Below are 117,751 nucleotides of genomic sequence, written 5' to 3'. Positions count from 1 at the left end.
CGGCACCGCTCCGGCGGGGCTATTCCAGTGCCTATTTCCATCTGATTGCAATCGGGAAAGATTAACTCAGGCAGGATATGCTAGATATCAGTCTGCCAAGAGATCAGCGATGCAGCCAGGATGCTGTAAATGTTCCCAGAAGCCTTCTCCTTCCTTTTCTCTCACAGATTAGCCTGGCTGGGGGTGAGGGTGGGGACAAGGGGTATTTTGGTGAGGCAGGGTAGGGATTTGCCATTGGATATTGCCACAGAAGGAAGCCGAGCTGCCGCAGGGGTGCACGGAGATCTGGCAGTGCCTTGTGTGACTGATGCCAGGCTGTGTATGAAATGGACCCAAGAGGTCTGAAATAAGTTGGCAGGGCTATGCTCATGGGTATTTCTCACTAGCAAGCTGATGGCCCTGTGAATGCACGTTTGTAGGCTATGTGTTACTTGCTCCTCTGCTTTTCTCTTCCTGCAAAGGCAGATGATGATTCACGAGCTACTGATGCTGTTCAGCCATCGGCATGTCTCTTCACAAACCTCCTCCATGGGGTCTGATCCCCAAACCAGTGGTGAGAGTCTGGTTGGATTGAGGGCTACCTGAGCCTTAAGGTAAGTTAAGTACCTGTTTACAACAGCATCAGATGCAAGCAGTGCCTAAGCAGCGTGAGAAAGCACTGGGATCTGCTAGCCCAGTGAAACAAGAAAAAAAAAAAAAAACAACAAAGTGAAAGAAACCTGTCAGAAATACGGTTTGGGTGCATTCCCCCTAGGAGCTGCCCCATCTTGCTGCACTCATGGCATGTTCACACCATGGCAAGGAATGGCATGAACTCACTTTCATGAATTACTTCTTGTCAGCCAAGCAAAGTGGGAAGCAAATTATGTTTGCTTAAACCACCATGCAGGTGGTCGCAACCAGTGGATGTTAGTTCCGAAGGAGCAGGGGAAGTGCGTGCACCAGGAGTTAGTGTGGGTCAGCTGATACATGATAACCAGCACCGCTGTGGTATCTTGATTGCTTGTGATTGTGTGAACATGCCTGAAGATGCAGATGGTATAAAGCAGAGCAGTGCTTATGAGGGTTTTGAAGCTTGCATCTGCTTATTTGGTCCTGGCGGCTTTCAGCAAAGACCACCCACTGAAATGAAGAATCATTTTCTTGAAATGCAAGTAACCAAGACATGTATTCAACCTCTTTCAATGCCCTTCTATGATTTTGTGGAGCCGTTGAATTCCTCTTTTCCTACAAGAGGTTTACTGCAGTGCAAAATGAGTTCCTGGAGCAAAAAGCCACTCCTTTCTAAGGGTATATGGGTTGTTGAGGCTCCAGGTCTTCCATCTTTAAAGATTAATGCTTCAAGCTGAGTTGTCATAGGTTGCTAAAATAATCTTTTCCCACCGTTTTCCTCATGTCAGCATTTCTAGAGCTCTAGTGCGTTGTGGCTGCTCTTGTTATGTAAGGATTTATGAATGGCTGCAAAGTTCAAAGGCATATTGGTAATCCCAAGTCCCGAAAAGCCCAGAGTCAGCCCAAGCCCTGCCCCATTTCCCAAGAAGAAGTTGTTTGCCAACTCTTTCTTTTCCTAACTTATTTTTATAATTAGCCCACAAACTTCAGGATCTCTTTATTCACCTCTCAGTATTTTGAGCATTTAGGTTGTACTAGTTTCATGTTTTTGAATCTTTTATCCACAACCTTGAGGGCTAGGGACATACTTTGTTTGTAAATGAAAGTTACAATTCCCTTGTTTCAAGGAGCTGGGATTTTAAGATATATTCCCCAAAGCATTAAAGTTGTGATAAAATCACAGGAGTTGCCAGCATTGCACAGAGTCTCCTCTGTTTGGAAGAGGAGGCATTGGACTGCAGCGAGCTGCAGGCATCACTAGCTACTGTCGTGTTAGTGAGTCAAATAAAAATAACACTGTGATTAAACATCAGCTCTGCAGGCCTAACTAAAGAAGATAACCTCATCTCTTCCTAGCTGCAGTCCTTCACAAAAGCGCTGCCTTTGTAATCCTCCGGATTAATGTTCACACTCAAGCTCTGCCCTAGAAGGCCCTGCACCCCTGGCAGAGTGCATTTAAAAGTATAAAGCCCTCTCTGGGATGCAGAGGAGGCTGGTGCCAGCCAGGCACTTCCTGGGACACGTGGTTACAGCTGCTTCCAAACTGGGAGCATTTCAGGCCAAGAGATCTTCCTTTCTTCCCTCCCTTTCCTCTTCACTGTTGCTCTAATTTCAGCTTCGTGCCACCTTTCACGCAGCCCCCCTCAGCTTGAATCAGATCCCTATTGTCTGCACGAATCCCTTCCCCCAAACGCCCCTGCTTTCCAAGAAAAGTCCTGCCTGCCAGGACCGGGCGCTCTTCTGAGTCTGTGGCTTTTTGTCGGGTCCTGGGCTGAGCTCAGGTTCCTGTTTGGACCAGCGTGAGGTCAAAATGGAAACAAACTCAGGAAAACCCTTCACTTCAGCAAAGCCTGATGCTCGCTGACTGCACGCTGGTGGCTGCTGCAGCACTCCAGCCTGAGACTGACGGGTAATGCGGAGTGAAGCAAATGATTAGCATTATTAAAAATGCTTTGCAATTATACAGCACCTTTTCATCTAGAGATTTCAAAGCTTCATAGCACTCACACAAAGTTACTTATTATCCCTAGCATTTAGCAGAGTCAGGAAACGAAGGAAAGCAGCTAAGTGACTCGCCTTAGGTCATGCAGTAAGTCAGCGTCAGAGGTGGGAACTCGGCCCCGAAGTGCTGACTCCGTGGCTCATGCCCCGACGTGAGGACACACCTCACCCTCTCCTGTTCCAGTCCAGCTCCTTGGGGGATGCAGCGATGGGAAAAGCGCTCAGCCCACCCAGAGGGTCAGCACAGCCCGGGCAGCGCCCATCAGGCACCTGCCTGGGAGCAGCACCCACCGCACCGCTCCCAAGCCCTGCTCCTTCCCCCCGGCGCACCCTGCACACTGCAGAGGTGCTGTGTGGGACCTGCCGTGCCTGAGGCTGCAGCCCAGCTTGCCACTGTACAGTGTGGCCGAGTCCACAGCAGCAGCAACACGGAGGGCCTGGGAGGGGGAGCAAGGTGAGGTGTGGTGTGCCCCTGGGCTGAGCATCTCCACTGCAGCCCCCATCTCCGGCACGCTCCCTACATCCTGCTGGCCGTATGCCCACAGGAAAACTGCGAGGACCTTCCTTTACGGGGGACATTTCTAGAGACGCTTCAACCTGGATACCCTAGAACATGCTATGCAAGAACTGGTGAGGACCAGAGGTGGTTTTGCTCATATCAGCACCGCAGCTAGGCTGCTACTCTCCCACTGGTCAAGCTCTGGCTACAATGAAGGTGTGGCAGCACTGACTCCCTCCAGACCAGGTGGTCCAAGCCTGCCAAGTAGCCTAGATATACGTGCAGATACCCGCCAGGAGATCAGAAATACATTTCTAAGATGTTACGCTCTTTGGCTGGCTCAGGCTCAGCCGGCTGTGCTGCAGGATGCACTGTGTGCCAACCTTCCATGCCTTGCAGCAAGAGACCTGAAAATATCAAGCCCTTGTAGACCGACACTTCTCTGACTTCAGTTCAGTGCTAGGACTTCAGGACAGTGCATCAGCAGGGAGGAAAGCCAGAAAGAGGGAATGAAGAGGAAGAGTGAGAGGAGAGAGAGAAAAAAAGCAGATGTGAAACAGGGTGAAGAGAGGCAGGTAGACTTTGAGACCTCACTGGCCAGGAGAAGACCTTGACTGAATCTCTTGGTCCTACTGGGGTAAAACACCTTTTTGATGTTTACCACAAAAGGTGACTTGCACAGTTATATTTTTAACGAAAAAAAAATATTTCTTAAAAGAGCAGCTAATCTGCTTACGCTCTTCCACTGTGTTCCTTATTTCTACCCTAGAAATATCAGGAAAATCCACTTTAGTATATTTTTTTCTGGGAGACTTGAGATGCTTCAGGTTTTTTAATGATGAACAGTACCTCGCTTGGAATATTATATCCCTATGATCAAGGCAGGCATGACTGATACAGCTTCAGACTTCCAAGGGGTGTATTTAAATAAATAACAGGAACTAATCCATATAGTCAGCTTTCCTTAGGAGCTGGGGATTTACATGTCTAAACTTCACTGCGATGAGACTCCAGGACCGGGGATAAAATTCTAGTTAATTAAGCATAATTTCACTGGGGATAAAACCCAGGCAATGGGAAAAACTTGAAGACAGAGGCTGCACCTGAATGAATTTCAGAAATGAATCTCAGAAATGATACTGAGAATGAGCAGTCATTACAAGGAATCACTTTAAAAAGCAAAATACCTGATCGGGTACAAAAGCTATCTCTCAAAAGTGAGTCAGAGTTTTGTCTTTTAAAGGATATTCATAAAAATGGGGAAACATTTTTCCTGGTTGCATACAGCTGAAGAAAACAGGGAAGGAAAAAGAGAGATTACATGGGATAGAGGTTAATGTGTATTAGCTATGTGCAAAACCCGAACTTGTAATTTGCCTTAACTTTCACTGAGGATGTTAATCATGTGGCTGCAGATGAGAAGGATTATAGGACGGGGGTATGGAAATGTTCACAGCCAGGAGAGAAGCAACTCTCAGGGCTCCTTGGTGCACTGGAGGCAGAGGAACGGGCTAATCCACATGCCAGAGCTCTGGAAGAACTGGCCAGATGTCTTTAACAGGTCCCTCAGTCAGGGACAGGAGCACAGTGAGCCTGTACAGAAGAAGTGAACCGACCTGGACAAGAACAGGCATGAAGGTTTCAGCTTAATAGTGTATGGAAAGCTTCAGAAAAAATGGTGAAGGAAAGGCTAGCAAAAGAGAGGGAGGCAAATGGCATGAGATTAAATGGGTTTATCAAGCCCATTTATCTTTCTTGAGCAAGGCAAGCTGCAAGCCATTTGCTTAGTGAAGGAAATGAGGTGGATCTCGCCTATCTGGACTCAAATTGCACATTTCGTAGGGTGCCATGTAGAAAGTTCTTCAGAAAAGGGAGAAGTGATTTAGCACAAGGTATAAACCCCATAAAGACCTGCTGTGAGAGCAGCACACGGCTGTCAGGCTGGAGGGCAGTTACCAAGGGAGTGTTAAACATCACTCCTGGAGATCTGGCAAAGTGCTTTTGTAAATGAGCTTGGCACTAATGTTAGTGGAGAACCGGTGAAATTGCTGATGACAGAAAATAGGAATCAACCTCAGGACAAAGGAGGTTTGAGATAGGACACAGAAAAAAGTAGTCAGCAGCTGAAAGTGGTGGTCATAGGCACAAATGACCAAACCCTTTCCTACAAGCTAGCTGGCAGCTCACACTTGGATCACCGAATAACTGACTTGCCAACACAGTGGAAACATGGAGTGAGAAATGCAGTCCTGGAAGGCAGCAGAAAAGGTGCAGCCCAGGTTGCAGTGACAGCTGGGGTGTGCTCGAGGAGAGGCTATATCCCTTCATTTTGCAAAGTGAATGCTGAGAGCAGGAGGATTTCTCTGTGTAAATACTCCCAGGAAGGTATGATGATGGTGCTAAGGATCAGTGCTTTTACAGAGTAAATGATCAAAAAGAGGCATCAAACATTTTGGTTAGAAGATCTTTACCAGCCATTTGACAACGTGGTTCTGTAATAGCCTCCCCACTGCAGTTGTGCATGCAAAATACTAAATTGCTTTGAGGACGGAACTTGATAAGTTTATGAAAAGGATTATATCACATGGTGCCTGTGATAGCAGAACTAGTAGCACAGAAGTTCCTGCCAGTCCTATGCACAAAAGTAAATATTCTGTAACCCTCTGTCAATATAAATATGGAGCATGTGATTATACACAGACATAAAGCAGGCACATGATTTATTAATCACAGGACCTCAGCTTGTCAAATAATAATTACAAGGCAGTAACACACTTTGTTTTAATCAATGGCTCGCTAAGATTTTCTCCCACAGTAAACCAGTAAAAAAAGACAATTATTCTGAGGTAAAGGCGGTATTCCATGTTTCTGGTTGTTAGCTTTTAAATGAACTCCCTGTGTGGAACTCTTAAATCAAGTACTATCATTCTTCTGCACATTTCACAAGTTCAGCCCTTTCCAGTAAAGCATCTTTTCAGATGTGTGATTGCATTTTGTTAAGGCAAGAATGAACAGATGACAACTGCAGCATAGAAGAGACATGCCTGGAACAGTTTTACAAAGCAAACCCAATTCTAATGCTTCTGCCAGGAGGGCGTACTCAGAAATGTGAAGAGGGAAGGCTTTTTTTGCAATGTGAGGGGCAAGTCCTGGAAAGCCACAACAGAGACAAGGCAAGCTGTGGTTTGGGAAAGTGTTTATCCAAAGCCATTGCAGTGGGCGACACCAGTTTCCATGCTCAGGCAAATGCAAGACAATCCCCCTCCACCTCCCGGGGTGCCCAGCCTCAACGGACGCTGCACACGCAGGTCTGCAGCGCAGCCCTTTTCCCACCTCAAGGTCGGAGTTGCAGGAGGATGTTCAAAAAGAACTCCAATTACTGAGCATTAAAAAAAGCAGAGGCGTGTTTTAGTATCCTTTCAACCTGGCGCTGACGCTGCCTGATGAAGAATGGGATTGCTGTGCTTGCAGTTCATTTTATGAAGGCACCTTTGCAGAAGATGCAAAAGTAAAAGCAGGCTGAAGGAAAAGAAAGCAGAAGGCCAAGAGACAGGCAACTGAACAGAGCAGATTGATTTAACAGATACGATACATTTTTGCTGTCTGCATTATGTGTGGAAATCTAGATTCCAAGTGACACAGTAACAGACTTGATTGTAATCAAACAGCACGGCTGAGGTGTCAGGAGCACAGATGCTGCCTATCGAAAATATTTAAAACAGGAAGTAAAACTTTGAAAAATCCGCAGCGGGGAGCACAACGAAAATGCTCTGCAATGTTTCTAACCCAACACAACTTCTCTCTGCTTTCCACTGCTATCTCTGGTGCTGGAGGTTGGATGACCCACACAAGTCACCCCAGCTTACAGCTCAGATAAACCTTGATGAAAAGCAAAGACCAGCAGCCAAGTGGCTAGGGCAGTCCGGAGACTCGTGGTGTCTATTGTGCACTAGACACTGGGTGGGGGGAAGGGCTGCTCCACACGTTTTGGGGAACTTCAGCCAATGGATTCCTCCCCTGGGTGTTACGGGAGGGTTTGGCCAGCATGTGAGAAAGGGAGGGGAGAGTTTGAAAACAACCCAGCAGGCTCTAAGGAAGGAAGGCAGCTAGAAAGTGACCTGCTCGTCCCTGTGCAAACATTTTGCTCCAGGTGATCAGCGGCGTTAGGGGTGGAAGCGCAGGAAGGGTCTGGTAGCTGCCGGTGGGTCCCTGCTTGGTGTGGGTCGGCGTGGCGGAGGTCCGGGGTGCAGGTAACCCTGGGACACAGGTGTCGGGGCGCGGACGCTGAGCTGCGCAGCCCGTGCAGGTTGCCTCGAGCTGCCAACTGGCCAGAAGTGGGTCGAAAGAGGGGGTTTTCTTCTGTGGGAGAGGGAATGCTGTGTTGTTTTTATGGGGATTTTGGTGGTATTTTTGCTGTTGATACGGCTAGGGGACGGAGGCTGGGAGGGAGTAAGCAGGTCTCTACAGCTCAGAGATTAGCATGTGATCAGCTGTCTTGTAAATATTGCAGGCGGTTTAGAGGTTAGAAAGGCAAAAAGAGGCGATACCTTTTAGCAGACCGGTTGATACAATGGAAAAATACGAATAATCTTTCATGCACATCAGCCCTTTTTCAGGTTACAGTGTTTTAGAAATCAGAAAGTATGTGCAGTTAAATCTAAATGAGATTTTCAGTGATTGATAACCCAGCTGCTAATAAAGTCATTCAGCAGAAGAAAGAAAAATCACACCATTTTTTGTCTGGAGGTGTGCTGGATGGTTCAGGGGGTTTCATCTTCTTGTGATTACTCACCCAGCTTTTGGGCCTTTTGGAAGTGATACAGTCCTAAATTTTACCAGAAAATCCTCTAGGCATTTTCCACAGTGCTTTAAATTCTGTAATTGGCACGATGCAGCGATGCAGTATTTTGTGGCATCTTCTCTTGTGCAGGTGCTGGTTACTGTTTCAGTTTCTCTGCCACCTCTTTCCTCTTCACTGAAAAATCACTTTAAAGCCCCTCTTCTGTCTTGCAGGGGAAGCTGAATAATCTGTGTTAATAGTTAGAATTTATTTTCCAAATCTCGGTGATGACATTGTAGTGTTTTGCTTGGTACATACTAGGCAGTGGAGGTGCAAAGAGCAAACTAGAAATTATTTTTTGATTGATGGGGAAACAACATCTTTTGAGGCTGCCTCTGGGTTGCACATGAAAAAAGTCCTGTGTGAGCATGCTGAACTGTCCTGACTTGAAAATGTCTGCAACTTAGTGTCTTCCTGAACAAGATGTTCTTTCTGTCATTTGTCCAATTGGTCAAGTATTTATCATTAAAACTACAGCAATCGTGCTGCACATTCTTTTAACAGACACTATTGTTTTAATTCTTAAACCTAGATGATTCATGCAGAGCTGGGCCAGTAAATTAATTCAGAGGCTCTTACACAAGAAAAGCTTGGCTCTTATTTCAGTCAAAAGAACACTGATTTGAAGTAGAATTATACTGGAAAAATATGTAAAACCACTGCAAAAGTTAAGTCATAATCTATTAACTGAGGGAGGGTCCTTTTGCTGGCAAAATCCTGCGATCAAAAGTACTAAAGCAGAAGGGATCTGTATTTGCTTCTGCCGTACCACTGGACATGGGCTCTTGGAGTGACAAATTATAGAGAGAAAACAAAGGGTTAGCTGAGTTTTTAGGAGAGAGTGTGAATGGAAGCAAAATACATGACAATGAAAGACTATCATCTCTAGTTAGGAGTCTGGCCTCAGGCAGTGGGTATGCAATAAACAGGGTAACTGTAAACTAAAATAAAGTAGAAAGTTTGAGAGATTGTGGATGGATATGCATGGTTTAGTTGTCAGTCCTAAACCTGCACTGTGTTGAAGAGTTTCAGCAGTGGAGAAGGTGGCTGCAGCACCTTTTTAACCTGTGGGATGGCCTGAACAGTAGGAATCCTGTGTGCCAGCTCTGAGGCAGTTGTGGTGTTTTCCAGTTCCTCTGCCTAAACCTCTGTCCTGTAACACCCAGCGCTGAAGAGAAGGTAGAGGGGTCTTATATGAGGAGGGAGCAAAATGTCTGAAATCCCCATGTTAGCTGGGGGCAACACAAAGAGGTAGTACATTATTTTTCTGATGGGTTTGCTTCAAGAAAAAAAAAACCAAACACATTTTAAAATTTCTGATCAGAGGAGGAAGACACAATGTTGGAAGAAGAGTTAGGCAGAGCTGCCCAGGTTTCCATGGCTGCCTGTGGTGCTGGTGCATGCAGGGCTCTCCTCTCCTTGGCCGGGTTCTGTCAGCAGGCCTGCAAACGCTTGCCCGTCCCCTACATGGTCTCTGGGTGCAACTGTCCCCCCAGTCCTTGGGATCTGGCATTTCAGATCGAACGTAAACAACTGTCAAACTTATTGCTCTCTCACCATAATGCTCGCCTCAAACGTTGGTAGGTCAGGAGATGGTGACCTGGTATGCTTTTGTGAGTGGACTGGGGTATGTTAAGACAGGGAAATGGAAGCTGCAGGTCAGGTGTGTGTGCGATAGCTGCAGAGGACGCCCTGCACCTGCACAGGCAGGGTAACCCGGCTTTATTTTAACCACCAGGCCAGACATCCCAAGCGGGTACGCGCCAGAGGGCCTGCAGGCCAGGGCTTGAGCAGGTGGGAGCCAGGCGGCAGCATGGTGGAGTCTCTCGGACGCCCTCACGCACCGAGGCGTTCCCCTCGCGTCCCCTTGTGACGCGGCGCTGGTGGCGGTGTAGAGCCGGCCGTGCCGGGCCGTGCCGTGTCATGCCACGCCATGCCAGCTGCCGCTGCACACCGGAACGGGTCCTCCCGGGCCGCCCGCCTCGCCTCGCCTCGCCTCGCCACGCCACGCCACGCCACGCCACGCCACGCCAATAGCTCCCTCCCGCTCCCTCCCCGCCGACGCGCCCCAGAGAGCTTCGCGCCCTCCCCCTCTACGCCCCCCCTTTCTGAGGGCTGAGCACCCTCCCGTCCCCACCCACGGGCATCCCGGCCTGCCGATTGGCTGCGGCGGCGTGCGGGAGCCAGCCAATCCCCGGCGCCGCTGGCGGCCGTGTCGCTGGGGGGAAGAAAACAAAAACAAGCACGCCGGGGCGCGCGCGGCCGAGGGGGCGGGGCCGGGCGGCGGGAGCAGCGCGGCCGGGGGGGCGGGCGGCCGGTAACGGTCCGGCGGGCGCTGTGTGAGGGCTGGGCGGCCCGGCCCGGCCTCCTCCGTGCGGGCGCGGCGGCCCTGCAGGGTGCGTGGGGGTGGCCTGGCCGCGGGGCGATCGCTGAGGAGCTGCTGGCCCTGAGTGATTCCTGGCCCCCTGGGCAGGCCGCCTCGCTCCCGCCGTGCCGCCGAGGCCGGTCCCTCGCCCGTGGCAGCCGGGCAGGGCTGCGCAGGGAGGCCCCGCCGCCGTCCCGTGAGGTGCGGGTGCTCCGCGGCCGCAGCTGGGCCGAGTCAGGGGCTGCCGGGCCTGTGCCAGCGTGCGGCGTCAGGGCCCTGCCCCGCCGTGCTCCCGCCGGCCTGCAGCCCTCGGGCACGGCTCCCCTCAAGGGCCGGGCTTGCTCCGCCGTTGATTTCTTCCAGCGGCACGAGTTGTGTAAGGGTAGTTAAACCTTACCCGCTTGTTCTTGCGTGTGGCTGCAGAGCAGCAGCTGGTGTTTGCATGTCTTCAGGGGCTTGGTGGTGGGGAGCATGCCTTCAGGGGCTTGGTGGTGGGGAGCGTTCGCCGAAAGTTAGGGAGAAAAATCGTGTAGGCTTGTGTGGAAGTTCCTCAGGGATGTTTTGCATAGGCGTAAGGTCTTGATAAGTTTTGGAAGTGTTTTTCTGCAGTTTGCGTGGTTCCTAAACGTTAATTTGCTGCTACTGGCCTGTTGGGGTGGAATTGCCTATTTAGATAAAGTACATGTGGTGGTGGTGAGTGCAGAGAGCTGAGCATATGTTATTGGTGGTTTTCAGTGACTTAGGAAATACCCTCGTCTGCTGAACTACCTTAAAAGTACCATTTGTATCACTGATTATTCTTAAGATCTCTTGCAGCATTCTTGTTTTGCAGATGCTTACGTTTACTTGTCCATTGTGTTCCCTTATCTCCTCTGATGTAAAATTTTGCAGTTATTTATTCTGATGTTTTTAATGCAGGTTTTCAAATTGTGTTCTGTAGTTGATTGATAGTACTGTGTAGTATAACTCTGTAAAATATAAAGTAATTTTTTTTTTAATATATATACAGTGATAAATACCTGAAGCTCCAGCAGATCTGTTGGCTTGAGTGGATGAGAGGGTGCGTTGCTTAACTGAGAGTATGTCTCCTGATCAGTATGAAAAGATGCATTGTAAAGCTCAGCTATTCCATCACCCTTGTTAGGAAGAAAGCAGGGTGCTGAATCTCAAAAAGACAGCATATAAATTGTGTTGTTATTTATTATGTGGCAATAGGTGAAACTAACTATAGTTTTAACTAGGGTCCTGTATGGAAAAAGTATTTCTTCCCTTGACATCTGGGACTTGATTACAAATGCTGAAAGTCATGATTGTTATTTAATATAGGTTTTGTCCTTTGTCTTCTTTCTCAAAGAGGTGGACAACTGATGGAACGTTCCACTAGGAAGACTAAAACTGTTATTACAAGGTAGTTTGCTCAGTTTAGACTGAGATCTATACAAAAAAATCTCTCAACCAACAGTGACTGGGAATACTTGAGAACTCCTGAATGAGTAATTGAGGTAACTCTGAAAAAATGTTTTTCTAAAAAAATTACATGGGGTGGGAAAGACTTCTTATTACACAAAGCTGTTAACTGTTTGAGTTGAGATTAGGAAATGCAAGATCATGACAGCTTGATACTGTGCCCTAAACCAGAGTTTCTTTATTGCCAACGGTCTGTAATGAATCATTTGCCGTTAATGGTCTGTGGTAGGCAAGCGGGCATAAGAGGGGAAACCAAGGAAAGAGAAGAAAAGGGGAAGGGAGTGCTGTCGTTTAGTGTCACAATCTTGCTGCTCAACGGTAAGCTGTTTTCAGGACAGCAAAGGATGAGAAAGGGGAAAGAGCTGCTGAATTCTTGGAGCAGACACAAATACCAGTAATATTCACAGATACAGAATGGTTTGTGAAACTCTCAGGCGAAAAAGTATATGGGGCTGCTTAATTTTTTGTGTACATAAAGGAAGGATGGGTGATACCATCTCTTTCACAGCGACATGGGTGGTTTGTAGAATAGCAGCTACTGGGAAGAGGGAGAAAGAGTAACGGAGAGAGAAATGTTCAACGTTATCCCTTGCAGATTGGATGGTGGTTATAAGGAGTGTTTAGAGGGTGCAGAAACACAAATGTGAAAGCTTGTCATCTGTATGTACGCATACAGTAAAATGTAAAGACTCTGAGGGGAGGAACAAAAAATAGCTTGTATTCTAAGGGCTGGTCTGAACTCAATAAATTGGTACTATTTTATCAGTGTAGTTCACCTGAAGAACATTTTTCTTGTGGATGCAGTTATAACATTGATATTGAATGCTTATGTAGATAACCACTTTGCAGAATACGACAATATTAAGTTGATAGAGGTGGCTTTTATCAAACCCTGCATACACAGGCCTTTCACCCTTAAAGTAACGGCTTTTATCCTGGTTCTTCCTTTATAAGCAAGAGAACTGACAGCTGCTAAGACATCAAGGCTCAGATAGATGTGTGTTTGAGGGTGGTGCTGTCTCATGTTACAGCATTTACCTTCCCAGGAACTTTTCGGTGGTTCCTGATAGTTAATTATAATTTAATGCACACACACCCCCACTCTTGTTTTTGCACTGTATTTTGTGAGTGAAGCCTTTTCAGCTTTTTTACTTCTTTAAGTTTTGGTCTAGTGCTTTTCTTCCCCTAAGCTTCTCCATTTCTGTTTAGGCCTTGGAGGAGAAAGCGTTAAGACTTACACATTTCGGAGTCAGTTCTGTTAAGCAGCTATGGAAGTAGAAAAGGAGCACATTTACGTTACTCCAACAGGTAAGTAATATGTTCAGAGTTTGTTTGGTTTTTTTTAATTTAAAATTGCTTAGCTAACCTTAGTGTTCTCTGTAGAAAAATGGTATTACTGTCAATTTTTAACAGTACTGGTTTTAAAAAAAAAAATCTTCCATAAAAAATTTACAGAATTGTTCTTTCAATTATATATTATAGTATCCTGCTTGATTATATTTATTTCAATTTGTTAAAATCATGAAGTTAATATTTCTTTAGCTTACTAAATAATAGTGACTCTGGACTCCTTATTATCTGACTTCAAGTAGTGCTACTGTGAAGAAAAGAATGAGCTCAGAAGTAAAACGTGTAGGTGCATTTAAGAGGTACAAATTGTGGTTTTATGTAGCTATTTAGCTTAAAATTAGAGGAAACAAATGATAAAAGGCTTGACTGGAAGCGGGCTGGCATGGGAAAAAATTACTGAATGTGTGTTAGAGACTGCCCTGAAATTGAGTATTTTGTCTGTATCACAGACGTGGTTTATGATGCTTAGTCAAGTTAATACAGTTTCATGTTGTTTTCTGTGTCTTCCGAAAGGCTGTGATGATCAGCACTGACCATTTTATACCAAAGATTTTTTGTAGGTTTTAAATGTTTTTTGGAAAAAAATAATTTATATGTTAAGGTGGTATGTAATGCAAAGTGGCAACATGCTCTGTATGACATCTTAAACGAGCATTAGTTTAATGTAGAAGATACCTTGCTTCTTATCATTTTAGAATTATATTTGGATAATAGGTGGGAAACTGCTAGATACCTAAATTGACCTAATTTGGTCAAATGAAATTTGTATGTAGGTAAGTAGTTGCTGACTGCTTTGTTAATTAAGGTAGCACCATGAAAGCACAGGTTTTAAGTGTGCCTGCTAGGCTTCATAGCAGGGTAATAAGGTAAATTTGGCTAACTTTTTAATACCTAGTAAGGAAAGGCTTAAAGTTATAGAACACTGTTTTTGCTTATACATGTGTATGTATATGTTACATGATGTAAAAATGAGAAGTTGAAAGGAATATCTGCATCTTACGTATTTTTTATGAAATTATTTCAGAAAATAGTTGAAAACAAGTATGTCTGTCTGTTTAACCTATTTTTTCAGCCTAAGTAACTAAGTAACAGTGGAGGGCCAGCTGGTTATAGTATTATGGAGAAAGGTTGCAGCTGGAAGGGATAGTGTTATATAAAAACGTAGTTTAGTAACGCAGAGAGAAACATTAAGTCGTATGGGTTGGATGTTTCCTGTGGAGTATTTCCTTTAGTCTTGAACCTCAGATCAGGTTTGTGTAAGGAGGTTGGATGTAGCCTCTTGCGTTAATTGTTGGCCATTTTCTTGGGAAACTGAGAAAGAAGTGGTCATTAAAGAGTGTAGTTCCTGGGCAGCCACATCGAAGGTCTAAATTAGAGAAATTCATGGGAGAGTGGATGTGAAGAATTTAAATTCGTTTGTCTGAGATGAGCTGGTTGTGCTGATGGGGTCTCCTTGGGGAATGAGAGGAAGGAAACCTGTTCTGTTTGGTTTTGCTCTTTTTTCCCCTCTGCTAGCTTTATGCAAATCTCTCATTGTTTTATTAAAATGTTAGACAAACTGAGAAAGCTTGTTGTGGGGGATCTTTTTCTGGACGCAATGCATACTTTTTTAGCTTGCAAGCATAAAAGGAATGCTTTTGTGGGAGTAACGAGTGGAAAGATGAAGCTTAGACTGGAATGGCTGCATTATTGTTCAGTATAACATTCACATTTCTGAACACTAGTATCTAAATGCTACTACTTTGATCATGGAGGTGGCACTTGCATCAAGCTTTCTTCATTTTGTAGTGTAGTATCCTCTTTGATATGGGTAAGTACTTTGAGGTTGGAAATGTTTTACTAGTGCACTTTGTTTTCAAAACAGTATTTCATGAACCTGTTTTGAATTGAAAAAATACAGTTCTGAGAAGTATTGCCAAATGAACATTGCTAACTAGAGTGTATTGGAATGGTGAAGTAATACATTCAGCTAAGTTCAAATAAAAATTTTAAATACTTTTCATATTCTGGGTTTATGGCAGTGAGCTTTTCTGTAATGCAGGCTTGGCACAGCTGGAAAAGCAGCTTCTGTGTGCCTCGTCATTGCATTTCCTAGGGCTGGAGCTATGGGTAGTATCTTTGAGACTTTACTGAATCCTAAAGAAAAGAAGGGCTTTGTAACAAGAGAGCTGAGGCTGTTCCTTTGTGTGTTTTCCAATTTGCAAGGACTCCCAGGGTACTACCTGGACTGTAAATAGTTCCGCAGGTGCTTTTTTTAATCTTGATTAAGAAGGGGAAGAAGAACTTAGGCGTTTGCTTATAATGCTCCCAGTAAAACATTCTACTGGTACCGAACCGTATGGCTCAAGTGCAGGACATCCTAACATTGTGAAATAAAAGACTTTAGATCCAAGTTTTAAATGTGCATTAACTACCTGGAAGAGTGAAGTTACTGAACTTCTCAGTGTTCAGAGACTGTATCTATCCTTAAGTATATATCCTTAAGTTGTGAGAGTTTTTTGTTGGGTATGAAACAAAGCTAATTTCCTATTATATATGATTGTGCTGGGAAATAAACCATGGCCGTTTTTTAAACAGTCTTGACCAAAGCTACAGTGAGGGGCAATCCATAGAGAAGAGAGAGATCAGATTGTTTCAAAAGACTACTTTTCTATGAGTCTTCGTTATGGAACTCCCCAGGCTTTGTATTAAATGACTTTTTTTTTCATAGGTTTAAAAACAAAAAATAAGAGTAGTGATGTTTTTTTATTCCTCTAAGTCTGCATTACTGCTTTTCCAGCTGGTGAGCTTTGTTTGAAATTCCTTGAATGAGGGGAATGTTGCATGATGATTTAGGAAATTAATTTTACTTCGGTGACTAGTCTGTTAACGTTAGTGAGTTCTTATAGAATATACTTATTGGCAGTTTTGTTTGTTTCTAAATCAAGAGATGTGTGGGTGGAGTGAGAACTAGGCGCTTACATCTTACACGCTGCAGAGTTCTGATAGTTTTTGTTCAACAAGGGTGGGGTTTTCTGTGGTTTACCTGTTTATAAATGGTTTATTCATTTGCTTTCCAACTCGACATATGCTCTGTTTAGATTGTGGATGGTCTGCGCAGGAGAATAAGGAACTCCTTATTACTGTGATGTGTAGGCATATTTTAAAAACAACATCATTTGCCTTAATGCTGTTGGAAATGAGAGTTCTATTTAATGTTGTAATCCTTTTTAAATATAGTGTGTTTTGGTATTCTAACATAAAACTGTTCATAACAGATTTTTTTGCTCTGTCTCCTTTTTAAGAACTTGAGAATCTAAGTGATGCTCCATTTTCCGGTGATGAAGAAAATGGGGTCTCTGGGGAACAAAAGACTGAAATCAATGGAAATTGGATTCCTGCAACTTCAATTACTGAAGCCAAAATAAATGCTAAAGCAAAGAGGCGCTTGAGGAAAAATTCTTCTAGAGATTCTGGGAGAGGAGACTCTGTTAGTGACAATGGAGAGACGCTGAAGATTGGTGGTGTACCAACGAGCCCCAAGGGGAAGCTCCTGGACAGGCGATCCCGGTCTGGAAAGGGAAGAGGTCTACCAAAGAAAGGTTGGTGTAACTTAGTGCAGAGAGTAGCATGATAAAGATTCTGTCCAAAACGTAGTATATTTTTTTTTTTTTCCCACTGGGAATCATTTTCATAAGCTACAGTCTCTGTGCAGGCATTTGGTTCTTTGTGTTGGATAGTAGATGGCAATGGGAGCTCATAGTATGTGGCATTCTTGTCAGAAAATTTCCTGTGTGTATCAACAATTAACTTTTGTCTTTAAGATAAATATGTTTTCTTTGGAAATTAGTACAAGAATTTGAACTGTTGGTGGTTCACAGGACTCTTATTAATGCAAACTTAAAGCATGGTTATGTTTGAAAGTGCAGTTTCAGCCTTCAGTAATGCATGTGTAGTTTCATACTGCTTCTAGTATCTTACTGGAAAGTGATGAAAGGACTGGTTGGTAATGTGGGAACACGTCACACAAACACACCTTTTTCAGCGTATATTGTTAGAATCAGGAGGTGGGCACAAGCAGTGATACATTACCCTTAAGTGAAAGAATGTTGGGTTGAACTCGGAAGTATTCTTTGTGAACTGGCATTCGTACTTACTGCCCCATATTTTACCAGGTGGAGCGGGTGGTAAAGGAGTCTGGGGAACACCAGGCCAAGTGTATGATGTGGAAGAAGTAGATATTAAGGATCCTAATTATGATGATGATCAGGTAGGCAAATAATTTCTTCATGATGGGTTTTATTTCCTTTATTGATTTCAATTGCTGTGATGCTGATACTAATAGAAGTTTAACCTTGTCAGTTATGTGAATATCAGTCTGGCTGTACTAAGTGCTCATTTTTATGTTCAAGAGCAGATTATTGGCTAGAGACAACTGGTGTGGAAGTATCGTAGTGTAATCTTAGCCCTATTTCTGTGCCTGACTAGGCAGGACCCCTTTCCCAAGTGTGTTCTTTACTGCTGGTTCCCATGGCGGAGAATGTTGCAGTGCTGCTCTATATTGCAAACAGGTACCATGATAAAAACAACACAGACTTTATCAAGTCAGGAGTTTAGTAGGGGACGGTATCCTTTATGGATTTTTCTCTTCCCTGTATTCACAACCCTTCCAGTGTCTTGTATCTACTTAGTATAAATGCTTCAAACTAGTGCAAAGTCGATAGCCTTGGATATTTTGTTTATGCGTATTTTGAGTATGTTGTGGAAGATTGTATCTTACAGCCGTGCTTGGTGGGGTGGGGAGGTAAAGCTCATTGGGCAAAGGGTGCTTTATAACATTAAATCACTGAGGAAAGGGAACACATTACCAATGCAGATTTCCAAGTCTCTGAGATCAATACAATTGTGAGACCATAAGTAAATACTATATAACATAAGCAGAGTGATGGTGGTGTCCTTTGAGCAGAGGCTGTTTGCTGTAGCTGCTGAGGCAGTGGTATGTGGGAATATCAAAACCTTCTTCCAGTATCAGGTTTTTTCCCTGCAATTCAGTGCTTCATGTTAACAGAGCTAGCTATTAAAAATGAAACTGAGTGCATAAAGGAAAGTTTAATGAAGAGGAATATTCTGTGGAACTTTTGTATGCTTAGCTTTTCTAAGGTTGTAAATGGGGACTGATATGACTAGGCTTCTGGACTTCTGCTATACTTAGTGATCATGGAAAGCTTCTTTCCAAAAAGCATTAGTTGAAAAACTTCTTTGTTCGGATTTCTGTGCCCTGTAGTATTGCTCTGAATGTTACTTCTGTAGTCTGCGAGGAGTAGGGAACTGAATTCCAGCAGGGAGATCTGGTTGTGCTAGAACTCTGCAGGACCAGGTTATATAGGAGGCTGTTGCTGTGTGATTCTTTTTTCCCCTTAGGGAACATATTTGCTCACAAATATTCTGTAAATGCCTTTTCTCTGATTTTACGTGCTATGGCCTGTCTGGTCCCGCAGTCACTAAGGAAGAGGAAAACCAGGCAGGCTTGCTGTTGGGGACTGGAGTGCCACTTGCAGGGAGAGGTGCTGGAAGTTAAATCTTGTGCTGTGGCATAGCTAACTGCTGGGCTGGGACAGGGGTTTCTGTTGCTGTCGCATCAGTACGTAGGCATTTGATCTCTGGGTTCATGTGGTATCAGCAGAATCCTTGGAACAGATTGGAGTGTTTGCCATTGTTCAACAGTAAATTCAGCCTTTCAGTTGAATTCAGCTATAATTCAAAATATAAGAAAGCATGACACTTAGCCAGTGTTGTCCACATTTTAATGGTAGAGACATAATCCGTTGTCTGGCAGAATACTGACTACCAAGACTAAAGAAATAAGGATTTAGAAGACGCATTTTGATGCTATTAGCACTGCATAAGATGTAAGAAGAGACATTACTATTTACAAAAGGGTATCTGCTTGTGTTGCCTTTTAAAATAGGAGAACTGTGTCTATGAAACAGTAGTTTTACCTCTGGATGAAAGAGCATTTGAAAAAACTTTAACACCAATCATACAGGAGTATTTTGAACACGGAGATACTAATGAAGTTTCGGTATGTTGCATGCCTTTTTACTACTTTATTTTAGAGGGCAACCTGTAGCATACATGGGAATCCAAATGCTAGTTTTAAATGAGCGTATAGAGATGTTGGCAAGAAATGTGCAATAAGAATACCTAAGCAGTTATATTCGTTACATGAGCAGAAGCTTATATGCAAATACATAAATACATGCATATAAATATTTATATATTTGTAATATATTTGTATAAAATGTATTTATAGAATTAAAATTAGGAAATCTTAATCTGTTCTGTTTTTCAAATCTTATGTAGGAGATGCTGAAGAATTTAAACCTTGGTGAAATGAAATACAGTGTGCCAGTGCTGGCTGTTTCCTTGGCATTAGAGGGGAAGGCTAGTCACCGGGAAATGACATCTAAGCTTATCTCTGACCTTTGTGGGACAGTAGTAAGCAAAACTGATGTGGAAAAATCGTTTGATAGGTTGCTTAAAGAACTGCCTGAATTGGCGTTGGATTCTCCCAGGGCACCACAGGTATATATGTAAAGTTTTATGCTAGCAAAAAAAAAAAAAAAAAGCTTTTTCTTTTGTGGCTAATCCTGATCCAGTAAACTGAAATAGACTCTGTATTTTGAAGAATATCAGTGGATTGCCTTACTGTTTGTAACCCCCTGCCAATTTCCCAGGCTGTTTTTACTTTGAGATGGCTACTTTGAATAAAATCTGACAACCAAGCACATTGTGTAATAGTCTACTTAGAACTACTTTGAAATTCACATTTAATTAAAAATGCTTGTTTTGTTGCAGTTGGTTGGCCAGTTTATTGCTAGAGCTGTTGGAGATGGGATTCTAAGCAGTACCTACATAGATGGCTACAAAGGCACTGTGGATTGTGTCCAAGCTCGGTAACTTTCTTGCTTTCTGTATAGCTGCAGTTTTTTATTCCAGGTGCCAAAAACGATGGCCAGGAATTTAGAACTTAAGGATAAATCATGTGATTCTCTAACTTCTAATTTTTTTCATTTAAAATGATAAAAAAGAAACCCACAAAATTTGCAACTAACAATAAAATCCAGAATGACTCAGGTCAGAGGAGAAAGACTGAAAATGCCTGAAAAATGTATTAATACATTTGAGCTCAGTTTGTCAGGTTTGTTGTCCAGCTTATGTGTGAGGGTGAAAATAAAATGACCTGAAATAAGAAGTGATTATAAAAGGTTTTGTCTTTAGAAGAAGCTTTAATGTGATTAATGAGTAAATATAGCATCAGGACAGCTGTTGTAAATGTTGTGAAATACACAAGGGATTAACTGGTTTGCCTTATAAAGCTAGTGCAGTGCTTTCCCAAACTTTCTCTGTAACGCTGTATTCATCAAGAAGTATAATTATTTTCCATGTCAGGGTGAGAAGTTTGAAGGAGCAATGTCTGGCAAAGAGGGACATTTTAATAACTAGTCATGTTTTATTATTTTTTTCCCCCATTAAGTGTATGTTTAAGGCTTGATAGAGAGGTGCTAAACTCTTGTAGCTTCTAAACATTCCATTTGTAATGATTATATAGTTGGGTACTTCTAGGAGGAAGGGAAATGTTTAGCTGCCTAACTTGAGGGTTCAAATTGTGAAAATTGTCTGTCAGTTATACAACTGTGGCCTGTGATTTGAAGGATTGTAGCCTGCATAGTGCACATCTGGGATGCTTTGCTGCCTTTGCTATTTCTTGGCCAGTCTTTTCTGTTTGTTAAATCTTGGTGAATAGTTACTGTTATTGGCTAGCCCCCAGTATGAGAATCGGGATAACTGTTCCTTCTTTAGCTGGATGGTGCTTAACTGGATCTGGGATTTTTTTTTTTTGTCACCTTACTTCCTTTTTCATTCAGTTCTCAATGGACTGGCAAGCTTCCCTAGTTCATGCTGTCTTTTTGCAACTACATATTTGTGTGCTGTTTTGGCTTAAATTCTCAAGGTTTCATAATTCTTTAGACCCAAACAGAAAATAAAATCTCAATAGAAAAGCTGTTCTTCAGTTTGGAAGCAACTGATGCCTGTTTTGAGATACACATGCCAAGCTGCATTCTTGGAGGAGCCCAGATACAATCCATCTCTGCATAAGAAAATACTAAATTCTCTCTTGTGAGGATGTTTCATGTTTTCCATTGACGGGTCAGGTCTGCTGCCATCACAGGATTGTTAGCTGTCTTTAGCATAGTATAACCAAATGTGTAAAGGTAGCAGAAAGAGAAAGTGGGGAGCTACTTCCTGGCTTCTTCATCCAGGTGTCCCCATGGAGTTGCTGACCCTGACCTCTTCTCAGGGATCTGCTCGCTTTGCCCAAACAGGAATAGCAGTGTGGGAAGTTACAGATGCCTTTTACTGAAGTTCTGTAGTAACTTTTTGAAACACTTTGCTTTCTAGAGCTGCACTGGACCGAGCTACTGTGTTGCTGAGTATGACAAAGGGCGGAAAGCGTATAGACAATGTGTGGGGGTCAGGAGGTGGCCAGCAGTCTGTGAAACACCTTGTTAAAGAGGTAACTGGCTTCTACAAAACTCTGGAGAGAGAAGGGTTTACTGTTTGTCTAAGCTTATCCTGTTTGGGCTGGAAGGAAGAGATACATACATCCTGTAGCAAAAGTCTTGCGTGTTGCTTCTGGGGTCCAAAGTAGTTTTTAAAAACTGATGTAGATTGGTTTTTTGATTTTTGTAGTATTTGTCAGTGGTGGGAACGTGCTAGTACAATACTCCGCATTGCAAGTATACATTCATTTTTGCTTTAAGCAAACCTTTTAAGCAATTAACTTTTTAAGAGCTTACAATATAAAATGGTGAAGTAATTAGAAGAGCCAAGATAAAACTGGCTAAACTAGATATACTATTATTATTTTTTGGCATCACTGATTAAAAGCACAGTAATAACTGAAAAAAAGAGAGATGAAGAAGCAGGAATGTTCAGAGACCCATGCTGTGAAGTAGGCAGGTTGGAAGGAAAAGGTCCTGTTATAATTTCTAGGTTGTGAGTGTAACAGATGATAGGAGGAGTTCAGGAGAGAAGATAAACTTAATTATACCCATATTAACCTTTTATGGTGCTATGTATGTTACGAAGCAATGTTTTCAGTGCTTGTGTGTCTGTATTAACACTATGGATAGGTATTTGGCTTACATTGTGTTTCAGGTTGCTGATAATGTCTCAATGTAATTAATGTCTGTATTTAATCACATTTATAAAAACACTAGCAGCAAGTTTCAGGAGCTAACTTGCTGCTGGGTTGATTGCAGATTATCAAAACAGTTGACAGCTTTTAAATTTCATGTCTAATTAGTGTTGGGCTTCGTGTTTGTTTTAAAATTCAATAGATTGACATGTTGCTGAAAGAGTATTTGCTTTCTGGAGATGTACTGGAAGCTGAACGTTGCCTTCAGGAACTGGAAGTACCCCATTTTCACCATGAACTTGTATATGAAGTAAGGAGAAGTCAGAGTCCCTTTAATAATTTTCAGTAATACGAACAGGTTTGGTTTTGATTTGATGTGGGCATGCAAAATAATACAACTGGAATCTGAAGCTCAGGTGTTTGTTCTGATGTTATTTGAATAACTAACATAGTTTCATGCAAAGTTAAAGGTTGTGTGCTTGTTTGTGTACACATTATGCAACAAGTAAGCTGCTGCTAACTCTGGGAAGATCCAGAGTTAATTTTTGTTTGTTGGCTAAATAGCTGAATTCAGATTATTCCAGATTCTTGAAAAAGCAAAGCTCGGTTTATTTTCTGCTGAGCAATAGCAGCAAAACTCCATGCTTTGTTTTGGTGTTTGTTTTCTTTTAGTTTCAGATATCTGGGTATTCTAATGGGTGTTACCTGTTTTTGTTAAGTTATAGAGCTTCCTTTTCAGGGTGGGATTGTTCAATCTAGCACACTTGTAAAAGCTTGGAGATATTTCAGAACCAGACTACATGAGAGAAAGTTCTCTGCTGTATCTGGGAGACTTGTTCCCACTTGTACTCTTTTTATCTGCCAGATCGGGAAATGGTTGTTTACCAATAAGCTGAACACCCACAATCTACAACATTTTCTTTTCAGTAAATTGACTCCTTTTAGAAAATTCCTTCATGATAGACAAACAGAATCCTTTTAGTTGATGGGGGATGTGCAGATTTGTAGGTTTTAAACTTCTAAGTTCTTCTAACATTGCAGATACAAAATTAATTAATTGCCATCTGTACTCAGCAACCATATGGATATAGTCATGTATCTCTCAAACCAGAGCCAGAAAGGCAGTGTTTTTTCACTGTCTAGTCCTTTCTGGTTTTTCATACTTTCTATCTTTATCCAAATAAATTTTAATCAGTTTTTCTTTTCAAACAATAGTCATGCCTTGAAATTGTGCATGCATATAACAAATGGACTTGTCTCCCCAGAAAATGCGTAATAAATAACGCATTCACTCCTTTTTGCACCTCATATGCTTCCACAATATGTACTTGAACCACTGCTTTTAGTTAACAACACTTGCATGATTTGTCTTAGGCTGTTGTAATGGTTTTGGAGTCAACTGGAGAAAAGACCTTTAAAATGATACTGGATTTGTTGAAATCTCTCTGGAGGTCTTCTGTCATTACTGTGGACCAAATGAAAAGAGTAAGTGTGACGTTTAGAGAATTTTGGATAAGGTCTTCCAAAATTTATATAGTTTTTGCCTCCTTTTAAGTACTATTTGTAGTCTGTTGCTGACTCGCTTTTTAAAAAACTCTGTGGTCATTCTGTATCCCCTACAAATAATCTGTCACTGATACGTGTATGATAGCTGTCATGAACTGGCAGAAGTACAAATGAATTCTGAGTGGTAGTTCTCTGTAGAACTGCGAGGTGCAGAATATTCGAATCGTCAGAGATTTCCAGGTGCTTCTATGCAATTGCGTGGTTCAAACCAATCATTTAAAATGCTGCAATATAGCTTCATTTTTCTTGAATAGAATTTTTCTTTTTATCCAGTAGTTATTCATAATTGTAGTAGTACAGTAAGGACCCACTTAATTACAAATGTCAATTGGAACAGTATATAGAAGGTAATATTTTACACAGTTGGAATAATCCATGGCTTTGTTTCTAGGTATAAATATGTAAGACAGCCATTCTATCCCAGGGCAAACTAGGTACCACTCAAAGACTTGTGTCAGAGTTTACCCAGCTGTACTGCTGACACGAAGTGCTGAAGTCATCTCTGGTTGTCACCAGTGTTTCTCTTACTGCATAAACTGTTGTGGAGACCTGTGGCCACCTCTTGTTATTTACATGGAAGAAAAACTAACTTATCTTCCTTGTTACTACCCATGTGATAGCAACCAGGCTAACTTACACATTCTGTACTGTCTGGATTTCTGACTTCTAGAGAAGTTAAAAATTCAGGTGGTATTTTTATGCCGACGGGTAGTTGTGTAATACTGTGTTTGGTATTGGCTGGCATTATACCTTGCTTTTCCACTGACTTGCAGCTGCTCTGCTTTAGGTTTCTTGAAGCTGTCCATAGTATACATGAAACTATATTGAAAAACAAATTCTGAGTGCAAAAGGGTATTTAAAAATTTTGTAATAAAATCACAGAATAACCAGATCACTGTTTGAATTCTTATATTGCAGGGCTATGAACGAGTTTACTGTGAAATCCCAGATATTAACCTGGATGTGCCACACTCCTATTCTGTGCTTGAGAGGTTTGTAGAGGAGTGCTTTCAGGCTGGAATAATCTCCAAACCACTGCGAGACCTCTGTCCTTCAAGGTACTTGTTTTATTGTAGATAGGTGAGGGCCCTGCTTTTTGTCCCAATTGTAAGTTACAGAAAGCAGGATGTTATGACCGAGGTATTACAGATTAGAACTGGAAACTACGGAGGATGGAGAAGCAGAGGGTTGGAATGGTAAAAAGTTTATTAAGAAGCTGCAGTGATGTGAAACCTGTTATGTGGAGGATGGAATAAATTATTGAGGAAAATAAGCCTCCAGTGAGTCGCAGGCAGCATTGCCTGTATGCTCTCCGGAGGACGAAGGCCTGCCACTCCTCTGTTTTGCTGGTTTGCTTGGCAGAGATCAGTACAGTATTGAGATGGAGGATTCAGGTGTCACAATGATCCGTGTAGGCGACAGTGAAAAACTCAGCTACAGTGGGGGGAAAAAAACCCTGGGGAAAAAAAAAAATGGTTTAAACATACCAAATGGCATCAATAGAGTTCTAAGATGAGGCAACCAATTCTCATGTTTGTCAGAAGGGATAGGATACTTATGTAGAATAAACTCCACACACCTGATCCCTTCATATCTGTCACATGATTTGTATAGTGCTTTTGGTTTGTTACAGTTTACTTATTCATAGCATAGATAATGCTGTTTGAACTGTAGCTAATCACTGTTTTGTCCTCTCCTTACTGGTCACAATACATTTAATAAGTTTCACTTCCCGTGAGGAATACATGTAAATTTTAAAATAGGATAATAAAGCTATTATTTGCAATTTTATGCATTGGGAATACTATTTATTAGATCTTTTCTGGTTAGGGTGTTTCATTAGGCTTCTTAAATAGTCTTAACAGCTTGCAATACATTTGGATTTTGAAATGTGTCTATCAAAAACAGCCTCCATTTGTGGACTTTAGACTTAAAATTGAGTTTGTGTGTCTTGGTAGCAAATATTTTGCAGGTTTGGGGTGTGGGAGGGTTGAAAGTCATCACTGCAACAAAAGCTTGATTGTACTACTGTTACCATTAATACATTGAGAGGCATTTTTGGCTTATTTGCTTCAGTTTTGGGTAGAAACCCACCATTCCTAGGCTTTCAGACTAGCATCTTTTGCAAGTGTGAACATGAAGAGGTAAGCAAAGTAGAAAGCACTTGACAATGCAAATTTTGAAAAGCTTCTTGCAAATAAACATGTAAGATTCAGACGGATTTTAAGCAATTTTATCAGTGATCAAGAATGTTGGCTAATTATGCTGAACTTGCACACCTTGTATTTGACTCAGAAGCGAGGGATTCTTCTCAGTGATAGATAAGAAAAAATGAGCAATGCTACTCTGAATTACTGAAAAGATACTTTTTACTTTCATACAGGGGCAGAAAGCGTTTTGTGAGTGAAGGAGATGGAGGTCGTCTTAAGCTAGAAAGCTACTGAACGTGAGAACCAACTCCTGAAGCCTTAAAAGTTAAAAGGGAAAACAGATATCTATATATATACAAACACGCATGCTTTTTTGGTGTGTGTATGTATATATGTATACACATATATAATATACCAAAATTTTAAAGAGTTGCTTAGAACAGTTCATATTTTTTTAAAAGCACATGTTTTGGGTACAAATCATTTTTTTTTAAGTAGTTTTATAAATTTCAGAAAGAAAACTTCTTTCTTTGGGCATATAGTAGAACAACTGGCCACTCTGCTGTGGTGGTGCCTTCAAATAAGCTATCTTTTTAAGTGCCATATGTTTATGACCTGATCATTCCATGTTTGCATCAATGTCTGACTGCCACCCTTTCTTTCAAGGACAGTGTTGTCATCATAAAATCACTGGTTTATACAAAGCTTTATAGAAGGGTCAAGTTAAGCTGCTGTGATCCCATTTCCATTGCTGCTGAAATACTGTGCTTTGGGAGGAAAAATAGCTGTTTCTTTGTTCTGAAGAGCCCAAGAAAATGGGAGTTGGGTCATAAGATTAATTCATCTGTTCCAGGGGAAAACACTGGTTGGTTTTAGCCCCCATGTACCAAACTAGTCTTTTTTTCTATGTAACTGGAAAAGCAAAAAGTTCTGGTAAAACATATTAAAAATATTTTTTGTGAAGCGCTCCTTTCTGCCTCCTTTTTTTGTAAAACAGAAGGTATTTAACTGTGTTTAAATCTCTGCAATTAAGCCGTACATCTAACACTACCCTTTTGTACCGCACTTAACAGAAGAGCATTGAGTAATTAAACTCATGGTAAGTATTTACCAAATATGTTTTTGAAAAACAAGTGGCTTGCGTAGGAGCATCCAGGCTGCCACCGAGGTATCTTGAACGCTGTCTATGCAGAGCAGCTTTGGCAAGCCCTTTCTCAACAAGGCGGATCTAAGACTCTCTTAAGCAGCGCGGCGGAGCCTCTCCTGCTCCCTTGTGTTTCTCGGTTTCATGTTAAGATTTCAGGTGTTTAGCAATGCTGGGAATAGCCGTGACAGGGCCGGGAACATGCTGTGCTCCGGGAGAGGAGCGCCGCAGCACTCGAGAGAGCCTGGTAAGCCGTTACTGGGGCCGGTGGGGGGGTGTCACTCGCCGCCCCCCGCTGTCCGAAAGGGCCCGGCCGAGGTTCTGTCACCTGCTGGACTCGACAAGCCAAAAGACGTATTTATTTAAAACGTCGCCTTGAAAGCGACAAAGTGGAACCTCTCCAGGGAAAAGGTCTGGGAGGGGGCCTCCCGCCTCCCCCCGCTCCCCAGCCCGGCAACAGCTCCTGTGCTCTCAGCCGGCCGTTAATCCGCAAAGCTCCGTTACATCGCGGTACCTCCGGGCTGCGGGTCCGGGCCCCCGCCCCTCCCGGGACCGGCTAGGGCTGTGGCTGCGGCGCTGCCCCCTCCGGCCGCGCCGCCTCGAGCGCCGCCCGCTGCAGCTTCTCCAGCTTCTCCAGCGACACCGACTTGAGGGGCAGCACCTTGGGCTTGCACAGCACCATGCCGGCCGTGTCCTCCACCGACAGCTGCCCTGCGAGAGGAGACAAGCGCCCAGCGTCAGCGCCGGGGCCGCGGCCGGGCCGGGCCGGCTGCCGGAGCGCGCTCGCCGCCGGTACCTTGCTTGGGTAGCACCTCCCGGAACGCAGCCTTCCCCTCCGGCATGGCGGCTCCGGCGCGGCGGTGAGCGCTGGCACCGCCCGCACCGGCGACCCCTCGCTGAGGGGGAGGGCGCGTCTCCCGCCGACAAAACTACCGCTCCCGGCCTGCACTGCGCGGCGGCACCGGCGGTGTGCGGGCCCCGCTGCCACACTGCATGACGGGAGCTGTAGTCCGCCGGGAGGCTGGCGGCCCACAGCCGTGCCGGGAGCTGCAGGCCACGGCGTGCCGCGGGGCGCGCCGGGAACCGCGGTGGCTGCGCCGGGGCGGGATCGGGGCTCCCTGCCAGCCGGTTCCCCGCCAGCCGCCGCCGGGCCGGGCGCGGCTGCGTCCTGCGTGGGCAGCGGGCAGCCGGGCGCTCGGCGGGGCGGCCGCGGCCCGGGCTCGCTGCGGTGGGGGCGCGCAGATCCGGCCCGGGCCCGGGCCCCAGCGGCTGCTCCCGGCTTCCCGCTGCGGTGGGGCGGCGCCGTTCCCCTGCGCGGGGCCGCCGTGCGCCGCTGCCTGCCGCGGCCGTCCGCCCCGCCGGACTCGGGCTTTGCGGCTTTTTTGCGTTTCAGCCACCAACACCCCCCGCGCAGGCACCGTCCCGCAGTCGGGCTTGGCCAGGGCGTTCGCGTTCCCATTCGGTTTTTCAGGCAGCGTGCCGGCGTTCGCGATGCGAATCATGGCGCTGTTGAAAATGTAAACAGCAGTAAAGCCGGTGTCTTTCTAAAGGCTGAGGGCTTCAATGTCGCCAAACCTGACCAGGCGGTGCCCCCGAGGTCCCCCCCGGGCGCTGCCGGCTCCTCCAGCCGCTTCCCGCTGGGCCCCCCGCCGCGAAGCCGCGCCGCGACCCGGCTCGGTGGGGACGGCACAGCGGGTGTCCCTGTGCCTGCGCGATGCCCTAGCACCGCCCCGATCCCGGACGCGTAATTTTAGATTTTGCTAATGAGCTTGCCAGCGTGCCCCACACAGGTTGTCTGCTTTGGCCTTCGCGTGGGGATCGACGGTTCCGGCTCGTAATCCTGCTCACCTAGGGTGGTGGCAATGGCTTTAATGGTTTTAAGATAGAGATGCTTGCTATGGCATAGGGACTGGGTGTGGATGAATAAAACAAGGAAGAAAATAATTTTTGCTCATCGTTCTTTTCCATTCTGCCTCAATGCAGCTGGCTGCGTGCTTCCCTCTGATATCTCATGCACCACGCTGTGGACCCATCAGCTCAGGGATCCAAGGCTTAGGTTTGCTGGGAGACCTGTGATAAAACTTCCAGTAAGCGGCACCTCTCTGATAGTTATTTAAAGCCTCTGTCTGCATTGTTCCAGAACCATTTCCTTTTTCCTCTAAGGCAACCTAGAGTAGGAAACTGACAGTCCCCCAGGTAGCCGGCTTCCACCTCGCTGGAAGTCTTGCCTGCTGGTTGGGTTGGAGGCCAGCAGAGACCCTGCAGGGGCTGGGCACGGGTCTCCTGCTTCCTGCCTTTTGTGGAGTCGGCCAAAGACAACACTTCTGGTTTGGTCCGGGGCAGTGCAGAAGTGAGCCCATTTTGTTGTGATTCACATGTTCCACTTTCAGGTCAGAAGATTGGCATTGATGAGACTATACAATGGATGTGCTTGCTTGGGACGTCCTTCTCTACCGTTTGAAGGGCACAGAAGCGTTCCCGCTGATTCCCATGGGAAAAGCTCTTTTGTCTGGTGTGATAGTCTGTGTGCCAGTTAGTACTTCATACTGATTAGAAGGGAAAGTACTAGGGACCGATTTATGAAGACTGGATGTTTGTAGACCGGGGCATTTTAAATAGTACATGTGATTTGCAGATCAGTAATTTGGTAGTTGTTTGTTTGCAAAAGCTGATCCATCATCTTAGGTAAGGCTGTGGCTAAAAATGAACATAAAAGACAGCTAGTTACGACTGAAAATCTTGTGCTGTGAAACCGATGGTTATTCCTGTGGTATCATATATGGCCTGCAGAGGAACAGAAGATGAACTAAAAGCAAGACATTGAAATCAAATTGCAGGCTAGATTTTTTGACAGTGTTCTTCATAGTGCCGATGACCACCTGGACTCCAGCATTATGTGAGGACTGGCATTTCTAGCAACCAGAGCCCATCTCAGTCATGTAGGGAATCACTTTCCAAACACAGTTTTCCTGCCAACGAAGTTTGTTTGCTTGGTGATAAGAAACAATGGTCAACTCAGTTTGTTACTTGAGCATTTTACTGACTGAGAAGTGGAATCTGGCATCGTATGCTAAATCCATTTTCTTAGCTAGTCAAATGCCAACTTGGCAGCCTATCTAGAAAGCTGATAGCACTGGGACAGGCATGATTGTGGAGATTGTTTCTGACAGTCTCTAGTGAGTCTGCTTTTAAGACACCTCTGTCCACTGGGGGAAAAACACAGTTACCACCCTCAGGACTGGAAGGATTGTAAGAGAGAGGGGAGAGGCATGACCATTGTCTGCAGCTTAGTATCGCCAAGTGCCTTAAAAACAAGAATAGGTTTAGCTTTGAGTGAGGCTGGTATTTATTCACTAGAGTGATGTTAGCCATAGTTGAGAGAAGAAAATGTAGCATAGAGGACCTAATTCCCCTTGTTTTGTTGGTAGAAGAACAGGAGAATATGTGACTTTTCCAATTACAGGTGAGGGACCTGATCTTCTGCTACAGACAGCATAGTTATACCGTGTTTTTGCCATTTTTCTGCCTCTGGGGTCGACATGTACTTGAACATACACTCATTTCGCTTATGGGCCTTTCCGGTTGCCAGAAATAGCTAGAAAGCTGAAATACTTTGCTAAAACCCTTCAATCCGGGAAAAGCACCACGCACTTGCAGTGGAACCGTGCTCAATCAGTGCATTGTCTTGGTGCCGCCTCATGTGGCTTCAGAAGTCAGAACAAGACTGTCCTTGCGCACAGCGTGGTGATGCTCAGGTCTCAAGTTGTGTCCCCATGGCATGCAGCTTCCTAAAATCCTAAGACCTGACCTTCATAGAAACCCCAAAGTTATTTGACAAAGCGTGAGAGTGGTATCCACCGAGAGGGCAATGCACTTTAGGTTGCATATCCTTATTTTACTGATGTCACAACCAAGTTATTCTTGTACACTGCAGAAAGCCTCACAACCACAAAACCAGCAATAATTTTATAAATGATAAGCTTGTTTTCCTCCTCCTCTTCCCAGATACTCTTGAGTGCAGCAGACAGCAGAGATGTGCATTGCAGGAATCTGGAGAGTTTCGTAACGTGGGGCACTGCTTGCTGAAAGCCCTGCAGATACAAAACAGCACTTATTTTAAGTCTTGAGAAACATCTCCTACTAAGTAGTAGAAAAAAGCATTTAGGTGAAGCAATGTTGCCATTCACATTTGTTTATGAGGCTTGGGTTTTGTCTTTATACATGCTAAATGCTTTTTATATTCATTCTGCTGTTTGAGCCTTTCAAGTTCATGTTTTCCATTTTTTCCATATGACAAGAAAGTCTGGAATTAAGTCCATACTTTAAAACCAAAAATCTGGTTCAGTATCCTGTATAATCATGTAGCTGCAGACATGGGGTGTTTAAAAATAAAGGCACTTTCATGAGAATTCCTTGTCTTGAAGGTGATTTTCTGTTCTGAGTTTAAAGAAATACTTTGTTGACAGTTTAAGAAGCTTTTAACAACACCCGATCTGTGTTTGCTTTCCAGGGAGATCTCTCTCTTTTCTTTTCTAAAAATCTCTACAGCTTGTTTCACTTCTATATGTGCTGACAAGGTCAGAAAGGTAGCGTACCAGCATGACTGTGACATGTGTTGAATAACACATACCAATACTTTCAAGAATACTTGTGCAGATTTCATGCAATTGTCCTGTTAAGCTGCTGAGTGGTACCAAGGGCTACAGAGCCCATCTTCTTCAGAGGCAGGAGGACGAAGGTGGTTTGCGTTTGCTGGGTGGGGTAAGGTGGGGAACAGAAAGCCTCATGTGACCCCCTGAGGAAATCCCAAATGCCTTCAGAGCCTGAAACTTGATAGCTTGATGTTTAAGCCAGCCCTTGTTTTTGGGAGTTGACAGATGAGTGATTTCTTTTAGTTGAGCTTTCTGAAATACTTTAAATCTGCCATCATTTGATGCAGTGGTATCCTCAAGCTGTATGCGCAGGAGAAGAGGAAATGTCCTTATTCACCGTGAAGATTTGTCTTTTAGCGCTACATACCTAAATGTGCCTGGAAAAGTATTATCCAAGGGACACAGAAACAGCTTTTTGACGGGCTGCTCTTCCTGCTCTGTCTCTAGCAGTAACATCCAGTAAATGCAGACACCTGCCTGCCTGTCTTATTGCTATGTGTAAGTCCCATTCTGGGCTCCCAAGCCAGATGCTCTATACTGGCATTTCTAGGAGGTTACTGTTCTACTTGTGTGGTTTGAATCGCTTAAGTCTTTGGCCTTGTGCCTTAAAGTGCCAGCAGAGGCATGCTGTAATTGCCCGTAAATGCACCGTCTGTCGTATTATTGTTTAATTATTCCAGCTTCTCACTGCCATGGACTGCTCCGTGTCTCTTTTGCTTTTTTATTTAATTGAGTGGAAAAAATCTGATACTTGTGCTTCACTTACATCACTTTGTATTTACCCAGCATCGCTGGATCCTTCTATGAAGTTCCAGCTTTTGTATGCAGAAGTCAGTCTTCTATATAGAGAAAAAAGTCAATATCTGAAGCATATGTTAGAAAGAGAATCAATATTTTAACACATGGTAAAGTCAGACCATAAATCTCTTAACACAGTCAAATGATTGTCTTACTCTCCCTTGAAACACTGCTTCTCCCCCTGAGAAACAAGAGGGGGAAAGAAAACTCTTCAGTAACCAAGCCCGTGCCTTCACAATGCAGGACTGTTCTTAGCCCATCACTCTGTGTCACTTCTTTCTTTACTGTCTACTAACTCTCCTTTCTTGTGTGTCATATGCCTACCTCTTCAAGGCCTGTCTTTCCCTAGCCCATCCCTGTTCATCTGTTTCAGAGCATTACCAGGGCGTCAGCTCTTCCCTGAGATCAGGTTGCGATGACCAGTTCCACTGACTACTTGTTACCATTTCAAACATCTCTACACTTTCTCCCAGCCTTGCAACCAACCCCTTATTAATGTGTGTTGAGAAAATCATCTTTCAGAGCTCTCTCCAATGCTCTCCTTGTCTGTATGGCCTATAAAAAAACTTGGCAGTACACTGTCTGCTTTTCTTTCCTCATGCTCCCTGTGTCTGTGACAAATGTGTGTCATGTTTCTGGTCTTACGTTTAGTTTTCAATCTCTGAATCAGAACACTCTTTTTGTACAGCACCCTGCACGTAAGATCAAGATCAAGGCTTCTGTGCCCTACCACAATAATAATAATAAATACTGTAGTTGCCTGCACTCACTGTGCTCTAGTTTTCACAGCTCTGGAGTTTTATTTTGTCTTTTTGGAAAATCATTCTGCACCTGACCAATCTAGTTTTCAGTTTTTTTTCAGAAATCCTCAACTGAAATTTTCCTTTACAGGTGTACTCCTTGTAACGCCTGGCTCCCTGACTGAGCCAGCATCGTTGTTGGAGTAGTTATTTTTGCTTCCTGTAACTGAACTGTAAGATTACTCATTTCATACTATTTTCTCATTTGTTTTATTTTTCATCCATCTCTTTCTGCGGGAAAGAGCAATTTATATAATGATTTCACTGTGGAATTGGCTTCAGGCTTTACTGCTATTTGTCACCATTCAGGAAATCCATCCCTGGCTCCAGGAGAACACTCAATCCCTGCTGACAGTCTGGAAGCGGGAGAGAAAATAGATAGCAGAGCTGCAGCTATTAAGACCAACAGGCAAATATTTCATTCCAACTCAATTTTCCCGTCCCAAATTACTTAAAGAATTTTTTTCTCTTTGTCAGAATGTAGATGAGGTTGGTTGGCTTGTTTGTTTGTTTGTTTGTTTTCCTGGGGACTCTTCTATTCAGCTGATCTACATCTTCTTCCACATTTCAGACAGCGGAGCTTGCAGCAGTGACAAGATGTAATCCTGAGTAAAACTGCTTCTGCCTATGGCCTTGGTTAACCTGCTGGCAACGATACTTGCCTGGGCATGGGGCAGCTGGCTTTTTTACGTGGCTCAGCATGGATGTGCTGCCACTCCCAGTCATGTTTAGGACACAGTTGAATTGTTTACAGTAATCTAAAGGAACCTTGTAACAAAATTGTTCTGCCTCCCTGGGGCCACCACTCTCAGAGACCTTTCCCCTTTCTTGGCTACTGTGGCAGCCTCCTTCCTTCGGCTTCACACCTTTATCAGCTAAAAATGGTAAGTAACTGTATGGAACTGTTGTCTTCAGGTGCTCCCTTTGAAGGACAGGCCACACTGCTACCCTGTTGTGGCTGCTGAGGATCAGAGAGGACACCAGGTAAGTGGAAGCCTGCTCCCTCTTTCATGCGGAATGGAGGCAGGATATGCCCTTGTGCGAAGTTCAGCAGAGAAAAACTTGGGCTATACTCACATTCCTACGTACCGTGCCATACCAGTCAGCCTGGTATTAATCTTCACAGACCTTTGAAGGCATGAAACAACATGCAGTGTAAATGAAACCTAAGCCACACTGTACCAGATTATTGGTGCCAGCCAGTTTTAGAAGGTTGACATAAGAGCCAAGTGAAACAGGTACAATGGTGGAAGATGCCTTGTACCACCTGCAGGCATGCAGATCTACAGTGCTCATGCAGCGCTGGAGTCCAACAGCAATCTGCGGCACGTAAAAAGCTGGTGAACCCACAGCCATTTAGGCTTGAATGCACTTTCCTGGGGAGGAAGTGGCTTTTCCCTTGCGAAGCTCAATTCCCCAGGGTCTGCGTGAGGTCAATGGAAAAAGCGATTTCTTCAGAATATGATTCAGATTGCCTAAGCACAGGCTTATCTTATTGACTACAGAGTAAGCTTAACCTCTGTAGATTTAAACAAGCTTTTGTGAATACCCATCCCTTCTTGCCCCTTAGCTGTGGGAGTTATGCTGGCCCTGGACATGGTTAGTCCTTGGTAGGCACACTGCCAACTGAAATTCAGGTGCTGCAGACCCAAGCTAAGAGAAGCTTGTCCACCAGAGCACAGAATGTCCTGTTGGATCCTGCTTTGTGCTTTTGAGTTACACTGGGATGTCAGAAATGAATTTTTGCAAGTACCAGAAGAACGAAATGAAGTCAAGGAAGGTTGGTTTCTTTAGGGATGGCCTGTCTGGAGCTGGAATAATCAGCATCTGTTTCAGTTTAACTGAGTTTTTCATTCCAGCCTTTCTCCCCTTTCGAAGTACAGACAACTGAAGCCTTTAATTCGCCCTGTCTTTCACTGCAGAGAAAAGTATGAAGTTTCTAACAGCTGATACTACCCTGTCTAGAATATCTACACTAAAAAAATACAGTTTCTTGTCTGTTGTGAATGAAAAAGCTCTTGCTTGTTTCTGTTGTAGTGTTGACTTTGAAAGATAAATTGTTTGAACTGGTTGTCTCTCCATTTGTGTAACTGAAGATTAGCTTGCTTGATAGCCTGCTGGATTTGCAGTTTTCCCTTGCACTAAATCAACTGAAGAACTGCTGGCCCTGGGGCAGTTAGGACACAATGCATACTTGAAAAAGTTTGTGTGCGTGCAAGTAAATAAGAGAACATAGTTTTATGCTTGGCATTCTGGACGTGCTGTTTTAGCCTTGATACGTCCTGTCTTTCCACCTGGAAGAGCTCCTGCAAGACTAGGAAGTCTGCTTAAAAAATTGCTAACAGCCTGACATAGATAGGTGGCTAATGAGTTGAACGTTGAAGCCGGCAGGACCAGAACTGTTTTTTACATGATAGTTTTACAGCCGTAAATCATACTGCTTGGTTTTGAGAACATAGGTACCTTAATCACACTCTGTCCTTTTAGCATACATTTGCTTTGTAGAACCAACTGAACGAAAAGCAAAAATAATTTCTTGTCACTCAAGTAAGCCAACCTGACTCTGAACACATAAAAGAAACAGACAGTAAAAATAGCAACATCCTACTGTACTGTAGTGCTTCAACAGAGAACCACATTTTGAGGTTCCCCTTCTTTGCATCCTTTTTTGTATTGCAACAGCATCTTGCACCCAGTAGAAGCTTTCGCTCTGGTGGGGCAGTCTCTGTCTTCAACGTGACGGAACTTGTTGTCAGCCACTCTGTTGGGAGTGTTAGCTCCTAGACAATTGACAAGGGCTCTTAAAGTCTATGTTCAGCCTTCAGGTACAGTTTTTGTGCCTAGGACCCTTCCTCTTTCCCCTTCAGCTCCTGAGTTGTGCTAACTATTCCAGCCTTCCCAGTTTTTTGTACTCATAATAAAAGCAGTGGAGCCAAGGTGACATTCAAGAGGAAGATAGAAAAGCAACGACAAAGGCATTTTTTCATTTATTTTTTCACATATTTTCATGATTGTTATGATGCTCAGAAAATTAGATGGGCTTTGTCGTGCCACCAGCCTTTGAAGCATGCTTCTCTCCTCCAGGACAAGTAAACCTGTTGCAACCCTTGGCTAAGAGACTGAAGCCAGACTTATGGTAAACTGGTGATTCAAGAGATGGGAAAGGAATAGGATAGGGCAGGAAGGCTTGAGTAGATTGAGGTATAGATGAGAGGGAGCTAGAACCTAGGACTGGGAATTTGGAGGTTTGAGACATGATAAAAGAAGATTAAGATTCACAAAGAAAGTGAAACTGGGAATTAAGAGTTTTATGCTGAGACTGGCTGGCAAGAAACTGGCAGAAGACACAGCAGAATTCAGTTTGCCAGTACAAAGGGACGAGAAGGAAGAGACAGGAAAGTCAGGGGGATAGGCAGTGAGATGAAGAACTAGACAAGAGACTGAACTAGGATCAGAGTGGGGAACCAAAGTTCAGGTCCTGCTGGAGGTTAAGAAAGGAGAGAGCCTAGGGAAGGAACAGGTGGAAGGCAGCACTACGCAGGGCAGAGCAGAGGGGTACATGGGTGGAAAAGGGCGCAATGGGCTGTGCTCACTGGGACATTCTGACTTCCAGAGCTGGAAGTAGAACAGAGCTTCCCCAAGGCTGGCCTTCACGTTGGCTCAGCTGGCAAAGAATTTGCCTCTTGTGCTGTCTGCCCCAACCCACAGTACAGAAATGACTAGAATTGAGTGTCCTTGGATGAGGCAGCAGCTGCCTGCCTGGGGGAGGAGAGGAGGCTTTCTTGTGGTTAAGATGACAAAAATTTTACAGTTGGGAGGAGGTAGTGAAAAGGTCACATGACCAAGAGAGAAAGGGTCAATTCATTGGTCTGTCAGCCAGTAAATTAAGAAAAAGCAAGTGAGGGTATTATATCAAAGGTATCTGAATTCAGTCAAAAGATGATTCTGAAGTTGCTAGACTGATCTTGTGGTCAGCTTAAGCAAGCTTAACTAATTGATTACTTTATTTTAGTTCATTGTGTAAGAACTAGCTCCTAATAAATCATACTGCTTTGTAGAAACATGCTTGAAACAACTGTGTAAATACTAAATAGCCTTAGGAATGGTTTTATGAATCCACTGAATAATCCAAATTCCAACACTTATCCCCCTCCACTGCTGGTCTAGATGGAGGATAACAATCCACTGTTGCTATTTGTTTCTCTTTGTGTAAAAGAGGCAGAGGTCTGTGTTGAACATGCAAACGTACCAGCATGGCTGATGACCCATTGAGGTGCTGTGTGATCCTGCGTTGACAATTGTCCTTCTCAGGAACCCAGGAAAAACCACAGGTGTTAAAGGAACGTTATGAATTTTGCAAAGCCAAGTGTTTAAAAGTTAGGCAATGTCCAAATGAAATTGCCAGTGAAACCCCTTCAGAACCTGTACGCATGTAGGTTACGAAATGCTCGTTAATTATATTTTCTCTCCTGTTTATTTCAGTATGCATGGCAGTAATTCAAGATCCTCACACAGTTCTATGGGTTTTCTGGGGCAACAGAGACCGAGGAACCTCTGACTCACTGTCTGTGGATCTATCTTAAAGAGAGGTACTCAGCTGCAATACCACAAGGTTCAAAATACAGGCCCGTCAGTGTAGTCTCCTGATCCTGACACACCGTTAACTAATACTTGTAAGGACTGTGACTCTTATACTCACCTTCTGCACTGGGTCAGGTCTGTGTCGATGAAGATTTGGGGACAAACAGTGCTGATGGAGGCTGGTAGTAGGTCAGACCTGAGCCTTCCAGCATCCAGTAGGAAGGTATAAACTACTCCATTTGTGCAGATTAAAAACAAATCTTGTGTGTACCAATTCTGCCTTTGCAAAAAGGTCTGTTAGTTGGCACAAGTATTACTGTAGGTTCGATCTAATCTTATAAGACATACTTAAGGAATTGCAACAGAAGGGTGGAGTTATCAGTGTAAATTTCTTGGCCAGTTCTTTGTCTAGTGACAATTGTCCTGCTCTGCTTTATATCAGCTTTTCAGTTTTATGTTTCATCCTGAAAAGAGCAAACCAGGTTTTTGGAGTACAGAGTAATAACTTTTTAGATTTCAAATCATATTTTAAAAGCAAAGAGAGAGGAAACAGAAGTAAAATCTCTAACTGAACCAGAGTACGTGTAGCATATATCCTTTGCACATACTTCTTCAATCCTAAAGCGACTGGGCGGTGGCACTTTGCACACAAAGAGCCTGAGAAATGTAAAGGCACAGTACACGGTCAACAAAACATTCAGATCCTCCCTATGTGGGGTGAATACACACTATGGTCTTTAATACAGAAGCTGTAGTTATATGTAGACATCTGTGTGCATTCAAATAAGCTACACAAGAAAAAATTCTTTCAGACTCCAAGCTTTCAGGGCAAAGCACATATTTCCATGCCTTGTAGGGGTTTGGTGCACTGTCCACATTGAATGTTTTGCTGAGTAATAACAACAAATAAACATCCAGTCATTGTAAGAAATATTGTCACTAGGAAGTTACACCTGGTTTCTGCCCTGTGACCCATTATGCCAAAAAGCCAATTCTGCTTTAAACGCTGTCCAGCATTTATTAGTAAAAAAGCATGTAACCACATTGAACTGTCTGGTTCACCAAAGAATCACACAAAGAAAACTGTCAGAACCCAGATAATTGAATGCAAATAGCCTTGTTTCACTGAAAGTAGCCTTGATGGTTGCCAAAAGTTGTAAAAAACTGATGGAAAGAGCAGACACTTAGATCTATCTGATGTAGGAAACAGCTCCCAAGTTTATTAATGATTTTCATTCTGCTGAGGTGGGTGCTGTTCTTTTTGAATGTGCGCCACTGGGACCAGTCCAGACCAGCAAGTACTGAGGTCAATTAGTAGGCTCCCACTAGCTGTAATGTGTTTCAGAAATTAGAAAGTTGAGTTGCTACTGCACTGCAGAATCCCTCTAGGCTTGAAAGGGGAACTGATTGCAACCACCTGAAAATTTAGCATTAAAAAGCTAAACATTTCTCAGCAAAATACTGAAAGGTCTGTTGCAACAAGTCATCAAAGAACTCGCTTTAAAATCCCATCCGAAATCAAACAACAACCAATGGTAGATGCTCCGTCACACTTGAGCATATTCGCCTATGCAGAGGTGTGGTTGCCACCTTCTGAACGGCTGCCGCAGTTTCTTGCAGCTCCCATGTGTATTCCTTGCCAGAGTGGCTTGGTTGCGCCTAGCTTGTGGTATCTCGGCGTGTTGGTTCAAGGTCATAGGAGGTGCCAAGTGGGACGGTCCCGCTTTTGTAGAAACAGGGAAGGCGGGAAGGCCGCAATCCCCTGGCCCATCTCTTTCATGACACCTCAGTAGCCGGAGGTGGCCTGCAGCAGGAGCGGGGTGGCTGGGCGCTGAGGAGAGCCGCTCCACAGGGCCTCAGGACACCGGAATTTCTGGTGCCGTCGGTCCCGGGGGGCAAACGCTCCGGTCAAACAGTGGGACTGGCGGGAAAACAGTGCCCGCTCCTTGGGATACTCTAACGGGCCGCAGCCAGCGACCGCCGGGGCTACGGGCTGTCCTGCGCCCTCAGGGGAATCTCGGCACAGGTTTCCCCCGGCTTTCAGCGGGAGGGGTGGCCGGTGAGGCAGCGCGGCACTGGCCACCTGCTCGGGGCGGCCCGGGCCCCGCAGGGCTTGCGGGCCCCCGCGGGAACGGCAGAGGCAGCGGGGGGCCCCGCCGCGGACGGCCCGGCACCTCCCGCCACGGCGCCCCCCCCCCCCCGCCGCCTCGCCGTCGCCAGGGGCAACCGGGCCACTTCCGCCCGCCGCCAAGATGGTGGCGGCGCCGTAACCTGGAAGCGGTCGGTCGCCCCGCGCCTCGGCGGGCCCGCCCCTGTGGTGCCGCGGGAGGTCTGTGGGCGGGGTGTCCCGTGACGGCTCGGTGCGCAGAGACGGTGGCCGGCAGGGGCGGGCGGGGAGGGGGGTGCCGAGCGCGCCTCGGGAGGATGGCGGAGCCGCACGGTACGGGGCGGCCGGGCTCGGGGGCCGCGGCGGGCCGGGGGGCGGCGGCGGGGCGCGCTGAGGCGGCGGCTGACAGCGGGCGGGGTGGGCCTGGCGGCGGCCGGGGGCAACGGCGGAGGAGGCGGGAGGCCGCGGGCACAAAGGCGGGGAGGGCCTGGGCGGCAGGTAGCCGCGGGGGGGTGGGCGGCGGGAGCCGGCGGGGCGGCCCGCCCGGGCTGCGCGCACCGGTACCGGCGGCTCCGTGTGTGCGTGTGCCCCGGCGGGGGCCGCCCCGCCCGGCAGCCGCGGGGCCCGGGGCAGGTGGGGCGGGCCGGGGGCCGCCCGCTGCGTGCGGCGGGGCGGGGGCGGCCGATCGCCCCGCTGGGCCGGGCGGCGGGGCTGCCCCGCTCCTCCGCGCTGCCGGGCGATGGCATCGACCAGCCACCGCCACAACACCACCACCACCACCACAAAAAGAAAGGAGGAAGCTCCGTTTCACAGCCTCACCTCTCCTCCTCCCCGCCCGCTCCCGGCACCGAGAGCTGGCGAGGGAAATTTTGAGGGACTTCGCGTGTGTGTAGTGGCACTGACGCTCGGGGTAATGATTACCGGCGTTCAGGGTAATGATTACATCTGCTGTCGTGTGTGTGAGTGCTGTCCCCCACCCTCTCGTATAGGCGTGAGCCTCTTTTCCTGTTTCACCCGATGTATTTATTGTGGCAGTGGTGATGGAGCCGGAGAGGCAGAATCTCGTTTCAAAACTCCTCGCCTTCCCGTCTAGCCAGGTGATTTTCCCGGTATTTAAAACAGATGTCACACAGAGGGTGGTGTGACAGCTTCCCGCCTGTATTCGTGGCTGTAGAAGGTGTTTCCACCGAGTTGTACGTATCTTTCTCTAGGAAATGGTTAAAAAGCTGTAGTAACCTTCTGTAAGCTGAACGGCCGTGTGTGTTGACTAAAATTGCAACTGGGCGTGAGCTGTACAGAAATTCAGCAGAAGTGAAGTTTGGTGAAACTGTGTGGCTGCTTGACTTTACCGGTTTATTTAGGAGCAGGTATGGATGTGGAATAAGAAGTTACCATGTGTGAGAAAACAATTACAAAGTACTGAAACTGTACTGGTAATTTTCAACTCACGATTTTGAGATGGGATTATGGAAGCATCTGTTTTATTCAGCTCTGCACATGTGCAGACACTTTTGAGGCAGAATATTCATGATTAAGGAATTGTAATTGTGCTTATTGTCATGTCTGCAGTCCTTGGTCGGGATTTTTTTGGACTATCAAAATAGAAATTAAAATGGTTTTAGTAATTACCTTCAGGGTCTTAATTTTCTGCTGTTTTTTGTTTGCGTGCTTGACTTTGTATGTATTGTTTCTTCTTTTTACCTTCTAAACTGTGTTGTGTTTTTTGTTTTTTTTTTTTTTTTAATCACTAGTCATTATTGGATGCTTCTATTTATAAAATCAAGGGCTTAAAGTAGGTGGTGGTCAAATTAAGTCACACTTACTTACAGCCATATTTCAGGCATATGTTGTATGGTGATCTTGATATAATTCTAGCCTGGTTTTGGGAAAGATTTACTGTATCCTATGAATTTGTTATTACACTGTTGTGCATACATTTTAATTTTAGTAACACCCTTATCCTCTTAATTCCTGTTGAATGATTTGGGTTTGACTGTTTTGGTTTTCTGTGTAATTATTCTTTGCTCTGGATGAGTGAAATGGGAGATTGTTTTACTAATTTGAAGCTGGATTCCTGTTAATTTAGGCTAATGTTTGTCAGCCATCAGGATTTCTGTACATGTGGCAAGGCAGAACACATACATTGGGCAAAACTAATTTTATGTGGAATCTTGTAATATAGAAAGATGATTCCAGACAAAGCTCTCCTTGTATCCACAGCTTTCCTTTGAGGAATACTGAGGAATCCTCAAAGAGGACGCTGTCTTCTGCCATGTCCCTTTATTCTGTTCTTTCTAGAAACCTTAAACAATCCCCAGCGTTTTTTTTGGGGGGTGATGGCAAGGGTAGGGTCGATAAACAGTGCTGATTGCGAATAGCTGTCTTCCCGGTCTAGTTTTTCCTTTCCAGCGTGACATATCTGTAAGGCAGGAGGTGCTGGGAGGGGCGTTCCTTTGTTATGTTGACACTTAAATCGCACTGACGGGTGTATTCTCCTCCAGGAATTTTGCGCGATTGAAGGGATTCCTTCAGAAGATGAGTGTTTTCTCCAGCTGTCTTCCTGCACTCTTAGCCTGTGTACAGAAATTAATTGCTTGAAGCTCGCTCTGTGTGTGCCTTTTAGGAAACCCTTGGATGAATTGTTACTTGGCTGTGGCTTTCTAGAAAACAATGTTTCTGCTGAAGCGGTGCGTGGCGGTCCTGGCTTGTCACTGTGCGAGGCGGCTGCTGCCGACCCGCATACAGCACCCATGAAATAGGTGGTTGTGTGTGCTTGCATGTGTGCATGGGGCTCATGCATGTTAACTGAATTAAGGCTGTAAAAGTGTCTTCTGCTTGTTACAAATGAGAAGGATCACATTTTGTGATCCCTTCCTGAGGAAGCCCTGCAAATAACTGATCTCCCTTTCGGAAAGGTGTACTATGATGATGATGAAATAAAACTGCATGAAGAGATCTCAGATGTTCCAAAATACCATCGTGGAGAATTTGGGTGGGTGCTAAAAGAAGCTGTTTCTCTCTAGCAGCAGGTTCTCCTTCGTGTCTGAAGAAAGGTGAAAACTTGTGTGCATGGAGGGAGGGGAAGGCAGCGCTTGCCCCTTCCCCTTGCCCGCCACAGCCCCCGGGATGGCTCACCCCTCATTCCACCTCGCCCCTGCCCTCCTCAGCGGGTGGGTTCAGGTGACTCTGTGCTTTGCCTGCGTGCAGGGTAGCCCGTGGCCCGTACCACGTACCCACGCCCAGCCTGCCATACCTTCTTGCTCAGCTTGGCTAGTGGCATTTCCCATCCAAAGTGCTTTGAGGCTCATTGCTTTTTATTTTTTTTTTTTTTTTTGTGTGGCTCCTTTGTGGATGCTTTTTTAATTGTAGCAAGGCTTGCGTTTCCTCTCTTGTTGTAATACCTTCTATTTGGTTTTACTGCAAGCGAGTGCATCTCAGAGGCGATGCTTCTGTCCCTCTCTTTCTGGTGGGGGTTTGTGTGTGTGTGTGAGAAGGCTGTGGAGGACATAGTAGTGAAGATTAAACAGCCTGTTGTAAATAGATTGTAAAGATAAATAGAACCCTTGTTTACATTAAAATTGTACTCGCTGACATGGTCGTGTAGTCTGTTTGATACAGTAGCCTTGCTATGTTACAAAATGTACTGGGATAAAATGTAACAGGTTGTATAATAAGCAGGTAATGATTGCGGTATTAGCCATTGACCTTAATTTGCTTGGTTTTTGCTGCATTGCTTGGGCTTGACTGTGTTGTGAAATACGCGTAACGTACTGTTAAATCTGTGCATTCTCTGACACCAGATTTGGTTCAATAAAGGCATTTTCAGTATAGCAAAAAACTGGTCTCTGGATAAAAAGGGAATTTTAATTACTAAGAATTTTTCCATCATTAGCCTCTAGGTAATGGATATATTTGGTACAGAAATTATGCGAGGTTTAGAATTTCTTTTAAAAAAGTAATTCTATACAACATAGTTAAATTTAGACTGTTTTAAGATCATTGCAGTTTAAGTAGTACTTTATGTGTGTTGTTCTACAAGAGAAATACAGGAGACAACAGAGCCTGTCATATAATTGTAGACATGCTGACTAGCATAGAATATGTTAAGAGGCTGTGAATTGGTGTAGATAAATGGTAGGTTACGAAGTCAAAGAAACATCTTAAAAACAATTTGGCATACTTGGTTCTTCTAGTATTGTTTTATCATTAAGTTATACGTGTAAAAAGAAAGAAAGACATGCAAGTTTGGGGTTTTTTTTATTTGTCTGCTCTTTGATTTCTTTACAAAAGCACAGTGTGTTCTCAGAGTGGATGTACATTAGATCCTAATTTGCACACCTGCCTCCCTTTCTGTTACAAAAAGTGCTGGGAAATAATTGGTTTTTGCCACAGGAAAGTATGCAGCTGTTTTTTTTTTAAAATGTATTAATTTTTAGCACACTTGAAAGTTTGCTACTTGCCTGTTAGTAGTGTTGGGGTTTTGCAGAGGAGCAGCCCTGGGGAGGCGAGCAGTGCTCCAGCCCCGTTGTTCATCTTGAGAAACATGCGACTGGTGCTCGCAGTAAACTGGTTGTAGCTTGCTCTTACCTTCACCATACTAATCCCCTACGTGCTTTTGTGTCTTAAAGTGCTTCATATTCTATGTATGAGCAAGATGTATGGAGCGATCCAGCAGACAGTATTTCCATGGAGCCCTGTTGATCCCATAGATATTGTATCCGGTTCAGTGGACCTGCCTACGCTGTGGTCAGAGGCTTTTTGTTATGCATGCATCCTAATTGTTCTTTCTGTTGGCATTGTACATAGACTGAAGGGGCTGTGCACCAATGCAAATAGCCTTTCTAATACCTTATGCATTTGCATTATAATGGCTGCATAAATATTGCAGCACATCTCAGTTCACTCTCTCACTGCTTTGACTGCTAGACTTTAAAATAGGTTCTCTCTGTAGCGCGGATCTTGTTCGTGGTTGGTATTGCTTTGGAGGGGGGTTCTGAAGTGCATCTTTATTAAATAGTGAAGCCTGTTTGCGATGAGGTGCAATTTTAACTTACCCATGTTCTAGTCTCCCACTCCTTTCAGCCCACAGGTTGATACAGGCTCTTGGAAGAAAAAAAAATTGAAGCTTGTGCAGTTTTTCACCAACTATTTCCAAACTTGCTATATTTGGTGTTGCAGAACATGTTTGCTTGAGACTTGGTTTTGCATTTATTTCCAGAAATCCTATAGATGTCTGTGGGAATATTTTATGCATAAGGAACGTGAAATATTGTGCCACCACTGTTTTGGTGCTGAAACATTTGATGACTTATGACTAATTTTACCAGAAGCACCCCGAATTTCCTTTGGAAGTGTCGATACAGTGATGTGACTGAAAGCAGACACTCTTTTTGGGAACTGGTGGCAAGTTGCCATAACCTATCTGTCAGAAGTTTGCTTTACAAAGTTGTTAAACAGAACAGTGATTAGTATCACTTACTTGACTCTTAGTGATTAGTAGATGCATAGAGACTTTCAAATCATCACAGAATGCCATCTTTTAAAGGTTTGAATTAAGTTCTTGTAGCTACAGCCTTGTTGTTAATGTATTGTGTCAAATTTTGGGAATAGTAATATATTAAACTGTTACTTATATTTTTTGGCTAATCAGTTGTAATCCTAGGGTTTTCTCTGGCTTACACGGTTTAGCTGGTGAAAACTGGAGCAAGAAAGATATGTTTAAATCAAATGTTCTTTTAAACAATGATAATATATATCTGTTGTTAGTAGTTTGTCACTCCTGCACATGTTTGCACATATTGAAGTGGTAGTAGTTGTTCAGGTTGAGAGTATGATGAATGACCTTGTGGTTGGAAGTAAAGTTATGAAAACAGTTTTCTGAAACAGTAAGTGATATTATTGCAGGAACCATAAATTTACTTAGAACTTCTATATGATGATTGGCTTATATATGAAGTATTCTGTGTAGTCCTGTGAACAACATACATATTACTATAATACAGTATTTTTAACACTTGTCCTATCAAAAACTTACATTATGTATACCAGATGTTTTGAATAATATTTATAGTGATGGGAATAAAAATATAAGGTTAAATAATGTTATGTGAAAAAACAAAAATAATCTTGAAAGCCTGACACCTGAGAACCTTTAGCTGTAGTATATTTATACTTCATGTGTACTTGGATTTTAATTATCCATTAGATATTACAAGTAATGTTGGTTTAGTACCTGTAAGAATATGGCAAAACCACTTTAGGATTTGCTGTTTTATTTAGATCTATGTTTTCGATGTTCCCATCTTAATAGGAATGAGTATTAAATCAGAAATTGACGAGGTGTTTCGTGACAGTTTGAATGGTCAGAATGACCCATTGGCCTGGCATGTTGTGATGACTGGGAAGAAAAATAAACATACTACTTTTATGAAGAAATACCTGACTGGCAGCCAAAAAGACCAGGGCCAATACTTACTTTTAGCTGAGGTGCAGCAATGATTGTGGGGAGCCAGACTTTTCTCTTTTCCTCTTCCTTTCTCTCAGCCATGTCCCAGTCAGCTAAATCTTGGCAAATAGGGGATTTTGCCCTTTCTTGGTACGAGGCTTCTCTCCTGTGACTGGCAGTAGTGGTAACCTGTGTAATTGTAGCGTGTGGACAGTCCAGTCTTCTGTATAAGATTTCTCACTGTTGGTTTTTTATTTTTTTGATGCTGAAAGTTAGGTTATAATCTGTTTTGTAATACACAGCATTAATTGTTTTTATTGATAATTGTCCTGAGAGGAAATACTCATGTTGTGTCAAAATACTTAAAGCAAAACCCCCTTTTTTACTGTTCCAACTGTTGCATAGATTTATTTTATCTTTTTAAAACAAAAGAAGGCAATTCAGTGTGTTACTGTAACTTCAAGCTTGTATAGCACAGCAGTGAAGGTCTTGGTAAATTTGTAGATAATTGGCTAAAGCTATACATACAGTGCAACTGCAGGTGCTGAGTGAAGTGCTTTGTGCTGAGGAAGGGTTTAGGTTCTTAGCTTCAGTCTTATTTTTCCTTCATGTTAAAAATAATCCAGCAAAATACTGGAGTTTATTCCATTCTTATATATATAAAAAAATAATTAAAAAATCCTATAATCTCTCTCAATGCTTCCCCTCCAGCTCAACACCCCCCACCCCCAAATCAACCCTCAGCTATCCAAGGCAAGGAAATAATTGAGTAATCCTTATTCTCCTAATTAGATCAACTGATGTATTTCTGAAATTGTGATGTTAGTTTTGTGCCCTTTTATATTCCCATTCCCCTTCCCCCCCCCTTCTCCTTGAGTTAGCCACTGCAGAAAAGCAGAACCGTGAGTTTCTTTTATTTCTAAGGGATAACCACGCAGAGAGGAGTCGTCTTCACATCGCCGTAAATACCAAGTCCTGTTCAGAAGCATTTAGTTACATGGAGACGCTGTGTGTAGCAGAGAGAAAATGATTTCACTAGCAAACTATATGGCTCCTGGAGGCATCAGGTGGATTAATATGTAAACACAAGTCCACAGCAGTCAAAAATAGATCTTTATAAAAAGAAATAGTGCAAAAAAGTGACCTCCTAAACAAGGAAGTGAAGGGCTACCATAGAATCCATCTGTGTAGTCCTGCAAAATGCTGATCATAGCAGAATGAAGGACTTAATGTGAAAACCCATTTTGCTGTTGCTTCTGACATAGCACTTACAGCATGTGACTTTTAAAAATGTTTCTTGTAGAGAAATGATTGTACAGTCGAAAGGTTTTAAGCCAAGAAAAATCCTATAAAATATGCATAATTTGGAGTGACTTGCACAATTTTCTTATTGAAGGGATGGATGGGTTAAATGAAGCCTCAGTTCAAATGTTCCTATTAACATACTATATCTGTGACAATTACTTTCCTAATAGATTTAAAAAATCTAATGGTTATGTACAGTCGCAAAACCTGAGATACTTCTTATTAAAGAGAAATCTATAATACTGGCAATTACATGAACTATATTGAATTTAAGATTCTAGATGATTGTTTTTTTCATGAGAAGCTAAATTCATGTTAGTAAATAATATGAATTAAGATACCTGGGAACTTGTCTTTGTGCAGCAAATTTTCTTCTGGTAATTCCCTCTAACTCTTTTGAATTCTTGGACAGTGTGCAGGCGATGGCAGATTTCAGGTTATCATATTTGTTTTTCATGGTGGGCTACATACTTGCTTTTTGGAAGATTGAAACAATTGTTTGGCAGCTTTTTTGATAGCATATTGTGTGTGGCAGGCCTAGTTAGGAAGGAAACAAAAGTTTAAGTATTATAGCCATGAGTTATAATTCACATAATGAATACAACAACCTGGATTTTTTTTTTTCCATGACTTCATCCATAAATTTATTCTCAGTGTTTTAGGTCATCGCTAGGCACTTTTTTACAGCAGTGATTTCTCTTCTTTCTTCCCCATAAGAAGTCTTCAGATAAATATTGGTAGTTATTTCTTGCATTTAAACTGTATACTGTCTTGTCTTTTAAAACTGGCTCTTTGCAATCCAGCTCTTTGCAGTCCAGCTCTTTTGAGAAAGCCCTAAGTCATACCCAAACAGATACTGAGGTTTCAGTTACACGCTTTCACTGTAGTATCATGTTTTCTTCTTCTAAACTGAGATGCTGTTTATTGAACCAATTAGCTGTTGGGGGCAAGCCAGAACTTTCTCCTGAAATCAGAATTAATGAATAAACAAATTACACTGGAAGGATTTCTATTCTCAATGGGCAGTGACAGTTAATGTTTGACAAGGACATGGTTTGTATCCTGCAACCTTGGTGCCCATGTGTGTCTGTTTGTGTTTATATGTGGTCCTGCTGAAATGAGTGGAGTAAACTTTTGAGTGTGGATCACATGTTCACATCATATATTTGATGGTATGTCTGTCTTGGAATGTTTTTGAAACCATTCCAGCTCTTTTGTAGCTGGCAGATGGGATGCATACGCCTTCATTAACAAGCAGTTAACTCTGCTGCTATGACTGAATTTTCATCACGCTCTGGGTCTCTGACTTGGCTCTTTCTGTATTCCAGCTCCCACTGTTTGTTCTGCACTCTCTCAGAAGAAATCAGCACTAGCATTACATGCTCCTGCCCTCCTGTGGTAACAAAAACCTAAACATTTTTCTCAAAATCAGGTTGTGTAGAAATAAAAGAGAAAGAGAGGAGAATAGGGAACTTGTTTTTTTTCTTGTGGAGCAGCTGCTCACATCTCTCAAGATGGACGTTTGCTTTTGGTGAAGTGTTCTGCTTCAAAAGCCTTGAGAAAATAGTAGTAATTTCTAAACTTGCTGTTACAGTGTAAAAAAGACCTTGTAGCCTTTTATAGCTTTGAATTAACCTTCTGGCCTTTTTATGTGATATGCACTATCCCTTTTGCATTACAGTAGAGGAACTAAGGCACAGAAATTACAGGGAAGATTTTTAACAGCAGTAATGGCAATGGGATTGCTCTGCCTTCCCTTGCTGTGAGCCAGTTGTAGGAGCTGAAACCCAGTTGCAGCATGTGCCTTGGAGAGCCTGCCTGGCCAGGTGACCTGTGCCAAGCTCACCACGAGTAAGGAGTGGAGGTGGATCCCAGCCCCAAACTTCTCACTCTTTCCAGACAGGTGAAAGGCACAGCAAGGCAAATGGGTGCAAACCCGTTACTGCTGTGATTATTTTGTTGGTAGTGAAACTTGTGGAGAGTAGCATATTAGATCTTTGAACATTTTGGTATGATCAGAAGTAGTGGTGTTGCTTGAAAGGATCCCGAGATGGTTGTAGTCTGTATATGACCTCTTGTTTCTTTAATGATCCTCTGTATTATAATACTAAAAGAAAGCTGCTGTCACCTTAGTTTCAAAGCTTATGCTTTATATAAACTATGGACTTCGGTCTCTTTAGGCAAATGTTTATACGTTATACTCGACATGTAAAGTCTTGGAATGAGAAATCTGTGTTTCTCACAGCTTTCATTCCTGTGATTTCCAATGTCTACTGAAAATGTTTTTTTCATTTAAACATGCTTCATGTTAACAGGGAGACTTTCCATGGTTTGCACACTGTTGGTTCTTTCGGCCAGCTTGTTGGCTGTCTGTCAAAAATTTAATATAAACTGATCAGTTGTGTACCATGCTAATCTGAAAGTATGCTTTAGAGCTGCTTCTGCTGATTTTTCCCATTGTTTTGTACTTTTACTATGTCATTTTTTGTACTTTTTCATCTTTGAAGCCACTGAGTAATAGAATGGTCAGGGTTGGAAGGAACCTCTGGAGATAATCTAGTCCTACTCCTGGCTAAAGCAGGTTCACCTAGATCAGGTTGCAGAGTCGCATCCAGGCAGGTGTTGAATGTCTCCAGAGGAGACCCCACAGCCTCTCTGGGCAGCCTGGGCCAGTGCTCTGTCACCCTCAACGTAAAGAAGTTCTTCCCCATGTTCAGCTGGAGCTGCCTATGCTGCAGTTTGTGCCCGTTGCCCCTTGTCCTGTCGCTGGGCACAACTGAAAAGAGCCTGGCCCCGTCCTCTGACACTCGCCCGTAAGATATTTGTGGGCACGGGTAAGATCCCCTCTCAGTCTTCTCTTCTCCAGGCTGAAAAGGCCCAGCTCTCTCAGCCTTTCCTCACTAGGGAGATGCTCTGGTCCCTTGACCATCTTTGCAGCCCTTCTCTAGACCTTCCCCAGTAGCTCCCCATCTCTCCCGAACTGGGGAGCCCAGCACTGGCCACAGCACTCCAGGTGCGACCTCACCAGGGCAGAGCAGAGGGGCAGGATCATCCCCCTCGACCTGCTGGCCACGTTCCTCCTAATGCACCCCAGCCTCCCACTGGCCTTCTTGGCCACCAGGGCACACTGCTGGCCCATGGGCAATTTGCTGTCCACCAGAACCCCCAGGTCCTTCTCTGCTGAGCTGCCCCCCAGCAGCTGTACTAGTGCAGTGGGTTGTTCCTTCCAAGGTGCAGGAACTTAAACTTGCCCTTACGGAGCTCCATTATGTTCCTCTCCACCCAACTAACTCTCCAGCCTGTTCAGGTCTCTCTGAAGAGCAGCACAGCTGCCTTCTCCCAGTTTTGTTTCATCAACAAACTTGCCAAAAGTACGCCTAGTCTGTTCATCCAGGACATTGATAACAGAGTTCACCAGGACTGGACCCAGTGCTGACCCCTGGGGAACACCACTGGCTACAGATCGCCAGCTGGACTCTGCACCGCTGGTCACAACTCTGAGCTCTGCCATTCAGCCAGTTCTCAATCCACCTCACGGGCCTCATCTAGTCCACACTTCCTGAGTTTACACATGATGTTGTGGGAGACCATGTCAAAAACCTTGCTGATGTCAAGGTAGACAACGTCCACCAGTCTCCCCTTGTCTACCCAGCCAGTCGTTCATTCCATCACAGAAGGCTATCAGGTTGGTCAGGCATGATCTCCCCTTGGTATATCCATGCTGACTACTCCTGATAACCTTCTTTTCCCCACAGTGGAAATTAATAGTGAACATAAATTTCACTCAGTGCCCACAAAAAAAAAAATGCATCAGAAAAAGTTTCTGTAACCTTTGCTGTAAATTTCTTATTTTGTGGCACGGGAACAAGTTAATGCAAGGCAAAAGGGCGTATAGCGTATGAAAGCTCCTCATCGCGACTGCTTGTCTGGGTTCCCTTACCCCAGGGTAACATGGGGTACACTGCCTCTGCACATCGTAACCAAGAGTATGTGTGCATGCCCGAACTTTCTGCAAGTAACTGGTATGCTTCAACCACTGAGTTACTCTGTTTGAAAGTTTTATCTACAGGTATAAAGCTTGCAAATAAAAGTAGAGGGAGAGAGCATGGAAAGCTTGTATGTGTGTTACTTTCAAAATGCTGCTTATTGTTCTCTAATGCTTTTTCCGAATAGAAATCTAATAATGATTTGAACTTTTCTTGTGCGCTTTTTCAATGATACAGCAATGACTTGTTTGTCGTGTTTGGAGATGATGAGCTATAGAGAGAGCTCTGCATGGGTTGTGTGTGGTTGTAAAAGCTTGTGGACTGAATTTCAAGTTGTCTAAGTGCAGAGTGTAAAATCACTGCTCAGACCCTTTTCTTCCTGTCAGGAGTGAGTTTTTTTCTAAGCAGCTTTCTCAAGCAGTAGAGGGCGAGATGGGCAGCAGCTTTGGATATCTATTTTTAATTATGATTTTTGTATAATTTCAGTGTTGTATAACCTGGTTTATGAACTAAATGAGAAACTAAGGAACTAGGTAACAGGTTTACATTTGTGGGGTTGTACTTTGGCTCTTCCACATGTAGTGCCGGTGTGTGTATATATTCATTCAGTACAAACGTGCTGCTTTTCAGTTACCAAAAGTAAATGGGCAGAAGTTGATTAATAAAATGGAATCGATGCTGCAAATGTTACTTTTTGCCCAGTTTTTGGTCACTTTTCAGGTGGCTGCTCTACTATGAGGTTTACAATGATCCATTATAGAGATGATAATTCCAGAATCCCAACACTTAGGATTCATTTGGGTTCTGATTTTCTGTGATGCCAAAACTCTTAATTACAGCTAGTGGGCAATGTGAGTTCTGTTACCAGTCAGATGGGGGTCTGGTTGTATGGCCCTTTTTCTTCATCTAATGTGACCATGGGCACTTTGCATCTGAGAGTACTGTCTGGTTTTGATTATGATTAATATGCAGCTTTTAACACTGCCTAGTGCTTGCAGCCTAATGTAAATAAAATATCCCAGCTTGAAAAGCTGTGATAAGTGATCACAGAGCAGACTAATTAGCCAGTGCAAGGAATTTAGTTCTTTTAAGTCAAGCTTTTCATTTGCCTGTAAGGTTCACTTTTCAGTATGAGGTGTTCTGTTATGCTGACACCATTGTAATTGTACTATTATAAGGGAGCCATATATTTAAATTAAAAAAAAAAAAAAAAAAGAAGAGGAGGTGGGAATTACTTTGCACTGTTTGTGAAGTTCACTAAATTCACTTGTGGATCACTCCTGGGTTTATTTTGGTACTTTTGATGGCATGTAGTGGTTCTTGCAGAAGTAATGTGGCCTTTATGCATGTCTTTTAATATTTGAAACAATATCAAGAGCTCCTGATGATCATATAGGTGAGGGAGGAATTTTAACTGGAACAGATGGTATTTTTTTTCGGCTCAATTTAGATTTGCTGTTTTATCTCTTATTTTTTATTTATTTTAAATAAGACTTCAAGACTTAAGCATGCTCATTGTAATAGTCTTGCTCTCTAGAAATATGTGATTTATGTACACCACCCCCCTGCCCCGTGTTTAGGGAAATTACTTTCTTTGGGCTTGGTGTATCCCTTAAGCAGTATTCTGTTGATTCAGTGTTTGAAAAACTATTTAAAAGGAAAATCCAGGAGATGCTGCGTCGATGTTGGGGTATGGCTATAGCTTCTACTTCTTGTTTAAGTGTTTGTGTTAATTCCTCTAAGATGACATTTTAGTTGCTGTGTTCTTACTAGTAAAATTTCAGTGAAAGCACAGATTTTAACGTCTCAGAAAGCGCACTTAACCAGCCATGATTGTATTTTCTTGTGGCAGTCTCAAACTTCAGTGCTTACCTTGAGGTGAACAGCTGGTCTTTCTACTGTAGTTTTTTTAATGGAAAGATACAGGTTTTCTCTGTTGGCTTCATGTTTGCTTTTTGAATGTAAGGACTTGTGCAAGTTTTTGAACCTTCTTGTAAAAGATAAAAACACTGTGTCACTTATCTGAAATAGTAAAATTTTATGTTCTCATTTTACTTTTGCATTTCACTACATAAGGATTTAATTGAAAAATAATCTAATTTCACTGCTGTTTAAGTTGCTGGTGTGGTAGGTTTTTTTGGTTTTGTTTTCTTTTTTTTTTTTTTTTTTTTGAGTGTTGATCCCTAGTTCTGTTGTGTTTGGGAACTGTTTGTTGGTATATGAATACAGATCCCAAAACCAGTGATTAAACCCAATTACTATTTGCAATTATTTCTGATCCCAGAGGGGAAACCCATGTAGGTAGAACCTGTAGGGATCTTGCTTTGCCATAGGAGTGTGTAACAGTTCCAGTTTTACAGTATACTGGATTTGTAGTACTATTTAAATTGCTTGCTGATAGTTGATAACTGAATCTCAAATTTGGAGAAAGATCAAACTAATTAACTGATGCCTGCCTTTTTCATAGATCCCAGGTGCTTTATTTTGGTGATCTAATGTAGTGTGGAGAGTGAAACAGCCTTTTCCTTCTTGCTTTTTCTGGTCTTTCCCAGGCACTGAAAATACCACATTTATAGTGCCGTGTGCAGATATCCGAAGTCTTGATTTGTGGTCACGTGAACTCTAAGGCTTGTTCTTAAGCAAAACCCCAAGCCTTTTAAGCTTAGTTTTTTGGTTTCATTTCTGCTGCAGTTATTTTTGAGGTTATCTTGCATTTCTTTGACTTCCTCTCATTCATATGGAAAAATGTCATTTAGTAAATGATGAATGTTAGTAAGTTCTGTTGCATTCTACAGACTTTTGTTTCTATTTAATGTTCGAGTTTTTGTATATTAGCAGCTTCATATATCATGTATGCAAGCATGAAGAATATTACGTTGGAGCGTGCAGGGCAGCATAGCTTGGTAGCACTCCACAGGCCAGAACTGACTTGCAGGGCCATGATTTGATTCCTTTTTCTGAAGGACGGGTGGAAGAGCTATTTGGGCAACAAATCCTTTGAGCACTGAACTCTTTCTTAGATAACACTTTGTAGCCTCATTTAGATGTGCCAGTACAATGGCCAAAGGATGGAGGGGATAGGCAGTTTTCTGGCAGACTCCCACAGAATTATGGTGTGATTGTAAATACCAGAGAGGAAGTGGACACACAAAAGTATCCCTTGAAGATAGCGTATCTTCTGGGGAGAGATTAAGAGCTCTTGAATTAAAATGATAGTTTATTAATGAATGCTGGAAGTAGGAAAGAGATGGTACTGTGTAAGATCAAGCAGCCTGCAGTAATGAGCCTGACTATGGCAGGAATCATCTGGTCTGGATTTAGTGGTAATGTTATTTGCTTTGTAAAATAAGCTAGAGGTTGGTTGTGAGAGAAGTGAGCAGTGAAATAGTATTGTCTGCACAGATCTGACGTGAGGAATTTTGGAGTTCGAGGACAGAGCACAATGTGTCAAACAACAGAGGCCGTGATTAAAACCTTTCTCTGTCGTGCTTCCAACTGGTAGTCCTCACAACCACAGATCAAATTTAGCCTTAGCAAGCAAGAATAATTTTAAATTAAAATTTCTTTCTTTGCATTATGTCTGAATTTGATTCCCATAGGATGCTGGTTTAATATAGAGTGATTTTATATGTATCTTCATTTTTTAAAAAAGAAATTTTAAGTGCACATTTATAGCATTTAATTATACTTTAATAGTAACCCAATACTGACAATTGTCAGACTAGTTATGTTACTGTCCATGTAAGAATTTAGGAAGCCTTTGGTTTGGTAGGAATTTGTGTGATAAAGACAAGTGATATAAGGTTTTCATATTGCAACTTCTTATCCACCTTCTGTTTGAAGAATATTGTCAGAGAATGGAAGAAAGGAAGGAAGGAGGAATTGTGGGGGAGAGAAGCTGCCCCCGTTTGCGCAGCATTATGTCCAAAAATTACAGGAGCTGGAGGCTGGTAGGGAGGAGAAGGTTTCATCAGGCACATGCCAATTCTTCAGCTCCATGTAGGAATGAAAGACTTGATGTAATTTGCCTGTTTTGTGCTTTGCAGCAAAGGGAAGGATGGAGAAAGGCTTGGGACAGGATGGAGGAATACAGCCCTGGCATGTTGTGCCTTGCTTGCAAAGGGAGTGTGTGCTGAGAAGGTGGCATTGGCCATGCCCCATTGTAGGGGACACACCAGTTCAGGTCCTGCTCTGCACAACTTCTCTAGTTCCATTGTCCTGCTTGTCAGTCTGCTGTGGCTCTCTGGTTCTTATTCCTATACATTGTCGTACTTACAGTTCCTTGTAGTCTGTACCCAGTACTCATGTTTCACTTCAGGTAAACACTGGTGGTTGTCATCTCTCTTTTACCTGTACCTGTGCTTGTTCTGTCTTTTGGATCCTTTCTCTTTTCTTTGGAAGTGTCATTTTGTGTTTTTTCTTCCCTTCCCACTATTTTGTGAATGTTTGAGTGAAAAAGGAACAAATAGGTAGCAAGTGTTTGTTAACATTAGTTAATAAACTTCCTCGTTAAACTAATTTTTATTTATTTTTTATTTTTAGAGGTTCGGGTACCTCTACAGTGTTTGTTTCTTCTTTTTCCTTCTGTTCAGGAGCTCTTTTCTTACTTCGTCAGATATTTTCCTTGTATCCTCATACTGTTTGTATATAAATATAGTACCCTGATTTTGAACATATCATTCTGGAGCACATTGTCGTACTACAACTTGTTCAGTCCTTCTAGTCAGTTTGTGAGTCTGTGTACCTTTTGTGACTGCTTTCTGCGTATGTCCAATACTTTTTTGATTACACTGGTTTTGAAAAAGGCTAATTCTCTTTTAATCTGGATTTCTTCAACCTGTACTGCTCGTGTGAATGTTGCTTAGGTGGTGACATTCCATCTCCTGCCCTGTGCCTCAAAGCAAAAAATCTAGGCTCCATCACTTTGGTGACATCCACAGTGAAGGTTGGGTGCAGTACAGGGATGCGCTGCAAGGAGCTGAGAGCAGCCCTCACCTCCATGCAGTCCCAAGTGGGCAATCTGAATGCAGTGAATCACCTATTCTTAGCTCGCACTGTATAGTGCAGTTCTCTGGTCTATTTATTTATTATGTACAGATTTTGTAAGGTACAAGAATCTGGAGACTAGCAGGTCCAGTGAGGCACTGTGTTGTGGCTGAGCTAGTGTAGAGGTTGCATTTCTCTTAATAATTCATCTTACAACTTCTAAATATTCACAAACAGATCAGATGATTCCTTGCCGAGTTAGCTGGACATTTATAAATGACATCTGTTTTTTGTTTTTTGTCTAAAATAAAGGGCAATAAGGTACAAGAATGTCATTCATTATAAATAGGCATACAGTACACAAAATTTTTTTTTTATTTTTCTAGGGTAGTGTTATGAAATTTTGTGTAGCTCTAAGCTAGCCTGCTTTGTCATAATTTTGTTCAGTTTTCCATGATCTTATTTATTAGAAAGTGGTGAGGTAAAAGACCTATTACTGCATCATATTTGTACAGTGTTGTTTAAATCAGTTTGTGTCTAAATTTTTCCCATGACTTTTTTCAGATTAACATTGCTGCTACTTTCTGCTTTTACAATACACAAGTCTTTCAAGCGTGCTAAAGAGTATATCATCCTGTTGATTTCTGGCAAGCAGAAATCATGTTTTTCACTGTTTCTAGTAAAAATGTCATTGAAGACCTTTCGGTTTTTTAGAAGGAGAAAAAAAAAAAGATGCATCATCTGAACAGATTTTGAAGAATCTGCTTGGAAGGGATCGGAGTGGTTTTCTTTTTTTCTTTTTTTTCCTTTTGAAGGAAAACATGTTGTTCCTGTGAAGAGACCCGATTTATCATGCATTTTCCAAAATTGTTAACGTATGTGAAATAATCTTTTAATCAAGCTCCTAGTTATGAGCAGAATAGTATTCAGTGTCGTTTGGAGACTTTTGGGTGTCAGGCTGGGGCTTAAGGTGTTGTGTGGGTAAGGCTCCTTGACAGCAGGAGTGAGCATGAGGAGTATTTGTATAGCGTGTCTGGACTTTACATGGTTCTTCATAGGAAAGTGAACAAAGCTTGCTTTCTTGTCCATGTTTGTTTCAGTTTTATCTTCTATCCTGGGAAAGAAATCTCTGGGATTGTCTCTGGAATCTGTAAGAATGTGGATGAACTTGAAAGAAATTCAAATATTGTCATTCTTGTTTTTTTTGTAATGCTAATGCATTAAATGTTGATTGGGGGAAAAACCTAACATGTAAAAACTAATACTCCAAGAAGTTATGAAAATTAAGTCTGCAATATAAAGCAGTCAATATTAGATGTGAAAGCGATGCCTTCTAGCACTTGAGGTGACCATGCTTGTTAGATATGTGTTTTGTACATCTCCAATTACTACATACTTTTGCTGCCTTTAAGACCCCTTCTCCATGCAGTGTGTAGGAGCAGGAGTGGTGCTTGTTGGCTGATTACTGTCTCAGTATTTTTATATCTGTGATATTCTCTTACATGGAGTTTCTTACCAGCTGCTTCTTGCCCACCACCCATGCCGCCGGCCTCCCATCCCTGTTCTTTTTCCAGCTCCTGCCTGTTTCTCCCTTCCCTGTATTTCTCAGCTTGCCCATGCTCCAGAGAGGAGCTTTTCTCCTCTGTGTGGCCGCTGTGGCTCCTTGGAATATGGGGAGGACGGTGGGAGGGAGTCCCAGCTGGATAGGAAAGGCCTGTTCAGCCACTGTGCATTTGACTTGCTCTGTGGGAATGCCTTGTATCAAAGTTGGTGTGTAGGAGTTGAGGAGGTGAAACAGGCTCAGGGTTTATGAAATACCCAGCTCTTTGGTGCCAGAGGAATGTCTTGCAGTTTTCTTATTAGAGGTTTCAGAGTGGCCAGGAGTGGCTATGTAGTGAGATTCACTGTGGCACCAGACATCACCTTAAATAGATTTGGAGTCCCTAATCTAAACCAAAAATGCCGTAGTTGTTATCAAGTCAGTGTTAAGGTTACCTTTAGCGTGAATAAAGCAACATGCTTTTACCAGCTGTCAGTCTTATAAACAGCTGAAACAAATTATCTTACCTTTTCCCTCTGTTCTCATGTCCCCTCAAGGCCCCTTTCACCAACCCTAAAAGAACCCCAAAAACCCCAGTGGCTGGCAGGCAGTGGCTGCTAAACATCAGCTTTGAGGACTGAAGGGTAAAAAAGTTCAACATAATTGAAGAAGCCTTTGCCACAGAGCATTGCATGTATATAGTTGTATACAGTGCTACCTGAATCACCTATAGTATGCATCTGTTTGCTTAAATAATATTTCACTGCTTTACATCACTATGTTTAATTCTGTTTTGCTCATGAGGGAAAACAGTTGAAAGCTTCATCCCCTTATTAAGACTTATAACGAGCCTACATTTTGACGGTGCTGTTAATTTACAAAGTTCCCCAAAGTATTTCTGAGTTGCTTTGGCTTCTCCAGTGGAGGCTGAGCATCAATGTCAAGGTTTCAAGCAGTGGCATGGAACAGTGGTCACTCTTTTGGAACGTGGAAGCTGCTTAACCACGTGCAGTAATGCAGCACAAGAGGGTAAGGGCAGGGAGGAAATAGTGCAAAATCCAGTTGAAACTGCAGGGAGAGTCTGGGTGGGCAGAATGCAACTGACCTTAGAAATGTAGCGGTTAATAGTGAGAACGTAGCTGGAGTGGACACAGGTACTACAGGAAAAATACCATTCCTCTTTGGCAGTTTGTAGTTCTTGCATCTGAATAAGAATACTTGGAGGGCAGCAGTGGTCCATCACATCACATTTAGGGAGATGTTTTCTCTGTGAAGAATGCTGATCTGTTCAAGGAGATACTTATGTCCTGAGAGTAGATCAGATGCAAAATATGTTAAGGACTTCTAAAAGTGAGGAGATTTATGATCGGAAATTTGTGGGTAAATATGGGGGGTTTTTTTGACTTTACCAGACCCTTGTATGTCTTTCAAACTTATGTATGTTAGTTGGAAAGTAAATCTTATTGTATCTGTCCATTTAAATGCATTATATATAAACTAGGTGTTCAATGAAATAAATATATCCAAGCTTTTCTCATCTTAGCTGAAGATCAAGAATTGTGAATAATCTTAGCTAGGAAAAAAAATTGAACAGGGGCCAAATTTTGTGCAGTGCTGAGCTGCCATATGTAGTTATTGTGGCTTTGTGTGCTAGAACATAGAAGGCAAAGAGTCATCACTCCTTTTCATGTTCAGAATTATGTTAAAAGTGCATTTGAAGTTGATTTTTAGATAGTCTTTTTTCCTAGCATAGTAACCCTTTGCAAAGGGATCTTGTGACTTAGACAGTCACTAATTATGGTCAGAAAATTCAAGGGTCTGAGAGTCATCCAGCACTGAACTTTGTGAAATGGTCATAATTATTACATAAAAGCATGTTGAAAGATGAGCAAACTTACTGCATCAAATTGAGACAAAGAAACAAAGAGAAATACTACAAAAATATAAGGTGAAAATCACTAGATAATTTTATGTTGCTGGTAGGAGCCAGAGTAGGATGCTACTCTAGATAGTAATACAGCAGTGTTTCATTTAGCTGAGATGAGATTTAGCATGCAGTTCATCCCAATTTCTGTAGGATTCACATAACTTAAGTTGTTGATTTAGTAGATAATATATTACTCTATTGTTGCTTTGTGTGTTTACTTTCTCTCCTGCCCGTCATTCTTGTTTTGTCTCCTGTTTGGTTTATTTTGTTTTGACATGTTTTTATTGCTCAGAGGAAGTGATGAATAAAAGAAAAATATTTGATGCTCGCTTAAAGTGTGCATCATCACCTTTGCGAGGACCAATGCCATTTTCTATCAAGTTTGTAACAAAGCTGGCTGCATCCTTTGTTTATAGAACTGTTGGGGGATCTGAATGGTGGGGCCTAGGTGCTGTGTAGTGGTAGGAGTGATTTATTTTTTTGTTTTTATGGTGGAAAGTAAGTTTTTTGCTACAACAGGGTGATCTTTATTCAGAGGAGGATATTGGGTGGATTGGGAGCACTTGTTTTTGTGGAAGGTTGTATACCACTATAGGTGCAGAATTTGTATAGTCACAAAAATGAGCTAACTGGATTTTCCTAGACTAATTTAGAATAGTCGATTTAGGATAGCCTTTTCTTAGGCATATCTAGTTATTAGGACCTGTACTAAGGCCGGGAAATTTGTTTCATCTAGCAAGTTAAGATTTTCAAATTGTATGTATTATGCAGGATTATACAGCCTGCTGATACAATGAGTTACCATGGAAATGGAGACACGCAGCTCAAAAGGTACATGCTGGGGGGCCACACATGCTGAAAGTACCTTTTTACATATTAAAATAAGCTGCCACATGGAGTTAGCAGAATTCTTTGTACTTGCTGTTAGAGTCTATTTCTACAAAAACATGAAACAGTATTTTAGAACTTGGCCAAAAAGTAGTGGGTTTTTTCCCTGTAAAGGAGAAAAAGAGAAAATGCTTCATAAAAATAATGTGGGAGCACATAGAACGAATCACAGTATGTATATTTTTGTACTTGCTAGAGGAGTTCAAAGACAGGGCACAAAAGATAATTTCTACCCCCTAGGAGTTTAAGGTGTAAGTGACGTTGTCTGCTAGCATGGAGGCTTTTTGTCATGATAGATCTGGACTCTGGTATGTGACCTGGCATTTAGTGCAGTGAAGTACTTCGAGAGCAGCAAATGTGATAACCAGTGAATGAAAAGATAGATTTGAAAGCTTCAAAAGAGGCAGTGATGTCCACATGCTGTGTGTTTGCTGTGGAAGGAAATGATTGTGTTGGAAGCCGGGATGGGATGTCCTGGGAGATACGACTGGTTCTGCAAGCGCAAAGCAATCAACCTCCAAACACCTTTTGAAACTGATTGGTTATTTATAGTAACTTCATCTTTAATTGTGTGTAGTTCATAATTAGGTGCCTACAGTTACAGATGTGTCTGCAGATTCAAGAAACCACAAGTGAAGCGTAAGCAAGCCTTCAAAAGCTGTCTAGTTGTTGTCCCCTTGGTCTGATGTTTGTTCAGTCGTTCCCTCAACCTCCAGGTTTTGCTCGAACGTGAGACTGGGTTGCGCTCAGCTGTTCTGCAGCCGTGGAAGCAGCAAGCAGGGAACAGTCTTGGCTGCAGTCCTTTGGCAGATGACAATATCCTAAAGGGCTTAGCAGGCTGTCAGGGCCCAGGCCTCCTCACTTAGCCAGCTCCACAGGCTCGGCTGTGCAGGCAGGGAAGCAACAAGTTGCTCCCTCAGTGTGAGAGGGGATTAGGGGGGAAAGTGGGGTCATATCCAGATACACTGAAATCAGGCTACGCTGGCAGTCTGTAAACTACCATCTGCTCACAATTCACTTACGGGACCGAGATGAATTTAATGGTCAGCCTTCTCTGTTGAACAAGCCAGCCATCACAGCTGGCACTAAGAACACTAAGAACCATTACAGTATTATGCTGCTACCATCAACTGTCCTGTACTCTGAAATAGAGGAGTTTTCTTCCCAAGGAAGAGAAGCTGGCTAGCTGGCATATTTCAGGAGCATTACTTTTGTCGAAATAGGTTAGGTGACGTTTTTGACCTATGGTGGTGCAACGGCTGGTTGTTCCCATGCTGTCTCCATACCTCTGAATGAGGTTTTGTGTTTAGAGGAGCCGTGCAACCGCCTGGTGCCTGATTCAGCAGTTTGCTCCCAGCTGGTCTGTGGTGGCTGCAGCGGCAGAAGCTGAAATGCACTTACGCAGATGAAAACTTTGTAGGTCAGATGTTTGAAGCTAGCAAATTGTAGGAGAAAATGTGCTTTGTTTGCAAGTGACTTGTTGGCTGAAGCTATTTGGGTTTTGAAATGAAAGCAGTGACTTTTTTTTTTTTTTGCATATGTGGTATTGAGAATGGAAAGTCATTGTAGCCACTTCTGCTAAACTATAAATTTCATCTATTGCTTACTGATGTGTTCATGTTTGATTGCTTACTGATGTGTTCATGTTTGTGGTATAGCGGAATATGAAATGTTTTTGATATATCCCATGCTATTCTAAGTAAAAGGTAAATACTTCTAAGAAGGCAAATTTTTTCCTGTTTGTGAGCAGGCGTTGCTGCAATTACTAGATAGCATTTGAGCTCTGTCTTGTTGTTAAAAGCCACTTAGGTCTGACTAAGCAAAACTTCCTAGATCAGAATTGCAATCTCAAAACATTTTCTTTTTTCTAATTCAGTGGAATCATTGTCTGCTTACCCTGGAGTGTCAAGTGTGAGTGTATTTCTTACTACTTTGATGTGTTAATGTTCAGAACTATCTTCTTCTGTTATTTGGTTTGAAAAGCCCTAGCCATGGTGTGTGCCCTTTGTTTAGTACAAACACGGAACAAAGAGAAAAATCATTCCTATTCTGTGATATAAAATTATACACGTAGTAAAGAATTTTCTTTTGAAATGCAAGCCTGCAGGTTTCCTGCTACATTACAGAAGTAGTAAAATTCTGTTTCATTTGAGTGTAATGCATTGGGCTTCAGTGAAAATGATGCCTTAGATATCATGTGCTCAGAATATTAGAAATGTTTGATGTGCCTGTTTTGTCAACTGAAACATGGAACAGGAACCAGTAAGTGTTTAAGCAGAGCTGTAAAGTGACCATTTTGTAAGGTGATGTACCACGATGTTTTTCCCTTGGCAGAAGACTGCAGTTGGTTAGCCTCATCACTTGAAAGGGAAGTACTTCAGCAGTGGGAGAATACTTCATTTCAATTAATGATTTCTTCTTCAAGCCATGTCTGTGAACTACAGGGAACTTTCATATACTTGCAGTCACGAGGCATGTAATGCATCCTCTGAGAACTGTGGGACTGCTGAGAGTAACTCAGGCCTCTTCTGGAGGGGTCCCACCACCCTGGGGCAGCAGCAGCGAGACTTGCAGTGGGACCTTGGTGCAGTCAGTGAGGAGAGCTTTGGCCATTCCTGCTGGCTGGCTTCCTCCTGCACCTGGGGTTTGGCCACCCTGGTGCCAGCCATCTGATGCGGCATTTCATTAGAGATCTGCATGCAAACTGTTCAAAAGTTTGTTCATATAAAATCAAACTTGAAAGATGTAACTGGAGGGGAAGTCTTTACTAAGCTGTGAAGTAATACTGGTAGTGGATTAATTTTTTGGGGGTGGGGTAGTAAAATTGCTCTGCAGTAGTGGGCAAGAGACAGTTAAGTTTTTCACAGCCTCCTTTGAATAGCAGTTGGGTGAAATCCTTCATCTCAAGCCTCATATTGTATTAGATAATAACCAGGAAGCATCAGTATTCGTATTACTAAGTTGCAGGTGATTAGTATTATTCCCAGAATCACAGACATGAATTTTCCTATGTTACCCCTTCTTTTATAAAGCGTTTATTGCATAAATGTTTTGGGTTGTTTTGCTCAGAGTAACTAAAATCTCTCTTCAATTACTTCTACATCCTTAACAAAAAATATCAGTAAAATGTACAAGACCAATATGTTACTCTTTTTCCAGGCAGCTACAGAAGGTGATACCACTGAAGTTGTTTGTGTTTCTGAAGTTTTGTCAGTTACAGTTGACAGAAGAAAATAAATTCATTATGTTTACCAGACGTCAGGAGGAGTGAACCAGAACTCTGATGCTGGTTATTTATAGCTATTTACAAATATTTTGCTTCAAAACCCCTATATTTGGAACAGGGAAGAGATTAGTTTCCTTAACTTCTCTGAAAGTTTTATTTTCTTCCATATACTGGGCCGAGCAAGTCTTAATAAGTTTTCCAAGTTCTCCAGGACATAGTAGTCAAATGTTTTTATGTCAATTAATATTGACAGGAAGTCAGTTTGAACAGCATTGGAAAATGGAAGCAGTTGGCAGAACTGGCTAATTTCACTGAATTTCCTTTTGCTAAAAATACCTCTAAAAGAGGCTCTCCTTTTGAGAGACAATGAATGCTTGTTTGACTGCAGTTTAGAATTGATGGTGACTCTTGTCCTTTAACCAAAAGGGCTTTAAAAATATGAATAACCTTTTGAAACATATTTAGCTTCCTCTGTAGTATATGTAATTATGCTCATGTCTGCCAAAAGTTTACATACATGCTTAACTTTGATACATGCAAGTAACCCCGTCAGCTTGAATGATCTGCAATAGAAAGAAAAGTTCTGTAGGGCTGCTTATGTGAAGTTGAGCATTTCGTTTGTATACGTGTTGGTAGGATTAAAGAGTTCTTAGTGCGATTCCCTATTGAGTTTTGTTTCAACACGTGGTCATTAATATATGAAATGGCAAGATTTTAATCCTGCTAACCGAAAGCATACAGCATCAAATACGTATTCTCATTTATACTGCATGCAAATATGTCAATAATTTTAGATAGGTTGCAATGGCAAATAGTAAAAGTTACAAAATACTAGAAATAGGATGAGTTTCATTTAGTTGTTTAGGTCTTGTGCTGCATACTCTACTTACAGGATAGCATGGAACAGTTGTTTCACAGATTTGGTCAATCTGGGGGTTAAGTCAGCGTTATTTAGCTAGGAAGACTTCTTGCTCGGACATCTTTCACTTGGGAAGTTGGTGATGTGTGGTGACAGAGAGGCTTGTAGGAAGAGAAGGGGTTGTCTCAGGAATTACAGTTCTGCCCTGGCTCTTGTACCTGCTGGAGCTTTTTCCTCCTGAAATAAAACAAAGAGGGGAAGAAGGGTTGCAGTAATGGGAATCACTGGGGTGCAAATGTTGCCTTGTGGCAGAGGAATTCACTGCTTCACAAAGTAACTGAGTGAAACTGTCTGGTACCTGCTGCATGGTGGGACCTTCTGCTGTTGGGAATTTCAGCCCTGGTGAGCAGGCTGGGGAAATGGGAGATGCTGGTGTCTTAGGGGTGTCTCGAACTCTGGAGAGGTGAGGCTGTTCCAGTCGAGGCATTTTCTTTGATGTGATTTCCCCCTGCACTGGATTTTATCGTGTTTCATCTGGTAACTGTTTCATCATAAGCTTTTTCTTCTTGTAAGTGCTAGTTGTAGTCATTCTAGGTGTTAGAGAATTACTTTGTTTGGAAAGAGAGAGGCTAAACCTTCTCAAAGTATTTTAAATAAATTTTGCAGTCTCGGGCAGTAATTAAAATGCTCAGTAAAGAGATAAAAATGACATATGTGCAGTACATTTAACTGTTAACCTTTTGTCACTCTGAACAAGGAGTATATTTTGAAGGCATGCTGCACTGTGAACTTGGCCTCAGTTTCCATGTGTTAGAAAAGGATGGCTGCCTGTGGCTTGCCTGCCAGTTGCCTGCCTCCCAACCTCTTTAACTGCGAGGTGACCTTGAAGTCTCTGGTCTGGTCATGACCCTTTGAATTGCTCTGAATTGTCTTTACATGTTTCAGATGATGTTTTTAGTGGCTTTTCGATTTTTTTTATCCTTTTGTATAGGCAAAAGATTTTTGTTCCTTACCAGAAAATGAAACGTTAAACTGGTATATTGAAACAGGGAGCCGCTGCCACACCCCCCCCCCCCTTTTTTTTTTTTTTTGGTACAATTACAGTGATTGCTAACGAAGACAGTGTAATGTGTGCAGATTATTTGGAGCATTTGCACTACCAAGCCGCTTTCAGCAGTACTAATCTCTGGCCATCTTTCCTTTCTGAGGCTCTTTCAAAACCTCCTTCAGCAGCAGTGCACATAAGAAATGAAACGAATCTCTTGGTGGGTCCTAAATTTGATTAAATTGAAAGCTCATGGGAGCAGCAGCGCTTGGAGTGTTTTGCACTTCAGGGGCTTGATGTGGTGCAGTAGCTGTCTGGCAGTGCTACATGGATGAGTTTTCTGTGTATTACCAGAATTTAGAAACTGTTAGTTCTCGGTTCTTTGTGTTACCTTTCGTACTGAAAACAAGTTGTCAGACATTTCAGGCTCCCACCCTTTAGTCAGCTGTGGTTTTGCATTTGGAGTCATTACATTTCCTATTGCTGGAATTTTACAAGCATGTAGATTATACAGTGCTGAGAACAAGTTTTTAAAATATAATGTAGTGAGGTTGGTAATCTTGAGGGTAGTCGGGGTAATGGATGGTGTAAAAGCTGGGTGGCAATCTTAAGGATGCAGTCAGGAACACTGGCTTGTGCTCCTTCAGAGAACTCTGTGTTAGAGAAAATTTCCAAGTTAAAAGCTGTAGTTGCTTGCTGCTGCTAGCAAATGGCTGTGGTCCTTTACAACAGAGTTGTCCAGAACACAGTAGCTGGAGGCAGTAGGGTTTTTGATATTATGGGGTTTGTAGCACATGCTTTGTGATAGTGCAGCAGTAATGAATCCGGGTGAAGGACTGGAGGCCACCTCCTGGGGAAGGTTCTCTTTTGAGCTTTGTTACTAAACAGCTTGATTTGCAGCAGAGGTAATGTGGCTTGCCCTTCTTGCTGTCCTTAACTAGATTTTCTTTGTTGGCTTTTTTTTTTTTTCAAAGGTGAGCAAATATATTGAGCAAAGTGAGCTCCTTTGTTCTCTGAGCACATGTTTATACTTGAGGGCAAGCATACATAGCATAACTGCAATTAAAAATAGTTACTTGAGCTTTGCTAAAAAACGTTTGTGTTTTGAGTACTTGCTGATGGCTTAAGTATGCAAAATATTATTTAATTAGTTTTGATTACGAGCGTTATGAACTTGTGCAGAAGCTGGAATGCCAGGACAGCGACCCAGCTCCTGTGGAGGTTTTAAGGGTATTTTAACATAGCTCAGGTGGCTGGGGAAACAAGGTGCTCTTCTGAGATGCAAACAAACTTTCTTCATCAGTGAATGTTGCATAACAAAGGAAAGTTGGTTCTAGGCTAAAAGGTGGAGTAACATGGAGACATGAAATTATTGTTGCCATTGTTTGACCATTTATTTTCTTCCACAAGGACACATTCAAAAACCTCTCCAGAGTATTCAGAATATCAAAGATCTTGGGCATGTCGAGTTTTGAATTGAAACATGAAGCAAAGCTACTTTCTGTGATGCATGATGATTTTGTAAAAATGTAACTGGGGCTGTATAGGTTTCAGACATCTGTTCACTTATTGGGCTCCATTATAGTAACTGAGGGGAGAAAATTTCAAGATGCTGTCTAAAGATATGTTATATCCTACTCTCATGAGAAATTCCTCCATAATTGTGCTTGTCTTGAATCATAATAAATTATTTCTGAGCTTTCAGTTGACTTTTTGATAGGTTTATTTTAAAAATCCTCGTGTTTGCATCTCCAGAGCATGTGAAGCTGGTAACAGCGTTCTGCTCCACATTAAAAGCAGAGAACTGCGAGTCAGAGCTGGTCATAAGGGAGGTCTTGAGGCAAAGCGTTCGTGTTACAGTGATGTATTAGATTTCACAGTAGATCAAATTTGAGACTCTTTTGTGCTGAACAGCCTGTACAGGTTGGTTTGAAGAGGCAGGCACCCAAAATTATAGCAGGACTTTATTGACTGATTAGGCATGGGAGGGGAGAGAGAATACTCATGTTGACGACCAGAGTGTTATGCTAAGAACTAGATAAGATCTAAGACAGTGACTCAAATGTAGTACTTAGGGCAGTATTATGTTTAAGAACTGTACTTTTTCTTTCCTTGTGTGTACTCATTAGTATAGCTCTTCTACCAGGGTGGGTCTTCTGAGCAGTATGTGTAGTATTTTTGCTTTAGTGCTGGGTTTTTCATTGACATTTGAAGAGAAGGACAAATCATTAGCCTGTGTTATTGAGCACAGGCTTGATGGTAGAAACATTCAACATTTAACTGGAAGTTTTTTATATTTACACTGACTTTGGCTTCTCTTCTCTCTGTGTTCCAGAAATACTAATACCGAGCATTTGACCTTCTGATCTCTACAGCTGAATCTCCTGATACCAGGATAAGGAAAGAGTGCCTTCAGAACCAATATGTAGCAAATGGGTATCACACCTCCGAAGCTCCTCCCTTGGTTCAACGTTTGCATGTTTTAAGGATCCTTGTCACTTCAGCAGTGAATTGTTCTTGTGAACTTCAGAAACGGATTTCATGTGGTGCTTGCTAAACTTTGAGTCACCATGAGTAGTAATTTAGGCAAAGAAAAGGACTGTAAGGAGAAGGATCCAAAAGTCCCATCGTCAAAAGAAAGGGAGAAGGAGGCCAAAGCCTCTGGAGGATTTGGGAAAGAGAGCAAAGAAAAGGAGCCTAAGACCAAAGGGAAAGATGCCAAAGATGGGAAGAAGGACTCCAGTAGCACGCAGCCTGGGGTAGCTTTTTCAGTGGACAATACAATAAAAAGACCTAATCCAGCCACAGGTACCCGCAAAAAATCCAGCAATGCTGAAGTGATCAAAGAGCTAAATAAATGCCGGGAAGAGAATTCAATGCGCTTGGACTTGTCCAAGAGGTCTATACACATGCTTCCATCGGCTATCAAAGAGCTAACGCAGTTAACAGAACTTTATTTATACAGTAACAAACTGCAGTCCCTACCAGCAGAGGTGGGCTGTCTTGTGAACCTGATGACACTGGCCCTGAGTGAAAACTCACTTACCAGTTTGCCTGACTCTCTTGATAACTTGAAGAAACTGCGCATGCTTGACCTGCGGCATAATAAACTTAGAGAAATCCCTTCGGTGGTGTATAGGCTAAGCTCTCTCGCCACTCTTTACCTACGCTTTAATCGTATAACTACTGTGGAAAAGGATATCAAAACCTTGTCGAAACTCACCATGCTTAGCATACGAGAGAACAAAATCAAGCAACTACCTGCTGAAATTGGTAAGCAGTTACAGATTGCAAGTTTAATTCTATGCTTATGTTCATTTTGCAGTTCAGTTACGTGTACATAAATCGCCAGCTTTCCAGCTGCCCTTCTTCATTTAAAACTTCATAAAATTATGCTCTTGATCATACTGTTGCAATGTTAGTTTACATTGAGAGTAATCAATACCTTGGATATGTATATTATTGTAAACAACAAAAGCTCTTTTTCTTCATCTGTCATTTTAAAATCAGATGTATATTGTTTTCATCTTTGCCTTGTGCTTTCAGAAATTGTGCCTTCAGAGCCCAGATGGTTTTAAAAAAAATAAATACAGGGGCATATTTCATCTTAAGATTTCTTTATAAATCATTTACGAACTGTTGCAAAGTATAAACACATTACGGGCATGTAGCAGAGGAGTGTGACTGTGGTAATACACAGTAGAATAGGTAGCTACATGCTATTACCATGAGCAAGCTGTTGGATGCTGTAAGAGTTAATAATGTAAGTTAGTGATTCATGAAAGCCCCTACCTTTTATAAGTCATGAATATATTAATACATGGAATCGTAATATAAAGTGACCAGATGTTGTATGCATGGCTGATGAGTCTTTTGACTTTTTAATGAATAATATTTGTTTTTCCAAACATTGTGACAGAAGTTTGAAAGACATTGAAATAGTATGAAAGTGGCTTATTAATTTAAATAATTTATTACAAAAAATGGGCTGGAATAGCTGTATATCAAGAACCTCTTAAGTTTTTCTTAATACGTTCTGCTTTATGGAAAACATCTCTTTATCACACTGTCCTGAAGCAATATTTGAACAGCGGGCCTCATAAAAGGGAGATTCTGTCATTGGTGATTTTTTTTCTATGTATCACCAGATTTTAAAATGTAAGCATAGCTTAGTCCCTTTAGGGGGAACATAAATTCATGCAGTTAAGAAACTGCTTTGACTTTCTTCAAGTGTGGAAAAAAAACTTGTAAAAGCCCTTGTAACACCGAGTAATAATTCCTGTGCCCTGTTTTTAAAAGCTGATGCGGAACTTTTTCCTGTTGACCAAACCAGCGTGTGAGTATGCTAAGTGTTACTGAAATTGGCCCTTACACTCGCTAATTTTGCAAAGCTGGGGAAATGCTCTTGTTTGGATCCCTGATAGATCTTTTTCAAACCAGCAGTGTTTGCTTCTTTCTCCTTCACCCCGATATGAAAAATACATAAGATAACTTGTTCTTGATGGCAGAAACTCCTGGGTATGTCTGAAACTGCTAATTACGTTACTGGCAACGTCCTGTACAAACAGCTTCTGTATGTGATGACAGGAGTGAAGAAGCATAGTGAGGCTGTCATAACATTCAGCTCTCTGTAGCAGTTTTTGGAATGGATTCTGCTATAGCCACAGAAACACTTTTTGCTAGGTGAAAATTAGATGGCTAATGTGGCATGTTTTCTGACCAACGTGATTTTTGAATTGGTACGAGCATTTTGCCAATCCGGGGAATTTCCCTGAGAGAATTAAGGATTTGTAATTTTGACCTGTTTTGACACTTCAGTTTAGTTTAAGTCCAACAGCCAATTCGGATCTTCTGCTAATCAAAGAATCATACTGGAAACTGTGGGGCTGATGTTTGCAAAAAACCCCCAACATACTGCATGTTTGTATACCTGTTGAAGGAATTGTGGCCCATTTAGCTGGTTGAGCTGTATTACACAGTTGTCGGTACTTCACCTGGGTCTGTTTGTGGCTCAGTTATTAAACATAATCTAGCAAAGGGTCAGCTTCTGAGGTTCAGCTGGGGATAGTACTGCATAAGTTTAAATTAATACTAGTGAGTGAAGAAAAAACTGTTGCGAGATGTTGCATTCTGGTGTTTGGTGTTGCCTTTTAGAAACTTTTTGTGGGGGTGTTTGATTCTGCAGATGTTGCTGCTGGAACCTCTTTGTCTCTTAACTGTTTTTTGTGTTGAATTCATATGGTTAAGTTTATGTTAAAGTATGTAATTTCTGTATGTGTTTGTTCACAATTGTCTTCAAAGAGATCATATGTAACAGTTCAATGGAGAAATTTAGTAGACATGTATCATGAAGAAATATGTCTTTTCTTTTGTATTTTTTTAATTCTTAATACCCACACAGGCAGTGTTCTCACTTCTCTATCAAACCCTAGCTCAAGAACGTTAACCACTTCTGTCTTTGTATCCAGCAGTTAGTTGTGCCTTTATTTGTATTGTGGTAATGCCGGTGTTTCTTGTTACGGGTCAGCACCTCATTGTGGAATGCATTTTAAAAGCATAAATGAAATGTAAGACAACTGTCACCCTTACGAAGAATTCTGAAGGGAAATTGCTATGTTCAACATCACCCTTTTTTATTCCAAGTAAATTTCTCTGACTAGGTTGCCTGCAATGAATCGGCTGAAAAAGAAAGGATTTTAAGTTAAATTAACACAAATAATTTTAACTGCCAAGACATACAGAACAGGTGTTTGAAAATGTTTTTTTCCTCAAATAGTAAAACCAGGCAAGATATTTTCAGTTTTGTAATTGATTTCTACTCACTCACTTTCATGTATCTTTGTTCTAGTACAAAGATGAAATGTTGGATTTGGAAACACAGCTGAAAAATGAAACTGCTGAGAAATGTATTTCTTTCCGATGGAATTAGTCTGTTTCTTTAAAGACCTGTTATTTCCTACATTTTACATGTGCGCTTAAAAAAATTTGCCTTTTAAGTCCCAATGATTTTAATCCCTTGTATGTTTATAATATAGTTCTTAAATACTGTATACAAGCAAGCACTCTTATATTATCAGCTTGTAAATAACACAGAAATTTTTGTTGCTGCAAAGCGGGAAGTAAAATGAGGCCATTATCTTTTATAAAGCAATATCATGTGGAGCATTTCAAATTCTTTTTAAAAAAGCCCCATTGTTCTAAGGCATAAGGCTCACGTATCTTGATGGTAAGCTAGTGTGCTTGTTTGTATTCTTAAAAATTCAAAGCTTATGTAACCTGCTGACTTGTCCAGCAAGGAAGAGTCTTGCAGCAGTTAGATATGATGTGTTCATGTTGCTAATCTGGTCCACAACTGACCCTGGGTTTTCTTTACTTTGTCTTTTGGAAGTAGATGTGCTACAAATAGTTGCCCTAGACAAAAAAACCCCAGATTTCAGCTTGAAAGATTGGATGTTGCTACTGTTCCCTCAAAGAGCCAGCATTGAGTGTGATGGAATTCAAGTCTTATCCTGGTGCTAGAGACTTGTGATGCCTTTCACTACCACTGAACACAAAATATCAGTTCTGTAGAATTTTAAAAGGCTTTCCAACTTTAGGACCTTGCTGCTCTAAAATAAAGGGTCACCTGATTTGTAAGCAATCATCCTATTTAATTACTTTTCTAGGTATCTTTAGTCTCCAGCCTTATAAAACAAAGTTTATTTTCCTTCTACTCTCATTAAAAGAAATTGAAAGTAGGTCCTGGAGCCTTAAGTGCTCTGATATTTGGGACCTTTCTTCCAGAACCCAGTATGTCTATGACTCGTTGGTTTTTGTGCCAGTGATGTTTGACTGTTCTTAGACGTGGCAGTTTCCTCCTGTTTTTATTTTCTCTCCCACTGTATGTGCAGGCAGCAGTCATATCTTCTCCCAGTCATTACTCAGACCACAGTTTTTAGTCTTGTATAAAATCTCCATTCCTTCTGTCACCCCACTATCCATTTTCTGTGTTGTCTTGTTTTGAATGTTGCGAATGCTTGATTAGTACTGTTCCAGGTGAGTTTCCCTCTTTGTGCTGGAGATAACTCTGTCCATACATCTGGATCATATTGCTGTGTTAGTCTTCATCACACAAATGCTTTTGTGACCACCTAAGACACCTGCACTCTTTGCCTTTTCTGTTCTCCCTCTCTGCAGAGGCCAACCGTGAGATCCTACAAGAAACATACGTCTTTTTTTTTTTTTTTTTTTTTTTTTTACACTACTAAATTCCACGCTGTTTACATTTATTTTTAGTTACCTGTTTCTTCCAATGCTTTTAGCTTGCTAGAAAACCTTTGCTTTCTGACTAGGTCTTTGCTGAAGATGCTGTACAAGATCAACCTTGAGGTGGGTTTTAAGAGTCCAGAGAGGTAACTTCCATCCAAGTTGATATTTTACTTTCAGGTGTTATGTCCATAGCAAGTTGTAGTCCATTCCTCAGGTATCTTCACATCTTTTACTGCTCAGCTGAGTCTCTTAGTTATTTTCTGCACACTGCTACATCAGACATCTTCATGGATTACTTGACTGAGTAAACTAGGTCTTCCACATTTTTGTAGAAAACTCTTAACTCTTTATGCCAAACTGATTTTATATTTTACTGATGTATTTTCAAATCACTTTGTCTCTGTTTTCATGCCTTTTACTTCCCTGCCTTTTGTTAACATTTCCTGCAAATTCTGTTGGTCTGCGTAGTGTTTAGATGGTTGTGAGGTTGTCAGAATCTCCCCTTATTATTTCTCCTGGCTTATATTTTGGATTGATAGTCTCCGATCCTATGGTAGTGTTCCTTGTCTGATAGATGACCTGTAGAAACTGTACTACTGTCTACATGAATTCAAAATAAGCTTCTAGAAATGCTAATCTAGGACATCTACAGCTTGCTGTGCAAGTATACAGTATTAATACTTGTTAGATGCCTTTTAGGGAAACCTGAAACTGACTCAAACATTTCGTAAAAGCTTGAGTGAAGGTAAAACATTTAACAATATGCTGTTTGCAGAACACATAGTTGATCAGATTTTAAGTGGTCCTGGAAAATGCTTTGAAACACTGACCTGTTATGGTGTGTATTGTCCTGAGGAAGACCTAGAAGAGCTGAACGTGCCAGCACTGAGCTGCTGAGAAGTAATCTGAAGTTTGGTTCTATTTTGGGCTTTAAACTGCCTTTAGCCATTAAACAACACAAACTTAAAGGAGGTGTCTGCAGTGGGGGAAAAGTTGCCTTGCATTTAAAAGAAATGTTTTTGTGAGAAAGAGGAAGTGTTATTATCTATAGTTAGTAAACAGATGTATGTGTTCTGGTATTTTTTTTCTCCCAGAATACAGTACCTCTCATTCCCTTGCATCCAGTTGCTTTATAACAGGTGGGATGATGACAGTAATGGTTCTTGTCTTTTCAATATTCAGAAGGCTGCTTAATTTTATATAGTAGTTTACTCAACTGAACTCACTCAATAAACCAAATAATGAAGAAAATATTTTCTGTACTGTGGAAGAAGATAGTCTTTTATAATTCAGCAAATTCAGGCTCTAGGTACCTAGCAAATCATTGTTACTAGTAATTGGACTTCTCTCAACACTTTTCCAGTAACATATGTATTGCTTCTACATTTTCTAATGCAATTAAAATGATTTTAATAGACTGCATAGTAAGCTGAGGTCTTGATATAAATTGTTGTACTTTCAAATGTAGATAGGTTTGTTTGAATAAGATCTAAAATCACTTAAAAATCCCTTTAACTGAAAATGTATTCTGAAGTTTGGAGTTTTGTTTTTATTTTTTTTAACTTTTATTTTTTTGCCTGTTCAGCCAAAATCTCTGTTCAAGAGTTCAAGTGAATTAGGGAGAGTTCTCATGAAATGGCAGTGCTGCTTCGTGATGCTGAAAGGGGCAATATCCACTCCCCTTCTCACAGCTGCCCAGCTGCTCACTTCTGCCTCTTTCATCTGAGCTGTTCCTTGGCAAGCTGATTTTTATCTCACTGAACTATCAGAAAAATATTGTTTTGCTACTTTTGTCTACTAGTTAGTTGAAATAAGTGAAGTTTCAGATAAGACTGGAACTGGTGTAGGAGGAGGAGGAGTGGGAGGACATGAACTGGAACAGGGAGAGCTGGACCGCCACTTTTGCTTGCACTGAGCTCTTAAATCAGCTGCAGCTCACTTGTGAAACCTCACAAGTAAGATTGCTCATGTCATATAAAAGCATGTGAAGTGTACTGCAAGTGGTTTGAAGAAGGATGGATTACTGTCTACCATTGAAAATGCATCAGATTGTATTTTCAGGATCTCTTTTTCTTCCTTTTCCCCTTAGTTTCGATGTCTTGTTCCACAAAGCCCTATGTAGCTTATTGGAGTCCTGCTAGCATCGGCTCAGCCCCACCTTCCTGAAGAAATTTTTTGTTACATTTTTACATATAGTGGTGAGAATTCATTGATGCAAGTTTCTTGATGGTAATACTACCCTATGTTGCTCTTTGTGAACCTAGTCTTTCTTATAAATTGCATCCTACCTAACAGTGGTGTTAAATTTTCAGAGTGCGTCTTGCCCAGTGTCTTGCTTTCCACTGTAGCCCTAAGGAAATGTCTATATAGAAACAAGGTAAGTGTATATATGAAGCTTAACCTATTTTCGTATCAGGGATTTCTGAATCTGGTACAGCTTGTGTCTTTAGTAATTCTCAGTAGACTCTTCTTCCAAGGGTTTGACCATTTTTTCACTTTAATCTCCTATAAATGCTTTGCATCCTTAGCAAGGTCCACAAGTTTGCTTTCAACGTTGTTCTTGACTAAAAGGTCACTGTTATGCAGATGTTGAAAATATATACACACACACACACACACATATATATACATACAGAGTGCAAAAGCAGAACTTACCTGTTCACTTGGCTTTTGAATCTCTGGTGACATCCATGGAATAAAACCTTAAGGGAAAGGTTTCCATGTGGAAGCTTTGCCAGAACACAGTCTGGAGGGATAATTGTGGAAGTGAGTTCACAAGGTGGACTCCAGCTTCATTGCCATATCTGGTAAATTGTCCATTCCACTGAGATCAAAAAGTTGAAGATTAGCATGGAAGAATGTGAATGCTTTGGTGAGTCAGACAGTCAGCACGAGAAGGATGAAAACCAGAACTGTCTTGGGATGAGGCCAAGCAAATGCTTCAGTTTGCAGGCTGTTACTTAAGCAAGCCTTTTGCATTTCTTGTATCAAGAGTTTTATTGCATTCCTCTATGTTGTGTTGAAGAAATTGTTTTGTACAATTGATAACATTTTCTTTGCAAAGACAAGGATGCATCTTATACTAGTTTTGGATATTTCTGTCTTAGCACATGCAGCTCAAATAGAAATAATACTGTCAACACAGTTGAAGTTACATTTGCATAGTTTCTGCAAGTTTCTTAAGTCTCCAAATATTGTGTTTTCTGTCTGTGAATGCAACTCTTATTCTATGGAGAATCTGGTCAGGGCTGTTCTGCAAGGGAAATATTTTTAGATTGTAATTCAGGGAATCTGCCTACACCAGACTTGGAATGTCTCTGAGACTCTCTTCTGTTCTTCCCTTCCCCCATCTACCCAATATTTAGATCATTTGTGGTTTCTTTACTACTTTGAAACTCTTTTTCATAACACTTGCACCTGTTTGGTTTTCAGCAGCATAGATGGCAAACCAGATGTGTGCAGCTGCATTAGTTCAAGTCTACTCACTCCATGCTGAATATAGTGCCTGCTTATTAAATGACTTGTTAGTTGCAAAGCTTTTCAGTGATACTCTGAATTTCATTTCCCCTTTTTGTGGCAGACCTGACAACATAGAGAAACATTTCTTTACATTATTTGTATCTAAGAACCCCTTCTTCTGTTTCAGCAGTTTGAAGGAAACCAAGTTGTGTTCCTGGGCTTAGTTGGCATGCTGATGTCTGCAAACACAGTGGCTGAGAATATTTTTATATTTTTGTGTTCTAATGTGATAAAGACATGAAATTGTGAACAGAAGTGGAGTAAATATAGGTATTGAGATGTGTGTGCTGTTGTCTAGAAGTCAGAGAAAATGCCTGCTTATTTGATGCAGTTCTGGTTCTTTTCTTGAGCTGCAGGAAGGGTAAAGAACTTGCTTTTGGCTGACTTCTGTTTTGCTGTCTGGGTTCTGATTCCTGTGAAAGCTCTTGTTGGGGATGCAGTTTTGTCTTGTCATCTAGTCAAATTCCTCATGATTACATTTTCTTCAGTCTGGCTTTAGGATAATGATTAAGTAGTTCTGCCTTTTTGATCTACTTGCAGAGCTTATAGGGATGATGCCCCAAGTGTAATTCCAGTAAATACTGACAGCCTGTTAAAGTCCAGCTTTTTTTTTTTTTTTCCCTTTTTTTTTTTTAATATCAATGCTACAATTATTTTAACTGTTTGAATGCTTTCGTAAGTGCTGAACAGAGGGAAATAATCACTTCCCTCAGGCTTCCCTTGCTAATGCAGCCCAGTAGGTGGTTAACATCGACTATTTGAGAACAAGCACGCTTGTTCCACGCTCAGAATGGCCAAGATCCAAGATGTGACCCTAGGTTCAGCTCCACCAGGAACCCTGGTCCTTCACTGCAAACCTGTTTCCCTCCTAGGTGCAAGACTTCACCTTTGTCTTGACCCTTCATGAGGTTCCCGTTGGTTTATTCTACTGCTCAAATCCTGCCTTGAGCCCTTGCTAAGACTGTTTCTTCTACATGTTTTACATGTTTAAAATGTTGTTTGAACATGTTTTTAATTTTATTTATATTTGTTACTTTCAGTTATAAACAATGAATAAAAAATGTTTTGCTGTTGTGTCTTGTTGAAGCTTGTTTTAGACCAGATTTTGACACTTTCTTTTCAGTTGAGCTTAGTTTGTGTTTTTGACCGATTCCCATAACTAGATACTGTTGTGCATTCAGCAAATTCTAAATATTTTACTATGCATATTTCTAACTTATACGAATATTTTAACGTTGGTACGTAAATCACTTGTGACCATATTAAAATTGCATTCTTCTCAGTAGCTTTTCTGTGTAAGTTACGGTTGTGCAGTAATAATTCAAAGTAGCTCTGCTTAACTGTCTTTTGGGCAGCTGGTCATGCACAGCAAAAAGTTCAGGCTGTCTGTTACAGTGGTGTACTCAAATCTTAGAGAGAGAAAAGATTCTGAAACTGTAAAATTGTGTTTAATTTTTTTCCAAAATCACTTCTTACAGTGATTTTACAGATACAAAAGGACGCTTACCCCAAAGAGTTTTTATAGGCAAAAGTTTTATAGGCAAACTAAAATATTTTTTCTCTCCCTCTCAGCCTCCAGTTGAGAACCTAGTGAGAGATGAATAACTACCAAAGTTATGAGAACTTTTTGTAACTTACTCCCAGTATTGCTGATTTCAGATAATTTTTCTTTACAAATTCACTCACAACCCGTGTTCTGACACACCAGCCTGAAGTCCCACTAATATTTTCATTCTCCTCTTCCTTGTGCTTTCTGTAAGTCTTGATCCTTTAGCTGTGTCATCTGGCCCAGGATTTATTGTGTCGTGAAAGATTTCATAATTTTCAATCTGCTTAAGCATGGGCAGGCACAGAGTTAATCCAGTGGAAAACAGGCTATACTACAAATTGTGTTTGCTGTCCAAGAGTGTTGCCCCGTGGGTGTATAGGTGGTGGGAGACACCAAAGCCTTTTTGCTATTGACCTATACTCTCTCCCTACATGACTGCTAATTTGTGTGTACTTTCTTTTTTTTTTTTTTTTTTAATGAACCGGTTTTTTAAATGGCCAAGAAGAATTTCCAGAGTTATGTAAGTCAGGGCATGTAACTTAGGCCTCTTGTCGTAACAGGCTTTCAAGGTTGGCCATGTATAATGGGACTGTAATTCTGCCTCATTATGCAGAAAACATTAGTCATTTCTTAAAGCTGGGTTTTTTTCAGCAGGTATATTTAGCTTTGTCGTACTGAAACGTTTAGGCTCTGTGCATATGCAAACAACAGCGTGGTGATTGTTCACCCCACCTTTTTTAAGGATTGCTGAGATATATGCTTAGCTGTGTTTTTAACTATGTTTTTAACTGGAAGGTGATAGGGAGTCTTTACAACCTATTTTCTCTGACAAATGCTTTTTTTATCTTGTTGAACCTTTTAAAATATAGGTTTTTAGGAACTACATGATAGGGTGTAACTAAATATTTTGTGAAGGTTATTTGTAGAGACACTGCTTTGTGTATTTCATTGTATTTCATATGGGCATTACTTCTACTTTAAAGTCTGTTGTCAAGCCAGCTAGTACATGAAATTTCTGTCTGCTTTCTTGGCAGACTTGGAGCTTCAAGTGCTTTTCTTCCTTTGCAATTACAATGCGATATAGTATATTTTTTTTTTAAAAAAAAGGGGGGGACGACAACACAAAAAAAGACAACACCTCCCAAAAAATTCCCCCCAAAAACCCAACTAACCCCAAACCATAGCTCCTTCCTAGCTTATTTTTTAATTGTCCTGAGGATGCTTGTTCTTTCAATGCTGTTGCAAGGAGTCCAGAGAGAATCCTTTATTCACTACTGTGAGCTTAAGATTTGTCTATTTTGGACGTTACTTGTGGCAAAACCAGTTAGTTCATTTTACCTGTAATTGGTATTTCCATACAGTAGGGCTTGCCTTACTCCCATGATTTTGGGTATTCAAACGGTCCTTTGGTGAAGTGATGCTGGAGTTGTCCTTGTGGCGAACAGGAATGGATTGTTCTTTAGTAAACTGCTTTCTAGGTAAGGCTTATTTTGAGCTGTAGTACATTTCTAGCTGGTGTATTTCTGTTAAATTGATTTAGATACCAATGTGTTTCAGCAAGGCTTATGCGTGCACCAGGAAAGAGCAAATGTTGATTCTTTTAATGTGAGCACGATCATAAGCTGCTTGTTCATTAGCAGTTCTTCTTTTTGTACCTGAGCAAATCTTACTTTAGGAAAACTTTCTTTTTTATATTGACGTATGCTTCTTGCCCTGGCCAAGGAAAAATGCCAGATTTCAGCTGTATCTTGGTGAAACTCATTTTCACCTTTTTTTTTGAGAAGTGTTTCCTTCAGTACAGTTGCTGCTGCTGAACCGATGAGCAGGACTCTTTCAGTCACTGAAACAAGCTGGCTTTACATCGGCTCTGGGGAAAAGCATTGTGCAGATGGCCTTAAGTTTGGCCTCTTTGTTCTGGCAGATCATTATTTGTTGTATTGATTGTTTATGCCATGTGTTTATCCTGGCATAATTTCTGAAAGAGTGCTGCTGTTGTGCAGCAGCGGGGTGCACAGTGTGTCCATTCAGGGGGTAGCTGGCTGCCCTCGGTCAGCTGGGCAGAGCCGCCCCTGTCCTGTAGCTGCTCCCCGCACCCAGGCTGGGTCTGGGCTTCACGTACTGGGATGCTTTCAGTGCTGCTGGTCATGTTAACTGCAGTGTTGCTGGTACTCGGACCTCTCACCCAGGAAAACAGTTGGAGTTTAAAAAGACAGGGCAGATGGTGCTGATGGGCCACAGTGACCAGTGTTGGCTTGTAAAGGACTGGACCCTTTTATTTCCTTACCTCTGTGTTTTCCCACACTTGTCCTTCCTAAATCACATTGATTCCTCCCTTTCCCTAAGGATCCCATAGCAACTCTTGCTGTCCCCAGTTGGTCATCTTTGCACCTCATGGTAGGTGTTCAAGCCCCATTTGCAGTAACTGTCCTCAGTCTGTGAGATGCTCTGGAGAGCCTTTCCCTTTATTCAGTGATGGGTCTCTCACAGGCCATGGGGCTGATGTCTGTCCTGGGGCAGCCAGTATTTGGGTTCTCCCACCCACTGCTGGTCCTCTGTGTGCCTTTGCATGTGAAGATGAGCCTCTACCACATCACCTAAACATTTGTCACCTTGTTAAGCATATTGGGTCTAAGAATTTTTTCCATACGTCATGGAGAACAACAAGGGAAGTGTGCCTGGAGTGCTTTTTGTTGACTTGCATACTATGTGTTGTGTCTTAGCAATCCGAGTTAAAGTATTAAAAGAATTTCAGTTCCAACGGCATTCCACCTCCCCTCTCCTTCTGCCCTTAGTAGGAAAAAAACGTTTTGGTGAGATGCTGTCAAACTATAAGTATTATTACATCCAAAAGCAAGACTCTTTACTGAGCAATATAAACTAAAAGTTGCATGTTATAGTATCTCTTGAAATTACTTTCCTTAAGGCACTGTACTTCAATGATATGGCTTTAACTTTCGCTTCATTTCTGATCTCAAGTCTAAAAGTAGTTAGGCAGTCCTCAATCTATTTTAACGTAGAAAATTTTAATTAAATGTTTACCAGTGTTGCTTTTTAAAATGACTACATCTTTAATATAACAATATTAGGTATGACTACCCAAATTAAACCAAAGTGTTAGCTTGCCCTTGATTGTCTAAATAAACACAGGCATTCCTCTTCATTTTTGCCTTCCCTGGAATTAGCTAGTAAGATGTTTGTTTCAAACACGTAGCTTGCTGTTGTCTAAGTTTTCTGCAGGTGCAAAAATGAAGTGCAGCAAATGTTGCTGCAAAAACTCAAGTCTGTCTTTTACTTCAGCAGATGTAGAGTGGGAAGAGTCAAGTAAATATAAATCAGTGTGATGAAATGAAATTTATGCCATATTTCAAATTTGACATCATTGGTTTAGGTCTGAAGTGAAAACAAATGAAAATAGCAATCATAAAGTGAAAGCTACTGCCCCAAAGTGCGTGATGGTTCTTGTTATCTTAGTAAAGATTTGTGAGGTTCTTTAAATAAAGGGAGGGATTTTGAAGACTTCCTCAAGCTCTTCTTCACCCTTCTATTGCCTTCTACACTTTGCCCGCTTGTTTTCATGGGTAACAGAAAGATGCTCCTACCACAGAACATTAACTCTTGCTCAGTGTTTTCTTAAATTTGCTTTCTGCTGCATATTAATGGCATTGAAACGTGTGGCTTATGCAGTGCTGGATACAGCCTGTTTGACTCTCGTTGCTTGGAATACACTTGAATGCTGACTTGAGAGGGGGCACATACAGTGATGGAGGAGCTGCTTAAGAACCACCTTTGCATTTCCATCTTTCTAGTTTGTAGAAAAACCATCCCAATTTGGGTTGGTAAGCACAGGAAGTAAGATCAGTTATATGTTAACAATCTAAGAAAAACAGAATAATGATGCTGTTCAGGCTGGCGCTTTTTTTTTTTTCTTGCTAGCTTTTCACAGCCGATTCATGATATATAGTAAGTATTGTGGTTACATGACACCTGCAAGTCAATTCAGAGTCTGAATTCATAAATATTTTATGATTTATTAAATCACCATTTGGGATTATCTGCTGATCTAATGTGTAGACACTCTACACATCAGAACTTGCTCAAGCTAGTCCTGCAGTTCAGTGGGAAAATCCTTAAAGGACCATGTCAAAGATACAACACTGAAGCTTAAAAATAGACATTCACTCCTGAAAAGGAATTTTCTACTTTTCCAAATTTGTTACTCACTGAGTCATTCTCTTATACACGAATACAGTGACCTCATCTTTATGGGGTAGAGTTGAAGCTGGTCAAATTATTTGCATTAATTTCATCTCCATCAGATGCAAAAAAATTGTGAATGCATACACATGTGTTCATGCACACTTATTTTTTTTAAACCTAACAAGCTGTTGTTTAGAACACAGTATGTTTGTTATTAAAATAGGTGAAACTACTGTATGTAGAGAGTTGTGCCTAGCTGTACTTTTAAATTGATGTGTAAACATCAGGAATGAAGCAGTTCAGAGTAAAGTAGCTCTGAACTCTAAACAAATCAAATCTTTTTTTAAGGCTTAAAAGATAGACCTTTTATTTCAAACTTTTATTTGCAGTAGCTTTGCTTGCATATATAAAATATAATACTTTGTGTAAATAGGATCACGGTTTAATTATCATATGTTGCCTTTTTGTGATGATGAAAATGATTAAAAATGGCACTCAGGACTTTGGGTGGATTATCTAGGTTGTCAGCCAAATGATTCTGATGTTTCTTAATTGGTGATTTTGTGCCTTAAAGAAATGAATAGTATAAAAACAGATCTCAATTTCTCAAAATTCAATACAGTTCACTCTCTCTGATGTTTAAACTTCTGGTCAGCCTGAAACAAGTGTGAGGTATAGGTTTTGTACTTGTATTCCACAGCTTGAACTGTCAGAAAAAAATCAATAAATATAGATTCTCTGAAGAGATCCTGTTTAAAAGCTTTATCTGAGTTTTTCAAAATTGTTGATCGGGTTTTAGATCTGATGATGAAGTTATGATCCTGTACTGCCTTATTTTATATGTAAACTTCATGGTAGCAATAACTTTTCTCAGATTATCTCGAAATCTGTCTTGATTCTTTTAATCTTTGTGTGGAAGTCATTTTCTAGAGCTGTACATTAAAGAACTTGATGTTTTGGTTTTCTTGTGTGCTTTTAGGTGAGTTGTGTAACCTCATAACGCTGGATGTAGCGCACAATCAGCTTGAACATCTTCCAGAAGAGATTGGAAGCTGCACGCAGATCACCAACCTTGACTTGCAGCACAATGAGCTCTTGGACCTGCCAGAAACCATAGGTATGTGAAGAGGCTGGAGGAAAATATATCACTATTTGAAAATGCTCAGTAAGAGGAACAAATTTAAGAATGAGTGTTTAGGTGGTGACTGTAGAATGACTGGTGTTCAGCTGAAGGCAGTTTCACACTTGAGATTAAAAGCAAGGTGTGCATGTTACCTTAACTGTAATTTCTAGCTTCTGAATTACACTATTAAATCTAGCTATGCTGCGGAGTGCAGCATGGTCTAAGAATGAGAGTTACAAGGGAAAATACCCATCACTCCTAACTGATTCAAGGTGTTCTGTGGTTATGAGTAAATATCTACAGCTTGTCTGTCCGTTCTGTAATGAAACTGAGCATATAAAGGAATAAAAGGCTAAAAGACTTGTAGTTGAAATGTAATACTTGTGGCAGATAGTTTTAAATAACATCTTTGGCTAAAGAAAAATAGAACTAGAAAGATAAATGTTTTAAATGAATTATGTATGTTTTATGCTCTTTGGTAGAACAACTGAAAAAAACCTTCCAAGTCCACAAAGTTATCATGCCCTAATACAATAAAATACAGAGGGTTTGCAGCTTAGATTGGGAATAATGAACTGAAATAAACGCTGTCCTGGTCAGTTGCAGAATCTCATATAGGATGAAACAACGAAATAGGACTTCTATTTAATTACATCATTAAACAGATGTCAGAAAAAGATGCATGCTGTGATTTTAAAATGACAAAACCCAAGGTCATTGTGATTTTAAGCTCTTGTTACCAGAATATACTCAGAAGAATGAGTGTTATCACTTAAACATTATTTAATGTTGAACATTTCAGTATTGTACTTAAACACATAGTGAAGTGAATGAGCAGAAGAGTGAGGCACCACTGAACACCACTTTGGCTTTTCTTACAGTAGTAAATTGTTAAGTGTGGCATTACTGTGTCTTTTTGTTTAGAAAGTTTGACCTGAACAGAGTTTACATTGATGAAGTATCCACTGGAGCTAAACTTCCTTCCTGAATTGATGATATTTTTAAACTCTGGAGATCCCATCCCATCTGGAATTTGCATCTAACTTAAACAATTCATAAGCATAGCCTTTATTTTTGTAGCTATTTTGTAAGTCTTATTAAAAGCTGCTTTACATAAAACTTGTGTAGTGTATATGTCATTTAGGAAGTGAGATCTTTGGATAAACTGCAATTATGGGAAAAATTCTCTTAAGCAAGTGTGAGATTTCCATTGTCAAGGCTTATAGACCACTATTGTTGATTCTTGTGCAGAACAGCAGTACGATTTACTGAGTTCTTGAGTGACTGGCAGTCACTGAACTTCTCAGAGGACCACAAAAATCTTACTTACAATGTGCTGCAAGACTGTGCTTACAGGGAAAAGTCTTTGAGTAGCAGAGGCACAGAGTTACTTAGGTAGTTAAGTAATTTCTGATAGATAGGAAATTGCTGACTATGCAATCAAGATAGTTTGGACTCATCTATTTCTTCAGAAAGTTATTGTAAGCTTAGGTGGTTTCTATTGAGTCAGGTTCATACCTGGTTGGACTGGATTTCTGCCTACTTTGTTTTGTTTTTCCATTGCATTGTCTTTATAGTGTTTTGAAGTTACTTATTTTTAAACATAAATAGCTGTCTTTTTACGTGCTTATCTGAGCTGAATATCGATGCTATATAGCTCAACAAACCACCAAAGACAGATGAATAATGGCAAGAGACAGCAGTGTGCTGTCGTGTCTTTAACTTTATACTGGTTCAGTCTTTGCTCCACTGGAAAATACCTGTTGTTTCTGTTGACCAAAATGTAGTAGCTGAGCATGTCTTTTTCGAGTGAAAACTTGAAATCAGAAATTGGTATTTGTGCCACTTAATTCACAAGCAGCCAGAATTGAAATCTGACGGGAAAAATTTTAAACTCCAGCTTAAATGATAATAATCAACCTACATTTGTACAAGTTTCAGAAAAGGCAGTCGTAGCCAGTTCAGCAACATTGGCTTTATTTCTTAGTCATCACAGTTTTTGATTCAACATTAAAGCAAGTTGTGGCTTGATTTTTAGATTACAGCTTGCTTTGTGGTTAGGATTGTTCAGCGAGAGACACAGAGTACTGAGAAAAACCCAGCAAGTAAATGGCGCGTGGCTGCCTGGCATGCATCTGCGGGACGGCCTTTCCAGCCTCTCCATCTCTCACTCCAGTTTCTCTTCCCTGCTCGCGGATATCTACCTGGTGTTTGGCACAACTGGCTTTTCTTTTGCAACATTTACACCCAGGTTTCAGTATGCTTCATATATAAGTGTTGTTAATGTTTCCCCAGTTCAGTCAAACTGGGGTGGGGGTTGCAGACCGGCTACAAAAAAGACTAAGCATATTTGCTCATTATAAATAGTTAATGTATTATGAGCCTATGAGCCTCCTGTTATGGAACAGACTTTCCATTACTGCCAGGTCTCTCCCTTCCTCCCTCACTGACACTCTTTTGATGGAGGCCTCTTTTTTTTTTTTTTTTTTTTTTTTTTTTCTTGAGAGATGTTTTTGTCAACTTGCTTTGAAAAACAAACAGCCCCCTTCCTTTTCTGTTTCTCCCTTGCCCCTTCCCTGTATCTCAACAAAACACCTTGCACAATGCTTCTTTAATTTCACGGCTGGACTATCTAACCAAGTTTTGATTTTACCACAGAAAGCTTTCTGAATCTGCCAAATAATAATAATAATAAAAAAAAATGGGGGGGGGGGGGAAAGAAGCTTTTTTTCTGACTAACAATACTGTACTGAAATGTTCCGGAGCGGTGAGGAAGGGATGTTGGAGGGTGACATGCTGGGGAGTGGCAGGGAAGGGATTATGCATCAGAAATGATTGCAGAGGTAGCAGAGCCAACATACCCACTCTGTAAAAATACAAAGTTCTTGTTTCAACTAACGCTGTATAAGCACACTTTCATGCAGTAACAAATGTCGATTTTAGATATTAGTTGTCAGGAAGTGACCTAATGTCTTGCTTCATAGATACTGGCTTAATACATTCATATCTGTATTTCTGTTGATTGAAAATTGCGAAGTACTTTGTATGTTAGATCACTTCCTGTATGAAAAATGAGCTTTGTGGAACGGCTTAGCAAGTTCCAGGAGTCTCAAATCTAGAATGAAAACTATAGCGGGATCTTAGCTGCTTAGTGTTTTAATTGCAGATTCCCCCGCCCCCCCCCCCCCCCCCCATGTTTGGGTTTTTTTTTTGGGGGGGGATTATAATCTACTTTTGTTTACACAGTGTCTTATCTCTGTATACTTAGTTGGCACACTAATATATCCAAAAGATATATATAAAAGAAGGTGAAGAACATACCATTTATATTAAAATAAATAATAGGACTTCTGAGACAGACAGAAAGCAAATTTTGGGTGGAGTGAAGTGTTTCTTTGGATTACAAACTGGCTTAGAAAATTTTGTGCTGCAAATACCCCATTGTGTGTGTTCCCCCTTTGAACTTTTAATTTTAGCATTCTGTACAAATGTGTTCACATTTTCTTATTTAAAAGCACAGAAACACTTATTTGAGAAAGAAATTCAACAGAAACAGAATTACAGCTTTTAAAAAAAATCAGATTCTTCATCTGTTTTGTAATTTTCTAGTTTTGTGTGTTTACGTGTGGGTTTTAATGTAGTCAAGTGTGCCATACTCATGGACATTTAAGGCAACTGGCGTTTTAATAAGAAAAATAATAGTCAGTTGTAAATGTTCCAAAATGATACTTTAAAAGCACAAAAAATTCATCACTGACACACTTTCCAGTGTCTGACATGGCACTGTTCCTGAGAGATGGTTAGGAAAATGAGAGGCATATTCAAAGCCCTGTGTTATACTTCTGCCCTTCGCTGTGGCAATAGCTCAGAAGCTGAAATCACAACTCTTATGAAAGCAAATACATGGAGTAGCTTTGCCATTTTTGATGGTTGAAATTGTGCTACGAACTAAGCCTCTAACTAGCGTACCTCTTGAGAGCACTGTTACGCCTTTGAAAACATACAGTTGATGAAACATGAACTGTTGTGACCAGAACTGGGCATACGTAATTGGTACATCTCAGGTTATACGAATTGTGGTTGAGAGCTTTAAGTCTCTAGAAATCCTAGTAAAGATACTTTTGTAGAAATGGTATTTTAAGTTTAGCAGGATTAGCAAAAGCTGGAGAAATCTTACTCTGAAACATCTGACAAATGTGCTGGTCCTGATGAGACCCAGCAGAGCACCTGCAGCTCCCCTGGCGCTCGGGGGTGATGTTCATATGTGACTGATGACTTTGATTTTACTAATTACTCACCATTTTGATGGAGCAAAGTGCGCATCTCCTGTTCCAGCTTTGATGGCAATATTCTTATTCTTAAAATTTAATCACATGACCTAGTGCTTTGGTCTGTGAGCATCCAGTACTTTGCAGGATCAAGCCTGTTTCCGTAGGCTCACATCGGGAGATTCGATCGGCGTTCAGTGCTTTGTCTAAGGTTTTGTTCTTGGGCTATGCTGTTAATGAAACATTTTTAATTAGATTCTTCTAGTACTGGGTAATTGCAATAAGCCTGGCCTTTTCTTTTTATGGTAGAAGGGAGTGCCTCCCACATTTTTACTCTCATTTTTGTGTTATTACAAGCCTTTGCTGGTTCTCATGGTGGTCTCATAAAGGGATTGAAGCTTCTGGTTCTTGTTGGCTTCAATTCTAGACTTAGTAAATGTAAAGCAGTGAAATTGGCTAGAAAACAGTGAGTGGCAAGAGAGGGTAAGTGGGAAGTGACTGCTCACTGCCTCCTCCAACAGCAGAATGGGAGGGATGAAGCAAAGCTGTGAGGTGTTGACCTTAAACCAGTAAAAAGCAGACTGTGTTGCATGCAAAGGGTGGGGAACATTGGGGCTCGGTGCTTGCACAGGTTGCTGTAGATGCTAAAAGCTCACAGGGCAATGTGACAATTATGCAGAAGAAAAATGTGTCAGTTGCTTCTAAATTCGGGAAGTCGCTGGGCCACAAGCTGTTGCATCTTCCCCCAGCTCTTGGGGAAGTTTCAGGGTGTGCTTTCACCTTTTCTTAGGTTCTTCTCTTGGTATCTGCTGTTGGGCATTTTTTTCTGGAGAGAAGATACTAGGTGGATCTCTGGTCTACATACAATAATTCTCACATTCCTTAGTTAGCTAAAATGATAAATGTATATTCATGTGTTACACCTTTTATAAGTTTATATAGTAAAGCAGACTTAAACTCATCTATCACTTAAAGGTTAATGTTTTTTCTGCATTGCCAGTTAGGTATAAACTGTTGTTACAGTGTGATTTAATTTATATAAATCTTTAATTTCACAGAATGGTTTTAAATAGTCAATTGAAAAGGAAAATAAGACTACCAATGAAAAAAATAAATTTCAGTTGCATTGTGCTACTGTGCATTTTACTCAATTCGTACTTCACAACGGTTTCTTTGATAGCACAAAATAAGTGCTTTTGACTCTGCAATGGGAAGTGTTTTTGTATTTTTGTATCATTTTCAGATGGTCATAACTTCCCTTTGTTTTAATAAATAAATCTCCAGTGCAAGCCTGATATAGTTAAATACATATGTACTGGTTTTCTTTAAAAATTAGGCTAGCTTCTGTTGGCTTACTCATTTTGAGTGTATTGATTTGGCGTGCATTTATGAAAATACTTTTAATTTTGGTTGGATATTCTGCCTAGTAAGACTAGGATGGGGACAGTTTATTTTAGTGAATGTGCATGCCATCACAGAGTAATTAGATGCAGAGACCAATATGTACAGATACATTATAACTGCAGCTCAGCATTTTCAGAATGATTTGTATAGTGCAAAAAGAAAAAGCCCATAATCTTATTTTCTTTATGTAAGAAGCAGGCGTGAGGGAAGAGTGATTCAAAGGAACACATCAGAATCAAGACAAGAAGGTCTATTAGTTACATGCATTTTGATGAACGCATATTAAATGAAGTTGAATTTTCATAGCTTAGAGAGTTTCAGAAATATGTCACTAAGAGTTTGTGCCCTCTAGCTTTATGCAGGTGTTGTGCGCTGCATGTCAGATACTTGAGCCTGTGTCACTCATGTTTTGCCAGCATCTTGCATGCATCTTTCACGTGTATGCAGTTGGCAACAGTTATGGTCTTGGACCCTGCTGACCCTTGTAATTTTTGAGTCTGAATCTGTCTCCTATGCTGGCCTGGTATATCAGGAGGTATTGGTGGTTGAAAACAAAAATTAAAATACACTGAAAAGCACTTTACTGTTAAAATGGTGACATCCAGAGTTTGTAAATCAAGCTTTGTGTTGTGTTCAACGATACCTTCATATTTGGAAGAGTATAATTCCATTTCGTGCTTTGGCTTTGGTAGTTGGTAGCAATGATCAGAAGGGAATCTCTTCTCTTCTGCAGTTTTCCTGAATGGTTGCCTTCCCAACCCCATCTGTTCCCATTCCCAGTTTTCCTAAAACATCAGCCTTTGTATTAGATGTTAGGGATGTTCTAGCCCTGCAGGCTGTAGAAAGGATTTGACCTCTCTCAGTTGATTGATTGGTTTTGCAAGTTGACGTTTGTACAAATCTATAGGCTTTGGTTTAGGAAGGAGGTGCCCCCAGACCAGATGAGTAATGACTGGGATTTTGTTCTGCTTTCCTCTGCGACGTGCTCACCGAGATCCCCTTCAGGATGTGTTGCTGGACCAGTCACTTCGCACTGTCCCAGTGCTGGACGTTGGCAGACATTGTCTTTGCTTGTGGAATGCAACTGGAGGTTGAAATGGTTTATCTGAAGCCTTTCATTTTACTCTGTAGCTATCAGGGGAAATGGTTTGCTGACAAGAGATTAGATTAAACATGTCAACAGCTCCTTTCACCTAAAAATCTGTGCAACTGTTCAACAGTTGTCATGGAATATGGCTGACATCTGGAAAAACTAATATATAGTAAGTACAAAGTGTGATACAGGCATCTTCTTGACTTTCAGCTATTTTAGACTAGGAGCACTGTTGAAATATTTGAATGCAGTGTTTAATCTCTGTCCATAGCTGGCCATCTGTAGCTTGTCTAGTCTCTCCTATACAATTTTCAACTCTCTTAAGGCCCTTAGGTCCCACCTGCTTTGTAACATACTCACTGAAGCTCTTTTTGGGTTTTTTTTCCGTATTATCTTCGTTATTCTCACTACAATTAATGTGATGTGGTGTATTGAGCTTAATTCATGTATTTACTTTTAAGACTGACATTAAATTTCATTTTTTCTTAAACTTTTAAATTAATTTTGGATGTAGCTCTTGCTTTCTATTTGTTAGAAGTGATGTTTGGTATGTTCTTTATGCAAAAGGGCATTTAATCTTTTTAGAAGAAGATCCCTTAGTGAATTAAGGTTACCGTGCGCTATGAAGTAATCTGTGGTCATGTAAAACATGTTCTTTAGTAGGTGGCTACTCATTTTGTGCAAAGTTTAGTCAAATCAAAATCTAAGAATATTTATAGAAGTTAGACCATCAGAAATACTGAATGGTGCCATGTTGTTTGTAGGAAGTACTTGCAAATCTCTGTTGCATGCTGAGGTTCATATATACTTTTGATTAAAATCTTACGGGGTTTTGATGTGCACAACTCTTGTTAAGTCCAATTTGTGTTTCTAACATTATCTGCAGAAGAGTTTTCTCTAGTGAGCAGATTTTAAATTGATCTGATACTTCTGGGTTTTTTAGGAGAAAGCAACTGATTATTATAGCAAACTAGCTTGATGAACTAAGTTATATAAAACAGACTAATCATCCCATCTTTTAGTAATGATGCAGTAACATTTCATACAAAGTAATGATCCTTCATCCAAGGATAGGGAATTTGAAGGATTATTTTAACTAAGGGAGGGAAGGGAAGAGGTGTGGTAAATGTCAGAAGAAGAAAGCATTTGCCACTCCCTTTAGAAAGCACTTGTAGGACTTTAAATTAAGAGTTTGGATTTCTTTAATTATTAACGTATCTGTTCCTTTTGATTTTGAAATATTCAAGAAAGAGATGTATTGCTTCTACTTGGGGAACTACTTCAGGTGGTCTTTCTAAAAAGCGTGGTTTTGTAAACATGGTTTCCTGCTTTATTTTAAGTCTTCCCTTTGTTTTGGGATTGGCAAACACCTGCTGTTTCTATGACAATATTTTTGAGGTACCTTTAATAAAGAATTCAGTTTAAACCATCTATTTAGAGTCCCTTTTATAGGAACAGGGTTTAATTTAATGTTTCTGGATTTGCATTTTTAATTCATTTTGGTGTAACTTGCAGCTAACCCTGAGAAAGATATTCAGTCACCCCAGTGAAGTTACTATGAATTCAGCATTTATGTTGCCTCAAACCTGAGGGCTGGGCAAAGCGGAGCCCGGTGATGGGTGTTAGAATGCTTTGCTGCTGAGAAAATGGACCTGAAACAAGGTGGCTGTGTGAAACCTGACTTACAAGAGTGACTGTTTACACCAGAAATTGAACTAAAGCAATTTTTTCAGTGACTTTCTTAGACCTGACATAAGTTTAGGGCTTAGTCAGGTTTCAGTATCGTATTTTTAGAAGTACCATCGGATGGGGCAGTTGAGTTTACAAGTTTTTTTTTGTAATGGGCTTCATAATAAAACAAATTGGAAAGGATTTTGCTTGTTGCTTTTTGTGCTAGTAGCTGCTTTTCAGTTTGGTTATCACACTGTCATGTTCATGAACATCAAGTGCTGAATTTTCTGAGTTACTCCTACCTGCGAGGGGCTCTTTTAGAGGAACCGCTGAGGTATGGTTTCAGTGGCAAAAGTACAGCTGCAAATGATCCTGATGACTGTCTGAATGAGTTGATCGTGATCAGTTGTTACCTTCCTCTCCTTATTTTCTTGACTTAACTTGACAGCATGTCAGTAAAGTACCTAATACGGTGTCATCTCAGAAACCAGTCGCTGAATTGGAGAAGATGGAGAAGAGCGTAGGCGCTGCAAAGCAGCTCCGAATATGAGTATCAGCTAGGTGGTCCTGAGCTCAGGGAGCTGTAAATGGGATCACTTTTGACCATGCACTGCACAAGGTGTGCTGTTTAGCAACCTGTAACAGTTTCTGTTATAAACTGGAGTTTGTCACTTGGTGGTCAGAGAGCCGGCAGGGAGGTCTGAGCATACTGGCCTGTGGACTATGGAGGCAAATATTTACACCTGAGCATTCCTTAACAAAGACAAAACAAAACAAAACAAAAGGTAAGTTTTAACACACTGAGCAGATGGAAGAGCTCTAAAAATCATCCTTTTTCTGTGAAGAGGAGAGTAAGATTTAGCTTCTCCAGCATGTGAAGATAAAAGCTGATAAAGGTTTCTCACCACATGCATTCACAATGAGGTGTGAGTATGAGCTCTGATGAGGACGAAAAGTTATCTGAGTCTTGTTGACAGAAGGGTAAATGGCTATAAATGAGATATAAATAAATTCTGGCTGGAAATGAGAAGGCAGCCCATACTGCCTGCATCAGCTGGGTACAGGACAGCCCTTCTAGGACCGGTGGGAGAGGTGCTACTGATGAAGCTCCAGCTGAAATCTTGCTGCTTTTGTTCTCAGGAGTAACTGTCTGTAGTGCTGTGGTGTGTAAAACAATCACAAGGAATGTGGTACATGCAGGATGTGTCTTTTGTTATGCCTTTGCATGCCTTTCCCAAGGAGGAGGAAGATAACTAGTAGAGAAACAGTGATAAAGTTCTATTGAGAAATGCTACTTACGATAAGAAAAAGTTACTGGGAGCTGCTATTTATGCCTCCTTTCTGATAATGCCATGAGGGTAGCCAACATGTGTCATTCTCTCCGGGAAAATTACGGTACAGTTTGACTCTCTCTAATGGCTGCCTTGTTTCATTTTTCTGAAATGCCACGTTGCTGGTAGGAAGAGAGCCATATACATACAACCTGTGCTCACAATCTGGGAATTGGCATAGCGACGTTGTATTGCTAAGCAACAGTTGGCATCATGCTGTCTGCTAGAGCCGTTCCCTGTTCATTCTCTTTGCCTGAAGAATCCAGATCAGCATCTAACTCAGGGTTCAAGTAGTGAAAAAGAATAGTGGATCAATATCTTGTGTAAAGTTTGTTGTTTGTTTTGACAGTAAAGCATTAAATAACAATTCAGACAAATGCAGTCATGATGTGCTTTGTTCATCCCTAGAACAGTGAATCCTAATGATGTTGGTGCCTTACAATAGGATGTCTATTGTGTCAAGTGAGGCCAGTTTCCTATACAGCCAGCAATGGCAGATCTCATCAAATACAGCAGGAAATAGCTACGTTACATACAAATGTGCATCTTGATACTAGTAGATTGTAGGATCAAAATAGGTCTTATTTGTTCTTTTTAGTGTGTAGATGCACTATAGTATTTAACCTCAAAAGTTGAAGATTTGTGAGCTGTTGATAGCCCTGGGTTTTAAATGCTTTTTTTGGGTTAAGGGAAGACTTTCTTTGCTGCTTCTGCAAAAGATAATTGTATACTTGCTCAGAAAGAAAGCACTTGAAAAATATAAATAAAAATTCCAATGGGAGATGTTACTAGTTAGGCAACTCTGGGTGGTTACCTGTCGTTTTAACTTTTGTTTAGTTATTGACGATACTAAGTGAAATTTGTTACGAAGCTTGTTAGTGAAATATTGGCTATGCACTGAAAACTCATCCTTTGTTGGTGTTTTTTTGTGAAGGCTTTTTTGTTTGTTGGGTTTTGTTTGTGTTTGGTTGTTTGGGTTTTTTTTACTTTCACTGCTCTTGTGAATCTCAGTTTCAGTCACTACAGTGAATCATACAACATTCCCAATTTCCAGTTTTTTATTAGCTACATTCCCAGCTATTCAGTGATGTAGGGTCTGTCTTAGGGTATATTTTGACCAAGTTTAGGAAAGAGGTATTTTGTGACTTCCTTTTCCTCTGTCTAGCAGATCCCGTTGTAGCATTTGTATTGATTTTCAATCTCCATTTATTTTTATTTTGGTTTATCCTTTGCTTCCAAGCATATTTCATACACTACTTTTGCTTCCTCCTTTGCTGTTTTCCAATAACCTTTGTATAAGTACATATCCTTAGACATTAATATAGCCTTTATTTAATGAGTAGTTATACAGTACGTATTAAGCTGCCTTCATCTTTTTAAATTATTTCTGGTGATTCTTGCTGCCATTTGTTAAATCTTATGTTTCTTTTCTAATATGTCTTTCTGGTACTTCAGTTTGCAGAACAAATGTGTTATACCATGAGTGGTTGTAGAAATGAGTGTAAAATAGCGAATGTTTTGCAAGGAATGGATTGATTGTGTGAATCTGTTCACAAGCTCCACTGGTGGGATGTATGCACATGCACAGACACGTTTTATGATCATAGGGATGAGCCAGAAGACTGAGCACTGTTCTCGTAACTATTTGCCAGTTGACTTTTCAGTGGATATCAAGGTCTTACTATCTGCAAGAGAGTCTAAATGCCTCAGCACCATATAGTTCAAAGACATCCTTAAGCAGTTGATTTTGGTCTTGAATACCTGTTTAGATGGTAATGGTTGGAGCTAAAGGGAGCTTCACATGAGAAATTTTCAAGTTGGAAGTTTCTCAAGAATTTCTTCCTGACAGAAATACGTATCAGCTGGGACTGTTGGCCTGGCAATATGCAGAAATATTTTTACATGCGCTGTTGTCCAGGTTTTTGTGGACTTCCATCAGGCTTCTCCTTCAGTGTCATTCAGAAAACTTGGAAAGTTTTTTTTCTTTTCCCTATCACTTTTTAAAGACTTTGTTGCTTTTGGAGGGTGTTAAAGGTCTGTCCCCCCCTGTCCCGTCCCCCCCCCCCCCCCTGCAGATGAAGTTGTTTTGCCAGGACCTGAGCTGTTTGATGTGTGCCCAAGTTCTGGTAATATGAGTCATGACACTGAATGACGCTATCTGTAATTTTAAAAAGTCATTTTGGAGACTTGTGGAAAATGATAGAGTTGTTTGATAGAAAGATTAGGACAGAAGGACAACTGCCCTTACTGTATTACGCACAACTGAAGAAGAATATGTAATATGCACAATCTATTTCTGCATGGTTGACTTCAGTGTTGGAAAGCACTGTAATCTGTCTCTCCCCTGTTTTGGGATGATAGCTCCATTTCACCATCTGAAAAGTTTTAAGTGTATAGTGTGAGACAACAGAAGAATCAGAATGCAGACCTAGTTCTGTGCCTTTCTGTTAATTTAACGGTGTATTACTGCCTGTTTCCTACCTTTAGGAAATCTGTCCAGTCTAAGTCGTCTCGGCCTGAGGTACAATAGACTGTCAGCAATTCCGAAGTCTTTAGCAAAATGCAGTGAACTGGATGAACTGAACCTGGAGAACAACAACATTTCTACTTTACCGGAGGTGAGAATTAGAGGGAGTGGATTGGGGTGGGTATGTTGTTGTAAGGCATTGGTGTTTTGTAGAGGGATTGAAACATGTGAAAGTATTGCATCTTGCATCGTAACTCTGAGCAATAACCTTTGTTTTAATCTACATGTGTGTAATGTGAAATGTCGCAATTCTGTACATATTAGGTGTATCTAACTAGTACAGAAGAACAAATGTCATACAACTACAGTCAAAAGTGGGAGCAATACACGTGATTTTATTTGCAATACATGTGTGTTTTATTGACTCCTGTCTCATTAGAAGAACCTTCCTCAAATAAGGAGTCCTGGTTCCCACCATTTAAGCTAGATAAGTGCTTCTCAGTTTTTCATGGAGGTGGGAAAGCAGAAAAATGAAAAATGGAATATCTTTCTCCATCTAATTGAGGCAAGAATGACCTTTAAGAGAGCGGGTAAAGCTTTTCACAGTGACTTGGCCTCAGCATTCTCATTTTAATGTGGAGAAGTGTGCTGTTGACACCAATGCAAAATCATCTGGCAACTCATTGACACACCTTCCATCAGTTATAGAAAATAAAAATTTCCATAATTTTTCAGTTTGCAGTGACTCTGCGAGGACCATGGGAGAAAGGGGAAGAGAAATCTTTCTTGCTTTTCTTTTCATAGATGCTGCACTTGATTGTCTTACCTTCGTGTCTCTTGCTTCAAGCTTAGTGTGCGACCAAGGAAAATGTCCATAGTTAGTAGTTCTGGAGCCACTTTGTCAATCTCTACAATTAACACATTCCCTGAACAGAGAGCTTTGCTAGCTCTGGGGTGAAGAGGCAGAAGGTCCTAGTCCCCAGTGCATCTGTACATTTTTTGTATACTCCTTCTCTAGAGTTGTCTGAAATGTGCCTCTGTAGACTTGCGTTTCACAGTCCTGAATAGCTAGTAGGTTACAGACCATTTTTAAAATACAGCTTTCATGTCTGCGCATCTTGAAATGATTTAAACTGCTGGGTTATACCTTTTAAACCTTTTTGTTTTCTTAGTTTCTTGAGACTATCAGGGCAGCAGAGTGTGAGATGCTCAGCCGCATACTCTATACTTTTGGTGCTAGTAAACATTCAGAGAAAAATATTTGACTTGAAGCATTAGTGTCTGGGAAGAATTGTTCTGATGACAGAAGAGAAATCCGATGTGATTGATTCTTATTTTGAATATTTCTTGCGTTGCTTAGGACCTTTTGAGATGAAGGCTTCAGGACACAGCATTATATTCTGTTCTGTCTTAATGATGGTCCAAACTGCTTTCCTAAGATGTCATCCCCACCCTGCAATGTGCATAAATAACCAGTTGTTAAATGTTTTAAAATTGTGTAAATTGTGTTAAAATATTATCTGAAGAGGTATATAGGAAACTATGTATAGAATTGAAAAACCAAAATGTATTTGTAATTAGGCAAAGTACTCATAGTAACGAAGTGCAGTAACTAACTACTTTCCTTCAGATAAATTTCTGAAATCAGCAATGATAGGCTGAAAACAAAGAATTTAATAAATTTTTGAGTAAAACTATCATTTAAGAAAATGCTACTGAGTGAAAGCCAACAGGCTGCTTTTAAGGCAAGAGCTAAGCTAGCCCACCCCACCCAGACATAAGATAAAAGCAACTATGGTATAATTTCAAAAAGCTAATGTGAGAGATGATTACTTGCTTTAAAATATGCTCAGTCATAATACAAAACTCTTTGTGCTGTGCTGCCTTCATGAATATTTGTCAACGATGTGTTAACACTTAAGCTGCTACCTTGCAGAAGTGTATATACCATAATCTGTTTAAAGTAAAACATTCTGTGCTATAATACAAGGAACGGTATTTGTAGAAGAAACTTCTGAATTTCAAAACATAGCTGAAGCTGCTGACACAATGCCTAATAAATATTTTATCTTAAAAAGGATGGGCTGGTAGAAGGCAGCACTGCCACAGCTCTCATAGATATAAAAGCATTGTTCTCTTTGTACTGCCAAGCTCTTTTGCTTCCCTTCAAATGTGTTTAATTACTCTAGGCTATTAGAGTGTATTAGCTAACATATTTTTAATATTTTTTTGTGTGGAAGCAGACTTCAAAAATGGCTTTTTGAAATGCCAAGATCCATTTGAAGCAATAAAGTGTGTTTGTAACAGAGCTCAGGGACTGCCTTACCCTGGGACAAAGAATATCTGTTAATTAAAGTATAGCTAGAAGCAGTATTTCCTAATCAAAGATTATACTAGTTAATGATTAGGTTAGGTTAATACTGACTTGAAGATCCATTATTTTGTCTTTAGGGGGGAAATTGCTTCACTGGTATTTGCCGAGATGCTCCCAGAACTCTATTTCAGTGCTTAAAAGTTTTAACCATGACATGTAGACAAGTCCCTGTCTAATCCTGTGTTATTTACAATAATGTTAATGAACTGTTTAGAAAAATAGCCAAAGTTTTCCTTGTGAAACAGCAAAGCCATGTTCTTAAAGCTTTTACAGTAAATGTAGCACTGAAATTGCAATCCAGAAATACTGGCATTAGGAATATGGTTGGAATCATTATCTTGTTACTGCTCATTCCTGATTGCAGATGTTTTATTATTTATGGTATGTAACGCCATGTATAAATCTCCAATTTCTGCAATACTTGAGCAAATAGGGCTGAAATCAAGTTGGCATAGTAATAAGCAAAGGTGACACTACAGCAGTAATTTAGATCTCATTGTTCATCTCCACAGTTCCAGCAATGTGCTTGGCACGTAAGTAACAGATAAACTCAGAGATCTGCGCTGCTGAGAATTTTAGAATCTAATTAGATTGCAAAGTGTAATGAGACTCTGGATTCAGTGGGTGACCTTTGCTATCCAGTTTAACTCCAGGATTCTTGCTTTTTGTTTCTTAAGGTGGTGGGGGAGGTGGAATAGTACCTATTTAGGAATATTTTGAAAACAAGAAAAACCCCTGCAATTTCCAAACCTTTCCCTTCCCATTCTTTTCCTCTGTCTTGTCCGATCATCTGGAACTCTTACAGCCTAAAAGGCAACTTCTACCAGATGTGATCACAATATGGATTTTTATTAAATTAACAAAGATTTGCACTGGAATTATCAAATGCCTGTTTGAAAATGGGTGCATGCCATCGATAACTTGTTCTTTGGGCCCCACTCTCGGCTACGAACAGGCATCAAATCTGAGCGAGCTGCAGTTGGGTGGCACTGGCCAAAGCAGACGCTGCTGTTCAGGATGGACACGCTGCTGACTGTGCCTGCCAGCTGCTGCCCCTGGGCCCTGCAGAGCTGCCCAAGATGGAGCACTGTGTTATTAAAAAAAAATCCTCTTGGAAGGGAAAGAGTTACAAAACCTCCCAAACCTGTGCTTTTAAATGTGATGTGTTTGGTTTTTTTGTGTGGCAGTATGTAAGGAGAAAGGGGGAAATAAGGTAGTGGCTGATCTGAGCAGAGATTCTCACTGATGGAAGTTTTAGCAAATTTAATGCTGGTTTGCCTATTGCAACACTTACTTAGGGGATGGACTTGAGGGGCGGTGGGGGAACATTTATAACTAGACCCGTGAGGGAAAAGAGATGTATTCAAATAAATCTGTCCTAAGTTCCTGGGTGGTTTTCTTCTCTCTACAGGGTCTTTTATCCAGCCTTGTCAAACTGACTAGTTTAACACTGGCCAGGAACTGCTTCCAGTCCTATCCCGTGGGTGGCCCGTCCCAGTTCTCCACAATCTACTCTCTCAATATGGAGCACAACCGCATCAATAAAATCCCCTTTGGAATTTTCTCTAGAGCTAAAGTATTAAGTAAGCTGAACATGAAGGTGAGGCACAGAAACATGCTACTGTGTGTAAAATCAATGAGGAGCACTGTTTGCTCCTCCATGAATTCTGGCAAACTTAATGATATAAGGAATTAATTTATCACTCCAAAATGGACACTGCTGCTGTCACATATAGAAACAATTCTGTATTTAGTTCAAAAATGTACTATCAAGATGTTACTAATTTGTGCTTATTTTTGTTAGTTAAGCTGTTGTCACATTTGCTTGAGTTTGAACAATGAAAATAAGAGAATTGGTTGCAGCGTTCTTGAATATTCATTCACATTGGACATGAGTATGCAGAGTAGCTTATTTCTTCCCCCACACACTGTAACACAGTTTAGATTATAAACAAAATTATGTAAAATATCTTTATTTAATATATTCTTTCAAAACCTAAGTTTGGAGACTTTTCGCAATAGTAAAACACAGGAAAAGAACCTTTAATTCTATGCTACATACACTTAGAGTGAAGAGAACTGGGGAAAAGGGATGATGTTTTGCTGTGAATGGGTTGATTTCAAGTTCTCAAATTATTTAAAAAAAAATAAAATACGTTTGAACAGTAGCTAAGCTCAGCTGCTGTTTTAGAATATCTTTTGACACAAATGGATTCTCAATTTGCATTAAGACCACTTTTAATCATAGTTTGTAACTTTGCGTGTTTACCAGGACTTTGTATGATATTTGCATTGGGGTGTTGTTTTGTTGTTTGGGTTTTTTTTGCATTTTGTAGTGTCTGGTCTAGATAAAATTTGTAGCAATTTTGAGCAGTAAGATGTTCAGATTCATTTCAGAAGCTTTTACTCTGAGCCATTAAGTTTTATTTCCTTTGTGTGGTGTGTTTGGATTTGGTTTGGGTTTTTTTGTTTGTTTGTTTTTTTAGCAAACTCTGTATCTATTTAGGATTCCAGTATTGCTGATAGCACCTTTATAGTTTATGGTGAATTTTCTCTTCTTTTTTTACCCATCCTCCATTGTATTCAGTAAAGAAAGGACAAAAAAACATTTAACTACTGGGAGTCATGAAACCTTGAGAATTATGTAATTCTAATTTTTCCATTTCAGTTTGTATTATTAACACAGAGCCAATTCTGTAACTCTAGGTTGGGACTGCTTATTTATTATGTTTGGAGGAATTAAAAAAACTTTTGGCCAATTATCAGCATTTTATTCTTCTGATACAATAATTGACTATTTTGTTATGAAGTATTTTGTAAGCAGCTTGTTTAATCTCTCAGATGCCTTGCCAACTCCTTGCAAGCGCAGACCCTAAATGTTTGATATGTTAAATCACAGGACAATCAGCTGACCTCCCTCCCCTTGGACTTCGGGACTTGGACTAGTATGGTAGAACTGAATTTAGCGACTAATCAGCTCACAAAAATCCCTGAGGATGTATCTGGGCTTGTTTCTCTTGAGGTGAGAAGAGTGTAAATGAACAGCTAAGTGAATCCCTGCAAATAGGTGTTCTGTCCTTCAGGTTTAATTAATATTACTTTTGGGTCAAATAAAGCCAAATAAATATCTGTATGTATGCTGTTTAATTAGGTGTGTTGCATCTGTGTATGGTTGTTGTCAACAGCTTTTTGAATGTTGTTCTTTAGGCTCTAGACGAGTGAGTGCCTGTGCACAAAGGGCTAAGTACCTGTGTATTTTTAACTACGTAGAAAAAAATTTTTTTCCCAACAGGATGTTAGTGTTGTAAATGCAACAGCACTGAACTCAGTCTGATTCCTGGAGAGACCAGCATGGAAACAGCAGGGTTCAGAAAAACATAATGAAATGGTCTACAGCCAGGCTCGAATTGTAACACTGAGCCTCATAGGCAGTGGGGTGGGAATAGTCAGCCCTAGAGGAGGACACACTCGTAGATTGAAACTGAACTAAACCTGTTGTGTCCCCTAGTCCTGTTTCTCAAGGTACAAGCAGAGACAAACTTAACAGCCTGGGAGGGACATAAAAGTAGTGGTGCTTATTTGGGCAGTGGAGAGAAATTCATAGCTGTGAGTGGCTGGGAAAAATCTGTTAAGTACAATAGCAAATGGCATATTTGAAATGGCAAATTTCCAGTGCGACTGCTGCTCTGAATAGTTAATAATTCCTGTAGTTTGGGGCAAAAATTATATGGCAGAGTAATAGCTATTTAGTGGCCCAGTTGCCTTTAAGTTAAGGCTGTGATTGATGTGATTGGGAGTTAGCAACCTCTAACAGCTGGATTTGCTGGTGGTCTGCCAGCTGCTGAAGCTGGAGAGCCACGTGGTCCGCAGACATGTTAGCACTGTTTTTCTCTGTAATTAAAGAATCAAATAGAAAGAATTATTTGCACGGTGTTTACACAAAAGTGAAGGTTCCCACAGCAGTGCTAAGTCAGCTGCGTTGCGTGTAGGTAGTATTTTCTGTTCCTGCTTTTGTTTCTTGATACATGATTAAAATGTTGCTATTCTTATCATTCTGTGTATATCGTAGTGCATAAAGGAAGTTCCACCGAGATACTGCTTGTGTTAATGCTAAGACTTTGGCTTTTATTAATTTTGATTTTCTCTTAGATTTTAGCCTGGTTTTTCATTCTGATCCTGCCTTTGGTGTTTCCGTGTTACATGAAGTGACAAGAACTGGGATTGGTAGCAGCCAGGCATTTGGAACCTTGGCTGGCGTAGAGGGAGCTGTGTGTGGCTAGCGTGAGGGCCACACTGGGTGCTCTTTCACAGCCTTGTGTTTCAATGTGCCTTGTTAAATAACTAGACAGTAGCATTGTTTAACCAGTAATTAATTACCTTACTACTCACATGTTGTTATGAGGCTTGATTACTTCTAAGGACTGCAAGACTTCTCTGGAGGAAAAAATGGTACACTAGTGTAACCCCTGTTAACTTGCTTGTGGCATAATGAGTAACTCTGTTAATTGACATTGCAAATAAGGATACATTTCTTGAACCTAGGGTATTTATAGTTCGACTTAGAAAGGAGGAGAAAAACAAGAGGATAACACAGTAGTAGGGGCATGTGTGTGATAGGAGACTGTTTTCAAATATTATTTTTGCCAGTGGATGCCTATGCAGTGTTCTGCTTAGGGGCTCTAATCTGTATGTTTACTTGCTGCTGCTCCTAACCAAGGGACACAGGGAGAAGAGGAAGTATTAAGCTTTTTAAGGAGGACTTGGCAAGCACAGCAAATAGAGCAAAACATGATTATGAGATTGCTATAAGGAAACATAACAAAATTATAGGGAAGTCCAGGAAGAAACTTGTTTTTCTTTGGTGATTTGAAGAAATAAGGTTTTCTTTGGTTTTGCTTTGCATTTGTTATTATGCAAAATAATATTTTGAAGAATTATGTCATATTTGTATCATTAAAGACTTTAAAATCAGTGATTAAAATATTTTTTTATTGTTTTTATCTTTTCAGTTTGCTTCCATAATTTAAATGTAGGCTAATCTTGGACTTCATTACTTGAAAATATAAAAAGATCCTGTTGTATCTTATTCTGTACTTACTGTGTTGCTGAAATTCTGTGTGTTTGGTTGTGTGTTTGTTTTTTTTTTTGAGGTTCTTATCTTGTCAAACAATCTCCTAAAGAAACTTCCCCATGGAATTGGAAATCTACGGAAACTCCGAGAGTTAGATCTAGAGGAAAACAAACTGGAATCCTTGCCAAATGAAATAGCTTACCTCAAGGATCTGCAGGTGAAACAATAATTGGCCAAGATAAATATCTTACGTCCTTTATTTACACCATGCTGATTTAATTACAGCTAGTTTGATGAGGCAAACTATTTGGGTCTGGACATAGAATCAAAAGTTAAGAATCTTGTGCAACTTCATCAACAATCAGTCCCCACTAATTCTTCACCAGTGTATCAGTTAATATTGAACAAACAAATTCTGAGGAGTTTTTAACTGTTGTGGCATGAGTACAATACTGCCACAGGAATAGTCTCTGATTTCCATCATGTTCATGGAAGCTTTTATATTTAGGCATTACTTTATATTTATTTTTATATTTAGGCTTTACTATGCACTGTTTTATTTTTACATTTAGTGGTGCTTAATAGAGGTCCGAAATGTTATTGAGGGGTGGAAATTTTTTTGTTCAAATGCTGGAGAATCAATTTATTAGCTATGTATCTTGTTACTTGGTGTCATTCGAAGCAAAAAGTCATTAATTTTTTAAAATGTGTTTTTCCCTTAGAAATTGGTTCTGACTAATAATCAGTTGACCACCCTTCCCAGAGGTATTGGTCACCTTACCAATTTGACGCACCTTGGGCTTGGAGAGAATCTTCTCACACACCTTCCTGAGGAAATTGGTAAGATCCCTTTTTCTGATTTTATGCAGTGTGCCTGCGCCAAAGCAGTTGCTGACATGTAAGATAGGCATCTACTGTGCTCATAAGTCGAGGCCACAAAATTGTGTTTAAAACTTCTGTATATGTACAACATGATGTGAAGCATGTGCCACAGGAACAGCACTATAGTGTATGATCTTTATCTTGCTGAACTGTAGTGAAATTAATGGTCTAGCTCTTTTGAGTTCTTCTGCAGAAGGCTGCTGAACACACATTAACTTGGAATGGTGAGATCCCTTTTCTCTCCAAATTCTCCCACAACTTGCGTATTATCAATCACTCAACCTCAGAGACCTTTTCTTGGAAGGTGAAAGGAAACACGCTGGTTCTACTCTAAATCCATGGTGTAGGCAAAAACCATGTGTAAGGTGTAGACAGCTGAAGCAAATGTTTCTGATGGTAACCCCTTGGCACACACTTCTGCTTATAGACCATCATACTGTTTTTCACCTTGATGAGGTAAGAAAAGGAAGTGAAGAGGAGGAAATCTACAGAAAGAAAGGGAAGTGTAAGATTCTTTTTGTCTACTTGAGACGTTCAGAGTAAGTGGGATTCAGAGCATCTGACACTCAGAGCCCATGTTTCTTTTATAGGTGGTCACAAGCATATAGGTCCAGAGTATGATTTTGAGCACTTAAGTTAAAACCTTAAAGTTAGAGATTATTATTGAAGAAAAAATGATGGGAGAAGCTATGCAAAAGCAAAATGTGGTCAGAAACTGTGATGTGCAGACGAGGAAGGTGTGGTCTGTCTCCCAGCATCTTTAGTGAAGAGCCATTAACAGCTTCTGCGCATCTTGTGTGCCTCAATGTGAGAGTAGCCTAAAACTTACCTAAATTTGGAGCTTTGTAATTTAGTTTGTAAGTTAGTAGAGAGAATTCAGATGCTGTGGTAACAAGCTGTGGAATTAAAATCAGTAAGGACACTTGAAATACTATTGAAGGAGTACATTTTGATTCTTAAAGCTGGTTGTCTTAACAGATTAGAGAATAGTTAACTGTTCTCAGATGTGACTGCTTCATCTTTCATGCTGTCAGCTATTTCTCATTATTTCTTGTATAGCCTTTCCTTTTTGTTGGTTTTCCATACCTTAAGCCTCAGCTACTGCTTTCTATTGTGAAAGATTAAACGGTCTTTTAGGCTATAGAAGACATTATGGTATATAAGATTGGAAAGTGGGGAATGTTTTGAGGGGACTTGAATGTTTGAAGTGTATTTCAAAGATCTGATTTTTGGTATTTGTTGTGGAGTAATGGAAAGAAAGATTACTCTGTTTTCAAGCTTCTGGTTAATCTGTATTGCAGTATCTGTAGTAGAAGCAAGTTGTAAACTTTGAATTCAGGAAAAAAAAATTCACATGGGTTTGTTCCATTTAATAAATCCACTGCTGTGCAGAGATCTCTCATGCTTTCTTCCTGTGGTGCGTTACAGTTACAGCTTCAGGTCTTTAATACATGGGTTCTAATTACATAAAAGGTATGGCATAGATATTTTAAAAGAGATAATAGACACTGTGTGGTATAAATATTTTCTAGGCCCTTCTAACTAGATAGCTATTCAATGTTGCCTGCAATTGCAAAGCACTTGGCTGAACAGTTACAGTGAAGTCCCTCTCAGTTCTCTTACTCTGTGTATTCTCAGTTCAGTAGTTATCTAAACGAGGTGTAGTAATGGATATTTTTATATTACATACAAACTAAAGCAAATTGCTTCTCGATTAGGTACCAGTGAACAGAAAACTTGCTGTGCTTGAAAATAGGAGTTTGGATGAGTCACTGACTCAAGAGTCTGTATAGTAAAGAATCTTCAAGTGGACTTAGACCTTCTGTCTAGAAGTTATAAACTGCATGAATCAAAAAAACCCAGCCAAACTACTTTGTATTATTTTATTTTAACCAGGTACACTGGAGAATCTGGAAGAACTGTATTTGAATGACAACCCCAATCTGCACAGCCTTCCCTTTGAGCTGGCGCTTTGCAGCAAACTGTCAATAATGAGTATTGAGAACTGCCCGCTCAGCCACCTTCCACCTCAGATTGTTGCAGGAGGACCTTCCTTCATCATTCAGTTCCTAAAAATGCAGGGACCATATCGTGCCATGGTCTGATGCTAATCGGATTGTCCAATACACTGTACAAAATACAAACTGCATTAATGTTGTAATTGTCTGTATATGTATATATAATATAATATATGTGGTTTATATTATATTATATATATATATAAATATATAAATAATATAAAAAGGCAAATTTAAGACTGCATTATGTGTTTCTGCTAATAGAGGAATCATAGCCATTTAGATTTTTTTTATTCTGTAAAAAAGCTTGTCTAAGTTTTCTTTGCTGAATTTGATGGAAGATGTCTGAATAATCTGGAAATGCCAGTTCATTTAAAGCAATTGCCAATGAACTCAAAGTTTAAATTTAAGGGACAAAAATAGTTTTGCTTAGATTTACTTTCAGTTAAGAGAAATGTATAACCTTTATATAATGAACTTTTCTGTTCCCCCCCCCCCCCCCCTTTTTTTTTTTGGTGTCAAAACCTGAAAGGGTCATGTGTCCTGAGGTTGGGATTTTCTTTTAACTTATTTTGAGATTTGAAGCAAATGGTGTTTTTATATTGTTTACAGTCAGAGTAAATCACTGGATTTTGTTTTATTCTGATTTGCTCTGTTTTAATCAATCATCTAGAATTTATATGCCTCTGCTGATGAATTTTTATCAACTGGTTTGTATACTAAAAACATACTCATCAGAACAACTGGCAGGTGAAAAGGATGCAGTCAAAACAAAAGAAAAAGAAAAGAAAAAAAAGCTTGAATTCCTTTTAAGTCTTGCTTCCCTGAGATATCAGTTGCAGGCATAACATATCTGAACTGAGCCTTTTGCGGTTGGTCTTTTCTAGCACAAGTAAACCTTTTCAGATTGGTAAAAATGTTGAGTATACTCAGTGAAGAGCGTTTTTCATTTTGTGAAGTAACAAGTCCATGAGGTCTAACAGTACAGTTAAGTGGCAAGGAAATAATATATATGTACATTTTTATTACAATGTTGAGTCATAAACTACAACAGGCAATTTTAAGGATTCCTTATAGTCCTTGTACAATAAATGAATGTGTCTTACTTTTAAACACTGCAATATATGTAAGTTTTAAGGTTGGTTAACAATGTACTACGGTTTTATATCTTGACTTGCCTTATACCTCCTTCCATTATGGAACTTCTGTGTCCAAGCACAATATCTTCACACTGTGCTGTTTTGCTGCTGAACTAAATGCACTTTTCCCCACAGCTGGGGCACTTGCTTCAAAATATTCAGTTCAGTATCTTGATTATTCTTTTTTTAACTTTATCCTATCTGTTTCAGTATTAAACCGATCTATTAAAAAAGAGGCACCTTTTTCATTTGTGCATAGATGTTGGTAGCTCAAGAGAAACACTGTAAGTAGTGGACATTAAGTTTTATCATTACTTTCTTGGCTGTTTAAAAGGCAGAAGATGCTTCAGGGAGATTTTCACTATTGCTGCACTTGTAGGGCCAGTTGTCCTTTTTCAGGAGGGTAGGAACTCAAGGCGGTTGCATTCCACGGTTACTCAAGAACTCGGTTTATAGTCATTGGAATTGCTGCTGGGATAGTGTGACTTCGAGGACTGTACCTTTTGAACAAAATCAAATCAACCATTGCCATGGGAAATCTATTTCACGTGCAGAAGTTTGGGGAGTATTATTTCTGGCTTTCAGGCATGCTTACTTAGATGTATTGCCTTGATCTATTTACATTCTGTTTTGTCATATGTCTTCATTAACAAGGAGTAAGTTTTAAATGGAAGGCAGGTGGAGATATAAAACCTTAGAGGGCTTGAACATGCTGTAAAACTATTGTAGATGTCACTGGATTTTACTAAGTAATGTTCTGTTCTTTCTCACACGCTCTGTCTCTCTGATCCCATTCCATCCCTGTTGTCCCATCGAGTGCCCCCCCCCGCCCCGGTTTTTTTGTGTGGTTTTTTTTTGGGGGTTGGTTTTTTTTTTACATCTACTGTAGCTTTTCAGTTTAGACTTTAGTTTATAAAAGGCTAGTTCCTTACAGTTCTGCCTGAAGTTAATCTGTGTCAGCATTAAGGTGTTAAAATATGAAGATGCTGAAATGATTAGTATCAAGACTGTAATCTAACTTCTGAATATACTGCTAAATCCGTATTTGTGCCCTCAGGTCACTAGGGGAAACTGGTTGGATTAATATGGTTCCTTAAGACAAAAGTGGCGACCCCTTGTGTTTTCAAGCGTCTTAGTCTCATTCCCTGTCCGCTCCTCAATCCCATTTTTGTAAGAGTTGACGGGATTGGATTTGTTTAGTTTGTAAATATGTTGATTATTCACCTTGTTAAGGTACATGGTTAATGACTGTATGATTGGAGCTGACGGTCTCTCACATAAATTCTTGTGGAGAAGTTGGCTACCAAAATAGCTCTCGTTACACTCGCTTAGAAACAAACTATTCTTTTCATTACACTTATAGGAATAAATAAAGCTATGTTTTACTTCATTACTACATTAAAAACAGGATATTTTTTCAAACTATCTTTGTACTAGTATGGCTGTTGCAATGCCAGATAATCCTGAGCCCTCTTCTAGGAGTTTAATTTTATACATTCTGAGGTGAAGGCTTATTTTTTCAGTGTCTGAAGAGAGATTTGAATAAAAGCAGCATGAAACAAGTTCTGGTACAGCAGAAATAAATTCAGAAGAATCTGAAAAATTCTTTAGAATTATCCAAAAGTTTTAGGTATTAAGTATGTGGCATGGATTGGGAATAGATGAGAACAAATTCATATAAGTACATACATGGATTTATGTCCAAATCTGTACACAGATCCATCTTACATCCTGACATAAGACTTTTGCATTTCCCGGACTGCTGGATTGTTATCTGGTGCAGTTTCTAAATTGTATTTAATGCCTGATGACATTCATTTGGACACGTGCTGGCATACCTGTTTAAAAATTTTGTTTGGCCTAATCAATTAAAGTATGAATGGAAAGAACGTCATCCTGACAAATGTACGTATACATACATACATATATCTATGTGTGGATCTGTATATATGAAAGCACAGACAAGGTGAAGAAATGAATTGTTTACGGCATCTTTGAGAACAAGATGGAGAAACAGGTGGTTCCCAGATACTTGTATTAAATATTTATCCCCCTGGCCATAGCGGGGGAAATAATTTAGAAGGGTTATTGAAAAGTGTGACAATCCTCACTTCGGGTGAAACTCATGACCTAGATTGCTTGCCCATAGACAAAATATCAGTTTTATATGTGTCTGTGCCTGTGTACATAAAATTATGTACATAGACATGTGCCCCACAAAGACACTATGCTGAATCATGCCGTGATTTAACAAGCTAAATTAATGTACTATAGACTGTATAGTATTATGGAAGTCCAGTAAGGTGCAAAGCAGATTAAGGATTTGTTAAATAATGAAAAGAAGGAATAACTGCTGTTGTGACTCATGTTGGTCACATATTGCATTTAAATTTACTAAACAGAAAGTTGTTGGGTAATTCTTGGCAAAAATGTTTTCTTTTTAGTGTAAACCCATTAAAGTTCTGTCTCTGGCTGTCCCATATTTAAGTTCATCACCAAAGTTGTCTACTATAAATGCAATGCAAATGCTGCTTGTCAAGTTGGGTCACACAGTTGTCTGATTGGCACTTTTCTGTTTGCCAGATTCTATTGGAAATTTTGAAATTCATATGCTCTTTTTAGGAAGAGATCTGGGTTGTGGAATATCTGCTTCAGTGCCTCTCTTGGATTTAGGTTTTCTCTACGGTTTTGTCTGTTTTTTGCTGATGTTGTGTGAGAAAGTGCATGTTCAGGCTTCTTGAAGGTTGTGTTTGCTCATGTACACGATTTCGTAAATTAGTACTCAAACTGTCTAGCTGGTTAGTGCTTAAACCCATTGTGTCACCTGGAATTCAAGTATCATCTTTAATACTGGGAGTTTGAGAAATAACTTTTATTTAACAGTTAGAAAACTTTGAGAATTTTTTTCCCTGTTTTTTATTTTTTAAATCCAAAAATAAATTTCTGAATCAGTACAAATACATATCAGGGGAGTCTTCATATCTGGATGCAACTAAGAATTTTCATATAGTCGTTATCACACCTTGGTTGTATCAAATCAGCATGCCAGAATAGCTTGTAATTGGAAATGTGCAGTTGGCAGTAATTTGCAGAACACAAACTTCAAGACACAGTAAGGACAATTACAAACGATAGTATGGACAATTTTTTTTTTTTTTTTTTATGTTAGCAAAGGTCAGAAAATTATGTTTATTATTCTGATATTTAGGTCTTAACCAGGACTGCACAGGACTTTTGCTGTGGAAAAATACCAGACCACACTAATTTTGTGGTTAAAAGCTAAACAAGAGTGTAAACAGTCTACAAAAATGTACTTTAATCTGAATTATTGTAATGTTGATTGTTTTGTCTATATAAAAGATTGCCTTGCTTTTTTATAAGAGTCATTCTGTATCAATGCATTCATTATAAATAGTATATTTGTAAATAAGCTGCACTGAGTCTTTTGAAGGTTTTCTAGTATTTCTAGTCTTAACATTAACTTGGATGTAAGACATACTTTTGCAGTGCCTCAAATTATCAGTAACTGCCCTCTCATTATATACTCATCGCTGTTCAAAAGACCTCAAGTGAAATACAGATACTGGTGTAGAGCAATTACAGGATGCTTCAAAAGCTATGTGATGGCAACTTCTTTAGTGTGTCGGACACCTTTTATAAAGCAAATGGTGGTAAAATCTTTTATTTTGTTACAGTGCAGTAGGGTATATAGTTAAAAAACCCAACCCTTTCTTTCTGAAAGAGAAAATAATTCTTGAATTGTTGTGCAAAATGCATTTCAACAATAACAAAGGAGGTATAGAATTCTGGCACCTAAAAGACAGACGCTAGCATTTAAACTTCTGGTTTAATAAAAGACATGTTGCCAAGCTGACATGACACAGCTGTAAACTGACGTCTTTTAAGTCTGTAAAGCTTATTACAATAGTGTTTCAAGAAGGTCGTGCTTACATCATGTCCTACAAACAAAAAAAATGCTAGTATCCTTTGAAGTCAGGATAGAAAGACCTCAGCCGTTTGGATGTGATGATGACAAGGAGGGCACCTGCTATACCTGTGTACCTGTGTACTTGCTATAGCCGATGGCTTTTAAAAAACTGGAACAGGTTCTCAGTGTGCAGCCGCCTCTTGTACAGTAATCTGAGTACCTCTGTCCTCACATTGGATCTCTGGTGATTAAAATCAGTACAGGGTCTGGTCAAACTGCCTGAAGGTCTGTCTTTGAGTTGAGCCAATGTTTGTTACTGTAAGTGATCCAGCACTCTGAAAACAAGCTAAGGAATTGGCCAGTCTCATCACAAGAGTGGCTGTCCCGTGCCGTGATGTTGGACCACGCTGGGTGGCAGATGTGTACGGAGCACAAAAGGGATGTGCAGTTCCTCTGGCATATGGCTCCAGACCTCGCCAGCCAGAGTTGTAAGGGCTTGCGGAAAAGAAACTGTATCTGCATCACTGCATTTAATAGCTGGTGATGGATTAGGCAAATTCACAAAAGTAAGTGCTTTCTTATTTTTAATTTTTTTTAAAATTCAAAATCTATTTGTATTTCTGGCCTCTGCAACATCCTGTGTCTAATAATTTTACAATATAATTATGTGCTGCGTGAAGAAGTACTTCCTTTTGTTTCAAACCACATCACTTTATTTCATTCGGTGACTCTTGGTTCTTATATTCTAAGAAATTTATGAACAGTCTTTTTCCTGCTCATTTGCTTTTTACTGCTCTAGAGGTTGTTGATTTTTTTTTTTCATAGATGGCAGTGTTTTTTCTCCAAGCCATAGTGTTCTAGTTTTTCAGCTTCTCTTCAAACAAAACCTGTTCCATTCTGTGATAATAATTCTTGCTGCCTTTCCCCATAGTTTTCTAGTCCCAGCTCTGATTCTTTTTCCTAATTCATGGCCTTTAGCAATCTGCTTTGTTCTTTGTGTGCTTCTAGTTCGTGAAATAGAAAATTAAAATCGTTACGAAAACTAAAGTGTAGTGCTAAACTCCAGTGGGGAATAATCCCACTGTGTGATGATCAGACTGGGTTTTAGACTTGTCAGATGCAAGCCACCCACTGCCGTAATGAGTTGTTTCCTCTGGTTAGCTGTCACTGACTTCCATCATCTCTTGCAACTGGGTTTGAGAAACAAAACTAATACTAATTTTTCCATAGTATGCTGATTTAAGAAATACCAGGATTTAAAATACTCTGTTCATGCATAGTTTTGGAAAGATGTGACTCTTGAATATTTCAGCTGGTCTTTGTAAACTGTCAAAGCTCAACGTTTTCTGAAAATGTCGGGAAACTTCTAGTGTTATTGGCTCTTTGGAAGAGAAGTTGGAGACCGACATTGTGCTGGTCGGGTTTTATTTTCCTCCTTGAAGCCTTTGCAGAAAGCTATGTAAGAAATTCCTACAGTTCAAAAAAACCCCCAAAACAAAAAGGCAATTTCCCTGACCCCAGCAGCGCCCTGCCGATAATCGGTGCCAACCGGACAGTGTGTGGCAGCCACCAGGATGGCGCAGGGGGCACCTTCTGGTCATGAGAACTTTCTGTTCAGATGCTGGCAGTGAGCATCCACAGCTGAGCCTGGCCTCAGAAGAACCACGCGTGTTGGCTCTGAGTGAAAAGTGAAGAAAATGTTTTGTTTCTGGCACCCTGTCCCCTAAAGGCTGGATTAAAGGCCTCAAAAATGTGCAGATGGTGCCTTGTGTGACTCCGGCGAGACAAACAGATTACGTGTGTGTGTAATTAATCCAGCCTAAGTCCTTCAGGATGCTGAGCCTCCCGGCAGTGCTCTCCAGTGACAGGTCCTACTTTCCACTGGGGGGGGGAAGCTGTGGGTGAGATACCTGCTGTTTGTTGAAGTGTTTAGTGTGGAAATACAGCATAAAATCTGGATGCCAGGCAGCTTTTATAGAGTATTGCTGGTGCTTTGAACTGTATGTGGTGGCAACGTTTGAACTAATGTGGTGGCAGAAGAAGGTGTTGAAATGCTGGAGGTGGTTGGCTTTGGTACAGCTAGAAGGGGCTGAGTGCCTTGAAAGCAAATTTGTTTTGTTTTTGCAATCCATCTCAGTCAGATAAAATACATCATCTCTTTGTATAAGCCTTGCCTCACTTAGGATTGTAAGAGTGGGAGATAATTTGATTACCAAGATCAATGATGATGTTTTAGAGGAGGAGCCATCTGGAGTATTTGAGTGAGCAGCTGGCAGCCTGGGCTGCACAGTTAATGATCTGACTGTATGCCTTGCAACTATTTTTTTCCACTGCAAAACCTTTTAAGAGTCTTTAGAGATCAATCTACCCCACTGCCTCTGAGTAAGATGCTATCTGCAAAATTGCACACAAGTGTTCCCTTTTAAAAGCTCTTTCCACAGCACCCTCTTTTTCCTTTCTATTAGTAAAGTATTTCTTTAAGACTCATAATGAATCCTTAATTTGCTGTAATTTGGTAGTTGCTTCTCCTGACCTAGTAGTAGGTTGGTTTGCTTTTTGTCCAGCACTATTACAGCTATGCTGCCTGAAGTGATTTCCAAACTTCACGTGGACAGTTTTAATGGAAATACATTTTTCCATGAAGATCTTTAAAACGTTTGAAAACGGTAGGGACAGCACAGTGGAACTCTTCTCTCTATATGACCCAAGCGTTTTGGATGCCCTTCAGCTTTTTTTGGTCCTTGCCAAGTACGTTAACTGAGTGGGAAGTTATAACTGAGAAGTTGGTGTCGCCTTTCCTTGCCAGAATAGCAGAGGGCAAGAAACGCAGCTAGGTAGGGAGCTAGGTCAGTGGGGCAGCCCTGATTTCAGGCTTTTTAATCGTTTCCCAAAGGAAGTACTTCCTTGCAGGCCCACTGGGCATTTCCAGCCTCCCAAGAAGCTGCGTCAGGCAGCACCATCTAGTTCTGGTGTGGGGAACCCGGAGAGATTCCCAGCAGCGCCAGGGAGTCAGAGGTTTGCCTGGAGGGGGTGAAAGGCACTGGTGGGAATTCCCTAAAAGCAAGGTGAGCAAGGTGGTAAGCGGGTCCCCCACGGCCAGCGTCTCCTGGTTGGTGTCGTGGACATCCCGCAGCCAGCTGCAGCTCCAGGGACAGCCTGGTGGGCAGGAGAGCACAGCCAAGGTTCTTGGGTCTGTGGCTCCACCAGATGGATGGTCCTGGAGCCAGGCCACCGCTTTGTGTGAAGAAGCATTTGAAATATGGGGTGTGGGGTGTGTGTGTGATGTTGCATTAAAATGGAACGGCATTTGGAAGTAGCAGAATCCTCCATGGGAAGGATGGCCTTTTCCAGCCGTGCCTGGTAGTTGCACTGTGAGCTCTTGCACTGTCGCATCTGACCTCATCCTCTCCGCTTGTGGTCGCACCTGCTGTCCCCCCCACTTCAGATTTCCCTCATTTTGCAAGCAGCCATTGATCTCACCCCGGTGCTTCCCACACTGCTTAGCTGAAGTAAGTGGAGACGAGCAGGGAGCGCAAAACAACGGTGTCAGAGCAGTGCTCCCGATCCATGTGCCTGCTGGCGCGTCCAGTTCTGAACTTGCTTCGTATTGGTTATGAGCCCCTTTTCTCTAGTTCTGTTGCAGAATAGAGACACCAGGAGAAAACCAGGATTTGGGAACAGATGGCTGGGAGAGGGAAGTATAAAAGATGGATCTGCTGCACATGGCACAGCTGTGCATTGCTCTACAGCTTCTGTTGGCTCCTTGGACGCTTGGTTTACAGAGCCCAGCCAGGTTTTTACATGGTGTCCCAGAGTCCCTGTGACGGGTTTTGATGTCTGAGTACTCGCCAGGTGAAAGATTTCCTTGGGATACATGTCAAGACTCGGGTAGGAATGAATTATGGTTAAATGACAATTCTGTGGCCCATCTTTGCTCCAAACCGTTTAGCAGTAAGGATGAATGTCTTAGTTTTTGAACTGATATGGAACACTTAGTAGTCCATGAAGAGTTCTGAAATATGTGTAATGCTTAATAATACTCATCACTTTTGCTTTAGGAAAACCCACATGTTCCCACAATTAAATTGTTAGTGAAATATTAATGAGAAAATGACATTCTCATTTCATACAGACATTTAATTCCCCAGAAACGTTAAAAAATTTACATTTTCTTAAGATATTTTTTGAAGTTGCCACGACTGCTTTTTACCACTCTTGTCTCTTGCTCTGCTTAAGGAAAATTGAGAGTGGATTGTAGTGAGGAATCAATGGTGATCCTCAGTGGCTTCAACTCGGAGGACTTTGCTGGCCTGGCAAGGTGTCCCAGTGCTCAGAGACACTGGGAACCCTCCTCAGCACTCCTGAGCCTGGTTCCTGGCTGGCTGGCTGGGTGGTTGATCCCATAGATCCTGCTTGCCTGCCAGCAGGGAAGATCTCCTTGACAGAACAGTTTTGAGGGGCTCTCAGTTAAAGCCAGTTGCAGTCTGCAATGAGCTGCCTTTCTGAGGATCTGGGGGGGTATTTTTAGCCAGGCTGAACTGAAAGGGTGCTGTTAAGCCTTGAGATTTTGGTTGTGCTGCTTTCCTGTTGATGTGTCTGATTGCAGTGGGACTACGCCTCTGGTAATGCTTGGATGCTGTACGGCAATTTCCACTGCTTTGCGGTTGTGACCCAGCAAATGTCTTGGCCTCAGCAAGTGGAAAGAAGAGTTCAGGGTGGGTTCAAGGCTCCCCATCTCTAGGGGAGCTCTGGTGTTTCTCACAAAGTTTGCTTTCCCTCTCACTCCTCCTGCCCTTGCATTTAACTGGTGTTGACAGGCTGAGTAGCAGAATTGTACATGAAGTAGGAGAGATTTCTCCTTTCCCTCCCCACAGCTGGGTGCTCTCGGAGTGGCAGTGGGTGTTAAGAACATCATGCCTTGTGAGGGTGGGGGTGGCATCCTGTGCTGATGAGAGCACTGACCTGCCATGTCCTTTGCTGGAGTGCAAAAACAAAACTGTGGCAGGAGAATTTGCTGCTGTTGCTCTGTGCAGGGTTGAAAATGACTTCTCAGGAAGAAAAAGGAAGAGTTTTCTTTGTGGCAGCAGAGATTAATGCTTGTTGGTATATGCTTAGTTTTCTGTGCTTGTTGGTATATGCTTAGTTTTCTGTGACATTTCAGGGAAAGGCATGGATTATTTTGCTCTTGAATTTTGTATGGCAAGAATTTCCCTTGCTACTTAGGATGGTGCCAGGGAAAGGGAAAATCTAAATCAGAAAAGCACAAGTGGAGATGTATTACAGCTCTTCTCTCAGCATCTAGTGTATCAGCCTGCCGTCTCTCCAGTGCTTTGTCCTGATTCCACATTAGCACCCTTGGTATAGTATTCCCAGGTAGGATAAATGTTACCTGGGAAGAGAGCTATTTTGTATTGCTGGAAAGCAACTGATGGTGCTGAATAAGCATATAAATCAAAAGCTGGTATTTAAACTTAATTTGAGCCTCTCAGGGAAAAACCCCACCATGTTGTACCTTGCAATCTGCATAGGGATAATTGTATTGTAGGCAACGAGGGAATGAGCACAGTAACGATGATGGATTTCCTCTGTGGCACATTACATGCAGGATCTGCAAACCACCACGAGGATGGAAACCCTGGCTCTGGAGAGAAGAACCCTTCCTTCTGTGCCCACCAGATGATGAACATTTGCTTTCCACTAGCCTGGCTCTCGTCATGCAGGCTGGGAAGGTGTTGGACCATCTGCTGGCCGGAACGTGGGGCAGCCCCTGGTCCTGGCACGACGGCTGCACCCCCTCGGCCAGCTCTCCTCCCCGCGAAGCCCTCTGCAGAGGCAGGTCCCTGCTCCTTCCCTCCCTCCCACGGAGCGGGTTCACCTGCAGACGTTTCTGCCATGCCCAAGTGGATGGATTGTGGCTGGGGTGTGGGAAGGGGCCCTGGCCTTGGGGGAATCTCCCCTTCTGCGTGGCCTGATGGCAAAGGGGCAGCACAGGGAGAAAGCGTCTCTAGAGAGCTGATGAAGGCAAGCTCTCCTGAGCACCCCAGGTGCTCGTAACACCTGGCTGAGGGCATGGTAAAGGTGTTTCCTTGAAAGTATTTTTGTGTCCCTTTCCAGCACCCTTCTTCCTCCACCCGCTGCCGCCCTGGCTA

At 41.1% G+C, this 117,751-nt stretch overlaps 3 protein-coding genes across 20 annotated transcripts; 2 read left to right on the top strand and 1 right to left on the bottom strand.

Moving 5' to 3' along the window:
- The first annotated feature begins 7,168 nt into the window (after positions 1–7,168).
- PDCD4 (programmed cell death 4) lies at positions 7,169–26,994 on the top strand. Of its 11 annotated transcripts, none has more exons than XM_027812119.2 (13): positions 7,169–7,262; positions 11,672–11,819; positions 12,994–13,092; positions 16,419–16,715; positions 17,289–17,383; positions 19,082–19,195; positions 19,477–19,698; positions 19,972–20,069; positions 21,577–21,691; positions 22,518–22,625; positions 23,690–23,800; positions 24,800–24,939; positions 26,265–26,994. In XM_027812119.2, the coding sequence occupies exons 3-13, from the start codon at positions 13,053–13,055 to the stop codon at positions 26,323–26,325; spliced, it is 1,401 nt and encodes a 466-aa protein (XP_027667920.1). In that variant the 5' UTR covers positions 7,169–7,262; positions 11,672–11,819; positions 12,994–13,052; the 3' UTR covers positions 26,326–26,994. The 11 variants fall into 11 exon arrangements, with proteins under 11 accessions (XP_027667920.1, XP_027667921.1, XP_055575720.1 ...); XM_055719745.1 differs by having other exon boundaries at positions 7,247–7,362; XM_055719747.1 differs by lacking the exon at positions 7,169–7,262 and adding an exon at positions 7,296–7,313.
- Positions 24,929–28,104, bottom strand: BBIP1 (BBSome interacting protein 1). 5 transcript variants are annotated; one of them, XR_008733777.1, is made up of 4 exons: positions 27,972–28,104; positions 27,690–27,886; positions 27,143–27,506; positions 24,929–25,337 (listed from the first exon to the last, which is right to left on the bottom strand). XR_008733777.1 is itself a non-coding variant. In XM_055719751.1 (3 exons), exons 1-2 carry the CDS (start codon positions 28,015–28,017, stop codon positions 27,732–27,734), a joined length of 201 nt encoding a protein of 66 aa, XP_055575726.1. In that variant the 5' UTR covers positions 28,018–28,104; the 3' UTR covers positions 24,929–25,337; positions 27,690–27,731. The 5 variants fall into 5 exon arrangements, 4 of the variants coding, with proteins under 4 accessions (XP_055575726.1, XP_055575727.1, XP_055575728.1 ...); XM_055719751.1 differs by lacking the exon at positions 27,143–27,506; XM_055719752.1 differs by lacking the exon at positions 27,143–27,506 and having other exon boundaries at positions 24,929–25,315.
- A 12,142-nt stretch (positions 28,105–40,246) lies between these two features.
- SHOC2 (SHOC2 leucine rich repeat scaffold protein) lies at positions 40,247–111,060 on the top strand. 4 transcript variants are annotated; one of them, XM_055720542.1, is made up of 9 exons: positions 40,247–40,366; positions 68,656–69,593; positions 83,813–83,950; positions 96,211–96,341; positions 99,976–100,164; positions 101,464–101,586; positions 103,715–103,852; positions 104,358–104,475; positions 106,414–111,060. In XM_055720542.1, exons 2-9 carry the CDS (start codon positions 68,891–68,893, stop codon positions 106,620–106,622), a joined length of 1,749 nt encoding a protein of 582 aa, XP_055576517.1. In that variant the 5' UTR covers positions 40,247–40,366; positions 68,656–68,890; the 3' UTR covers positions 106,623–111,060. The 4 variants fall into 4 exon arrangements, with proteins under 4 accessions (XP_055576517.1, XP_055576516.1, XP_005443939.1 ...); XM_055720541.1 differs by lacking the exon at positions 40,247–40,366 and adding an exon at positions 40,372–40,446; XM_005443882.4 differs by lacking the exon at positions 40,247–40,366 and adding an exon at positions 41,085–41,210.
- Positions 111,061–117,751: the final 6,691 nt, after the last annotated feature.

This window comes from Falco cherrug, chromosome 9, assembly GCF_023634085.1.
Source record: "Falco cherrug isolate bFalChe1 chromosome 9, bFalChe1.pri, whole genome shotgun sequence".
NCBI classification, from domain to species: domain Eukaryota; kingdom Metazoa; phylum Chordata; class Aves; order Falconiformes; family Falconidae; genus Falco; species Falco cherrug.
The sequence above is the reverse complement of the archived record's forward strand: the minus strand, read 5'-3'. Positions and strand labels throughout refer to the sequence as shown.

Excerpts from the sequence above, each read along its gene's own strand:
- PDCD4 (XM_027812119.2), top strand. The coding sequence starts at position 13,053 with ATGGAAGTAGAAAAGGAGCACATTTACGTTACTCCAACAG. Across the intron at positions 17,384-19,081 it reads CTAATTATGATGATGATCAG|GAGAACTGTGTCTATGAAAC; the intron begins GTAGGCAAATAA and ends CTTTTAAAATAG. Across the intron at positions 20,070-21,576 it reads GTGGATTGTGTCCAAGCTCG|AGCTGCACTGGACCGAGCTA; the intron begins GTAACTTTCTTG and ends TTTGCTTTCTAG.
- BBIP1 (XM_055719751.1), bottom strand. The coding sequence starts at position 28,017 with ATGCCGGAGGGGAAGGCTGCGTTCCGGGAGGTGCTACCCAAGCAAG. Across the intron at positions 27,887-27,971 it reads GGAGGTGCTACCCAAGCAAG|GGCAGCTGTCGGTGGAGGAC; the intron begins GTACCGGCGGCG and ends CTCCTCTCGCAG.
- SHOC2 (XM_055720542.1), top strand. The coding sequence starts at position 68,891 with ATGAGTAGTAATTTAGGCAAAGAAAAGGACTGTAAGGAGAAGGATCCA. Across the intron at positions 96,342-99,975 it reads ACATTTCTACTTTACCGGAG|GGTCTTTTATCCAGCCTTGT; the intron begins GTGAGAATTAGA and ends TTCTCTCTACAG. Across the intron at positions 100,165-101,463 it reads TAAGTAAGCTGAACATGAAG|GACAATCAGCTGACCTCCCT; the intron begins GTGAGGCACAGA and ends GTTAAATCACAG.